The sequence below is a fragment of the Sebastes fasciatus genome, chromosome 3, assembly GCF_043250625.1.
Source record: "Sebastes fasciatus isolate fSebFas1 chromosome 3, fSebFas1.pri, whole genome shotgun sequence".
Taxonomy (NCBI): domain Eukaryota; kingdom Metazoa; phylum Chordata; class Actinopteri; order Perciformes; family Sebastidae; genus Sebastes; species Sebastes fasciatus.
In genome coordinates, this window is record NC_133797.1 from 9,767,869 (window position 1) to 9,912,047 (window position 144,179).

The 144,179-nt window shown below is 41.8% G+C and overlaps 4 protein-coding genes across 5 annotated transcripts; 3 read left to right on the top strand and 1 right to left on the bottom strand.

The window, feature by feature from the left end:
- The first annotated feature begins 60,332 nt into the window (after positions 1-60,332).
- LOC141763956 (uncharacterized) lies at positions 60,333-66,323 on the top strand. Its single transcript, XM_074628804.1, has 9 exons — positions 60,333-60,530; positions 62,603-63,675; positions 63,745-63,863; positions 63,936-64,046; positions 64,196-64,261; positions 64,356-64,444; positions 64,655-64,941; positions 65,021-65,085; positions 65,235-66,323. The coding sequence occupies exons 2-7, from the start codon at positions 63,372-63,374 to the stop codon at positions 64,770-64,772; spliced, it is 807 nt and encodes a 268-aa protein (XP_074484905.1). The 5' UTR covers positions 60,333-60,530; positions 62,603-63,371; the 3' UTR covers positions 64,773-64,941; positions 65,021-65,085; positions 65,235-66,323.
- Positions 66,324-76,078: 9,755 nt separating this feature from the next.
- rnf38 (ring finger protein 38) lies at positions 76,079-106,186 on the bottom strand. 2 transcript variants are annotated; one of them, XM_074628805.1, is made up of 13 exons: positions 106,044-106,186; positions 104,164-104,976; positions 89,594-89,655; positions 83,847-84,049; positions 82,603-82,978; positions 82,304-82,468; positions 81,832-82,002; positions 81,470-81,655; positions 81,255-81,358; positions 81,042-81,126; positions 80,689-80,810; positions 80,465-80,564; positions 76,079-79,315 (listed from the first exon to the last, which is right to left on the bottom strand). In XM_074628805.1, the coding sequence occupies exons 2-13, from the start codon at positions 104,882-104,884 to the stop codon at positions 79,253-79,255; spliced, it is 2,358 nt and encodes a 785-aa protein (XP_074484906.1). In that variant the 5' UTR covers positions 104,885-104,976; positions 106,044-106,186; the 3' UTR covers positions 76,079-79,252. The 2 variants fall into 2 exon arrangements, with proteins under 2 accessions (XP_074484906.1, XP_074484907.1); XM_074628806.1 differs by lacking the exon at positions 106,044-106,186 and adding an exon at positions 105,599-105,734.
- Positions 106,187-115,687: 9,501 nt separating this feature from the next.
- Positions 115,688-120,371, top strand: LOC141763959 (cysteine-rich protein 1). The gene is made up of 4 exons (XM_074628807.1): positions 115,688-115,872; positions 119,106-119,200; positions 119,305-119,359; positions 119,472-120,371. The coding sequence occupies exons 1-4, from the start codon at positions 115,830-115,832 to the stop codon at positions 119,480-119,482; spliced, it is 204 nt and encodes a 67-aa protein (XP_074484908.1). The 5' UTR covers positions 115,688-115,829; the 3' UTR covers positions 119,483-120,371.
- Positions 120,372-122,998: 2,627 nt separating this feature from the next.
- pi4k2b (phosphatidylinositol 4-kinase type 2 beta) lies at positions 122,999-141,314 on the top strand. Its single transcript, XM_074628842.1, has 11 exons — positions 122,999-123,592; positions 130,095-130,246; positions 130,840-130,920; positions 131,078-131,197; positions 131,674-131,805; positions 133,737-133,890; positions 134,202-134,263; positions 136,113-136,215; positions 137,675-137,808; positions 137,966-138,025; positions 139,991-141,314. The coding sequence occupies exons 1-11, from the start codon at positions 123,223-123,225 to the stop codon at positions 140,162-140,164; spliced, it is 1,542 nt and encodes a 513-aa protein (XP_074484943.1). The 5' UTR covers positions 122,999-123,222; the 3' UTR covers positions 140,165-141,314.
- The last annotated feature ends 2,865 nt before the right edge of the window (positions 141,315-144,179 follow it).

The following is a 144,179-nucleotide window of genomic DNA, read 5'->3' on the forward strand; positions in this document are numbered from 1 at the left end:
AATGAAATTATTATTTTAATTTTGTTCCTCATTCTTTGAAGATTAAGGTGAGTGTTTGAGCATGGCTCGAGGTGCTAGTAACTTCCGACCTGCTTGCCATCGAGGGAGTAACATCCGCGGCCTTTGGATAAGACACAATAATGCTACCCAGAGGTGAAGAGGACATGGGAAGACCCAAATGGATTTGTTTATTCATGAATTATATTATTGTATTCATTTTTTTCCTCATTCTTCGAAGATTAAGGATTAATCGTGAGTATGTGAGCATGGCTCGAGGTGCTAGTAACTTCCGACCTGCTTGCCATCGAGGGAGCAACGTCCGCGGCCTTTGGATAAGACACAATAATGCTAATCAGGAGGTGAAGAGGACATGGGAACACCCAAATGGATTTGTTTATTTATGAATGAAATTATTATTTTAATTTTGTTCCTCATTCTTTGAAGATTAAGGTGAGTGTTTGAGCATGGCTCGAGGTGCTAGTAACTTCCGACCTGCTTGCCATCGAGGGAGCAACGTCCGCGGCCTTTGGCTAAGCCACAATAATGCTACCCAGAGGTGAATAGGGCGTGAGAAGACCCAAATCAGTTTCTTTTTTATGAATTATATTATTGTATTTTTTTTTTTCCTCATCCTTTGAAAGATTAAGGATTAATCGTGAGTATGTGAGCATGGCTCGAGGTGCTAGTAACTTCCGACCTGCTTGCCATCGAGGGAGCAACGTCCGCGGCCTTTGGATAAGCCACAATAATGCTACCCAGAGGTGGATAGGGCGTGAGAAGACCCAAATCAGTTTCTTTTTAATGAATTATTTTATTGTATTTATTTGTTTCCTTATTCTTTGAAGATAAAGGATTAATTGTAAGTATGTGAGCATGGCTCGGGGTGCTAGTAACTTCCGACCTGCTTGCCATCGAGGGAGCAACGTCCGCGGCCTTTGGATAAGCCACAATAATGCTACCCAGAGGTGAAGAGGACGTGGGAAGACCCAAATGGATTTGTTTATTCATGAATGAAATTATTATTTTAATTTTGTTCCTCATTCTTTGAAGATTAAGGTGAGTGTTTGAGCATGGCTCGAGGTGCTAGTAACTTCCGACCTGCTTGCCATCGAGGGAGCAACGTCCGCGGCCTTTGGATAAGCCACAATAATGCTACCCAGAGGTGAAGAGGACGTGTGAAGACCCAAATGGATTTGTTTATTCATGAATTATATTATTGTATTCATTTTTTTCCTCATTCTTCGAAGATTAAGGATTAATCGTGAGTATGTGAGCATGGCTCGAGGTGCTAGTAACTTCCGACCTGCTTGCCATCGAGGGAGCAACGTCCGCGGCCTTTGGATAAGCCACAATAATGCTAATCAGGAGGTGAAGAGGACGTGGGAACACCCAAATGGATTTTTTTATTTATGAATGAAATTATTATTTTAATTTTGTTCCTCATTCTTTGAAGATTAAGGTGAGTGTTTGAGCATGGCTCGAGGTGCTAGTAACTTCCGACCTGCTTGCCATCGAGGGAGCAACGTCCGCGGCCTTTGGATAAGCCACAATAATGCTACCCAGAGGTGAAGAGGACGTGTGAAGACCCAAATGGATTTGTTTATTCATGAATTATATTATTGTATTCATTTTTTTCCTCATTCTTCGAAGATTAAGGATTAATCGTGAGTATGTGAGCATGGCTCGAGGTGCTAGTAACTTCCGACCTGCTTGCCATCGAGGGAGCAACGTCCGCGGCCTTTGGATAAGCCACAATAATGCTAATCAGGAGGTGAAGAGGACATGGGAACACCCAAATGGATTTTTTTATTTATGAATGAAATTATTATTTTAATTTTGTTCCTCATTCTTTGAAGATTAAGGTGAGTGTTTGAGCATGGCTCGAGGTGCTAGTAACTTCCGACCTGCTTGCCATCGAGGGAGCAACGTCCGCGGCCTTTGGCTAAGCCACAATAATGCTACCCAGAGGTGAATAGGGCGTGAGAAGACCCAAATCAGTTTCTTTTTTATGAATTATATTATTGTATTTTTTTTTTTCCTCATCCTTTGAAAGATTAAGGATTAATCGTGAGTATGTGAGCATGGCTCGAGGTGCTAGTAACTTCCGACCTGCTTGCCATCGAGGGAGCAACGTCCGCGGCCTTTGGATAAGCCACAATAATGCTACCCAGAGGTGGATAGGGCGTGAGAAGACCCAAATCAGTTTCTTTTTAATGAATTATTTTATTGTATTTATTTGTTTCCTTATTCTTTGAAGATAAAGGATTAATTGTAAGTATGTGAGCATGGCTCGGGGTGCTAGTAACTTCCGACCTGCTTGCCATCGAGGGAGCAACGTCCGCGGCCTTTGGATAAGCCACAATAATGCTACCCAGAGGTGAAGAGGACGTGGGAAGACCCAAATGGATTTGTTTATTCATGAATGAAATTATTATTTTAATTTTGTTCCTCATTCTTTGAAGATTAAGGTGAGTGTTTGAGCATGGCTCGAGGTGCTAGTAACTTCCGACCTGCTTGCCATCGAGGGAGCAACGTCCGCGGCCTTTGGATAAGCCACAATAATGCTACCCAGAGGTGAAGAGGACGTGTGAAGACCCAAATGGATTTGTTTATTCATGAATTATATTATTGTATTCATTTTTTTCCTCATTCTTCGAAGATTAAGGATTAATCGTGAGTATATGAGCATGGCTCGAGGTGCTAGTAACTTCCGACCTGCTTGCCATCGAGGGAGCAACGTCCGCGGCCTTTGGATAAGCCACAATAATGCTAATCAGGAGGTGAAGAGGACGTGGGAACACCCAAATGGATTTTTTTATTTATGAATGAAATTATTATTTTAATTTTGTTCCTCATTCTTTGAAGATTAAGGTGAGTGTTTGAGCATGGCTCGAGGTGCTAGTAACTTCCGACCTGCTTGCCATCGAGGGAGCAACGTCCGCGGCCTTTGGATAAGCCACAATAATGTTACCCAGAGGTGAAGAGGACGTGTGAAGACCCAAATGGATTTGTTTATTCATGAATTATATTATTGTATTCATTTTTTTCCTCATTCTTTGAAGATTAAGGATTAATCGTGAGTATGTGAGCATGGCTCGAGGTGCTAGTAACTTCCGACCTGCTTGCCAACGAGGGAGCAACGACCGCGGCCTTTGGCTAAGCCACAATAATGCTACCCAGAGGTGAATAGGGCGTGAGAAGACCCAAATCAGTTTCTTTTTTATGAATTATATTATTGTATTTTTTTTTTTCCTCATTCTTTGAAAGATTAAGGATTAATCGTGAGTATGTGAGCATGGCTCGAGGTGCTAGTAACTTCCGACCTGCTTGCCATCGAGGGAGCAACGTCCGCGGCCTTTGGATAAGCCACAATAATGCTACCCAGAGGTGAAGAGGACATGGGAACACCCAAATGGATTTATTTATTTATGAATGAAATTATTATTTTAATTTTGTTCCTCATTCTTTGAAGATTAAGGTGAGTGTTTGAGCATGGCTCGAGGTGCTAGTAACTTCCGACCTGCTTGCCATCGAGGGAGCAACATCCGCGGCCTTTGGATAAGACACAATAATGCTACCCAGAGGTGAAGAGGACGTGGGAAGACCCAAATGGATTTATTAATTTATGAATTGAATTATTGTTTTAAGTTTTTCCTCATTCTTTGAAGATTAAGGATTAATCGTGAGTATGTGAGCATGGCTCGAGGTGCTAGTAACTTCCGACCTGCTTGCCATCGAGGGAGCAACGTCCGCGGCCTTTAGATAAGCCACAATAATGCTACCCAGAGGTGAAGAGGACGTGGGAAGACCCAAATGGATTTGTTTATTTATGAATTAAATTATTGTTTTAATTTTTGTCCTCATTCTTTGAAGATTAAGGTGAGTATTTGAGCATGGCTCGAGGTGCTAGTAACTTCCGACCTGCTTGCCATCGAGGGAGCAACGTCCGCGGCCTTTGGATAAGCAACAATAATGCTACCCAGAGGTGAAGAGGACGTGTGAAGACCCAAATGGATTTGTTTTTCATGAATTATATTATTGTATTCATTTTTTTCCTCATTCTTTGATGATTAAGGATTAATCGTGAGCATGGCTCGAGGTGCTAGTAACTTCCGACCTGCTTGCCATCGAGGGAGCAACGTCCGCGGCCTTTGGATAAGCCACAATAATGCTACCCAGAGGTGGATAGGGCGTGAGAAGACCCAAATCAGTTTCTTTTTAATGAATTATTTTATTGTATTTATTTGTTTCCTTATTCTTTGAAGATAGAGGATTAATTGTAAGTATGTGAGCATGGCTCGGGGTGCTAGTAACTTCCGACCTGCTTGCCATCGAGGGAGCAACATCCGCGGCCTTTGGATAAGCCACAATAATGCTACCCAGAGGTGAAGAGGACGTGGGAAGACCCAAATGGATTTGTTTATTCATGAATTATATTATTGTATTCATTTTTTTCCTCATTCTTTGAAGATTAAGGATTAATCGTGAGTATGTGAGCATGGCTCGAGGTGCTAGTAACTTCCGACCTGCTTGCCAACGAGGGAGCAACGACCGCGGCCTTTGGCTAAGCCACAATAATGCTACCCAGAGGTGAAGAGGACATGGGAAGACCCAAATGGATTTGTTTATTCATGAATTATATTATTGTATTCATTTTTTTCCTCATTCTTCGAAGATTAAGGATTAATCGTGAGTATGTGAGCATGGCTCGAGGTGCTAGTAACTTCCGACCTGCTTGCCATCGAGGGAGCAACGTCCGCGGCCTTTGGATAAGCCACAATAATGCTACCCAGAGGTGAAGAGGACATGGGAACACCCAAATGGATTTATTTATTTATGAATGAAATTATTATTTTAATTTTGTTCCTCATTCTTTGAAGATTAAGGTGAGTGTTTGAGCATGGCTCGAGGTGCTAGTAACTTCCGACCTGCTTGCCATCGAGGGAGTAACATCCGCGGCCTTTGGATAAGACACAATAATGCTACCCAGAGGTGAAGAGGACATGGGAAGACCCAAATGGATTTGTTTATTCATGAATTATATTATTGTATTCATTTTTTTCCTCATTCTTCGAAGATTAAGGATTAATCGTGAGTATGTGAGCATGGCTCGAGGTGCTAGTAACTTCCGACCTGCTTGCCATCGAGGGAGCAACGTCCGCGGCCTTTGGATAAGACACAATAATGCTAATCAGGAGGTGAAGAGGACATGGGAACACCCAAATGGATTTGTTTATTTATGAATGAAATTATTATTTTAATTTTGTTCCTCATTCTTTGAAGATTAAGGTGAGTGTTTGAGCATGGCTCGAGGTGCTAGTAACTTCCGACCTGCTTGCCATCGAGGGAGCAACGTCCGCGGCCTTTGGCTAAGCCACAATAATGCTACCCAGAGGTGAATAGGGCGTGAGAAGACCCAAATCAGTTTCTTTTTTATGAATTATATTATTGTATTTTTTTTTTTCCTCATCCTTTGAAAGATTAAGGATTAATCGTGAGTATGTGAGCATGGCTCGAGGTGCTAGTAACTTCCGACCTGCTTGCCATCGAGGGAGCAACGTCCGCGGCCTTTGGATAAGCCACAATAATGCTACCCAGAGGTGGATAGGGCGTGAGAAGACCCAAATCAGTTTCTTTTTAATGAATTATTTTATTGTATTTATTTGTTTCCTTATTCTTTGAAGATAAAGGATTAATTGTAAGTATGTGAGCATGGCTCGGGGTGCTAGTAACTTCCGACCTGCTTGCCATCGAGGGAGCAACGTCCGCGGCCTTTGGATAAGCCACAATAATGCTACCCAGAGGTGAAGAGGACGTGGGAAGACCCAAATGGATTTGTTTATTCATGAATGAAATTATTATTTTAATTTTGTTCCTCATTCTTTGAAGATTAAGGTGAGTGTTTGAGCATGGCTCGAGGTGCTAGTAACTTCCGACCTGCTTGCCATCGAGGGAGCAACGTCCGCGGCCTTTGGATAAGCCACAATAATGCTACCCAGAGGTGAAGAGGACGTGTGAAGACCCAAATGGATTTGTTTATTCATGAATTATATTATTGTATTCATTTTTTTCCTCATTCTTCGAAGATTAAGGATTAATCGTGAGTATGTGAGCATGGCTCGAGGTGCTAGTAACTTCCGACCTGCTTGCCATCGAGGGAGCAACGTCCGCGGCCTTTGGATAAGCCACAATAATGCTAATCAGGAGGTGAAGAGGACGTGGGAACACCCAAATGGATTTTTTTATTTATGAATGAAATTATTATTTTAATTTTGTTCCTCATTCTTTGAAGATTAAGGTGAGTGTTTGAGCATGGCTCGAGGTGCTAGTAACTTCCGACCTGCTTGCCATCGAGGGAGCAACGTCCGCGGCCTTTGGATAAGCCACAATAATGCTACCCAGAGGTGAAGAGGACGTGTGAAGACCCAAATGGATTTGTTTATTCATGAATTATATTATTGTATTCATTTTTTTCCTCATTCTTCGAAGATTAAGGATTAATCGTGAGTATGTGAGCATGGCTCGAGGTGCTAGTAACTTCCGACCTGCTTGCCATCGAGGGAGCAACGTCCGCGGCCTTTGGATAAGCCACAATAATGCTAATCAGGAGGTGAAGAGGACATGGGAACACCCAAATGGATTTTTTTATTTATGAATGAAATTATTATTTTAATTTTGTTCCTCATTCTTTGAAGATTAAGGTGAGTGTTTGAGCATGGCTCGAGGTGCTAGTAACTTCCGACCTGCTTGCCATCGAGGGAGCAACGTCCGCGGCCTTTGGCTAAGCCACAATAATGCTACCCAGAGGTGAATAGGGCGTGAGAAGACCCAAATCAGTTTCTTTTTTATGAATTATATTATTGTATTTTTTTTTTTCCTCATCCTTTGAAAGATTAAGGATTAATCGTGAGTATGTGAGCATGGCTCGAGGTGCTAGTAACTTCCGACCTGCTTGCCATCGAGGGAGCAACGTCCGCGGCCTTTGGATAAGCCACAATAATGCTACCCAGAGGTGGATAGGGCGTGAGAAGACCCAAATCAGTTTCTTTTTAATGAATTATTTTATTGTATTTATTTGTTTCCTTATTCTTTGAAGATAAAGGATTAATTGTAAGTATGTGAGCATGGCTCGGGGTGCTAGTAACTTCCGACCTGCTTGCCATCGAGGGAGCAACGTCCGCGGCCTTTGGATAAGCCACAATAATGCTACCCAGAGGTGAAGAGGACGTGGGAAGACCCAAATGGATTTGTTTATTCATGAATGAAATTATTATTTTAATTTTGTTCCTCATTCTTTGAAGATTAAGGTGAGTGTTTGAGCATGGCTCGAGGTGCTAGTAACTTCCGACCTGCTTGCCATCGAGGGAGCAACGTCCGCGGCCTTTGGATAAGCCACAATAATGCTACCCAGAGGTGAAGAGGACGTGTGAAGACCCAAATGGATTTGTTTATTCATGAATTATATTATTGTATTCATTTTTTTCCTCATTCTTCGAAGATTAAGGATTAATCGTGAGTATATGAGCATGGCTCGAGGTGCTAGTAACTTCCGACCTGCTTGCCATCGAGGGAGCAACGTCCGCGGCCTTTGGATAAGCCACAATAATGCTAATCAGGAGGTGAAGAGGACGTGGGAACACCCAAATGGATTTTTTTATTTATGAATGAAATTATTATTTTAATTTTGTTCCTCATTCTTTGAAGATTAAGGTGAGTGTTTGAGCATGGCTCGAGGTGCTAGTAACTTCCGACCTGCTTGCCATCGAGGGAGCAACGTCCGCGGCCTTTGGATAAGCCACAATAATGCTACCCAGAGGTGAAGAGGACGTGTGAAGACCCAAATGGATTTGTTTATTCATGAATTATATTATTGTATTAATTTTTTTCCTCATTCTTCGAAGATTAAGGATTAATCGTGAGTATGTGAGCATGGCTCGAGGTGCTAGTAACTTCCGACCTGCTTGCCATCGAGGGAGCAACGTCCGCGGCCTTTGGATAAGCCACAATAATGCTAATCAGGAGGTGAAGAGGACATGGGAACACCCAAATGGATTTTTTTATTTATGAATGAAATTATTATTTTAATTTTGTTCCTCATTCTTTGAAGATTAAGGTGAGTGTTTGAGCATGGCTCGAGGTGCTAGTAACTTCCGACCTGCTTGCCATCGAGGGAGCAACGTCCGCGGCCTTTGGCTAAGCCACAATAATGCTACCCAGAGGTGAATAGGGCGTGAGAAGACCCAAATCAGTTTATTTTTTATGAATTACTTTATTGTATTTATTTGTTTCCTTATTCTTTGAAGATAAAGGATTAATTGTAAGTATGTGAGCATGGCTCGGGGTGCTAGTAACTTCCGACCTGCTTGCCAACGAGGGAGCAACGTCCGCGGCCTTTGGATAAGCCACAATAATGCTACCCAGAGGTGAAGAGGACGTGTGAAGACCCAAATGGATTTGTTTTTCATGAATTATATTATTGTATTCATTTTTTTCCTCATTCTTCGAAGATTAAGGATTAATCGTGAGTATGTGAGAATGGCCCGAGGTGCTAGTAACTTCCGACCTGCTTGACATCGAGGGAGCAACGTCCGCGGCCTTTGGATAAGCCACAATAATGCTACCCAGAGGTGAAGAGGACGTGGGAAGACCCAAATGGATTTGTTTATTTATGAATTAAATTATTGTTTTAATTTTTGTCCTCATTCTTTGAAGATTAAGGTGAGTGTTTGAGCATGGCTCGAGGTGCTAGTAACTTCCGACCTGCTTGCCATCGAGGGAGCAACGTCCGCGGCCTTTGGATAAGCCACAATAATGCTACCCAGAGGTGAAGAGGACGTGTGAAGACCCAAATGGATTTGTTTTTCATGAATTATATTATTGTATTCATTTTTTTCCTCATTCTTCGAAGATTAAGGATTAATCGTGAGTATGTGAGCATGGCTCGAGGTGCTAGTAACTTCCGACCTGCTTGCCATCGAGGGAGCAACGTCCGCGGCCTTTGGATAAGCCACAATAATGCTAATCAGGAGGTGAAGAGGACATGGGAACACCCAAATGGATTTTTTTATTTATGAATGAAATTATTATTTTAATTTTGTTCCTCATTCTTTGAAGATTAAGGTGAGTGTTTGAGCATGGCTCGAGGTGCTAGTAACTTCCGACCTGCTTGCCATCGAGGGAGCAACGTCCGCGGCCTTTGGATAAGCCACAATAATGCTAATCAGGAGGTGAAGAGGACATGGGAACACCCAAATGGATTTTTTTATTTATGAATGAAATTATTATTTTAATTTTGTTCCTCATTCTTTGAAGATTAAGGTGAGTGTTTGAGCATGGCTCGAGGTGCTAGTAACTTCCGACCTGCTTGCCATCGAGGGAGCAACGTCCGCGGCCTTTGGCTAAGCCACAATAATGCTACCCAGAGGTGAATAGGGCGTGAGAAGACCCAAATCAGTTTCTTTTTTATGAATTATATTATTGTATTTTTTTTTTTCCTCATCCTTTGAAAGATTAAGGATTAATCGTGAGTATGTGAGCATGGCTCGAGGTGCTAGTAACTTCCGACCTGCTTGCCATCGAGGGAGCAACGTCCGCGGCCTTTGGATAAGCCACAATAATGCTACCCAGAGGTGGATAGGGCGTGAGAAGACCCAAATCAGTTTCTTTTTAATGAATTATTTTATTGTATTTATTTGTTTCCTTATTCTTTGAAGATAAAGGATTAATTGTAAGTATGTGAGCATGGCTCGGGGTGCTAGTAACTTCCGACCTGCTTGCCATCGAGGGAGCAACGTCCGCGGCCTTTGGATAAGCCACAATAATGCTACCCAGAGGTGAAGAGGACGTGGGAAGACCCAAATGGATTTGTTTATTCATGAATGAAATTATTATTTTAATTTTGTTCCTCATTCTTTGAAGATTAAGGTGAGTGTTTGAGCATGGCTCGAGGTGCTAGTAACTTCCGACCTGCTTGCCATCGAGGGAGCAACGTCCGCGGCCTTTGGATAAGCCACAATAATGCTACCCAGAGGTGAAGAGGACGTGTGAAGACCCAAATGGATTTGTTTATTCATGAATTATATTATTGTATTCATTTTTTTCCTCATTCTTCGAAGATTAAGGATTAATCGTGAGTATGTGAGCATGGCTCGAGGTGCTAGTAACTTCCGACCTGCTTGCCATCGAGGGAGCAACGTCCGCGGCCTTTGGATAAGCCACAATAATGCTAATCAGGAGGTGAAGAGGACGTGGGAACACCCAAATGGATTTTTTTATTTATGAATGAAATTATTATTTTAATTTTGTTCCTCATTCTTTGAAGATTAAGGTGAGTGTTTGAGCATGGCTCGAGGTGCTAGTAACTTCCGACCTGCTTGCCATCGAGGGAGCAACGTCCGCGGCCTTTGGATAAGCCACAATAATGCTACCCAGAGGTGAAGAGGACGTGTGAAGACCCAAATGGATTTGTTTATTCATGAATTATATTATTGTATTCATTTTTTTCCTCATTCTTCGAAGATTAAGGATTAATCGTGAGTATGTGAGCATGGCTCGAGGTGCTAGTAACTTCCGACCTGCTTGCCATCGAGGGAGCAACGTCCGCGGCCTTTGGATAAGCCACAATAATGCTAATCAGGAGGTGAAGAGGACATGGGAACACCCAAATGGATTTTTTTATTTATGAATGAAATTATTATTTTAATTTTGTTCCTCATTCTTTGAAGATTAAGGTGAGTGTTTGAGCATGGCTCGAGGTGCTAGTAACTTCCGACCTGCTTGCCATCGAGGGAGCAACGTCCGCGGCCTTTGGCTAAGCCACAATAATGCTACCCAGAGGTGAATAGGGCGTGAGAAGACCCAAATCAGTTTATTTTTTATGAATTACTTTATTGTATTTATTTGTTTCCTTATTCTTTGAAGATAAAGGATTAATTGTAAGTATGTGAGCATGGCTCGGGGTGCTAGTAACTTCCGACCTGCTTGCCAACGAGGGAGCAACGTCCGCGGCCTTTGGATAAGCCACAATAATGCTACCCAGAGGTGAAGAGGACGTGTGAAGACCCAAATGGATTTGTTTTTCATGAATTATATTATTGTATTCATTTTTTTCCTCATTCTTCGAAGATTAAGGATTAATCGTGAGTATGTGAGAATGGCCCGAGGTGCTAGTAACTTCCGACCTGCTTGACATCGAGGGAGCAACGTCCGCGGCCTTTGGATAAGCCACAATAATGCTACCCAGAGGTGAAGAGGACGTGGGAAGACCCAAATGGATTTGTTTATTTATGAATTAAATTATTGTTTTAATTTTTGTCCTCATTCTTTGAAGATTAAGGTGAGTGTTTGAGCATGGCTCGAGGTGCTAGTAACTTCCGACCTGCTTGCCATCGAGGGAGCAACGTCCGCGGCCTTTGGATAAGCCACAATAATGCTACCCAGAGGTGAAGAGGACGTGTGAAGACCCAAATGGATTTGTTTTTCATGAATTATATTATTGTATTCATTTTTTTCCTCATTCTTCGAAGATTAAGGATTAATCGTGAGTATGTGAGCATGGCTCGAGGTGCTAGTAACTTCCGACCTGCTTGCCATCGAGGGAGCAACGTCCGCGGCCTTTGGATAAGCCACAATAATGCTAATCAGGAGGTGAAGAGGACATGGGAACACCCAAATGGATTTTTTTATTTATGAATGAAATTATTATTTTAATTTTGTTCCTCATTCTTTGAAGATTAAGGTGAGTGTTTGAGCATGGCTCGAGGTGCTAGTAACTTCCGACCTGCTTGCCATCGAGGGAGCAACGTCCGCGGCCTTTGGATAAGCCACAATAATGCTAATCAGGAGGTGAAGAGGACATGGGAACACCCAAATGGATTTTTTTATTTATGAATGAAATTATTATTTTAATTTTGTTCCTCATTCTTTGAAGATTAAGGTGAGTGTTTGAGCATGGCTCGAGGTGCTAGTAACTTCCGACCTGCTTGCCATCGAGGGAGCAACGTCCGCGGCCTTTGGCTAAGCCACAATAATGCTACCCAGAGGTGAATAGGGCGTGAGAAGACCCAAATCAGTTTCTTTTTTATGAATTATATTATTGTATTTTTTTTTTTCCTCATCCTTTGAAAGATTAAGGATTAATCGTGAGTATGTGAGCATGGCTCGAGGTGCTAGTAACTTCCGACCTGCTAGCCATCGAGGGAGCAACGTCCGCGGCCTTTGGATAAGCCACAATAATGCTACCCAGAGGTGGATAGGGCGTGAGAAGACCCAAATCAGTTTCTTTTTAATGAATTATTTTATTGTATTTATTTGTTTCCTTATTCTTTGAAGATAAAGGATTAATTGTAAGTATGTGAGCATGGCTCGGGGTGCTAGTAACTTCCGACCTGCTTGCCATCGAGGGAGCAACGTCCGCGGCCTTTGGATAAGCCACAATAATGCTACCCAGAGGTGAAGAGGACGTGGGAAGACCCAAATGGATTTGTTTATTCATGAATGAAATTATTATTTTAATTTTGTTCCTCATTCTTTGAAGATTAAGGTGAGTGTTTGAGCATGGCTCGAGGTGCTAGTAACTTCCGACCTGCTTGCCATCGAGGGAGCAACGTCCGCGGCCTTTGGATAAGCCACAATAATGCTACCCAGAGGTGAAGAGGACGTGTGAAGACCCAAATGGATTTGTTTATTCATGAATTATATTATTGTATTCATTTTTTTCCTCATTCTTCGAAGATTAAGGATTAATCGTGAGTATGTGAGCATGGCTCGAGGTGCTAGTAACTTCCGACCTGCTTGCCATCGAGGGAGCAACGTCCGCGGCCTTTGGATAAGCCACAATAATGCTAATCAGGAGGTGAAGAGGACATGGGAACACCCAAATGGATTTTTTTATTTATGAATGAAATTATTATTTTAATTTTGTTCCTCATTCTTTGAAGATTAAGGTGAGTGTTTGAGCATGGCTCGAGGTGCTAGTAACTTCCGACCTGCTTGCCATCGAGGGAGCAACGTCCGCGGCCTTTGGATAAGCCACAATAATGCTACCCAGAGGTGAAGAGGACGTGTGAAGACCCAAATGGATTTTTTTATTCATGAATTATATTATTGTATTCATTTTTTTCCTCATTCTTCGAAGATTAAGGATTAATCGTGAGTATGTGAGCATGGCTCGAGGTGCTAGTAACTTCCGACCTGCTTGCCATCGAGGGAGCAACGTCCGCGGCCTTTGGATAAGCCACAATAATGCTAATCAGGAGGTGAAGAGGACATGGGAACACCCAAATGGATTTTTTTATTTATGAATGAAATTATTATTTTAATTTTGTTCCTCATTCTTTGAAGATTAAGGTGAGTGTTTGAGCATGGCTCGAGGTGCTAGTAACTTCCGACCTGCTTGCCATCGAGGGAGCAACGTCCGCGGCCTTTGGATAAGCCACAATAATGCTACCCAGAGGTGAAGAGGACGTGTGAAGACCCAAATGGATTTGTTTATTCATGAATTATATTATTGTATTCATTTTTTTCCTCATTCTTCGAAGATTAAGGATTAATCGTGAGTATGTGAGCATGGCTCGAGGTGCTAGTAACTTCCGACCTGCTTGCCATCGAGGGAGCAACGTCCGCGGCCTTTGGATAAGCCACAATAATGCTAATCAGGAGGTGAAGAGGACATGGGAACACCCAAATGGATTTTTTTATTTATGAATGAAATTATTATTTTAATTTTGTTCCTCATTCTTTGAAGATTAAGGTGAGTGTTTGAGCATGGCTCGAGGTGCTAGTAACTTCCGACCTGCTTGCCATCGAGGGAGCAACGTCCGCGGCCTTTGGCTAAGCCACAATAATGCTACCCAGAGGTGAATAGGGCGTGAGAAGACCCAAATCAGTTTATTTTTTATGAATTACTTTATTGTATTTATTTGTTTCCTTATTCTTTGAAGATAAAGGATTAATTGTAAGTATGTGAGCATGGCTCGGGGTGCTAGTAACTTCCGACCTGCTTGCCAACGAGGGAGCAACGTCCGCGGCCTTTGGATAAGCCACAATAATGCTACCCAGAGGTGAAGAGGACATGGGAACACCCAAATGGATTTTTTTATTTATGAATGAAATTATTATTTTAATTTTGTTCCTCATTCTTTGAAGATTAAGGTGAGTGTTTGAGCATGGCTCGAGGTGCTAGTAACTTCCGACCTGCTTGCCATCGAGGGAGCAACATCCGTGGCCTTTGGATAAGACACAATAATGCTACCCAGAGGTGAAGAGGACGTGGGAAGACCCAAATGGATTTATTAATTTATGAATTGAATTATTGTTTTAAGTTTTTCCTCATTCTTTGAAGATTAAGGATTAATCGTGAGTATGTGAGCATGGCTCGAGGTGCTAGTAACTTCCGACCTGCTTGCCATCGAGGGAGCAACGTCCGCGGCCTTTAGATAAGCCACAATAATGCTACCCAGAGGTGAAGAGGACGTGGGAAGACCCAAATGGATTTGTTTATTTATGAATTAAATTATTGTTTTAATTTTTGTCCTCATTCTTTGAAGATTAAGGTGAGTGTCTGAGCATGGCTCGAGGTGCTAGTAACTTCCGACCTGCTTGCCATCGAGGGAGCAACGTCCGCGGCCTTTGGATAAGCCACAATAATGCTACCCAGAGGTGAAGAGGACGTGTGAAGACCCAAATGGATGTTTTTCATGAATTATATTATTGTATTCATTTTTTTCCTCATTCTTCGAAGATTAAGGATTAATCGTGAGTATGTGAGAATGGCCCGAGGTGCTAGTAACTTCCGACCTGCTTGACATCGAGGGAGCAACGTCCGCGGCCTTTGGATAAGCCACAATAATGCTACCCAGAGGTGAAGAGGACGTGGGAAGACCCAAATGGATTTGTTTATTTATGAATTAAATTATTGTTTTAATTTTTGTCCTCATTCTTTGAAGATTAAGGTGAGTGTTTGAGCATGGCTCGAGGTGCTAGTAACTTCCGACCTGCTTGCCATCGAGGGAGCAACGTCCGCGGCCTTTGGATAAGCCACAATAATGCTACCCAGAGGTGAAGAGGACGTGTGAAGACCCAAATGGATTTGTTTTTCATGAATTATATTATTGTATTCATTTTTTTCCTCATTCTTCGAAGATTAAGGATTAATCGTGAGTATGTGAGCATGGCTCGAGGTGCTAGTAACTTCCGACCTGCTTGCCATCGAGGGAGCAACGTCCGCGGCCTTTGGATAAGCCACAATAATGCTAATCAGGAGGTGAAGAGGACATGGGAACACCCAAATGGATTTTTTTATTTATGAATGAAATTATTATTTTAATTTTGTTCCTCATTCTTTGAAGATTAAGGTGAGTGTTTGAGCATGGCTCGAGGTGCTAGTAACTTCCGACCTGCTTGCCATCGAGGGAGCAACGTCCGCGGCCTTTGGATAAGCCACAATAATGCTAATCAGGAGGTGAAGAGGACATGGGAACACCCAAATGGATTTTTTTATTTATGAATGAAATTATTATTTTAATTTTGTTCCTCATTCTTTGAAGATTAAGGTGAGTGTTTGAGCATGGCTCGAGGTGCTAGTAACTTCCGACCTGCTTGCCATCGAGGGAGCAACGTCCGCGGCCTTTGGCTAAGCCACAATAATGCTACCCAGAGGTGAATAGGGCGTGAGAAGACCCAAATCAGTTTATTTTTTATGAATTACTTTATTGTATTTATTTGTTTCCTTATTCTTTGAAGATAAAGGATTAATTGTAAGTATGTGAGCATGGCTCGGGGTGCTAGTAACTTCCGACCTGCTTGCCAACGAGGGAGCAACGTCCGCGGCCTTTGGATAAGCCACAATAATGCTACCCAGAGGTGAAGAGGACATGGGAACACCCAAATGGATTTTTTTATTTATGAATGAAATTATTATTTTAATTTTGTTCCTCATTCTTTGAAGATTAAGGTGAGTGTTTGAGCATGGCTCGAGGTGCTAGTAACTTCCGACCTGCTTGCCATCGAGGGAGCAACATCCGTGGCCTTTGGATAAGACACAATAATGCTACCCAGAGGTGAAGAGGACGTGGGAAGACCCAAATGGATTTATTAATTTATGAATTGAATTATTGTTTTAAGTTTTTCCTCATTCTTTGAAGATTAAGGATTAATCGTGAGTATGTGAGCATGGCTCGAGGTGCTAGTAACTTCCGACCTGCTTGCCATCGAGGGAGCAACGTCCGCGGCCTTTAGATAAGCCACAATAATGCTACCCAGAGGTGAAGAGGACGTGGGAAGACCCAAATGGATTTGTTTATTTATGAATTAAATTATTGTTTTAATTTTTGTCCTCATTCTTTGAAGATTAAGGTGAGTGTCTGAGCATGGCTCGAGGTGCTAGTAACTTCCGACCTGCTTGCCATCGAGGGAGCAACGTCCGCGGCCTTTGGATAAGCCACAATAATGCTACCCAGAGGTGAAGAGGACGTGTGAAGACCCAAATGGATTTGTTTTTCATGAATTATATTATTGTATTCATTTTTTTCCTCATTCTTCGAAGATTAAGGATTAATCGTGAGTATGTGAGAATGGCCCGAGGTGCTAGTAACTTCCGACCTGCTTGACATCGAGGGAGCAACGTCCGCGGCCTTTGGATAAGCCACAATAATGCTACCCAGAGGTGAAGAGGACGTGGGAAGACCCAAATGGATTTGTTTATTTATGAATTAAATTATTGTTTTAATTTTTGTCCTCATTCTTTGAAGATTAAGGTGAGTGTTTGAGCATGGCTCGAGGTGCTAGTAACTTCCGACCTGCTTGCCATCGAGGGAGCAACGTCCGCGGCCTTTGGATAAGCCACAATAATGCTACCCAGAGGTGAAGAGGACGTGTGAAGACCCAAATGGATTTGTTTTTCATGAATTATATTATTGTATTCATTTTTTTCCTCATTCTTCGAAGATTAAGGATTAATCGTGAGTATGTGAGCATGGCTCGAGGTGCTAGTAACTTCCGACCTGCTTGCCATCGAGGGAGCAACGTCCGCGGCCTTTGGATAAGCCACAATAATGCTAATCAGGAGGTGAAGAGGACATGGGAACACCCAAATGGATTTTTTTATTTATGAATGAAATTATTATTTTAATTTTGTTCCTCATTCTTTGAAGATTAAGGTGAGTGTTTGAGCATGGCTCGAGGTGCTAGTAACTTCCGACCTGCTTGCCATCGAGGGAGCAACGTCCGCGGCCTTTGGATAAGCCACAATAATGCTACCCAGAGGTGAAGAGGACGTGTGAAGACCCAAATGGATTTGTTTATTCATGAATTATATTATTGTATTCATTTTTTTCCTCATTCTTCGAAGATTAAGGATTAATCGTGAGTATGTGAGCATGGCTCGAGGTGCTAGTAACTTCCGACCTGCTTGCCATCGAGGGAGCAACGTCCGCGGCCTTTGGATAAGCCACAATAATGCTAATCAGGAGGTGAAGAGGACATGGGAACACCCAAATGGATTTTTTTATTTATGAATGAAATTATTATTTTAATTTTGTTCCTCATTCTTTGAAGATTAAGGTGAGTGTTTGAGCATGGCTCGAGGTGCTAGTAACTTCCGACCTGCTTGCCATCGAGGGAGCAACGTCCGCGGCCTTTGGCTAAGCCACAATAATGCTACCCAGAGGTGAATAGGGCGTGAGAAGACCCAAATCAGTTTATTTTTTATGAATTACTTTATTGTATTTATTTGTTTCCTTATTCTTTGAAGATAAAGGATTAATTGTAAGTATGTGAGCATGGCTCGGGGTGCTAGTAACTTCCGACCTGCTTGCCAACGAGGGAGCAACGTCCACGGCCTTTGGATAAGCCACAATAATGCTACCCAGAGGTGAAGAGGACATGGGAACACCCAAATGGATTTTTTTATTTATGAATGAAATTATTATTTTAATTTTGTTCCTCATTCTTTGAAGATTAAGGTGAGTGTTTGAGCATGGCTCGAGGTGCTAGTAACTTCCGACCTGCTTGCCATCGAGGGAGCAACATCCGTGGCCTTTGGATAAGACACAATAATGCTACCCAGAGGTGAAGAGGACGTGGGAAGACCCAAATGGATTTATTAATTTATGAATTGAATTATTGTTTTAAGTTTTTCCTCATTCTTTGAAGATTAAGGATTAATCGTGAGTATGTGAGCATGGCTCGAGGTGCTAGTAACTTCCGACCTGCTTGCCATCGAGGGAGCAACGTCCGCGGCCTTTAGATAAGCCACAATAATGCTACCCAGAGGTGAAGAGGACGTGGGAAGACCCAAATGGATTTGTTTATTTATGAATTAAATTATTGTTTTAATTTTTGTCCTCATTCTTTGAAGATTAAGGTGAGTGTCTGAGCATGGCTCGAGGTGCTAGTAACTTCCGACCTGCTTGCCATCGAGGGAGCAACGTCCGCGGCCTTTGGATAAGCCACAATAATGCTACCCAGAGGTGAAGAGGACGTGTGAAGACCCAAATGGATGTTTTTCATGAATTATATTATTGTATTCATTTTTTTCCTCATTCTTCGAAGATTAAGGATTAATCGTGAGTATGTGAGAATGGCCCGAGGTGCTAGTAACTTCCGACCTGCTTGACATCGAGGGAGCAACGTCCGCGGCCTTTGGATAAGCCACAATAATGCTACCCAGAGGTGAAGAGGACGTGGGAAGACCCAAATGGATTTGTTTATTTATGAATTAAATTATTGTTTTAATTTTTGTCCTCATTCTTTGAAGATTAAGGTGAGTGTTTGAGCATGGCTCGAGGTGCTAGTAACTTCCGACCTGCTTGCCATCGAGGGAGCAACGTCCGCGGCCTTTGGATAAGCCACAATAATGCTACCCAGAGGTGAAGAGGACGTGTGAAGACCCAAATGGATTTGTTTTTCATGAATTATATTATTGTATTCATTTTTTTCCTCATTCTTCGAAGATTAAGGATTAATCGTGAGTATGTGAGCATGGCTCGAGGTGCTAGTAACTTCCGACCTGCTTGCCATCGAGGGAGCAACGTCCGCGGCCTTTGGATAAGCCACAATAATGCTAATCAGGAGGTGAAGAGGACATGGGAACACCCAAATGGATTTTTTTATTTATGAATGAAATTATTATTTTAATTTTGTTCCTCATTCTTTGAAGATTAAGGTGAGTGTTTGAGCATGGCTCGAGGTGCTAGTAACTTCCGACCTGCTTGCCATCGAGGGAGCAACGTCCGCGGCCTTTGGATAAGCCACAATAATGCTAATCAGGAGGTGAAGAGGACATGGGAACACCCAAATGGATTTTTTTATTTATGAATGAAATTATTATTTTAATTTTGTTCCTCATTCTTTGAAGATTAAGGTGAGTGTTTGAGCATGGCTCGAGGTGCTAGTAACTTCCGACCTGCTTGCCATCGAGGGAGCAACGTCCGCGGCCTTTGGCTAAGCCACAATAATGCTACCCAGAGGTGAATAGGGCGTGAGAAGACCCAAATCAGTTTATTTTTTATGAATTACTTTATTGTATTTATTTGTTTCCTTATTCTTTGAAGATAAAGGATTAATTGTAAGTATGTGAGCATGGCTCGGGGTGCTAGTAACTTCCGACCTGCTTGCCAACGAGGGAGCAACGTCCGCGGCCTTTGGATAAGCCACAATAATGCTACCCAGAGGTGAAGAGGACATGGGAACACCCAAATGGATTTTTTTATTTATGAATGAAATTATTATTTTAATTTTGTTCCTCATTCTTTGAAGATTAAGGTGAGTGTTTGAGCATGGCTCGAGGTGCTAGTAACTTCCGACCTGCTTGCCATCGAGGGAGCAACATCCGTGGCCTTTGGATAAGACACAATAATGCTACCCAGAGGTGAAGAGGACGTGGGAAGACCCAAATGGATTTATTAATTTATGAATTGAATTATTGTTTTAAGTTTTTCCTCATTCTTTGAAGATTAAGGATTAATCGTGAGTATGTGAGCATGGCTCGAGGTGCTAGTAACTTCCGACCTGCTTGCCATCGAGGGAGCAACGTCCGCGGCCTTTAGATAAGCCACAATAATGCTACCCAGAGGTGAAGAGGACGTGGGAAGACCCAAATGGATTTGTTTATTTATGAATTAAATTATTGTTTTAATTTTTGTCCTCATTCTTTGAAGATTAAGGTGAGTATTTGAGCATGGCTCGAGGTGCTAGTAACTTCCGACCTGCTTGCCATCGAGGGAGCAACGTCCGCGGCCTTTGGATAAGCAACAATAATGCTACCCAGAGGTGAAGAGGACGTGTGAAGACCCAAATGGATTTGTTTTTCATGAATTATATTATTGTATTCATTTTTTTCCTCATTCTTCGAAGATTAAGGATTAATCGTGAGTATGTGAGAATGGCCCGAGGTGCTAGTAACTTCCGACCTGCTTGACATCGAGGGAGCAACGTCCGCGGCCTTTGGATAAGCCACAATAATGCTACCCAGAGGTGAAGAGGACGTGGGAAGACCCAAATGGATTTGTTTATTTATGAATTAAATTATTGTTTTAATTTTTGTCCTCATTCTTTGAAGATTAAGGTGAGTGTTTGAGCATGGCTCGAGGTGCTAGTAACTTCCGACCTGCTTGCCATCGAGGGAGCAACGTCCGCGGCCTTTGGATAAGCCACAATAATGCTACCCAGAGGTGAAGAGGACGTGTGAAGACCCAAATGGATTTGTTTTTCATGAATTATATTATTGTATTCATTTTTTTCCTCATTCTTCGAAGATTAAGGATTAATCGTGAGTATGTGAGCATGGCTCGAGGTGCTAGTAACTTCCGACCTGCTTGCCATCGAGGGAGCAACGTCCGCGGCCTTTGGATAAGCCACAATAATGCTAATCAGGAGGTGAAGAGGACATGGGAACACCCAAATGGATTTTTTTATTTATGAATGAAATTATTATTTTAATTTTGTTCCTCATTCTTTGAAGATTAAGGTGAGTGTTTGAGCATGGCTCGAGGTGCTAGTAACTTCCGACCTGCTTGCCATCGAGGGAGCAACGACCGCGGCCTTTGGCTAAGCCACAATAATGCTACCCAGAGGTGAATAGGGCGTGAGAAGACCCAAATCAGTTTCTTTTTTATGAATTATATTATTGTATTTTTTTTTTTCCTCATTCTTTGAAAGATTAAGGATTAATCGTGAGTATGTGAGCATGGTTCGAGGTGCTAGTAACTTCCGACCTGCTTGCCATCGAGGGAGCAACATCCGCGGCCTTTGGATAAGACACAATAATGCTACCCAGAGGTGAAGAGGACATGGGAAGACCCAAATGGATTTGTTTATTCATGAATTATATTATTGCATTAATTTTTTTTCCTCATTCTTCGAAGATTAAGGATTAATCGTGAGTATGTGAGAATGGCCCGAGGTGCTAGTAACTTCCGACCTGCTTGCCATCGAGGGAGCAACGTCCGCGGCCTTTGGATAAGCCACAATAATGCTAATCAGGAGGTGAAGAGGACATGGGAACACCCAAATGGATTTGTTTATTTATGAATGAAATTATTATTTTAATTTTGTTCCTCATTCTTTGAAGATTAAGGTGAGTGTTTGAGCATGGCTCGAGGTGCTAGTAACTTCCGACCTGCTTGCCATCGAGGGAGCAACGTCCGCGGCCTTTGGATAAGCCACAATAATGCTACCCAGAGGTGAAGAGGACGTGTGAAGACCCAAATGGATTTGTTTTTCATGAATTATATTATTGTATTCATTTTTTTCCTCATTCTTTGATGATTAAGGATTTATCGTGAGCATGGCTCGAGGTGCTAGTAACTTCCGACCTGCTTGCCATCGAGGGAGCAACGTCCACGGCCTTTGGATAAGCCACAATAATGCTACCCAGAGGTGAAGAGGACGTGGGAAGACCCAAATGGATTTGTTTATTCATGAATGAAATTATTATTTTAATTTTGTTCCTCATTCTTTGAAGATTAAGGTGAGTGTTTGAGCATGGCTCGAGGTGCTAGTAACTTCCGACCTGCTTGCCATCGAGGGAGCAACGTCCGCGGCCTTTGGATAAGCCACAATAATGCTACCCAGAGGTGAAGAGGACGTGTGAAGACCCAAATGGATTTGTTTATTCATGAATTATATTATTGTATTCATTTTTTTCCTCATTCTTCGAAGATTAAGGATTAATCGTGAGTATGTGAGCATGGCTCGAGGTGCTAGTAACTTCCGACCTGCTTGCCATCGAGGGAGCAACGTCCGCGGCCTTTGGATAAGCCACAATAATGCTAATCAGGAGGTGAAGAGGACATGGGAACACCCAAATGGATTTTTTTATTTATGAATGAAATTATTATTTTAATTTTGTTCCTCATTCTTTGAAGATTAAGGTGAGTGTTTGAGCATGGCTCGAGGTGCTAGTAACTTCCGACCTGCTTGCCATCGAGGGAGCAACGACCGCGGCCTTTGGCTAAGCCACAATAATGCTACCCAGAGGTGAATAGGGCGTGAGAAGACCCAAATCAGTTTCTTTTTTATGAATTATATTATTGTATTTTTTTTTTTCCTCATTCTTTGAAAGATTAAGGATTAATCGTGAGTATGTGAGCATGGTTCGAGGTGCTAGTAACTTCCGACCTGCTTGCCATCGAGGGAGCAACATCCGCGGCCTTTGGATAAGACACAATAATGCTACCCAGAGGTGAAGAGGACATGGGAAGACCCAAATGGATTTGTTTATTCATGAATTATATTATTGCATTCATTTTTTTTCCTCATTCTTCGAAGATTAAGGATTAATCGTGAGTATGTGAGAATGGCCCGAGGTGCTAGTAACTTCCGACCTGCTTGCCATCGAGGGAGCAACGTCCGCGGCCTTTGGATAAGCCACAATAATGCTAATCAGGAGGTGAAGAGGACATGGGAACACCCAAATGGATTTGTTTATTTATGAATGAAATTATTATTTTAATTTTGTTCCTCATTCTTTGAAGATTAAGGTGAGTGTTTGAGCATGGCTCGAGGTGCTAGTAACTTCCGACCTGCTTGCCATCGAGGGAGCAACGTCCGCGGCCTTTGGATAAGCCACAATAATGCTACCCAGAGGTGAAGAGGACGTGTGAAGACCCAAATGGATTTGTTTTTCATGAATTATATTATTGTATTCATTTTTTTCCTCATTCTTTGATGATTAAGGATTTATCGTGAGCATGGCTCGAGGTGCTAGTAACTTCCGACCTGCTTGCCATCGAGGGAGCAACGTCCACGGCCTTTGGATAAGCCACAATAATGCTACCCAGAGGTGAAGAGGACGTGGGAAGACCCAAATGGATTTGTTTATTCATGAATGAAATTATTATTTTAATTTTGTTCCTCATTCTTTGAAGATTAAGGTGAGTGTTTGAGCATGGCTCGAGGTGCTAGTAACTTCCGACCTGCTTGCCATCGAGGGAGCAACGTCCGCGGCCTTTGGATAAGCCACAATAATGCTACCCAGAGGTGAAGAGGACGTGTGAAGACCCAAATGGATTTGTTTATTCATGAATTATATTATTGTATTCATTTTTTTCCTCATTCTTCGAAGATTAAGGATTAATCGTGAGTATGTGAGCATGGCTCGAGGTGCTAGTAACTTCCGACCTGCTTGCCATCGAGGGAGCAACGTCCGCGGCCTTTGGATAAGCCACAATAATGCTAATCAGGAGGTGAAGAGGACGTGGGAACACCCAAATGGATTTTTTTATTTATGAATGAAATTATTATTTTAATTTTGTTCCTCATTCTTTGAAGATTAAGGTGAGTGTTTGAGCATGGCTCGAGGTGCTAGTAACTTCCGACCTGCTTGCCATCGAGGGAGCAACGTCCGCGGCCTTTGGATAAGCCACAATAATGCTACCCAGAGGTGAAGAGGACGTGTGAAGACCCAAATGGATTTGTTTATTCATGAATTATATTATTGTATTCATTTTTTTCCTCATTCTTCGAAGATTAAGGATTAATCGTGAGTATGTGAGCATGGCTCGAGGTGCTAGTAACTTCCGACCTGCTTGCCATCGAGGGAGCAACGTCCGCGGCCTTTGGATAAGCCACAATAATGCTACCCAGAGGTGAAGAGGACGTGTGAAGACCCAAATGGATTTGTTTTTCATGAATTATATTATTGTATTCATTTTTTTCCTCATTCTTCGAAGATTAAGGATTAATCGTGAGTATGTGAGAATGGCCCGAGGTGCTAGTAACTTCCGACCTGCTTGACATCGAGGGAGCAACGTCCGCGGCCTTTGGATAAGCCACAATAATGCTACCCAGAGGTGAAGAGGACGTGGGAAGACCCAAATGGATTTGTTTATTTATGAATTAAATTATTGTTTTAATTTTTGTCCTCATTCTTTGAAGATTAAGGTGAGTGTTTGAGCATGGCTCGAGGTGCTAGTAACTTCCGACCTGCTTGCCATCGAGGGAGCAACGTCCGCGGCCTTTGGATAAGCCACAATAATGCTACCCAGAGGTGAAGAGGACGTGTGAAGACCCAAATGGATTTGTTTTTCATGAATTATATTATTGTATTCATTTTTTTCCTCATTCTTCGAAGATTAAGGATTAATCGTGAGTATGTGAGCATGGCTCGAGGTGCTAGTAACTTCCGACCTGCTTGCCATCGAGGGAGCAACGTCCGCGGCCTTTGGATAAGCCACAATAATGCTAATCAGGAGGTGAAGAGGACATGGGAACACCCAAATGGATTTTTTTATTTATGAATGAAATTATTATTTTAATTTTGTTCCTCATTCTTTGAAGATTAAGGTGAGTGTTTGAGCATGGCTCGAGGTGCTAGTAACTTCCGACCTGCTTGCCATCGAGGGAGCAACGACCGCGGCCTTTGGCTAAGCCACAATAATGCTACCCAGAGGTGAATAGGGCGTGAGAAGACCCAAATCAGTTTCTTTTTTATGAATTATATTATTGTATTTTTTTTTTTCCTCATTCTTTGAAAGATTAAGGATTAATCGTGAGTATGTGAGCATGGTTCGAGGTGCTAGTAACTTCCGACCTGCTTGCCATCGAGGGAGCAACATCCGCGGCCTTTGGATAAGACACAATAATGCTACCCAGAGGTGAAGAGGACATGGGAAGACCCAAATGGATTTGTTTATTCATGAATTATATTATTGCATTAATTTTTTTTCCTCATTCTTCGAAGATTAAGGATTAATCGTGAGTATGTGAGAATGGCCCGAGGTGCTAGTAACTTCCGACCTGCTTGCCATCGAGGGAGCAACGTCCGCGGCCTTTGGATAAGCCACAATAATGCTAATCAGGAGGTGAAGAGGACATGGGAACACCCAAATGGATTTGTTTATTTATGAATGAAATTATTATTTTAATTTTGTTCCTCATTCTTTGAAGATTAAGGTGAGTGTTTGAGCATGGCTCGAGGTGCTAGTAACTTCCGACCTGCTTGCCATCGAGGGAGCAACGTCCGCGGCCTTTGGATAAGCCACAATAATGCTACCCAGAGGTGAAGAGGACGTGTGAAGACCCAAATGGATTTGTTTTTCATGAATTATATTATTGTATTCATTTTTTTCCTCATTCTTTGATGATTAAGGATTTATCGTGAGCATGGCTCGAGGTGCTAGTAACTTCCGACCTGCTTGCCATCGAGGGAGCAACGTCCACGGCCTTTGGATAAGCCACAATAATGCTACCCAGAGGTGAAGAGGACGTGGGAAGACCCAAATGGATTTGTTTATTCATGAATGAAATTATTATTTTAATTTTGTTCCTCATTCTTTGAAGATTAAGGTGAGTGTTTGAGCATGGCTCGAGGTGCTAGTAACTTCCGACCTGCTTGCCATCGAGGGAGCAACGTCCGCGGCCTTTGGATAAGCCACAATAATGCTACCCAGAGGTGAAGAGGACGTGTGAAGACCCAAATGGATTTGTTTATTCATGAATTATATTATTGTATTCATTTTTTTCCTCATTCTTCGAAGATTAAGGATTAATCGTGAGTATGTGAGCATGGCTCGAGGTGCTAGTAACTTCCGACCTGCTTGCCATCGAGGGAGCAACGTCCGCGGCCTTTGGATAAGCCACAATAATGCTAATCAGGAGGTGAAGAGGACATGGGAACACCCAAATGGATTTTTTTATTTATGAATGAAATTATTATTTTAATTTTGTTCCTCATTCTTTGAAGATTAAGGTGAGTGTTTGAGCATGGCTCGAGGTGCTAGTAACTTCCGACCTGCTTGCCATCGAGGGAGCAACGACCGCGGCCTTTGGCTAAGCCACAATAATGCTACCCAGAGGTGAATAGGGCGTGAGAAGACCCAAATCAGTTTCTTTTTTATGAATTATATTATTGTATTTTTTTTTTTCCTCATTCTTTGAAAGATTAAGGATTAATCGTGAGTATGTGAGCATGGTTCGAGGTGCTAGTAACTTCCGACCTGCTTGCCATCGAGGGAGCAACATCCGCGGCCTTTGGATAAGACACAATAATGCTACCCAGAGGTGAAGAGGACATGGGAAGACCCAAATGGATTTGTTTATTCATGAATTATATTATTGCATTCATTTTTTTTCCTCATTCTTCGAAGATTAAGGATTAATCGTGAGTATGTGAGAATGGCCCGAGGTGCTAGTAACTTCCGACCTGCTTGCCATCGAGGGAGCAACGTCCGCGGCCTTTGGATAAGCCACAATAATGCTAATCAGGAGGTGAAGAGGACATGGGAACACCCAAATGGATTTGTTTATTTATGAATGAAATTATTATTTTAATTTTGTTCCTCATTCTTTGAAGATTAAGGTGAGTGTTTGAGCATGGCTCGAGGTGCTAGTAACTTCCGACCTGCTTGCCATCGAGGGAGCAACGTCCGCGGCCTTTGGATAAGCCACAATAATGCTACCCAGAGGTGAAGAGGACGTGTGAAGACCCAAATGGATTTGTTTTTCATGAATTATATTATTGTATTCATTTTTTTCCTCATTCTTTGATGATTAAGGATTTATCGTGAGCATGGCTCGAGGTGCTAGTAACTTCCGACCTGCTTGCCATCGAGGGAGCAACGTCCACGGCCTTTGGATAAGCCACAATAATGCTACCCAGAGGTGAAGAGGACGTGGGAAGACCCAAATGGATTTGTTTATTCATGAATGAAATTATTATTTTAATTTTGTTCCTCATTCTTTGAAGATTAAGGTGAGTGTTTGAGCATGGCTCGAGGTGCTAGTAACTTCCGACCTGCTTGCCATCGAGGGAGCAACGTCCGCGGCCTTTGGATAAGCCACAATAATGCTACCCAGAGGTGAAGAGGACGTGTGAAGACCCAAATGGATTTGTTTATTCATGAATTATATTATTGTATTCATTTTTTTCCTCATTCTTCGAAGATTAAGGATTAATCGTGAGTATGTGAGCATGGCTCGAGGTGCTAGTAACTTCCGACCTGCTTGCCATCGAGGGAGCAACGTCCGCGGCCTTTGGATAAGCCACAATAATGCTACCCAGAGGTGAAGAGGACGTGTGAAGACCCAAATGGATTTGTTTATTCATGAATTATATTATTGTATTCATTTTTTTCCTCATTCTTCGAAGATTAAGGATTAATCGTGAGTATGTGAGCATGGCTCGAGGTGCTAGTAACTTCCGACCTGCTTGCCATCGAGGGAGCAACGTCCGCGGCCTTTGGATAAGCCACAATAATGCTAATCAGGAGGTGAAGAGGACATGGGAACACCCAAATGGATTTTTTTATTTATGAATGAAATTATTATTTTAATTTTGTTCCTCATTCTTTGAAGATTAAGGTGAGTGTTTGAGCATGGCTCGAGGTGCTAGTAACTTCCGACCTGCTTGCCATCGAGGGAGCAACGTCCGCGGCCTTTGGCTAAGCCACAATAATGCTACCCAGAGGTGAATAGGGCGTGAGAAGACCCAAATCAGTTTATTTTTTATGAATTACTTTATTGTATTTATTTGTTTCCTTATTCTTTGAAGATAAAGGATTAATTGTAAGTATGTGAGCATGGCTCGGGGTGCTAGTAACTTCCGACCTGCTTGCCAACGAGGGAGCAACGTCCGCGGCCTTTGGATAAGCCACAATAATGCTACCCAGAGGTGAAGAGGACGTGTGAAGACCCAAATGGATTTGTTTTTCATGAATTATATTATTGTATTCATTTTTTTCCTCATTCTTCGAAGATTAAGGATTAATCGTGAGTATGTGATAATGGCCCGAGGTGCTAGTAACTTCCGACCTGCTTGACATCGAGGGAGCAACGTCCGCGGCCTTTGGATAAGCCACAATAATGCTACCCAGAGGTGAAGAGGACGTGGGAAGACCCAAATGGATTTGTTTATTTATGAATTAAATTATTGTTTTAATTTTTGTCCTCATTCTTTGAAGATTAAGGTGAGTGTTTGAGCATGGCTCGAGGTGCTAGTAACTTCCGACCTGCTTGCCATCGAGGGAGCAACGTCCGCGGCCTTTGGATAAGCCACAATAATGCTACCCAGAGGTGAAGAGGACGTGTGAAGACCCAAATGGATTTGTTTTTCATGAATTATATTATTGTATTCATTTTTTTCCTCATTCTTCGAAGATTAAGGATTAATCGTGAGTATGTGAGCATGGCTCGAGGTGCTAGTAACTTCCGACCTGCTTGCCATCGAGGGAGCAACGTCCGCGGCCTTTGGATAAGCCACAATAATGCTAATCAGGAGGTGAAGAGGACATGGGAACACCCAAATGGATTTTTTTATTTATGAATGAAATTATTATTTTAATTTTGTTCCTCATTCTTTGAAGATTAAGGTGAGTGTTTGAGCATGGCTCGAGGTGCTAGTAACTTCCGACCTGCTTGCCATCGAGGGAGCAACGTCCGCGGCCTTTGGATAAGCCACAATAATGCTAATCAGGAGGTGAAGAGGACATGGGAACACCCAAATGGATTTTTTTATTTATGAATGAAATTATTATTTTAATTTTGTTCCTCATTCTTTGAAGATTAAGGTGAGTGTTTGAGCATGGCTCGAGGTGCTAGTAACTTCCGACCTGCTTGCCATCGAGGGAGCAACGTCCGCGGCCTTTGGCTAAGCCACAATAATGCTACCCAGAGGTGAATAGGGCGTGAGAAGACCCAAATCAGTTTCTTTTTTATGAATTATATTATTGTATTTTTTTTTTTCCTCATCCTTTGAAAGATTAAGGATTAATCGTGAGTATGTGAGCATGGCTCGAGGTGCTAGTAACTTCCGACCTGCTTGCCATCGAGGGAGCAACGTCCGCGGCCTTTGGATAAGCCACAATAATGCTACCCAGAGGTGGATAGGGCGTGAGAAGACCCAAATCAGTTTCTTTTTAATGAATTATTTTATTGTATTTATTTGTTTCCTTATTCTTTGAAGATAAAGGATTAATTGTAAGTATGTGAGCATGGCTCGGGGTGCTAGTAACTTCCGACCTGCTTGCCATCGAGGGAGCAACGTCCGCGGCCTTTGGATAAGCCACAATAATGCTACCCAGAGGTGAAGAGGACGTGTGAAGACCCAAATGGATTTGTTTTTCATGAATTATATTATTGTATTCATTTTTTTCCTCATTCTTCGAAGATTAAGGATTAATCGTGAGTATGTGATAATGGCCCGAGGTGCTAGTAACTTCCGACCTGCTTGACATCGAGGGAGCAACGTCCGCGGCCTTTGGATAAGCCACAATAATGCTACCCAGAGGTGAAGAGGACGTGGGAAGACCCAAATGGATTTGTTTATTTATGAATTAAATTATTGTTTTAATTTTTGTCCTCATTCTTTGAAGATTAAGGTGAGTGTTTGAGCATGGCTCGAGGTGCTAGTAACTTCCGACCTGCTTGCCATCGAGGGAGCAACGTCCGCGGCCTTTGGATAAGCCACAATAATGCTACCCAGAGGTGAAGAGGACGTGTGAAGACCCAAATGGATTTGTTTTTCATGAATTATATTATTGTATTCATTTTTTTCCTCATTCTTCGAAGATTAAGGATTAATCGTGAGTATGTGAGCATGGCTCGAGGTGCTAGTAACTTCCGACCTGCTTGCCATCGAGGGAGCAACGTCCGCGGCCTTTGGATAAGCCACAATAATGCTAATCAGGAGGTGAAGAGGACATGGGAACACCCAAATGGATTTTTTTATTTATGAATGAAATTATTATTTTAATTTTGTTCCTCATTCTTTGAAGATTAAGGTGAGTGTTTGAGCATGGCTCGAGGTGCTAGTAACTTCCGACCTGCTTGCCATCGAGGGAGCAACGTCCGCGGCCTTTGGATAAGCCACAATAATGCTAATCAGGAGGTGAAGAGGACATGGGAACACCCAAATGGATTTTTTTATTTATGAATGAAATTATTATTTTAATTTTGTTCCTCATTCTTTGAAGATTAAGGTGAGTGTTTGAGCATGGCTCGAGGTGCTAGTAACTTCCGACCTGCTTGCCATCGAGGGAGCAACGTCCGCGGCCTTTGGCTAAGCCACAATAATGCTACCCAGAGGTGAATAGGGCGTGAGAAGACCCAAATCAGTTTCTTTTTTATGAATTATATTATTGTATTTTTTTTTTTCCTCATCCTTTGAAAGATTAAGGATTAATCGTGAGTATGTGAGCATGGCTCGAGGTGCTAGTAACTTCCGACCTGCTTGCCATCGAGGGAGCAACGTCCGCGGCCTTTGGATAAGCCACAATAATGCTACCCAGAGGTGGATAGGGCGTGAGAAGACCCAAATCAGTTTCTTTTTAATGAATTATTTTATTGTATTTATTTGTTTCCTTATTCTTTGAAGATAAAGGATTAATTGTAAGTATGTGAGCATGGCTCGGGGTGCTAGTAACTTCCGACCTGCTTGCCATCGAGGGAGCAACGTCCGCGGCCTTTGGATAAGCCACAATAATGCTACCCAGAGGTGAAGAGGACGTGGGAAGACCCAAATGGATTTGTTTATTCATGAATGAAATTATTATTTTAATTTTGTTCCTCATTCTTTGAAGATTAAGGTGAGTGTTTGAGCATGGCTCGAGGTGCTAGTAACTTCCGACCTGCTTGCCATCGAGGGAGCAACGTCCGCGGCCTTTGGATAAGCCACAATAATGCTACCCAGAGGTGAAGAGGACGTGTGAAGACCCAAATGGATTTGTTTATTCATGAATTATATTATTGTATTCATTTTTTTCCTCATTCTTCGAAGATTAAGGATTAATCGTGAGTATGTGAGCATGGCTCGAGGTGCTAGTAACTTCCGACCTGCTTGCCATCGAGGGAGCAACGTCCGCGGCCTTTGGATAAGCCACAATAATGCTAATCAGGAGGTGAAGAGGACATGGGAACACCCAAATGGATTTTTTTATTTATGAATGAAATTATTATTTTAATTTTGTTCCTCATTCTTTGAAGATTAAGGTGAGTGTTTGAGCATGGCTCGAGGTGCTAGTAACTTCCGACCTGCTTGCCATCGAGGGAGCAACGTCCGCGGCCTTTGGATAAGCCACAATAATGCTACCCAGAGGTGAAGAGGACGTGTGAAGACCCAAATGGATTTGTTTATTCATGAATTATATTATTGTATTCATTTTTTTCCTCATTCTTCGAAGATTAAGGATTAATCGTGAGTATGTGAGCATGGCTCGAGGTGCTAGTAACTTCCGACCTGCTTGCCATCGAGGGAGCAACGTCCGCGGCCTTTGGATAAGCCACAATAATGCTAATCAGGAGGTGAAGAGGACATGGGAACACCCAAATGGATTTTTTTATTTATGAATGAAATTATTATTTTAATTTTGTTCCTCATTCTTTGAAGATTACGGTGAGTGTTTGAGCATGGCTCGAGGTGCTAGTAACTTCCGACCTGCTTGCCATCGAGGGAGCAACGACCGCGGCCTTTGGCTAAGCCACAATAATGCTACCCAGAGGTGAATAGGGCGTGAGAAGACCCAAATCAGTTTCTTTTTTATGAATTATATTATTGTATTTTTTTTTTTCCTCATTCTTTGAAAGATTAAGGATTAATCGTGAGTATGTGAGCATGGTTCGAGGTGCTAGTAACTTCCGACCTGCTTGCCATCGAGGGAGCAACATCCGCGGCCTTTGGATAAGACACAATAATGCTACCCAGAGGTGAAGAGGACATGGGAAGACCCAAATGGATTTGTTTATTCATGAATTATATTATTGCATTAATTTTTTTTCCTCATTCTTCGAAGATTAAGGATTAATCGTGAGTATGTGAGAATGGCCCGAGGTGCTAGTAACTTCCGACCTGCTTGCCATCGAGGGAGCAACGTCCGCGGCCTTTGGATAAGCCACAATAATGCTAATCAGGAGGTGAAGAGGACATGGGAACACCCAAATGGATTTGTTTATTTATGAATGAAATTATTATTTTAATTTTGTTCCTCATTCTTTGAAGATTAAGGTGAGTGTTTGAGCATGGCTCGAGGTGCTAGTAACTTCCGACCTGCTTGCCATCGAGGGAGCAACGTCCGCGGCCTTTGGATAAGCCACAATAATGCTACCCAGAGGTGAAGAGGACGTGTGAAGACCCAAATGGATTTGTTTTTCATGAATTATATTATTGTATTAATTTTTTTCCTCATTCTTTGATGATTAAGGATTTATCGTGAGCATGGCTCGAGGTGCTAGTAACTTCCGACCTGCTTGCCATCGAGGGAGCAACGTCCACGGCCTTTGGATAAGCCACAATAATGCTACCCAGAGGTGAAGAGGACGTGGGAAGACCCAAATGGATTTGTTTATTCATGAATGAAATTATTATTTTAATTTTGTTCCTCATTCTTTGAAGATTAAGGTGAGTGTTTGAGCATGGCTCGAGGTGCTAGTAACTTCCGACCTGCTTGCCATCGAGGGAGCAACGTCCGCGGCCTTTGGATAAGCCACAATAATGCTACCCAGAGGTGAAGAGGACGTGTGAAGACCCAAATGGATTTGTTTATTCATGAATTATATTATTGTATTCATTTTTTTCCTCATTCTTCGAAGATTAAGGATTAATCGTGAGTATGTGAGCATGGCTCGAGGTGCTAGTAACTTCCGACCTGCTTGCCATCGAGGGAGCAACGTCCGCGGCCTTTGGATAAGCCACAATAATGCTAATCAGGAGGTGAAGAGGACATGGGAACACCCAAATGGATTTTTTTATTTATGAATGAAATTATTATTTTAATTTTGTTCCTCATTCTTTGAAGATTAAGGTGAGTGTTTGAGCATGGCTCGAGGTGCTAGTAACTTCCGACCTGCTTGCCATCGAGGGAGCAACGACCGCGGCCTTTGGCTAAGCCACAATAATGCTACCCAGAGGTGAATAGGGCGTGAGAAGACCCAAATCAGTTTCTTTTTTATGAATTATATTATTGTATTTTTTTTTTTCCTCATTCTTTGAAAGATTAAGGATTAATCGTGAGTATGTGAGCATGGTTCGAGGTGCTAGTAACTTCCGACCTGCTTGCCATCGAGGGAGCAACATCCGCGGCCTTTGGATAAGACACAATAATGCTACCCAGAGGTGAAGAGGACATGGGAAGACCCAAATGGATTTGTTTATTCATGAATTATATTATTGCATTCATTTTTTTTCCTCATTCTTCGAAGATTAAGGATTAATCGTGAGTATGTGAGAATGGCCCGAGGTGCTAGTAACTTCCGACCTGCTTGCCATCGAGGGAGCAACGTCCGCGGCCTTTGGATAAGCCACAATAATGCTAATCAGGAGGTGAAGAGGACATGGGAACACCCAAATGGATTTGTTTATTTATGAATGAAATTATTATTTTAATTTTGTTCCTCATTCTTTGAAGATTAAGGTGAGTGTTTGAGCATGGCTCGAGGTGCTAGTAACTTCCGACCTGCTTGCCATCGAGGGAGCAACGTCCGCGGCCTTTGGATAAGCCACAATAATGCTACCCAGAGGTGAAGAGGACGTGTGAAGACCCAAATGGATTTGTTTTTCATGAATTATATTATTGTATTCATTTTTTTCCTCATTCTTTGATGATTAAGGATTTATCGTGAGCATGGCTCGAGGTGCTAGTAACTTCCGACCTGCTTGCCATCGAGGGAGCAACGTCCACGGCCTTTGGATAAGCCACAATAATGCTACCCAGAGGTGAAGAGGACGTGGGAAGACCCAAATGGATTTGTTTATTCATGAATGAAATTATTATTTTAATTTTGTTCCTCATTCTTTGAAGATTAAGGTGAGTGTTTGAGCATGGCTCGAGGTGCTAGTAACTTCCGACCTGCTTGCCATCGAGGGAGCAACGTCCGCGGCCTTTGGATAAGCCACAATAATGCTACCCAGAGGTGAAGAGGACGTGTGAAGACCCAAATGGATTTGTTTATTCATGAATTATATTATTGTATTCATTTTTTTCCTCATTCTTCGAAGATTAAGGATTAATCGTGAGTATGTGAGCATGGCTCGAGGTGCTAGTAACTTCCGACCTGCTTGCCATCGAGGGAGCAACGTCCGCGGCCTTTGGATAAGCCACAATAATGCTAATCAGGAGGTGAAGAGGACGTGGGAACACCCAAATGGATTTTTTTATTTATGAATGAAATTATTATTTTAATTTTGTTCCTCATTCTTTGAAGATTAAGGTGAGTGTTTGAGCATGGCTCGAGGTGCTAGTAACTTCCGACCTGCTTGCCATCGAGGGAGCAACGTCCGCGGCCTTTGGATAAGCCACAATAATGCTACCCAGAGGTGAAGAGGACGTGTGAAGACCCAAATGGATTTGTTTATTCATGAATTATATTATTGTATTCATTTTTTTCCTCATTCTTCGAAGATTAAGGATTAATCGTGAGTATGTGAGCATGGCTCGAGGTGCTAGTAACTTCCGACCTGCTTGCCATCGAGGGAGCAACGTCCGCGGCCTTTGGATAAGCCACAATAATGCTAATCAGGAGGTGAAGAGGACATGGGAACACCCAAATGGATTTTTTTATTTATGAATGAAATTATTATTTTAATTTTGTTCCTCATTCTTTGAAGATTAAGGTGAGTGTTTGAGCATGGCTCGAGGTGCTAGTAACTTCCGACCTGCTTGCCATCGAGGGAGCAACGTCCGCGGCCTTTGGCTAAGCCACAATAATGCTACCCAGAGGTGAATAGGGCGTGAGAAGACCCAAATCAGTTTATTTTTTATGAATTACTTTATTGTATTTATTTGTTTCCTTATTCTTTGAAGATAAAGGATTAATTGTAAGTATGTGAGCATGGCTCGGGGTGCTAGTAACTTCCGACCTGCTTGCCAACGAGGGAGCAACGTCCGCGGCCTTTGGATAAGCCACAATAATGCTACCCAGAGGTGAAGAGGACGTGTGAAGACCCAAATGGATTTGTTTTTCATGAATTATATTATTGTATTCATTTTTTTCCTCATTCTTCGAAGATTAAGGATTAATCGTGAGTATGTGATAATGGCCCGAGGTGCTAGTAACTTCCGACCTGCTTGACATCGAGGGAGCAACGTCCGCGGCCTTTGGATAAGCCACAATAATGCTACCCAGAGGTGAAGAGGACGTGGGAAGACCCAAATGGATTTGTTTATTTATGAATTAAATTATTGTTTTAATTTTTGTCCTCATTCTTTGAAGATTAAGGTGAGTGTTTGAGCATGGCTCGAGGTGCTAGTAACTTCCGACCTGCTTGCCATCGAGGGAGCAACGTCCGCGGCCTTTGGATAAGCCACAATAATGCTACCCAGAGGTGAAGAGGACGTGTGAAGACCCAAATGGATTTGTTTTTCATGAATTATATTATTGTATTCATTTTTTTCCTCATTCTTCGAAGATTAAGGATTAATCGTGAGTATGTGAGCATGGCTCGAGGTGCTAGTAACTTCCGACCTGCTTGCCATCGAGGGAGCAACGTCCGCGGCCTTTGGATAAGCCACAATAATGCTAATCAGGAGGTGAAGAGGACATGGGAACACCCAAATGGATTTTTTTATTTATGAATGAAATTATTATTTTAATTTTGTTCCTCATTCTTTGAAGATTAAGGTGAGTGTTTGAGCATGGCTCGAGGTGCTAGTAACTTCCGACCTGCTTGCCATCGAGGGAGCAACGTCCGCGGCCTTTGGATAAGCCACAATAATGCTAATCAGGAGGTGAAGAGGACATGGGAACACCCAAATGGATTTTTTTATTTATGAATGAAATTATTATTTTAATTTTGTTCCTCATTCTTTGAAGATTAAGGTGAGTGTTTGAGCATGGCTCGAGGTGCTAGTAACTTCCGACCTGCTTGCCATCGAGGGAGCAACGTCCGCGGCCTTTGGCTAAGCCACAATAATGCTACCCAGAGGTGAATAGGGCGTGAGAAGACCCAAATCAGTTTCTTTTTTATGAATTATATTATTGTATTTTTTTTTTTCCTCATCCTTTGAAAGATTAAGGATTAATCGTGAGTATGTGAGCATGGCTCGAGGTGCTAGTAACTTCCGACCTGCTTGCCATCGAGGGAGCAACGTCCGCGGCCTTTGGATAAGCCACAATAATGCTACCCAGAGGTGAAGAGGACATGGGAAGACCCAAATGGATTTGTTTATTCATGAATTATATTATTGCATTCATTTTTTTTCCTCATTCTTCGAAGATTAAGGATTAATCGTGAGTATGTGAGAATGGCCCGAGGTGCTAGTAACTTCCGACCTGCTTGCCATCGAGGGAGCAACGTCCGCGGCCTTTGGATAAGCCACAATAATGCTAATCAGGAGGTGAAGAGGACATGGGAACACCCAAATGGATTTGTTTATTTATGAATGAAATTATTATTTTAATTTTGTTCCTCATTCTTTGAAGATTAAGGTGAGTGTTTGAGCATGGCTCGAGGTGCTAGTAACTTCCGACCTGCTTGCCATCGAGGGAGCAACGTCCGCGGCCTTTGGATAAGCCACAATAATGCTACCCAGAGGTGAAGAGGACGTGTGAAGACCCAAATGGATTTGTTTTTCATGAATTATATTATTGTATTCATTTTTTTCCTCATTCTTTGATGATTAAGGATTTATCGTGAGCATGGCTCGAGGTGCTAGTAACTTCCGACCTGCTTGCCATCGAGGGAGCAACGTCCACGGCCTTTGGATAAGCCACAATAATGCTACCCAGAGGTGGATAGGGCGTGAGAAGACCCAAATCAGTTTCTTTTTAATGAATTATTTTATTGTATTTATTTGTTTCCTTATTCTTTGAAGATAGAGGATTAATTGTAAGTATGTGAGCATGGCTCGGGGTGCTAGTAACTTCCGACCTGCTTGCCAACGAGGGAGCAACGTCCGCGGCCTTTGGATAAGCCACAATAATGCTACCCAGAGGTGAAGAGGACATGGGAACACCCAAATGGATTTTTTTATTTATGAATGAAATTATTATTTTAATTTTGTTCCTCATTCTTTCAAGATTAAGGTGAGTGTTTGAGCATGGCTCGAGGTGCTAGTAACTTCCGACCTGCTTGCCATCGAGGGAGTAACATCCGCGGCCTTTGGATAAGACACAATAATGCTACCCAGAGGTGAAGAGGACGTGGGAAGACCCAAATGGATTTATTAATTTATGAATTGAATTATTGTCTTAAGTTTTTCCTCATTCTTTGAAGATTAAGGATTAATCGTGAGTATGTGAGCATGGCTCGAGGTGCTAGTAACTTCCGACCTGCTTGCCATCGAGGGAGCAACGTCCGCGGCCTTTAGATAAGCCACAATAATGCTACCCAGAGGTGAAGAGGACGTGGGAAGACCCAAATGGATTTGTTTATTTATGAATTAAATTATTGTTTTAATTTTTGTCCTCATTCTTTGAAGATTAAGGTGAGTGTTTGAGCATGGCTCGAAGTGCTAGTAACTTCCGACCTGCTTGCCATCGAGGGAGCAACGTCCGCGGCCTTTGGATAAGCCACAATAATGCTACCCAGAGGTGAAGAGGACGTGTGAAGACCCAAATGGATTTGTTTTTCATGAATTATATTATTGTATTCATTTTTTTCCTCATTCTTCGAAGATTAAGGATTAATCGTGAGTATGTGAGAATGGCCCGAGGTGCTAGTAACTTCCGACCTGCTTGACATCGAGGGAGCAACGTCCGCGGCCTTTGGATAAGCCACAATAATGCTACCCAGAGGTGAAGAGGACGTGGGAAGACCCAAATGGATTTGTTTATTTATGAATTAAATTATTGTTTTAATTTTTGTCCTCATTCTTTGAAGATTAAGGTGAGTGTTTGAGCATGGCTCGAGGTGCTAGTAACTTCCGACCTGCTTGCCATCGAGGGAGCAACGTCCGCGGCCTTTGGATAAGCCACAATAATGCTACCCAGAGGTGAAGAGGACGTGTGAAGACCCAAATGGATTTGTTTTTCATGAATTATATTATTGTATTCATTTTTTTCCTCATTCTTCGAAGATTAAGGATTAATCGTGAGTATGTGAGCATGGCTCGAGGTGCTAGTAACTTCCGACCTGCTTGCCATCGAGGGAGCAACGTCCGCGGCCTTTGGATAAGCCACAATAATGCTAATCAGGAGGTGAAGAGGACATGGGAACACCCAAATGGATTTTTTTATTTATGAATGAAATTATTATTTTAATTTTGTTCCTCATTCTTTGAAGATTAAGGTGAGTGTTTGAGCATGGCTCGAGGTGCTAGTAACTTCCGACCTGCTTGCCATCGAGGGAGCAACGACCGCGGCCTTTGGCTAAGCCACAATAATGCTACCCAGAGGTGAATAGGGCGTGAGAAGACCCAAATCAGTTTCTTTTTTATGAATTATATTATTGTATTTTTTTTTTTCCTCATTCTTTGAAAGATTAAGGATTAATCGTGAGTATGTGAGCATGGTTCGAGGTGCTAGTAACTTCCGACCTGCTTGCCATCGAGGGAGCAACATCCGCGGCCTTTGGATAAGACACAATAATGCTACCCAGAGGTGAAGAGGACATGGGAAGACCCAAATGGATTTGTTTATTCATGAATTATATTATTGCATTAATTTTTTTTCCTCATTCTTCGAAGATTAAGGATTAATCGTGAGTATGTGAGAATGGCCCGAGGTGCTAGTAACTTCCGACCTGCTTGCCATCGAGGGAGCAACGTCCGCGGCCTTTGGATAAGCCACAATAATGCTAATCAGGAGGTGAAGAGGACATGGGAACACCCAAATGGATTTGTTTATTTATGAATGAAATTATTATTTTAATTTTGTTCCTCATTCTTTGAAGATTAAGGTGAGTGTTTGAGCATGGCTCGAGGTGCTAGTAACTTCCGACCTGCTTGCCATCGAGGGAGCAACATCCGCGGCCTTTGGATAAGACACAATAATGCTACCCAGAGGTGAAGAGGACGTGGGAAGACCCAAATGGATTTATTAATTTATGAATTGAATTATTGTCTTAAGTTTTTCCTCATTCTTTGAAGATTAAGGATTAATCGTGAGTATGTGAGCATGGCTCGAGGTGCTAGTAACTTCCGACCTGCTTGCCATCGAGGGAGCAACGTCCGCGGCCTTTGGATAAGCCACAATAATGCTACCCAGAGGTGAAGAGGACGTGTGAAGACCCAAATGGATTTGTTTTTCATGAATTATATTATTGTATTCATTTTTTTCCTCATTCTTCGAAGATTAAGGATTAATCGTGAGTATGTGAGCATGGCTCGAGGTGCTAGTAACTTCCGACCTGCTTGCCATCGAGGGAGCAACGTCCGCGGCCTTTGGATAAGCCACAATAATGCTAATCAGGAGGTGAAGAGGACATGGGAACACCCAAATGGATTTGTTTATTTATGAATGAAATTATTATTTTAATTTTGTTCCTCATTCTTTGAAGATTAAGGTGAGTGTTTGAGCATGGCTCGAGGTGCTAGTAACTTCCGACCTGCTTGCCATCGAGGGAGCAACGTCCGCGGCCTTTGGCTAAGCCACAATAATGCTACCCAGAGGTGAATAGGGCGTGAGAAGACCCAAATCAGTTTCTTTTTTATGAATTATATTATTGTATTTTTTTTTTTCCTCATTCTTTGAAAGATTAAGGATTAATCGTGAGTATGTGAGCATGGTTCGAGGTGCTAGTAACTTCCGACCTGCTTGCCATCGAGGGAGCAACATCCGCGGCCTTTGGATAAGACACAATAATGCTACCCAGAGGTGAAGAGGACATGGGAAGACCCAAATGGATTTGTTTATTCATGAATTATATTATTGCATTCATTTTTTTTCCTCATTCTTCGAAGATTAAGGATTAATCGTGAGTATGTGAGAATGGCCCGAGGTGCTAGTAACTTCCGACCTGCTTGCCATCGAGGGAGCAACGTCCGCGGCCTTTGGATAAGCCACAATAATGCTACCCAGAGGTGAAGAGGACGTGTGAAGACCCAAATGGATTTGTTTTTCATGAATTATATTATTGTATTCATTTTTTTCCTCATTCTTTGATGATTAAGGATTTATCGTGAGCATGGCTCGAGGTGCTAGTAACTTCCGACCTGCTTGCCATCGAGGGAGCAACGTCCACGGCCTTTGGATAAGCCACAATAATGCTACCCAGAGGTGGATAGGGCGTGAGAAGACCCAAATCAGTTTCTTTTTAATGAATTATTTTATTGTATTTATTTGTTTCCTTATTCTTTGAAGATAGAGGATTAATTGTAAGTATGTGAGCATGGCTCGGGGTGCTAGTAACTTCCGACCTGCTTGCCAACGAGGGAGCAACGTCCGCGGCCTTTGGATAAGCCACAATAATGCTACCCAGAGGTGAAGAGGACATGGGAACACCCAAATGGATTTTTTTATTTATGAATGAAATTATTATTTTAATTTTGTTCCTCATTCTTTCAAGATTAAGGTGAGTGTTTGAGCATGGCTCGAGGTGCTAGTAACTTCCGACCTGCTTGCCATCGAGGGAGCAACATCCGCGGCCTTTGGATAAGACACAATAATGCTACCCAGAGGTGAAGAGGACGTGGGAAGACCCAAATGGATTTATTAATTTATGAATTGAATTATTGTCTTAAGTTTTTCCTCATTCTTTGAAGATTAAGGATTAATCGTGAGTATGTGAGCATGGCTCGAGGTGCTAGTAACTTCCGACCTGCTTGCCATCGAGGGAGCAACGTCCGCGGCCTTTAGATAAGCCACAATAATGCTACCCAGAGGTGAAGAGGACGTGGGAAGACCCAAATGGATTTGTTTATTTATGAATTAAATTATTGTTTTAATTTTTGTCCTCATTCTTTGAAGATTAAGGTGAGTGTTTGAGCATGGCTCGAAGTGCTAGTAACTTCCGACCTGCTTGCCATCGAGGGAGCAACGTCCGCGGCCTTTGGATAAGCCACAATAATGCTACCCAGAGGTGAAGAGGACGTGTGAAGACCCAAATGGATTTGTTTTTCATGAATTATATTATTGTATTCATTTTTTTCCTCATTCTTCGAAGATTAAGGATTAATCGTGAGTATGTGAGAATGGCCCGAGGTGCTAGTAACTTCCGACCTGCTTGACATCGAGGGAGCAACGTCCGCGGCCTTTGGATAAGCCACAATAATGCTACCCAGAGGTGAAGAGGACGTGGGAAGACCCAAATGGATTTGTTTATTTATGAATTAAATTATTGTTTTAATTTTTGTCCTCATTCTTTGAAGATTAAGGTGAGTGTTTGAGCATGGCTCGAGGTGCTAGTAACTTCCGACCTGCTTGCCATCGAGGGAGCAACGTCCGCGGCCTTTGGATAAGCCACAATAATGCTACCCAGAGGTGAAGAGGACGTGTGAAGACCCAAATGGATTTGTTTTTCATGAATTATATTATTGTATTCATTTTTTTCCTCATTCTTCGAAGATTAAGGATTAATCGTGAGTATGTGAGCATGGCTCGAGGTGCTAGTAACTTCCGACCTGCTTGCCATCGAGGGAGCAACGTCCGCGGCCTTTGGATAAGCCACAATAATGCTAATCAGGAGGTGAAGAGGACATGGGAACACCCAAATGGATTTTTTTATTTATGAATGAAATTATTATTTTAATTTTGTTCCTCATTCTTTGAAGATTAAGGTGAGTGTTTGAGCATGGCTCGAGGTGCTAGTAACTTCCGACCTGCTTGCCATCGAGGGAGCAACGACCGCGGCCTTTGGCTAAGCCACAATAATGCTACCCAGAGGTGAATAGGGCGTGAGAAGACCCAAATCAGTTTCTTTTTTATGAATTATATTATTGTATTTTTTTTTTTCCTCATTCTTTGAAAGATTAAGGATTAATCGTGAGTATGTGAGCATGGTTCGAGGTGCTAGTAACTTCCGACCTGCTTGCCATCGAGGGAGCAACATCCGCGGCCTTTGGATAAGACACAATAATGCTACCCAGAGGTGAAGAGGACATGGGAAGACCCAAATGGATTTGTTTATTCATGAATTATATTATTGCATTAATTTTTTTTCCTCATTCTTCGAAGATTAAGGATTAATCGTGAGTATGTGAGAATGGCCCGAGGTGCTAGTAACTTCCGACCTGCTTGCCATCGAGGGAGCAACGTCCGCGGCCTTTGGATAAGCCACAATAATGCTAATCAGGAGGTGAAGAGGACATGGGAACACCCAAATGGATTTGTTTATTTATGAATGAAATTATTATTTTAATTTTGTTCCTCATTCTTTGAAGATTAAGGTGAGTGTTTGAGCATGGCTCGAGGTGCTAGTAACTTCCGACCTGCTTGCCATCGAGGGAGCAACATCCGCGGCCTTTGGATAAGACACAATAATGCTACCCAGAGGTGAAGAGGACGTGGGAAGACCCAAATGGATTTATTAATTTATGAATTGAATTATTGTCTTAAGTTTTTCCTCATTCTTTGAAGATTAAGGATTAATCGTGAGTATGTGAGCATGGCTCGAGGTGCTAGTAACTTCCGACCTGCTTGCCATCGAGGGAGCAACGTCCGCGGCCTTTGGATAAGCCACAATAATGCTACCCAGAGGTGAAGAGGACGTGTGAAGACCCAAATGGATTTGTTTTTCATGAATTATATTATTGTATTCATTTTTTTCCTCATTCTTCGAAGATTAAGGATTAATCGTGAGTATGTGAGCATGGCTCGAGGTGCTAGTAACTTCCGACCTGCTTGCCATCGAGGGAGCAACGTCCGCGGCCTTTGGATAAGCCACAATAATGCTAATCAGGAGGTGAAGAGGACATGGGAACACCCAAATGGATTTGTTTATTTATGAATGAAATTATTATTTTAATTTTGTTCCTCATTCTTTGAAGATTAAGGTGAGTGTTTGAGCATGGCTCGAGGTGCTAGTAACTTCCGACCTGCTTGCCATCGAGGGAGCAACGTCCGCGGCCTTTGGCTAAGCCACAATAATGCTACCCAGAGGTGAATAGGGCGTGAGAAGACCCAAATCAGTTTCTTTTTTATGAATTATATTATTGTATTTTTTTTTTTCCTCATTCTTTGAAAGATTAAGGATTAATCGTGAGTATGTGAGCATGGTTCGAGGTGCTAGTAACTTCCGACCTGCTTGCCATCGAGGGAGCAACATCCGCGGCCTTTGGATAAGACACAATAATGCTACCCAGAGGTGAAGAGGACATGGGAAGACCCAAATGGATTTGTTTATTCATGAATTATATTATTGCATTCATTTTTTTTCCTCATTCTTCGAAGATTAAGGATTAATCGTGAGTATGTGAGAATGGCCCGAGGTGCTAGTAACTTCCGACCTGCTTGCCATCGAGGGAGCAACGTCCGCGGCCTTTGGATAAGCCACAATAATGCTAATCAGGAGGTGAAGAGGACATGGGAACACCCAAATGGATTTGTTTATTTATGAATGAAATTATTATTTTAATTTTGTTCCTCATTCTTTGAAGATTAAGGTGAGTGTTTGAGCATGGCTCGAGGTGCTAGTAACTTCCGACCTGCTTGCCATCGAGGGAGCAACGTCCGCGGCCTTTGGATAAGCCACAATAATGCTACCCAGAGGTGAAGAGGACGTGTGAAGACCCAAATGGATTTGTTTTTCATGAATTATATTATTGTATTCATTTTTTTCCTCATTCTTTGATGATTAAGGATTTATCGTGAGCATGGCTCGAGGTGCTAGTAACTTCCGACCTGCTTGCCATCGAGGGAGCAACGTCCACGGCCTTTGGATAAGCCACAATAATGCTACCCAGAGGTGGATAGGGCGTGAGAAGACCCAAATCAGTTTCTTTTTAATGAATTATTTTATTGTATTTATTTGTTTCCTTATTCTTTGAAGATAGAGGATTAATTGTAAGTATGTGAGCATGGCTCGGGGTGCTAGTAACTTCCGACCTGCTTGCCAACGAGGGAGCAACGTCCGCGGCCTTTGGATAAGCCACAATAATGCTACCCAGAGGTGAAGAGGACATGGGAACACCCAAATGGATTTTTTTATTTATGAATGAAATTATTATTTTAATTTTGTTCCTCATTCTTTCAAGATTAAGGTGAGTGTTTGAGCATGGCTCGAGGTGCTAGTAACTTCCGACCTGCTTGCCATCGAGGGAGCAACATCCGCGGCCTTTGGATAAGACACAATAATGCTACCCAGAGGTGAAGAGGACGTGGGAAGACCCAAATGGATTTATTAATTTATGAATTGAATTATTGTCTTAAGTTTTTCCTCATTCTTTGAAGATTAAGGATTAATCGTGAGTATGTGAGCATGGCTCGAGGTGCTAGTAACTTCCGACCTGCTTGCCATCGAGGGAGCAACGTCCGCGGCCTTTAGATAAGCCACAATAATGCTACCCAGAGGTGAAGAGGACGTGGGAAGACCCAAATGGATTTGTTTATTTATGAATTAAATTATTGTTTTAATTTTTGTCCTCATTCTTTGAAGATTAAGGTGAGTGTTTGAGCATGGCTCGAAGTGCTAGTAACTTCCGACCTGCTTGCCATCGAGGGAGCAACGTCCGCGGCCTTTGGATAAGCCACAATAATGCTACCCAGAGGTGAAGAGGACGTGTGAAGACCCAAATGGATTTGTTTTTCATGAATTATATTATTGTATTCATTTTTTTCCTCATTCTTCGAAGATTAAGGATTAATCGTGAGTATGTGAGAATGGCCCGAGGTGCTAGTAACTTCCGACCTGCTTGACATCGAGGGAGCAACGTCCGCGGCCTTTGGATAAGCCACAATAATGCTACCCAGAGGTGAAGAGGACGTGGGAAGACCCAAATGGATTTGTTTATTTATGAATTAAATTATTGTTTTAATTTTTGTCCTCATTCTTTGAAGATTAAGGTGAGTGTTTGAGCATGGCTCGAGGTGCTAGTAACTTCCGACCTGCTTGCCATCGAGGGAGCAACGTCCGCGGCCTTTGGATAAGCCACAATAATGCTACCCAGAGGTGAAGAGGACGTGTGAAGACCCAAATGGATTTGTTTTTCATGAATTATATTATTGTATTCATTTTTTTCCTCATTCTTCGAAGATTAAGGATTAATCGTGAGTATGTGAGCATGGCTCGAGGTGCTAGTAACTTCCGACCTGCTTGCCATCGAGGGAGCAACGTCCGCGGCCTTTGGATAAGCCACAATAATGCTAATCAGGAGGTGAAGAGGACATGGGAACACCCAAATGGATTTTTTTATTTATGAATGAAATTATTATTTTAATTTTGTTCCTCATTCTTTGAAGATTAAGGTGAGTGTTTGAGCATGGCTCGAGGTGCTAGTAACTTCCGACCTGCTTGCCATCGAGGGAGCAACGACCGCGGCCTTTGGCTAAGCCACAATAATGCTACCCAGAGGTGAATAGGGCGTGAGAAGACCCAAATCAGTTTCTTTTTTATGAATTATATTATTGTATTTTTTTTTTTCCTCATTCTTTGAAAGATTAAGGATTAATCGTGAGTATGTGAGCATGGTTCGAGGTGCTAGTAACTTCCGACCTGCTTGCCATCGAGGGAGCAACATCCGCGGCCTTTGGATAAGACACAATAATGCTACCCAGAGGTGAAGAGGACATGGGAAGACCCAAATGGATTTGTTTATTCATGAATTATATTATTGCATTAATTTTTTTTCCTCATTCTTCGAAGATTAAGGATTAATCGTGAGTATGTGAGAATGGCCCGAGGTGCTAGTAACTTCCGACCTGCTTGCCATCGAGGGAGCAACGTCCGCGGCCTTTGGATAAGCCACAATAATGCTAATCAGGAGGTGAAGAGGACATGGGAACACCCAAATGGATTTGTTTATTTATGAATGAAATTATTATTTTAATTTTGTTCCTCATTCTTTGAAGATTAAGGTGAGTGTTTGAGCATGGCTCGAGGTGCTAGTAACTTCCGACCTGCTTGCCATCGAGGGAGCAACATCCGCGGCCTTTGGATAAGACACAATAATGCTACCCAGAGGTGAAGAGGACGTGGGAAGACCCAAATGGATTTATTAATTTATGAATTGAATTATTGTCTTAAGTTTTTCCTCATTCTTTGAAGATTAAGGATTAATCGTGAGTATGTGAGCATGGCTCGAGGTGCTAGTAACTTCCGACCTGCTTGCCATCGAGGGAGCAACGTCCGCGGCCTTTGGATAAGCCACAATAATGCTACCCAGAGGTGAAGAGGACGTGTGAAGACCCAAATGGATTTGTTTTTCATGAATTATATTATTGTATTCATTTTTTTCCTCATTCTTCGAAGATTAAGGATTAATCGTGAGTATGTGAGCATGGCTCGAGGTGCTAGTAACTTCCGACCTGCTTGCCATCGAGGGAGCAACGTCCGCGGCCTTTGGATAAGCCACAATAATGCTAATCAGGAGGTGAAGAGGACATGGGAACACCCAAATGGATTTGTTTATTTATGAATGAAATTATTATTTTAATTTTGTTCCTCATTCTTTGAAGATTAAGGTGAGTGTTTGAGCATGGCTCGAGGTGCTAGTAACTTCCGACCTGCTTGCCATCGAGGGAGCAACGTCCGCGGCCTTTGGCTAAGCCACAATAATGCTACCCAGAGGTGAATAGGGCGTGAGAAGACCCAAATCAGTTTCTTTTTTATGAATTATATTATTGTATTTTTTTTTTTCCTCATTCTTTGAAAGATTAAGGATTAATCGTGAGTATGTGAGCATGGTTCGAGGTGCTAGTAACTTCCGACCTGCTTGCCATCGAGGGAGCAACATCCGCGGCCTTTGGATAAGACACAATAATGCTACCCAGAGGTGAAGAGGACATGGGAAGACCCAAATGGATTTGTTTATTCATGAATTATATTATTGCATTCATTTTTTTTCCTCATTCTTCGAAGATTAAGGATTAATCGTGAGTATGTGAGAATGGCCCGAGGTGCTAGTAACTTCCGACCTGCTTGCCATCGAGGGAGCAACGTCCGCGGCCTTTGGATAAGCCACAATAATGCTAATCAGGAGGTGAAGAGGACATGGGAACACCCAAATGGATTTGTTTATTTATGAATGAAATTATTATTTTAATTTTGTTCCTCATTCTTTGAAGATTAAGGTGAGTGTTTGAGCATGGCTCGAGGTGCTAGTAACTTCCGACCTGCTTGCCATCGAGGGAGCAACGTCCGCGGCCTTTGGATAAGCCACAATAATGCTACCCAGAGGTGAAGAGGACGTGTGAAGACCCAAATGGATTTGTTTTTCATGAATTATATTATTGTATTCATTTTTTTCCTCATTCTTTGATGATTAAGGATTTATCGTGAGCATGGCTCGAGGTGCTAGTAACTTCCGACCTGCTTGCCATCGAGGGAGCAACGTCCACGGCCTTTGGATAAGCCACAATAATGCTACCCAGAGGTGGATAGGGCGTGAGAAGACCCAAATCAGTTTCTTTTTAATGAATTATTTTATTGTATTTATTTGTTTCCTTATTCTTTGAAGATAGAGGATTAATTGTAAGTATGTGAGCATGGCTCGGGGTGCTAGTAACTTCCGACCTGCTTGCCAACGAGGGAGCAACGTCCGCGGCCTTTGGATAAGCCACAATAATGCTACCCAGAGGTGAAGAGGACATGGGAACACCCAAATGGATTTTTTTATTTATGAATGAAATTATTATTTTAATTTTGTTCCTCATTCTTTCAAGATTAAGGTGAGTGTTTGAGCATGGCTCGAGGTGCTAGTAACTTCCGACCTGCTTGCCATCGAGGGAGCAACATCCGCGGCCTTTGGATAAGACACAATAATGCTACCCAGAGGTGAAGAGGACGTGGGAAGACCCAAATGGATTTATTAATTTATGAATTGAATTATTGTCTTAAGTTTTTCCTCATTCTTTGAAGATTAAGGATTAATCGTGAGTATGTGAGCATGGCTCGAGGTGCTAGTAACTTCCGACCTGCTTGCCATCGAGGGAGCAACGTCCGCGGCCTTTAGATAAGCCACAATAATGCTACCCAGAGGTGAAGAGGACGTGGGAAGACCCAAATGGATTTGTTTATTTATGAATTAAATTATTGTTTTAATTTTTGTCCTCATTCTTTGAAGATTAAGGTGAGTGTTTGAGCATGGCTCGAAGTGCTAGTAACTTCCGACCTGCTTGCCATCGAGGGAGCAACGTCCGCGGCCTTTGGATAAGCCACAATAATGCTACCCAGAGGTGAAGAGGACGTGTGAAGACCCAAATGGATTTGTTTTTCATGAATTATATTATTGTATTCATTTTTTTCCTCATTCTTCGAAGATTAAGGATTAATCGTGAGTATGTGAGAATGGCCCGAGGTGCTAGTAACTTCCGACCTGCTTGACATCGAGGGAGCAACGTCCGCGGCCTTTGGATAAGCCACAATAATGCTACCCAGAGGTGAAGAGGACGTGGGAAGACCCAAATGGATTTGTTTATTTATGAATTAAATTATTGTTTTAATTTTTGTCCTCATTCTTTGAAGATTAAGGTGAGTGTTTGAGCATGGCTCGAGGTGCTAGTAACTTCCGACCTGCTTGCCATCGAGGGAGCAACGTCCGCGGCCTTTGGATAAGCCACAATAATGCTACCCAGAGGTGAAGAGGACGTGTGAAGACCCAAATGGATTTGTTTTTCATGAATTATATTATTGTATTCATTTTTTTCCTCATTCTTCGAAGATTAAGGATTAATCGTGAGTATGTGAGCATGGCTCGAGGTGCTAGTAACTTCCGACCTGCTTGCCATCGAGGGAGCAACGTCCGCGGCCTTTGGATAAGCCACAATAATGCTAATCAGGAGGTGAAGAGGACATGGGAACACCCAAATGGATTTTTTTATTTATGAATGAAATTATTATTTTAATTTTGTTCCTCATTCTTTGAAGATTAAGGTGAGTGTTTGAGCATGGCTCGAGGTGCTAGTAACTTCCGACCTGCTTGCCATCGAGGGAGCAACGACCGCGGCCTTTGGCTAAGCCACAATAATGCTACCCAGAGGTGAATAGGGCGTGAGAAGACCCAAATCAGTTTCTTTTTTATGAATTATATTATTGTATTTTTTTTTTTCCTCATTCTTTGAAAGATTAAGGATTAATCGTGAGTATGTGAGCATGGTTCGAGGTGCTAGTAACTTCCGACCTGCTTGCCATCGAGGGAGCAACATCCGCGGCCTTTGGATAAGACACAATAATGCTACCCAGAGGTGAAGAGGACATGGGAAGACCCAAATGGATTTGTTTATTCATGAATTATATTATTGCATTAATTTTTTTTCCTCATTCTTCGAAGATTAAGGATTAATCGTGAGTATGTGAGAATGGCCCGAGGTGCTAGTAACTTCCGACCTGCTTGCCATCGAGGGAGCAACGTCCGCGGCCTTTGGATAAGCCACAATAATGCTACCCAGGAGGTGAAGAGGACATGGGAACACCCAAATGGATTTGTTTATTTATGAATGAAATTATTATTTTAATTTTGTTCCTCATTCTTTGAAGATTAAGGTGAGTGTTTGAGCATGGCTCGAGGTGCTAGTAACTTCCGACCTGCTTGCCATCGAGGGAGCAACGTCCGCGGCCTTTGGATAAGCCACAATAATGCTAATCAGGAGGTGAAGAGGACATGGGAACACCCAAATGGATTTGTTTATTTATGAATGAAATTATTATTTTAATTTTGTTCCTCATTCTTTGAAGATTAAGGTGAGTGTTTGAGCATGGCTCGAGGTGCTAGTAACTTCCGACCTGCTTGCCATCGAGGGAGCAACGTCCGCGGCCTTTGGCTAAGCCACAATAATGCTACCCAGAGGTGAATAGGGCGTGAGAAGACCCAAATCAGTTTCTTTTTTATGAATTATATTATTGTATTTTTTTTTTTCCTCATTCTTTGAAAGATTAAGGATTAATCGTGAGTATGTGAGCATGGTTCGAGGTGCTAGTAACTTCCGACCTGCTTGCCATCGAGGGAGCAACATCCGCGGCCTTTGGATAAGACACAATAATGCTACCCAGAGGTGAAGAGGACATGGGAAGACCCAAATGGATTTGTTTATTCATGAATTATATTATTGCATTCATTTTTTTTCCTCATTCTTCGAAGATTAAGGATTAATCGTGAGTATGTGAGAATGGCCCGAGGTGCTAGTAACTTCCGACCTGCTTGCCATCGAGGGAGCAACGTCCGCGGCCTTTGGATAAGCCACAATAATGCTAATCAGGAGGTGAAGAGGACATGGGAACACCCAAATGGATTTGTTTATTTATGAATGAAATTATTATTTTAATTTTGTTCCTCATTCTTTGAAGATTAAGGTGAGTGTTTGAGCATGGCTCGAGGTGCTAGTAACTTCCGACCTGCTTGCCATCGAGGGAGCAACGTCCGCGGCCTTTGGATAAGCCACAATAATGCTACCCAGAGGTGAAGAGGACGTGTGAAGACCCAAATGGATTTGTTTTTCATGAATTATATTATTGTATTCATTTTTTTCCTCATTCTTTGATGATTAAGGATTTATCGTGAGCATGGCTCGAGGTGCTAGTAACTTCCGACCTGCTTGCCATCGAGGGAGCAACGTCCACGGCCTTTGGATAAGCCACAATAATGCTACCCAGAGGTGGATAGGGCGTGAGAAGACCCAAATCAGTTTCTTTTTAATGAATTATTTTATTGTATTTATTTGTTTCCTTATTCTTTGAAGATAGAGGATTAATTGTAAGTATGTGAGCATGGCTCGGGGTGCTAGTAACTTCCGACCTGCTTGCCAACGAGGGAGCAACGTCCGCGGCCTTTGGATAAGCCACAATAATGCTACCCAGAGGTGAAGAGGACATGGGAACACCCAAATGGATTTTTTTATTTATGAATGAAATTATTATTTTAATTTTGTTCCTCATTCTTTCAAGATTAAGGTGAGTGTTTGAGCATGGCTCGAGGTGCTAGTAACTTCCGACCTGCTTGCCATCGAGGGAGCAACATCCGCGGCCTTTGGATAAGACACAATAATGCTACCCAGAGGTGAAGAGGACGTGGGAAGACCCAAATGGATTTATTAATTTATGAATTGAATTATTGTCTTAAGTTTTTCCTCATTCTTTGAAGATTAAGGATTAATCGTGAGTATGTGAGCATGGCTCGAGGTGCTAGTAACTTCCGACCTGCTTGCCATCGAGGGAGCAACGTCCGCGGCCTTTAGATAAGCCACAATAATGCTACCCAGAGGTGAAGAGGACGTGGGAAGACCCAAATGGATTTGTTTATTTATGAATTAAATTATTGTTTTAATTTTTGTCCTCATTCTTTGAAGATTAAGGTGAGTGTTTGAGCATGGCTCGAAGTGCTAGTAACTTCCGACCTGCTTGCCATCGAGGGAGCAACGTCCGCGGCCTTTGGATAAGCCACAATAATGCTACACAGAGGTGAAGAGGACGTGGGAAGACCCAAATGGATCTGTTTATTTATGAATGAAATTATTGTTTTAATTTTTTTCCTCATTCTTTGAAGATTAAGGTGAGTGTTTGAGCATGGCTCGAGGTGCTAGTAACTTCCGACCTGCTTGCCATCGAGGGAGCAACGTCCGCGGCCTTTGGATAAGCCACAATAATGCTACCCAGAGGTGAAGAGGACGTGTGAAGACCCAAATAAATTTGTTTATTCATGAATTATATTATTGTATTCATTTTTTTCCTCATTCTCTGAAGATTAAGGATAAATCGTGAGTATGTGAGCATGGCTCGAGGTGCTAGTAACTTCCGACCTGCTTGCCATCGAGGGAGCAACGTCCGCGGCCTTTAGATAAGCCACAATAATGCTACCCAGAGGGGTGAAGAGGGCGTGAGAAGACCCAAATCAGTTTATTTTTTATGAATTACTTTATTGTATTAATTTGTTTCCTTATTCTTTGAAGATAAAGGATTAATTGTAAGTATGTGAGCATGGCTCGGGGTGCTAGTAACTTCGGACCTGCTTGCCAACGAGGGAGCAACGTCCGCGGCCTTTGGATAAGCCACAATAATGCTACACAGAGGTGAAGAGGACGTGGGAAGACCCAAATGGATCTGTTAATTTATGAATGAAATTATTGTTTTAATTTTTTTCCTCATTCTTTGAAGATTAAGGTGAGTGTTTGAGCATGGCTCGATGTGCTAGTAACTTCCGACCTGCTTGCCATCGAGGGAGCAACGTCCGCGGCCTTTGGATAAGCCACAATAATGCTACCCAGAGGTGAAGAGGACATGGGAACACCCAAATGGATTTTTTTATTTATGAATGAAATTATTATTTTAATTTTGTTCCTCATTCTTTGAAGATTAAGGTGAGTGTTTGAGCATGGCTCGAGGTGCTAGTAACTTCCGACCTGCTTGCCATCGAGGGAGCAACGTCCGCGGCCTTTGGATAAGCCACAATAATGCTACCCAGAGGTGAAGAGGACGTGTGAAGACCCAAATGGATTTGTTTATTCATGAATTATATTATTGTATTCATTTTTTTCCTCATTCTTTGAAGATTAAGGATTAATCGTGAGTATGTGAGCATGGCTCGAGGTGCTAGTAACTTCCGACCTGCTTGCCATGGAGGGAGCAAAGTCCGCGGCCTTTGGATAAACCACAATAATGCTACCCAGAGGTGAAGAGGACGTGGGAAGACCCAAATGGATTTCTTTATTCATGAATTATATTATTGTATTCATTTTTTTCCTCATTCTTCGAAGATTAAGGATTAATCGTGAGTATGTGAGCATGGCTCGAGGTGCTAGTAACTTCCGATCTGCTTACCATGGAGGGAGCAAAGTCCGCGGCCTTTGGATAAACCACAATAATGCTACCGAGAGGTGAAGAGGACGTGAGAAGATCAAACTCTATTATTTTTTTTAATCGCTTATTTCATTGTGTGAATTTGTTTCCGTATCCCTTGAAGATTAAAGTGGCAGTAAGCCAGGTGCTAGCCATTTGGGTGCCCTAGGCATAATTGTTTTGCGGTACGCACCGTGGAAAAAAATAATTAAATAAATAAATATATAAAAACAACAAATATTTGTTGAAATATTTTGTATTTGTAAGAAAATTGAACTGTACAATTAGTCACACACATAAGACAGTATACATTGCACTATAGAACATGCAAAACAACAACACACACATACATGTATTTTAAACTGCAATCTTATTCTTTAAAAGAAACCAAAGAAATATATTTGAATTATCAATTTTGCTATTGTTGTTAAAATGAAATAAATATATATATAAATACATACAAATAAGAAAAACAGAACTGTTCAATTAGTCACACACACATAACTGAAGAAATGTCACAAAACTTTGCAAAGTCAGTATATACAGTATTATACTATAGAACAGCCTGTTCTATAGTGTAATGTATACTGACTGAACAAGCAAAACAACAACAACAACAACAACAACACACACACACACACACACACACACGCTTAAGTCACAATTGGGGGCGGACATTTTAATACCCCCACTAAGGGGTCACCCCTTTCTGAATGGTTTAGAGAGATTCTGGAATGTACAAAGTAATTTTTTGAGTGCCCAGATTATTAAAATCGGTTGAGATTTTAATTTAAAAGAACTTTTGTTCAATCAGTTATTTTACCTTGCGATTGGGGACAAATAATTTAAATGTCACATTTGGGGTCTTCAGCTATACACAAATACACAGACTGATAAAAGTCACCTTTGGGTGCCTTAATTTCCAATTGGGGACACATGTCACATGTCATTATCTGCATGTATTTTAAGCTATGTTTAGTAAGGAAAACATGTTATGTGAATATGAAATTCATCCTTTGATCGAGTAACACTGTTCTTGAGTAGCTCCTGAGATATCATGAAAATAAACCACATTAAACTCAATCAACGTAAGCCCAAAATACTGAAGGAAGATTTTGCTTTTTCTTTTGTCTTTGGGAAAATGTCAATGGTTAAAGTGTGAGAGAGAGAGTTATCCTCCTCCTCTTATAACTGTTCTGGCTGCCTCCAACTATAACAGCAAATTGCTGAAAAGGAAGGAAGGATTTCCACACTACTATATAAACCAAGATGAACAGCTTGTTGACACACTGAATCATCAATCCAGATTCTACTGTCAAGACATCAGAATCAGAAACACATGACAAAATTGCAGATTTGGAGACTGCAACCCATGCTACGGACTTGTCCAACACCCTCCTCTGGCTTGACTAAAACACAAATGGACTAGACGTATCCCCGCCGCCTCCCGCTACAGACCTGGCCGACACCCTCTCCCGACAATCCCCAAAGGCCTCAGCTTTTACTGTAATAATACATGTATAACTTAGCATAAAGTCAGTGTTCTCATTTTGGGTTTAAATTCTTGCAAGCTCGGAATTCAGTCTTTCAGATGCAACCTGCTGATATTGTCTCTGAACCCAACTGTAAATAATATTTATATCAGATATCATGAATAACAATCACACTACAGGTATCAGTGCATCCCTGCAAAACTGATTAAGACGGCTGGCAAAGAGAAGGATGATGGCTAAAGTTCTGGCCAATCCTTCCCATACCTACATGTCTTATGTAGTTACGCCAACCCAGGTGTGCCCAACCACAAAAGTTGTTTCAACAAATTTCTACAGTAAACGCTGGGTATTAAAGCTGATTAAGAGGCAAACTGAATATGTCAGTCATAGTTGCATCAAAATGAAAATCTGCATGTAAATAAACAAGATTTCTGTTTGCTGTTAACTTGTGTTTTAGTAACACAATACATGAACATCATGTACAAACATGCCATAGCTCAAATACATGAACATCATGTACAAACAACCCAAAGCTCAAATACATGAACATCACGTAAGTCCTCATTACAAAAATACAAATTTAAAAAAATTATACTGTTTAGTACCTGGAGAACAAAAAAATGATTTGATCGAACAATGGTTCAACCAGACTTACATTTCTGCAGAGGGCCCAAAGAAAACGTGATTCCAAAATATTTAGAACCCAATTGCACCGTTAAAGGGACTATTTGTATCTTTCATAAATGCTTTTTACCAGCGACACCTGTGGCCGTTAAGTCAACTAAAGTCAGCGTCGGGCTCGCGCTTGCTCGTTCTAAATAGACATGAAGGAGCATCGCTCAAAACAGTGAGGCCACACACGTCAGCTAAAACCACAATATCACTCTATATTTCAGCTGCTTGGCAGTAATGTTAGCTGACCAGACGAAGGTCTCTCCATGAATTAATGCTGATCCTAGTGTTGACTTTTCCTGCTTCAGCCTCCGGTGTCTCCCTCCAGAGATGGAGACACCAGAGGCTGAGCAGGAAAAGCGGATCGGTGACGGAGCTCTGCAGCGAGACACGTTATTGCCTCCCCGACCGGGTGCCGGTGTCTCCCGACTGCGCCTGCAGGGAGACACCGGCACCCGGTCGGAGGCGATAACATGTTTCTCTGCGGAGCCCCGTCACTTCACAAGACACGGGAAACCTCTGTTGGTCTGGAGGAGCTGCAGCAGTTATTTCTGCACAAACGTCCACTGAACATTCACTAGATATTCTCAGAGCTAAACTAACTCTTCTGCAGTGTGGAGTGAGCGCACGTTCACGTCTAAAGGTGGAGCGAGACAGCGAGGACGTTCACGGTATGTGTGTGAGTGAAGGCAAGCAGAGGAGATGAGGCTCCGGCCATATGCGAGCGCGCATATGCGAGCGCGCATATGCGAGCGCGCATATGCGTGCGCGCATATGCGAGCGCGCATATGCGACGGCCATGTGTCCCGACCCGGTACATTTATACGCTTAAAAAGTTACAAAAAGTCCCTTTAATCTACAGTATGTTCAAATAGCCATTATTGAAGGAGAGAAGAAAAACATCAATATAACAGGAGACCCTAAACAAGAGCAATGAGCAAAGCAAATGAGCAAAATGCATAATTTGACATTGAATTGAAAAGCACCAATAGCTAGCACAAGCACAAGCCTTTCTCTTTAAGGCAGTGATTCGATTTCTGACATAATTTTTCACTCCAGTCCAGTTTCTGTCTTTCAGCGCATAAGGTTCCGCGTTGATACACTGTATGCAGTCATTCTTTTGAGGTACCTTGCATGTGTGGATGAAGCGCATCATGTGTCTTTCAACTGCACGTACCTCACTGTCTTCCAACTTACGTTTGGAGTTACCTCGGTTGTCTGTGAAGAAAAGAGAGAGGGGGTGTCAATATTGCATTACTCAAAGCATTTTTTGTAATCTACCCAAAACAAAGTTCACAACTTCTGCTTTCTTTTTCAGTTCAATTCACTTTTATATAGCGTCAAATCATACCAGAAGTTATCTTGAGACCTTTTTCATATAGAGCACCTCTAGAACGTACTTATACGTATTATTTACAGAGACCAAACAACAGATCCCCCATGAGCATGCACTGGTGCAACAGTTGCAGGAAAAAACTCCCCTTTAACGGGTAGAATCTTGGGCATAACCAGGCTCTGGGTGGGCGGCCATCTCCACCTCGACCACCTTTTAGCACTGCTGTTCAAGGTGCAAGGACAACACCAAGGTCATCCATATGACTGTGGTGCAGATTCTGGCATAATGCCCTTCTTTAGGCTAAAACTGGATTGTACTGAACACATTACTGTCACTAGGTAAGGATACATTATTAATCCTATTCATCCTAATCTGTCATATCAGTGATCAGATATTAGTGATCAGTATGTTTTTAGTATGCCCATTTAGCATTTGGTAGCCTCTGTAAGGGCTAAGTATTATTCCGGTGTAGGACCAGGTGTATATTTACCGTCTGTAAATGATGTATCTCCCAAAAACAGTTGATCAAGCAGGAGGAACCAGGGAGCAACTAGTCGCAGATACCAACTTTCTCCCGTTAAAGAAGACCTAACCCAAACCAAAACAATATTTTCCTACCTTTATTGAGTGGAGCACTGGAAGAAGTGGTCGGAAGAGGCATGGCTGCCTTCGTCTGTTGCCTCATGGTCGTCTTCGCCTGTGGCCTCATGGTCGTCTTCGCCTGTGGCCTCATGGTTGTCTTCGCCTGTTGCCTCATGGTCGTCTTCGCCTGTAGCCTCATGGTTGTCTTCGCCTGTTGCCTCATGGTCGTCTTCGCCTGTGGCCTCATGGTTGTCTTCGCCTGTTGCCTCATGGTCGTCTTCACCTGTGGCCTCATGGTTGTCTTCGCCTGTTGCCTCATGGTCGTCTTCGCCTGTGGCCTCATTTAACATATTCATGGTGTGTTGTCTTTCTTTAGCATTTCGTTCCTCCTCTGCAATTTCGTAACGATTGAAGCATTCCTCATGGTGCTGTCTCAATTTGGTCAGGCGAGACTGTAATGAATAAAGCAAACAAAGTTGGTGAATTCAACAAACAAATAAAGATATATATATATGACACAAGAAGATGCTACAATTTGAACCGATTCAGTGTGTGGGGATGTAGGTGACTCCCTTCTTGTCACATTATGGAACAATTCCAACTACTCATACCTAACCAGGGACATCCACATAAAACCTTTGGTCACCAGTACGCCAGTGTATCACTACTTTTGGGGTCTTTCTTGACACATATACACACGCTACTCAATCCTAATCGGGGACATTGATCCATGTTATACCTTTGGTCACCAGTATGGTAATATATATGGACAAGAGAAGTCCTGACAGACCATGACTACTTGGACTGAAACACTGGATAACAATACCTACTCATAGACCCACTATATACTTCACTGAGAACAAATACCTTCCAATCTCTAAGAGCTTAAGTAGTATTTTATATACTGGCCCCTACCTGAAATACGTCACTATCTTTGGCAATCTGCTCGCTGACATCAGGTGACATTTTCTGCTGGAAACACAAAAATAGGATAAAATGAAAAACAATCATGATACTGTACAGCTCAGATGTCATGATACAAGAAGATGCTACAATTTGAACCGATTCAGTGTGTGGGGATGTAGGAGGCTCCCTTCTTGTCACTTTATGGAACAATTCCAACTACTCATACCTAACCAGGGACATCCACATAAAACCTTTGGTCACCAGTACGCCAGTGTATCACTACTTTTGGGGTCTTTCTTGACACATATACACACGCTACTCAATCCTAATCGGGGACATTGATCCATGTTATACCTTTGGTCACCAGTATGGTAATATATATGATAGGTTAATTGGCTGTGTACAACTGACACAAGCCGTACTTGCATGTGTAGATGTAAAACATACAAAAATGTAAGAACTTACCTTTGTTCGGGTTGAAAAAATACTCTGTGAGACCAGCCTTGTCAGTTTTCAATTTAATGTGTTGTTCGGCATCCTCTTGAGGACGGATCCGTCTACTCCTCACAGATCTCTCCATTATTCTTCCTTTGTCAGCCATTTCATCTGTTTGAAAAAAGAATTTCATGTTCATTGGATCCACAATAGTTTGAGCTTTACAGTCACACCCAATTTATGTATTTCCAAGACTGTTAAGGGACCCCAGTATGCGGAAATATTCAAATACACCATTTATAGAATACATTTGCACTGCATGCAAAAACCTGCATGGTTTCTGCCCCAAACTGCATGTGATTATCATAAAGTGGGCATGTCTGTAAAGGGGAGACTCGTGGGTACCCATAGAACCCATTTACATTCACATATCTTGAGGTCAGACCCCTTTTAAAATGGCCATACCAGTTTTTCTCACCAAAATTTAGCATAACTTCGTAGCATTATTTGGCTTTCTTCCTGACTAGCTAGCATGACATGGCACCAATGACTTCCTTATGTTTTCTAGTTTCATATGATACCAGTATCTCCACTATAGCTTCAAAAGTGAGCCTGCTACAACCTCTTAAAGACAGAATAGCGGCTGGAGTGTTAAGGGGTTAGCATTTATCTGCACCATTTCAACAGAAAATTGTCAGTTTCACATTTTTCAATGATTTCGCTGTCATTAACATCATACAACTGGATGAATCACTCAGCATAAATCTGATAAATCCAGCAATTTTTTTCATTTGCTCACCAAATGTGCCTAACTAGCTAGCTAGCTAGCTTTGCGGCTGAAATATCAATTTAAAGTCACCAACTAGCCAGAAAATTTTCAGTTTCACATTTGTAAATTAGTCTGCTGTCATTACACGACATCCAACTCATAAAACCCTGTTAAAATCCTCAATCAACCATTACCTACCTTAAAGGTTGCTGCCTCATGGTGTCTTCCTGCTGTCTGTGACTGCAACACTGGCTGTTTTCGAAACCGCATACTATACTAGTAGTACGTACTGATTTGGCCAAAATGTAGTATGTAGTATGCAGTATGCGAACAAAAGCAAAATCTCCAGTATGCCAGAAATACCCGGATGACGTACTGATTTGGAAAAATTCTCCAGTATGCATCGGACCAGTCTATCTCGCCTACTGTATCCCACTATGCAAAGCGCCGGAACAGCACAGGCTACGGGTATAAAACAGCAGCCAAAAGCTGCTCTTTTTTTACGTTTTCTGTAGCCATTTCAACACTAAATTCACTTCTGAAAGTTTTTGAGGCGAGAAATCAACTGTGTAGATTATTAATATCGGCAGTTTTACGAAGTTAGATGGCGAATCGAACATTTGTTCCACCGTTGTCGGAGTTTAGAAGCTCCACAGAATACCGTGACAGCCAGCGAGCGCCTGCCCGGGTCGTCACGCTCAGAGACCGCTATGAGCTGCTGGAGCTCTCTAGAGACCGGTCTGTAGACGAGAGGCTTTGATTTCCTTGTTGACGGATAGTTTGTTTAAATATCACAACACAGATGTCCATTATAAATTAACAGGAACCTGTGTTTATTTGCCTTTTTTCGAGTTAAAAAGCTCCACAATCACCCGCGGGCGTAGCTCGCTGGGGAGCCGGTGTGCAAGATTAACTGGTGGCTGAATTAACTGGTGATATTCCCGTGCAGATGTGTGGTAGGAGTGGCCTGTCAGGACCCCTGTCGATTCACCAGGAACATATTAATCGCTTCTCCCGCTTCTCCTTTCTGTCCGATTGTTTTGTCGGTGTCATTTGAAACATTACGATCAGAACAGTTTGCTAGAACAGTCATTACGCGGACGTGAGGCTGTGGTAGCGACGCCAATCTCAGCGCGAGGACATGAGAATGGTGAAGTAGGTGACTTTGTCGATGCCTGTTGAAAACACTGCTAACGTCAATAAATCATTTACAACTTTTTCTTGCTGTCAGTGTGATATGTGTATGTATCATATCGTTATTAGTATGATGTGACGTTGATTTGATACCTGTTTATACTTTCATTCGTAAATGACAAATACAGTCTGACGTTTACACCCAGGTCGAACCCATTCAACTGTGGCAAACTGTGATCAAGTCAGATTAACTTGTGATACAACATCTGTAGGCTATCTACCAGCGATCATGTTCAACACTAAAGGCTACAGACATGTATCCCTCTCATCACAACGATATGCAGCACCCATTCACCCAGAGTAGACAGACATGAATGTTAACTCTTATTTCGCAACTGGGGGGGACTAACTACAACTACTAATTATGTATGTATAAAGTATAAGCAGAGACAGATGACCGTGAGGCTTGATCAAAGAAACATAACAGGTAAAACAACATCATATAACTTTAAACAACTTGCATTGCCTGAAACCTGGAAAGGGGAGTGGGGGTTCAATTACACCTGATGGCACAGGTGGACACAAAAGTGACATCAGGAAGTCATTAGGGCCTCATGATGTCCAGGCTATATAAAGTCAGTCAACATGGCACAACTTTGTGGGTTTGTGAGGCGAAAGTAAGAGATAGAAAGAAATAGTGAGAGAGAGTCAGAGATCGAAATAATCAAAAATAGTCAGAGATAGTGAGAGTAAGGTAGGTGAGAGTAAGTAAGTGAGAGTAAGTATAAGTAAGTGATAGTAAGGTAGGTGGGAGTAAGTATAAGTAAGTGATAGTAAGGTAGGTGAGAGTAAGTATAAGTAAGTGATAGTAAGGTAGGTGAGAGTAAGTAAGTGAGAGTAAGTATAAGTAGGTGAAAGGTAGGTAGATTGGTGAGTCAGGTGGAGAAAGGGAGAGATTTTGGAAAAATGGATCCCAGCATCATTAAACAGCTGCTGGATGTCAAAATCCATAACCGTTATCCTGAGGGGTCAACAAGTAAGGAAAAATATGTAATTAAGAGGAGAGCTGAGACCTTCAGGTTAAAGGGTAAGGATGCATGCCACATGCACTTTAGAACACAATGATCATCTGCCATGGTAAAACTCCCAGTATATCTAATATGACATTTAAACACCAGATGGAGACCTGTATTACATATGCAGGCGCAAAAAAAACAAGGCCGAGCACCTGGCTAAAGTGGTCTCCAGTGCTGAGGAAGCCAGTGAAGTCTTTGAGGAGTTCCATAGTAGTGTGATTGGTGGCCACTGTGGAACTGAAAAGACCCACAGTGCAATAATCACCCGCTATCATTGGCCTGGGATGGAGGATGATATTCGCAAGTGGGTGAGTTGGTATCTTCCAAATAATGTGGTGGAATACATTTTGGTTCAAAAGTAGAGCATACATATGTTTGAAAGATGTATAAGCAAAGGGCTATCACTTTTCAATATAATATAGTATAACATAATATTCATTTGCACTACCAGTCGTCATCATTTTTTAAATAATCTTTCACTGCTTAGATTGCTCAGTGTCCACAGTGCCAGTTGAAGAGAGCGAACCTCAAAGAAAAGCAGGACTACAACCCAATAGAGGTAAAGGAAACAACAGCATATTGTCAGCTTTGAAACACATAAACAGTGATGCTCATGTCTTTTATTTTTGTTTTTCCCAGGTGACAGAGCCATTTGAACTGGTAGGGATGGACCTGGTGGGTAAACTCACAGCAACAGATGGTGGCTACCAGTACATATGTGTCATGGTGGACTATTTCACCAAATGGGCAGAGGCATACCCACTAAAGAGCAAAACAGCAGATGAGGTGACCAATTGTATTCTCGATTTCTTTTACAAATTTGGTGCACCTAAAAGACTGCTAACAGACTAGGGCTCAGAATTTTGCAATAAGGTACAGTGATGATGCTATATGAATCCCCAGTATCTAACAGTTGCTGTGCTGATTTCTTTCTTATTCCTGCTGTCTGATGTTTGTCCAAATTAACATTTCAAGGTCAACTATGGCCTTTGTAAGAGGCTGGGCATAGAAAGGAGCCTGTGCTCCCCCTATCATCCACAGACCAATGGCCTTGTGGAAAAACTGAATGGGACAATACAGAGGTATGTTTTAGTATTAAATACTTCAATAAATTCAAGGTCTTCATACAATAAACACATTTCCTGTTCCTATATGATCAGGTAAGTAGTGATAATACTTTCTGAGAATAGCTTGCTTTATCATACATGAGAACCATAATTCTGTCCTGCCTGTACTTGAATTACTCTACATTTTCAGGTCGCTGAACAAACTTGTGGCCGAACAGCCCAAACGGTGGGACAATTTCTTGCAGTCCACCATGTTTGGCCTTCGGACCAAGAAGCAGCTGACGACAAAATACACTCCATATTATTTGATGTTTGGGAGGGAGGCCAGGTATCCTTCGGAAGTGCCCAAGGAGTACAAAGTAAGATTTTCTAATGTTGTCACATTTTTTAAAAGTCTTAATTAGGGTCATCTATGTCCTCTACTTTCAAACTGTGATTTGTGGCAGGTAACTGAAGACAAAGTCCGCAGCCTGCTGGTGAGGAAGGACATCTGCGAGGGACTGAAGAGTCAGAAAGGTGTCTTCAAAGAGGTGAAGGCAAACATAAAAAAAAGCCAGGACAAAGTCCGTAAAAGGAAGCAAGAAAGGGGCCAGGAGGACAATTTCAGAGTGGGCGATTTGGTATTGAAAAAAAACATCCGACAGGAGCAGAGAAAAGGGGGGAAGCTGGAGCCAGACATGTTGGTACCCTATAAAATCATTGAACTTGAGGGAAAGATTGCCGTCCTGGCTACAAGTAAGGGAAAGGGAAAGCTTCAAACAAACACTGATCTGCTGACACACTATTTCCAGCCAGAGGAGAGGATCCCTGCTAAACTAAAAAAATTGTCAGATCCTTCTCCTCTGGCTGGTCCACAACAGACACACACACAGACACTCATACACAGCACACAAACACCCACATCTGAAGTCATACAAAAACCATTGGAAGCTCCATCCATGGACTGCAGGGCCCAAAGACCATCCAGTGATCCTGAAATTTGTAAGTAAACTCACAAAGTACAACTGAAATTATGCATTGCACAAATAACTGGCATTGCTGTGTTTGCAGTAATCCGAGACATATGGACGGGGAGGAGAAGGGAGACCCTGTGGTCCAAGATCGGGCCTTACAAAATCTATTCGGAAAACCTCATGGTCTTGGCCCCAGGAGAGCAGCTGGAGGGAGAGGTATTTTAAAAACAAATATTGGACTGATATTTCTCTTTTCGATTGGATCACAACTTACTTTTGTACTCTTAGATCGTGAATGGCTATCTAACGATGGTGGGCAGGAAAGCTGGAGCACTAGTTATTGACACATATTTGATGACCTCACTCTGGCAGGGGACACACAAAGGTGGTTTAAGAAGGGTGAGTAGGACTATATAGTTGGACTGTGTGTGTGTATATGTATATATATATGTGTATGTATATATATATATGTATATATATGTATGTATGTATGTATGTATATATATATATGTATGTATATGTGTTGATACTTTTTTTTTAAATTTTAGTTGGACCTTTTCAACCATGACGTGGCAGCTGGAGCGGTCTGTCATAACGGACACTGGACACTCATTGTAAGTAATCTCAAATGTTAACAGATCGCGACGCAACCATGAGTCCATCTGATGTCTGAAGGGTTGGCTAACATTTTTATTTGCATTTCTACAGATCATGTACCTTAAGGAGATGAGGGCCTTGTTCCTAGATCCATTTGGGGCCACAGATGAGCAAATCCAGAAATGCAAGGATGTGACCAGGTGAATTAACTTTAATGTGTGCATTGCACAAATGCATTTGGAATATTCTTTTGGCAGCAACACTAAGATCAGTAAATCATTGTCCTAGGAACTATTGTTTAACTATAACATAAGCTTGTCCTTGTGAAGTCCCTTAACATGAAATTGAAAATGATATTACTTGGCTTTATGTTAAAATTGTCAAACTGTAATCAATCTTTATCTGTGTAGAGCACTGGTCCGTCAAAAGTGCCCAGCTGTTGGGAAATGGGCATGTACCACAGTAGGGCATCCGAAACAGCAGGATGCTGTATCATGTGGTGTGTTCGTTTGCAAGGTAACAATTTAATTATCTCTGTGGCTATCTGTCATTCTAAAGTCATCAGAATTATATTTATCAGAGACTTTGTAGCTTGCAGAGCAGATTTTATTGCGGGAGGCGATCGAGTACCCTGTGGACCACGAGGGTGTGGCAATATTGCGGCTCAACATAGCAGTATCTTTGCTGAACAATTCAGGTATACAGAACTTTGCCAGGTATACTTAAATGTGTTTGTATTGGCATTAATCTACATTTGCGCCTATATATTTTTACAGATGACCTATCGCAGCTGTGTCGAGCATGTGGGGAGCTTAGCTCAGGGGCTGACATTGATGACTGGGTAAGAAGATTAATTCATATCCTGGCCAACGACTGGGATGCACCTTGGATAGGTTACCTCAACATCACCGGGTGAACACTCACTATAACACAGATATTGAAAATGTCTAATTTAATTCACCTAACTTGCATGTCTCTGCACTTTTGGAGGACACTGGAGCAGCTGAAGGGAAATAAGAACACAAACTCCACACAAAGGACCACAGCTAAGATTTAAATGCAGAATCTGACACCCATTGCCATACAGTTTATTATGATGATGCCTAATGAAGTTTAAACTGCAGAATTTATCATCCTAAAATGGATGACTGATGTGAACCTGACAATGTTTTGACAGCATTCTAAGGTCTGTTTTTTTTAATTTTTCCCTTTCAGATTGAGTGCACCACCTGCACTCTCTGGTATCACACTAGATGTGTTGGCCAGCCCTCCACAGATGTGGATTACTTCTGCACTGCCTGTACAACTTAAAAAGTAGTTCCTACACCAGCTCAGGAAGTCTGGCCTGTCTCAGCTGCTGATCCAGTTCTACAATACAGTGGTCAAGTCTGTTCTCTGCACATCCATCACTGGGTGGTTTGGATCCAAACAGGACAAGAACAGGCTACAACGGATGGTCAGGACTGCAGACCGACGTAGCTTCGATCAGGATATGTCCTTTAACTCCCACATAAAACAAACCTCAAGGACTGCCTTCTTTCATCTACGTAACATTGCGAAGATCAGGCACATCGTGTCTCAAAATGATGCAGAAAAATTAGTCCATGCGTTTGTTACTTCGTTCTTTGTTAACAAAGCCAAAGAAAATTCCTAGTGTATACCTCTTACACCTGGCAATAAATACCATTCTGATTCTTAAGTTCAATAGAACCCTGATACGATTGTCGCACAGAAATAAGTTCATTATTTTTAGGTTGAAGCAATTACTGAAAGTCCTCTTTAGACTACACTGTACAAGCACTCACATGTAGGCTACTTTCACTAACTATGTTGCATGAGTCAGAGTGTGCAGTATAGGAGTACAGATGTTGTATCACAAGTTAATCTGAGCTGATCACAGTTTGCCACAGTTGAATGGGTTCGACCTGGGTGTAAACATCAGACTGTATTTGTCATTTACAGGCTGTATGAAAGTATAAACAGGTCTCTAATCAACTTCACATCATACTAATAACGATATGATACATACACATCACACTGACAGCAAGAAAAAGTTTTAAATGATTTATCAAGGATCAAAACACGCATGTCAATAAATCTTTCAGAAAATATTCTCGTTGTCAGTCTTATATTTGTATCTTACATTATTAATGTGATGTCAAGTTGATTTGAGACCTGTTCATAGTTTCATACAGCCTGGAAGTGAAATATACCGTATGATGTTTAAACTTTACACCAGCTCCACCCCAGAAGCGTGGAGATGCTGCTGTGGCAAACTGTGACCGCTCAGATCAACCTGTGATACAGCATCTGTAGGCTATCTAACATTGATCAGGTTTTATATTCAATGCTACAGTCATTAATCTCTCTCATCACAACGCTGTTTTTCACTGTGCAGCACATTCACCCAGATTACACTGTTAACTCGAATTTTGCAACTAACGCTATCAAGACAGCATTTGAAAAACTACGCACAGGGTTTTTGTGTCTGCTGAAACATTACGATCGGATCGGTTGCTGAAACGTTCATCTCGATCAAGACAGAAATGCATGAAAACATTATCCATCTTCTTTGAGAAAATATCAATCGTCTAGCTAAAAACAAAAAAACACTGAATGCTGGAGTTGAACCACATGTAGGTAAGAGACTATCAAATATGTCCTAACGCCCTTGAATATACCGCTAAGCCACGGAAACAACACACATACCTGCCTCGATTCCCACTATTAATTACTTTAGGAAACGTTAATAAATTAATGAAAAATAATACTATCTGAATGCATCTAAAATGTGAGAAAATTAAGGTATAATATATTGAAGCCATACAATATAATTTCTTTACAATTTATTCTATCAATACTGGCTGCCTTTTCTATGTTGCATCATTAAGACCCACCGAAATCAGATAACAGCATATGCATCACTATGGTGTGCAAAGTGCTAATTGTACATATCAACAACGTGCCCAAATTCTAGTTCAAATAGGTTTCTTCAATGTAGGCTCTGTATCTTGACACAGACATACGTACATAGACTTACTCATTACTATGACAGAAGGAAAGACAACCAACAACGCTGATTTTGAATCACTAATGATGATTGTTAACTATGTTATGTGTACACATATGGGGAATTTGACTGTTCTTTTTTTGTATCGCTCTGTGTAGCCTACTTACACATAAATAGACATCACAGCTAAGAAAGACCACACAGTTGAACACATAAAGTTAAAGAATACTGTATGTGCGTAGTTTTTCAAATGCTGTCTCGATAACGTTAGTTGCAAAATTCGAGTTAACAGTGTAATCTGGGTGAATGTGCTGCACAGTGAAAAACAGCGTTGTGATGAGAGAGATTAATGACTGTAGCATTGAATATAAAACCTGATCGATGTTAGATAGCCTACAGATGCTGTATCACAGGTTGATCTGAGCGGTCACAGTTTGCCACAGCAGCATCTCCACGCTTCTGCGGTGGAGCTGTCAGTACGTCAGAAGCTGCTCTTTCCCTCTCCTCTTCTCTCTCCTCTTCCTCTCCTCTCATCTTCTCTCGCCACTCTGCTGCTCTGCAGCCGCTCTGTGAGCGTCACTGGCCGGCTCTCCAGCGAGCTACGCCCGCGGGTGATTGTGGAGCTTTTTAACTCGAAAAAAGGCAAATAAACACAGGTTCCTGTTAATTTATAATGGACATCTGTGTTGTGATATTTAAACAAACTATCCGTCAACAAGGAAATCAAAGCCTCTCGTCTACAGACCGGTCTCTAGAGAGCTCCAGCAGCTCATAGCGGTCTCTGAGCGTGACGACCCGGGCAGGCGCTCGCTGGCTGTCACGGTATTCTGTGGAGCTTCTAAACTCCGACAACGGTGGAACAAATGTTCGATTCGCCATCTAACTTCGTAAAACTGCCGATATTAATAATCTACACAGTTGATTTCTCGCCTCAAAAACGTTCAGAAGTGAATTTAGTGTTGAAATGGCTACAGAAAACGTAAAAAACTAGCAGCTTTTGGCTGCTGTTTTATACCCGTAGCCTGTGCTGTTCCGCCGCTTTGCATTGTGGGATACAGTAGGCGAGATAGACTGGTCCGATGCATACTGAAGAATTTTTCCAAATCAGTACGTCATCCGGGTATTTCTGGCATACTGGAGATTTTGTTTTTGTTCGCATACTGCATACTACATACTACATTTTGGCCAAATCAGTACGTACTACTAGTATAGTATGCGGTTTCGAAAACAGCCCCTGACTGTGGAGTGCACTACCTTGACCATGTGATCACGTGACCATGTGACGTCTGTTCCCAATCATCAGGAGTGTGGGAGGGGCCTATTGCTAAACATCACCTTGCTTGTAGGAGTTGAGAGCAGGTGAGGGTAGGAGACAAGATGTTGAATTACCATTCCCAGTCTGGGTTAGACTAAAGACCTTATTCAAAATTGCTCAAAACTAATAATAATTATTATTAATAACACAGGTAACATTTCACCCCTTAGGAGTTATCAATTAGCCTGTTTATTACACATGCTTGTGTGTGCATAGTGATGGAAAAAGTGGGGTGGGAACAGTGAGTGAAATACCCCAGCTATCTCCTCAATGACACATCTTCCTCTTGCTGACTGTTAATGGACATGTTTAGCCTTCCCCCAAAGGAGACTGGCGATCAAATCCCATTATGTTACATGCACATTTGCATTGATGATGCCTTTACCTGCACCTGGTTTTCCCATAGCACATAGCCTACTGTATGTACAGGCTACCTATTCAAATTATACTGTGTACAGTTTTCAGAATACTGATGCTCATCCACATCCTTACTGCTAAACACATACCCTATAGGAATGACAACATATTTGTAGATGTTAGGACAGTAATCAAAGCAATTGGCTTAATTTTTAACACAGAAGTCAGGTGCCCAGTAGTCTATTGCTGTTGTTCAGAAAAATTTAATGAATGCATAACGCAGAATGGATTAACTCTGCTGAGGAAAGTAAAAAATGATGGATGCATTTCATAGGGAGGTCTTCTTGGTCTGAAAAATGGTTACATCTGTCCTAGTGCATCTGGGCACATGTGAGCACCATTAGAATCAGAATCAGCTTTATTGCCAAGTAGGTAATCAGATTAAGCTACATACAAGTTTGACTTGGTGTTGTAATGGTGTGTAGCAGTCAAAAATACATAGTCAAAAATATACAGCCTAAAATATGTAAAAAATTAAGAGGTCCTAAATAATGAGTCGGTGGGTGTCCTAGGGCTTGTTGATGAGGTCAGCTGCAGTCGGGAAGACTGTTATTTCTATATCTTTCTGGTCTTTCCTGCTCGCGTCAGTTTCATTTCTTTCCAACATTTTATTTGCAAAGTAGCTCTTCTGGCATTATAGTGGTTTCTGGACTATTGCTTATAGAATACTTTTGATATGAAAGTGTAGTATTTGGCTCCTCTCACCCTGAACTGACAAAGGAGAGTATATGTGGATATAGCCTACTTTATACAGCCAAAATGCTGTATGTACTATATTTACATCATATTATCCCCAAAACATGCATCATTCTGTGACATTAGACTTTTTACACACATTGATGATGCTTCTATCATCCCCTCTCTCTGTAGCCCTCCAGATGTGTAAATCCTCTGCTCATTTCTAGCACCTGAGCTAATTGGTATGTATTGCTCCTGGGTCTGACCCAGGTTGTATCTGAATTGAACCAGGAACAACCCGTGTTTACTGGCTTTGTTTGAATTGACAAAAGAAGAATTGAACCAGGGTCAGATAACCCTGATCCGATCCTGGTCATTGGTGTGAAAGAGGTATCACAGAGCCAGCTTCACAGTTTATAGTCTACAATTTAAAATCCTCTGTTCATAAGCTACTTACATGTGTTTGGGACACTACAGAAGTTTTAAATAAATTGAGCCAAGTCGATACTGTCTGGGACTTTATGATTACAATGGAAGTAGAAGCACTATTCATAGGCTGTATTCGAAACCGCATACTATATTAGTAGTACGTACTGATTTGGCCAAAATGTAGTATGTAGTATGCAGTATGCGAACAAAAGCAAAATCTCCAGTATGCCAAAAATACCCAGATGACGTACTGATTTGGAAAAATTCTCCAGTATGCATCGGACCAGTCTATCTCGCCTACTGTATCCCACAATGTTTGTTTTTTTTGTCCTGTGCTTTAAGAGCTGGTTTAAAGGCTTAAGCCTCGTCTAGCATAGGCTACTGCTAAATACATCACTTTAACTGTCACATACTGCATACTACTGAGGAACGCAGTATGCAGTATGTACTGTATACTGCATACTGCGCTCCTCAGTAGTATGCAGTATGCGGTTTCGAATACAGCCTTAGTTTTCAGTCACGTGACTCGCGCAGAGCCTGGAGGGCAAAACCAAGACCCCAGGAAGAGCACAAGGCTGTCAAATCTTTATTTTTTACAATCAGCAAGTGTTTACCTCTCAAGCGAGGAAAAACAAAGATATATATACAAACTGCAAGTCTTAGGCACATATGACCCATATACAGTACCTGCTGCGGTATTTTAATCATTTAAGTGGAAGTAGACAACTTTTCAGCTATCTAGCACGCTAGCTTATCAACTCCTCGGTCATAACAGCATCTAATAACTTTAACCACTGCTCATTTTAGAAACGTCACCGCAAGAAAACCTCTTCTTTGTTCATGTAATGTGCGTTTAGATTGGTTTCCCATAAGCCTCGCTTTCACTGTGCAATTCTGTCTGATACTGGGAAAATTTAGGCTTGTTAGCTTGCTAGCATGCTAGCTACACCAGCTAGCGCTGACAGCAAGTAACAAACATCTATGATCCATTGTCTGGTTGATAATCTAAACAAAGAAGACGTTTTCTTGCGGTAGCCTTTCTAAAATGAGCAGTGATGAAAGTTATTATATTCTGTTCTGATCAAGGAGTTGATAACCAGACAGCGTTAGCTAGCATAGCTTGCTAGTCGAAAAGTTGTCTCAGCTACGTCCCCGGAGCTGTACTTTGGTGATGTTTAGCTACATAACGTTATATCTTGTGGAGACTCCATCCCTTATACTGTCACCAAGAGGAAAGTGTAACGTCACAGTTATCTGGACTTTCAATCTGGATGGTGAAGGATGACGAGGTTAAGGACAAGAAATTAACATTGGTTACTGCGGTCAAGCTAGCTGTCACTACTCGCATCTCTGTAGTTGAACCAGCCGCTGGAGACGGACATAGGCAGAGCAGACGTAGTAACACCGCTTGCGAAGCGATGTCTGGAAAATGATTTAAATGGTTGAATGGTTAAATGAGCTGGTTTGATGGAGATGGGAGAGACAGCTAGCTCGGTCGTAGTCGTTGGCTGCATGGGTGTTCAGTTTCAGTCAGTGTTGGTGTAGTCCACTCTCGTCAGGGACGGCGGCACGTCTAATTTAATTGCACAAATCCACAATCCTCTGATCAGGGTTTTGGTTCTGAGACGGTGCTGTATAAACACAGTCCAGTCTCGTCTTCTCTTCGGTTTGTGCATCAAATTGAACAACAACTAACAGTGTTGTAAAAGCTGGGCTGTCGCTGGTGGACAGTGGAGGGCAGCTTTGTTTTGCCCTCCAGGTAGGCGTTCCCATAGGGCTGTGACGTCACGTGAAAACTATGAATACACTAATATTGATTAATCTGATGGCCTTCGAGCAGTCAGTCATTATCTGTCAGATAGAGAGCGACTGACACCTGCACAGGCTTTATAGTGGAACCTACAGAGTGGGTATTGAGTAATAATGTGCCTGTGTTTCAAGAAAGATTGTTCAGACAATGCAAAGGGACTATGATGGGAGCCAGCTTTGCCCCTGATTACGCTTGCCTCTATTTGAGACTTTGGGAGTCTGAATACGCCTTTAACCCTGCAATGAATCGCTTTAGATAGAGATACAGTTTTATTGTCATTGTTCAGGACAACAAAATGACTGAGCCCTCTTACTGCACTGCAGCACATGACAAAATAACAAAAAAGAGGTGGAAAAACAATTTAAGAATTAATGACGTGATGTATTGTAGATTTAATTTTGATATCATAAGGATTTGATGGATTTCCATAAACTTTCCAGCCAAAAGTACACAAGTATTCCATTAGTACTGTGTATATATATATATATGTGTGTACAGTAAGACAATGCTCTCCACCACCATCTCCATAAGACCAAATGATATAGTATAACCTTTCATCTTCAGATCTACTTATTGATGTCTGTGGTTGTATATGATGCTATATGTCCTTTTGTTAAATTGTTTGTCACACCTCAATAACTGGAATCTGCTACACACTGTTAACCTGTTTTGTTGTGTATTTGCCTGCTACCCATTGGTGAGACTTGATTTTTTTAACTTGTTTATGGTCGCATAAATTTGATCTCTGGAAAAATCCATGTTTGACTGTTGCTGCTCATTGCTCCACCAAACTTTACACCTCAATCCCACCAGTTTCCATCCTGTTTGTAAGAGTTTACCACCTCAAAACCTTACACACATCAATGCTTAAATAATTAGAATCCTATATTATAATATATATTATTCTGAAATGAACCATTGTGCATAAGGAGTGCTTTTACTTGTGGTAAGTATATTTTGATGCTAATAGCCTACTTATGTACTTTTACATACAACATTTTAAATGCAGGACTTTTACTTGTAACAGAGTATTTGTACACTGTGGGATTACCATATTTACTTAAGTAAAAGATCAGAGTACTTCTTCCGCCACTGTTAACTATGGAAGGATTTACTGTACATAGCACTTATGCCTGCCAGCGGCAATGCTTGGTGGGGTTTGGTAAAGTAGGCTAGCTGACCATGGTAATGGTAGCTACATGCTACCAATAGCTTGCAATGCGTAGGTATGTACATTTACTTAGCTAATGATGATAACATTGGCTACCAGTTAGTTGCTAATATTTGCATGCCAATGTAGTGCTAGCTATAACGCTTGGTAGGGTTTGGAGATGTAGGCTAGCTGGCCATGGTAATGATAGCTACATGCTACTAATTGCTAGCAATGCATGGGAATCCACATCACCACTGCAGTTAGCATGTAGTGCTAATATATGCATGTTATTGTAGTGCTAGCTTATCAGGCAAAACGCTGGCTACCTATGGGGTCCTAGACATACACACACACAGATATGATAATTGTCACTATTGGGGACAAGTTCCACACACTTCCACCAGATGGCGATGTAGAGTTATACACAGATTGGGTGGGGGGGGTAGTGTTTGTCACACACAGATACACAGAAAAATGATAAAAATCACTTTTAGGGACCATTGAGATTTTAAGACCTAAACACATTTTGGAGCATGCTGAATACTATTTAAATGAAAAACAACTGGGGACCATGGTTTTTGTCCCCAAAGGCAGAGGTGTCCCCGTGTTACTGGTGTGTAAACGCATGAAAGTCCCCAATTTTATCCTAAGTAAACCCACACACACACACACACACACACAAGTATTTGAAAGTGCAACCTTCTTCAATAAAATAAACCAAAGAATTATATTTTCATTATCAATGTTGTTACTATTGTTAAAATTAAATAAATATAAATACAAATAAGGAAAACAGAATTATACAATTAGTCACACAAAACAGAAGAAGAGTTACAAAAATTTACAAACACTGCAAAAGACAGTATATATTGCACTACAGTACCACACGTTGGCATGTGCTAATATGCAGGCACCATAGGCGTTTTCATCAGGATGGCTAACTTGGTGCACTTGTGCCGCATTTGAGCACGGAGTAAGATCAGAAAGACAACATTCCCGCTGCCATCCCACAGTTTGTTTATGAGCCATGGATACCCATCTGTGACAGTTGCATCACGGACTGCCACTCTTGAACAGACATAACAGCAACCCTCCTTCTACGTCTGCAGATATTGGAGATGGCTCTTCCCACAAATGGGAAGAACCCGTAGATGTCGCAAAACTGTTCGGACCTGTGGCAAATTGTCTGCCATCCACTTTTCAGTCACCACCGTCACAGTAGAGCCAGAGTCCCATACAGCTGTAGTCATTTTGACACCAATGCAACAGTCAAGTCGATATACTTTTCCAACTGGTGGAGCAAACTTTTGTCCAGTGGACTGGGACTCAGGTTGCTCACTGACCCAAAAGTCACGCGATACTTGCATTCATTTCTGAAAATCATCAATTTTTTGTCCAGTGGTCTTGGACTCAGGTGGATCACTGACCAAAAAGTCATACGCTTCTTGCATTAATTTCTGAATATCAGCCATTTCTTCTGACCCTTCTCTTTGCAAGTTGGTGCTTACACAACCAACCCACTGAACCAATTCTGCTAAAATGCAAGCACATTTACCGCTTTGCACTCAGATTGCAGTTCTAAACCACACTTTTTTCAAAACACTACACCCAATCCTCTACATTTGGCACAATCTTCATGAATATCTTGAACACACTGCCATTCAAAAAGCTAAACCTAAATTCCCTACTATCCACTCTGACTCCTCACATGGACAAAAACATGTTGCACAATTGTTCCATAAGCAGTCAAAGCTTTAGCAATAAGAGGGCCACAGGTGAGCTCCTCTGTTTTGGAGCAATGCCTAGGAAGAGGAAGACCAAGGACAGAGATACTCTCATAAGATTTGGGCCACTTTATTTGATCATGGTCTAATAATGAGGGAGTCTATGCAGAGAGTACAACCAGAAGGTAAGAAATCATCGACTCTCATTACAGTATTTTCATACTGCATATCAATATAGTACTGTAGTACAGTATTGCAAATGGACCGCAGTACTGTAAAAACAAAGTATGTTTCATATGTATGAGACTGGGAACTACTACTATAGCTTACTAACTACACAGTATTTTACAGTGTTGGCCAGGGAGAACATTGCCTGTGATGATGATGATGATGATGATGATGATGATGATGATGATGAGGTGCTGTGGCCAGACTGAAACAGAAGACACTATGCACTAATTTTTTTTTTTACTGTATACAGTACATTTTTCTATTGTTTGTTCTGTATGTAGAACACTTTTTTGGGATGTATTTTGTTTTTGTATGAAAACAAACTAAAAAAATATTTGACAAGAGACATGTATTTTTATGTTGCACACTGCTGAAGAGCTGCGAAATAAAGTCATTGTTCTAAGCATGATGACAATAGTCAATCTATCCATCCATACATAGCAAGTGTAACATTGGACATGCAAAAAGCCACAAGTCTCCTGATAATGAATTCCTACTGGCGTTTTCCATTCATAGTAGTGCTTTACATTGAGCACATCAGTGTTCAACTGGTTCTTAGACATGTCTATTCATATGATGGTATGTGTTTGTGTCATTTGAAAACAAAATACCATTTTGAGAAGACATCTCATTGTTTTGAATGCAGAGTTTCATTTTGCAGATTTGTGGAGTTTTGCCTTTTTTGTGAGTGCGTGCGTGTGTGCGTGCGTTCTGATTTGTGAGTAGAGTTCTGAGAATATGAGGTACACTTTCAGAAAATGGTTGTAAACAATAGAAAAACACTAAGATTTATTGTATTGTACTGTATTTACAATATGCTGCATTGCCAAATAGAGACAAGTGTTGTCAGCACTAGATTTTAACAGGCCGAGAAGAAAAGTATCAAATGAAGGATTTTAGCCCAATGTAAATAAATGTCACTGGGGTCACAAGTCATGTGAGCTGGTGCAACTCAAAGCCTCATGAATAACAGAACACTGCCACCAAGTGGACGGTCCCAATAACACATCATCTGTCATGTGGGACTGAGTGGACAAGGAAAGAATAACTGGAGAACACAACATATTAGAAGATGTTATACATTTATTATTGAACCAGCTTTTGAAATCCAAAAGACGGGGTAAGGGATTAAAAAAATCATTGCACTACTTAATAAAGTATTACTAGTAATAACTCTCATACAAAATGTACAAATGTTTGTTAAAAATGTCATTATCATCATAACAGGCCTTCAAATGATTTTGGTTACAGATATAATACATAATGAAACTATGACACCGTTTTAATTATAGAGTTTCATAAAGTTTAAAGGAAGAAATATTCAAACAACCCAACAGCTTGCATGGAAAAGATGAGCAAAATGAATTGAGAAGCATTAATTATACTGGGTGTGCCATTTTTCTGAAAAGACATAAATAGTGGGACTGAGGTAATTGCTATTGTACCAAGCAACAACAACAAAAAGAAACTGTCCAACATAAAACAATCCCAAGACACAAAATGGATGCATACGGTCACAAATATGGCCTTTGACCCCCAAAGAAAAAAGATGACAAAAAATAAATTCCCTCCATTCCCGTGGATTTTTACATGACTTTATACACCGATAACACTGAGGGAGAGTTTTATAAAACAACGTTCTTCCTGGTTCTCCGCTGATGGTTTGCATTTTTCTGGGTCACATAACTCAGGTTTGAACAAATGTATTGGTCTGATGTGACAACTGGATAGAGACAAGTTGTACCTGCAGAAAAATTAAGTTTTATAAAAGGCTTCTCAGATGTAAGACTGACTGAACTTTGCCTATTAGGCAATCTCTATAAGGCCTATGTTAGGTTGTCATCTTGAAACAAATCACCAATTGTGATAAATAGCCATAATTCCATTAGAAAGCCTGCTCTGTGCATGAGGGGAACATCTCTGAGTTGCATTATCACATGCTGACATAGGCCTTACAGAGTCTAAGAAACGGATGCGCAGTGAGAAGACTATAAAGGACATATTGGGATACTGGAGCTACTGGAAGTTGATGTGGAGAACATTTAATGCATTCAAATATTCGTTCTCATACACACATGGACGGTGGGAAAACTGATCAGTGGTTTGTTCAGAATGAAAAGGTCTTAAATCTACGTATTAAAGTGCTTAAGTGTCACATCCACCATCTGGTGAAACAGCAGATTTAGCCGTGACCTTAAAAGTCTCTTCAAACTTGTTCCCTGTCAATGATGGAGAAATCATCGCATCTATATGTACCAACATGTACAGAGAGCTGCTTGGGTACCAGGGCAGATATAGACGCATGTTTTCAAAGGCCTCGTTCCCGTAAGAAAGCTAGTAAATGGAGCATGTATGAATCTTTTGGTGACATTTTTCAGTGAATGTTTCGCATCCACCTTGTCAGCTCAGCTAATGTGCCTTGGGGGAGAGCTCAGTGGATATGTCGAGAAAGATATAAATAATCCTTTAAGGCCCTGACACACCAAGCGGACGGTCGGCCGTCGGACAGTTTGGGGCCGTCGGTGAGCGTCTGTCGGCCTAGTTTTTGCGGTTGGTCCCGCACCGTCGGCTCTAGCCTGCCCAAGTTGGAGGTTTTTCGGTCGATTCAGCATGTTGAATCGTCGGTGAGAGAAATCACTCGGATTGGCTGTTCAGCTTAAGCGAATCAGTGCACGAGAAAAGACACGGAGGGGAGGAAAGCAAGCTAACAAGTAAAGTCAAGAGGAAAACACAGAAGACTCTTCTCATTTTTCATCTTCATCTCATCTGATCATTCCAATACACGGATATTTTCACAACTTCATGGTCATCTGGAATGAAGCTGAGTGGTGAGTGAGAGTGGTCTGAAAATGGTGGGCAAACGCCGCTTTGTTTCATGTACGTTTCATAACAACGGCCTGTATATCCGCAGTCCTCGGTCTTCCAGTTTTGCTTTTTGAATGACGAATACAGACTACTGCCGCCTGCTGGTGTGGAGAGTTATTTCATCTCACGCAGGAGCAGAATGTACGTGGTAGTTGGATGTCGGCTGTCGTCTTTGCGGTGTGTTCGAGTGCAAGTTTTTGGTCAAGACAAAGAAGACGTAAGGCGACTCAACGGGCGGCCTTCGTCGCCGCTAGGTCTTTGATGTTGGGTTGGTGTGTCTGGGCCTTTAGGTTAGGACATACTGTATCACAAAAAAAATACTTTCAAAAAGCCTCCAGCCTTTTCTCATTTGGGACAAGAACAATGCAGATGGACAGACACGGAGTGATGGAGTCAAAGTTGTAGAGCCTACCAAACAAAAGAAGAAACATGACACAGAAGCATAGTTAACTTCCCTGGAGGTTTTCCTGGTCTTACACTTTGATTTTAAACTCTGATTCTTGAACAAATCCTGGCTATAACAAGGTCTGAAGTTACCCTCAACCTCCAGTGAGTCTAAATCTATCTTAAGTGGAGTGGGAAAAAAACAGGATTAAGGAAGTCAATGCACTGTACCACATGAACTGTATAAATACAACAGGAGAGGTAACACACCCACACACAAGCGCAAGCACACACACACACGCGCACATATAGAGAAAATAAATTCTATTTTTCACTGTTCCAAAGTAGCTGCTTTGACACAGTGTACAGTATCTTTGTTACAGGCTGCTCTCACGCCAAGGAATGCAAGAATACATATACAGAAATTAAAATGAACTGATACTGTTCAACTGTAATTATAATGAGTCTAGTAGAAATGACAGTCTCTGAAAGCTGAGATGTGAATGCTTAATTATAACCAGAACAATGAAATTATCATAATCTTTGGACTGCCAGGTCTCCCTAAATGTTTGTTAGTACAACTATACAGACGTTTTTCTTTGTTTTCTGTCCAGGGCTCATAATGAGTTTTAAAAAAATACACATATACTGTATATGTCCACCTGCACATGACACTGTGTGTATGTGTTTCAAAGGCCATTCATAGTAACGGGGTAACCATGAGCAGAAGGCAGAGTAGTAGAGGTGTAACAGAAGGCCGAAGAAGTCCAGCGATAAAGTGAGCGTGAGTCAGTAGAAAGTTGCTGACCCCAGGTGAGAATTACTGTTCGGTGTCCTGGGGGGATAAAGAGTGAAGGAATAAGGAGCACTGGTCCCAGGTATGTGGCAGAATGTGTGAGAGGAAGCGTATGATAGGAGTAGAGAAGTTCACTGATTGGTTGGTGCATCCAAAAGGGAGTCAGGGGTTGTGGGTGTTGGGCGTTAAATTGAGGTCACTCAGAATCCCGTTGGACCTCAGAGGCATCGGCTCGACAGATAGGACAGGTTCTGTTAGCCTGGAAGGAACGGAAAAAATAAAGAGACGGCGGTTAAACGGATAAAAAGTATACCTCGAACCCGATATATATATAACATGTTGGAGTGAAAACTGCTCCACAAAATGGTTTGCAGTCAGTATGAGACAGGAGTTGATGGTTCAAATACATCTTTTGAATAAACTGTCCACTTATTGTCCCTGTTAGCGAGCTAGCTTACTGTCTGCTAACTGTCAGGTAGCTAACTTGTTGGCTCAGAGAGCCATTTTCTCCCTTCAATTATTGAATGAAACTTAATACCGGGGGTAATGGAGTGCTCCAGGGATGACGTATTTTTGTAGGCCAACCAGGAAGTTAGCATCGCCCTGGATTCCCATGACAAAAAAAAGCCAATGGGATTTTTTCATTGGGTTTTGGATTATTGCAGAAAATAAGCTCTGTGGCAAACAAAAGTTTATGATACTTAAATGTTTTGTTCAGCAAGATAATCTCCACAAATGAAAACCTCTTCTATGATTTTTGAAGTGTGAATGCAATCGCCAGAAGTAAAAAGCTAACGTTAGGCTATAAACAAACTACACCACGGTCGCATGAGTATACACAACGAGATCGTAAAGGCGGACACATCTAGTACAACATTTAGTTTAGCCACTTGATAGCAACTTTTGAAGACACATAAAGGCTTCAAAATCTACGATTGGGGTATTTAATGATGAATTTTATGTCGTATTAGAAAAAGTTAAAATCTCTTAAACTTGTGTTAACCACAGACCTTATTTCAGGCATCTAACTAAATAAGCCATTCAAAAAAAACATTGACTTCCAGACGAGGGAACCGGAAGTGCTAAAATGCTAACTCATTTCTGGGTTTTAAGACTCATTCCTGTAGCACTCTATCACGGCCCAGTACTGAGAGAATAGAAACAAGCTCAGGGAGCTATTGTGGCAGACTAGTGTAGCGGCAGCATGTTCCAGCTGGCTATCGGGTTAGCCGTTTGCTCATCATCTACAGCAGTTCGCCAGCTAGTCCTGTGAGCAGTCACCACATTACCAAGCTTCCAGCACCAAATATTTTGCTTAAGACACGTGGATGAATTTCGTTATGTCACGTTCTGGTGGCGCAGTGGAAAACAGTTGATACATTAGCAGTAGCTGAGTGTCTTTACTCACCTTAAGCCACTTGTCTACACACTTGGCGTGGAACTCGTGATTACAGGGCAAGACCCTCAGGAGCTGGCGAGACTCAAAGTCACACATGCATACCACACACCTGGAAGACAAAGCAAGGTTGGTGCCATTTAAAAACAGCGAGATCATACCGCCTCAAACCTACAGCCACCCACGCCAAAAGTTCAACACAACACGCCGATCGTTAAACGCAGAAAGGTACTCACAGTGTTTGCTCAGATTGATGGTTGTTGGAGTTGAACCGGTATGACGGAAGCTGTTCTATATCAGCCTTAGTCAAACCACGGGGCTTGGCCTCCCCGAGGCGTTCTGCAAGGTTCAACAGGGCCTGAATGTTTCACACAGAAATGCAAAGTTTAGATGACAAAGTTCACACTGGAAACAGTATTAGAAGCAGTTAGAAAACGGATTCTCTCTAGTCAAAGAGTAGGAGAATAAATGGCTGTATTAATGAACTGGATTTCCAGGGAGTGAGTATATATGTGTTGGGGCTGACAAAAACATGTATCATGTTTTAACATTATTATTGATTGAAAATTGTGGCAGCAGTTTGTCCTACCTCGTAGTTCTCCACCTCTCCGTCGTCCACATCCAGCTCTAGATTGATAGTAGGCGCCACATTTGGGGGCACGGGAAGCATAGACCTGTATGTGGTTGAAGACAAGGTACACAAAATTTAATAGTCAGCATTTGTCTCTGAGACATTCTCCAATCTACTGCAAAGTCACCTGTGTAGTTCCAACATAAACTTGAGGAAGTTTGAAACACTTACAGGAAGTAAGGCAGGAAGCTGGGGTGGTACGGTGATGGCGGCACAGCCTGCGGAGAACGGTAACGCCGGCTTGTGAATCGGCGAGGCATAAAGTGTGGATAGGGCTGTGAAAGATGGGGCAAATCAATTTAGTTCACAAAGTGTGAATGCTTAATTTTATCAAAACCATATATTATAAACTAAACAAAAGATATCGTGGTAATGAATGGTCTCACCACTGTAAAGAGCTCCTGCGACAGTGGGTCGTGGTGCGAGAGGAACTGGAGTGGTGTGGAGGGCGGTAGGGTGGAGGGAGGCTGGTGGTGATGGTGGTGGTGGTGATGGTGGGCGTAGCTGAAGCCTCCACCTACTGAAAGCTGCTCTCCCAGAAGCTCAACCTCATTTTCGATCCTCTGTAAGGGCTGAGGATAAACACGCCACGTTAACGATCAAATGGATAATGGATAACTGCAACTTCACACAACATTAATGGCTTCCTTCATGCATACCAAAGTCTATGTGTTGCCGTGTTTTTAGCACAGAATGATGCAAGTTCATATAGATAAATGCCAGATAAACTATAAAATCATTCACGTACCGATCGTGGCTGTTGCGCCTGGAAAGGCAGGAACTGTCCGGGTGTGGGGAGGTGGGGCGGGTGGTGAGAGAGGTGGGGTGGATGAGGAAGCAGGAACTGAGGGTCGCTGGACAGCAGCGAGGGAAAGGCATAGGGCACCGGCAAATGTTGCATCGAACAAGCCTGTAGCATCTGGAAAGAGTGGTGAATAAGAAGAGAAAGAGAAGAAAAAGAGAAAAGTTTCAAATGCATGTTTTTTAACAGTTGTGATTGTAATGTGGCAAGTGTTGCCACAAGGTGGCAGCCACGACCTGGAAGATTAACAAGTCCCTTTAAACATGGAAATGTTCTGCAGCTCTCTCATACTTTTTTCCCACTTTGCTTTTTCTTTGGTTGAGCCATAAGAGAGACTGTACAGCACAAAGTGTGCTTGCTTATTAACAAACAAACCCACACACTCCTACAAAACTGCACACTGCTGTGTTCTTCTCACCGGGTGGTAGTGTTGTCCAGTGCTGAAGACCACACTGCAGGCGGGGAGTTGTTGTTGGGAGGAACAGGTAGGGGGAAGGTGCTGGCCGCTACACAGAGGTGCTGCGAGACTATGCGGAGGGACCGGGGTTACTGTGTAGGAGACCGGTACACTGGCCTGCTGCAGCTGGGGAGAAAACACACAGTTAATATGCAGTGTGTGTCACACATACACACACACACACACACACACACACACAAACACACACACCCATGCGATGTCTCCTAGCGATCTCATATTGAAAGTATTCGCAGACTAACCTGTTCATGTAAGTCCATCACCATGGCTCCTTGCTGCTGTTGCGTAGCGTGATGCTGTTGCTGATGATGATGGTGAAGGTGATGATGGTGGGCAGCCGGGTGCAGTAGTCGTGGCGACAAGGTAGGAGGGTGGAAAGCTCGGGGCTCTTCCAAAGCTGCCCCGCCGCCTCCGGCTGCGAGAGGCTGACCGTAGGCGCTGGGTGTGTGTGTTGGGTATGTCTGGTGTGTGGGAGGGTGGGGGTTGTGGTGGTAGTTTTCATCCTGGTGATCCGATGGCGACAGGCGAGGCGCGGGGCCTTGGGTGGAGGGGTAGTGATGGGGAGGGAGGTGACGGGTGGGCCTGGAGAGACGGCCGCGCTGACGCCTTGCTGGCGGGCTGGAAGTGGGAAGAGAGGGTCAGTTTTACATTTTGGAAGCTCAGTTAACTTAAGCTGAGCATACACTGTACGGATTTAGAATTGTTGAATAACTCCTACTCCCGCTGTACAAGTAAATCATTTGCGATGTAAAGCCAAATCTCACAAATTATGCGCTCACACTGTACCCGTAAAATAATAAAAAATAATAAAACAGGGCCCGTCGGTCGCTGCGGGCCGTTCTGGCTGTTGACAGTTGTCAATAAAGATTTGTTTGAAAGCTCTGAGGCAGGTAACGTTTGTTTGCTATTAGAGGTATGTACGGGTCACAATGCTTACAAGGCAGAAACTTGCTGCCTTCGTGATCTGTGCCATCCTGCCTGCTGAAACGTCTAAAAAAAAAAAAGGGGGGGCGCCGGCGTATATGGACTTGCAGGTGGCTAGAAAGACGTGTGTGGCAGCTAGTATGGCTTGTCCATTTTGCAGAGAGAATTGTAGGGAAGCTAGCTACATTTCACTATATCTATTGTAGCCCATATTGTTATCTTGATAGCTACACTCTGATTACTGTAAAAAGAATAGAAATTGACTGATGTTGGGGGATTTGGCTCGTTGCTCTGCTTCAACTGTGCCAGAACCTGTGGCCGACCAAAATTTCTGACCTGTCAGAAATTCATCTGACTGTTCAACGGCCGGTCTGGAAGATTTAATCTGTCCACCTGTACACCGCACGGCAAACAACGCCTAACGAAACGGAAATTCAGTCCGACTCTAAAATGAGTCGTGCGGCTCAAGATTCGGGCCAGAAACGGGCTAAAATTGCACAGTGTATGCACCGCTTTACAGAGGAACTAAGTCGCAGGTTGCAGTTGCAGGAAATTGACTTACCTGCGTCTGTGCCGAGCTGGGGTGAGGCATCTCTCCTGGTGGTAGTGCGTGTGGGGGTGAGGCGGTCTCCGACTTGGGGGTCCTGACTCCCAGGGGCGGATTGGGGGAGATGGGGTGGATGGCGGAGGGGCGGATGAGGTTAGCTGTTCCAAGACGGTATGACTGGACAGCCTCTGGCGCTTTGGACTGGGGCTTTCCTCACTCTACAGGGGCAGCGGTGGAAAATGGAGGAGGGGAAAAAAGGGGAAAGAGAAGGAGAGTGTGAGAGAGGATGAGTGTTGTGGTTAGTGACCCATAGCACTCGTATCAAATCAATTTCACCATGCTAAGCAGTCCTACAATCCATACTACTGCATAGACACTAAGTTCCTTTGTGACTCATGGCATTTCCTGTATGGTCCTCAGTATGTGTGTGTGTGGGCTTATATGCATTAGTGTGCATGTGTGAAAGAGAGCATATTACACCACCAGCGCTCCAAGGCCCTGAGGGTACAAAGTCACTTCCTCTTGGCGCGAGGAAATGCAAACGCAAGACAAGCACTCACAGGCCCATGTGCGAGTCATACGTACGCACCCTCAACTCGGAGAGCTCGACAAATACTTTCTTTTGAAAAAGCCAGTGATACACACAAAAGACGTGACATAGCAGAACATGCAGTCATCCAGATTTAGACTGACTAAGGAGTTATCATATATCCTCTGTTTCAATCCTATCAACTCATCTGTGAGTCACTTCACTTACAGTCAGGCAGTGACTCTCACACTTGGCACTTGGTGAGGCAAGAACACACACGCGTATGTGTCAGATCTTAGTCACCCTCCCAAACGCAGACCTTAGCTGTGCTCTGAAGGACACACCGCTTCTTTAAGAGACACCACACACACACACACATTTCTTCATAGTTACCATCACTTTTTCCCCCCCTCTACTCACTCGATCCCTGCTTCCACCGCCCCTCTTCGTGGGAGAGACATGTTGTTAAAGTGTGATAAAAATGACTCAGCGGCTGTGACTTTCAACACACACACACATAAGAGAGACACACACATACACAGCTCAGCAACCTTGAGAGCAGTGTGATAGCTAACAGGAAACAGCTGGAGAGCAGGCTGCAGAAACACACACACACACACACACACACACACAGTTATGGAAACGCCTGCAGACATGCGCAAATTCACATTCACACATGGGCAGCTGCCACTGTTTGAGTTCTACAGCCTATAAAGAACAATACCTTCTGAAGCTCTTTAGAAGGCAGACACTGCTGTTCTAACAAACCTGAACAAAATGTATTTTGTCTGCGGGGCCAGAAAACACACTGTACACTAATGGCTCTATCGCTCACGAGCACTGGATGTGACCCGAGCTTGCACCAGCTTATGGGAAACACAAACAATAACGATGACTTCGTTTAGTCTTGACCGGAGAGGACTACATGATAGGAGAGGGCTGGAGAGAAGGACGGACAATGGAAGAAAAAGAGAAGAAGAGATAGAACGAGTGAGTAAGGCAGATGAAAGAGAGCAGAAGCCTCAGGGCACACCAGACCCTAAATGATAAAACATATTTGGGTCGTAGCGAGGGGTTACACACCACAATTTCGAGTTTGTCCGTCTGTGTCTACTTGTGTTTTAATAAGCCGTGTTAATTACCATGCCTGAGCATTTGTGTCCAAGACGACTGGTGCATCAGAGAGCCTGTCCCAACCCTTTCAAAGCTATATCATGTCTATTCTAAACGCATCCTTACCTGCCCTTTCCATAATTCATAAAGCATTTCTCAGTACATAAAGTTCTCTCATTCTTTCTGGAATTAAAAGTCCTTTGACTGCCAGCTTTTGAATTGTGCGGTGGCAATAGAGGTGCTACAGGAATGAGTTCTAAAACCCGTGAAATGAGTTGGCATTTATTGGATGGGTTTTTAGTTAGATGCCTGAAATAAGGTTTGTGGTGAACACAAGCTGAAGAGATTTTAACATTTTGTTCTACGATAATACATCAGTGCATACCCCAGTCGTGAATTTTGAAGCCTTTAAAAAAACAGTTGCTAACAAATGGCTAAATGAGACTACTAAATGTCATCAGGCCCTCTTTACAGCCTCGTTGTGTATACTTGCGTTCATGTGACCGGGGTGTAGTTTGTTTATAGCCTAACATTAGCTTTTTTACTTCTGGCAATTGCATTCACACTTCAAAAATCATGAAAGTGGAGTTCATTTGTGGGAAAATCCCATTGGCTTTTTGTCGAGGGAACCCGGGGCGATGCCAACTTCCTGGTTGGCCTACAAAAATATGTCATCCCTGCATAACTCTATTAGGTCCCCTTACGTTTCAGAAGACCTTTACACATAAAGACACATTTAAATAATTCAACATATTCCTTTTGGGTAAATGAAACAAAAATGTGGTCAACTTCATTATGAAGTAAAGCTATGATCAAAAGTGACATGGACGACACACTGTATCTATGCCCATTTCTACAGAGGCTGGAGGGTACCAGCGATCCACCCCCCCACCTCCAAACCGCTCTGCTCTGCTCGACAACAACCCCCCTCTCTTCCCACCGACACCCCACAACCTCTGTACCAGCCTAGCCCCGACACCAACACCCTAGGGACATCTACTGTGCCCATTTTCATATCTAAGCCAGCCTCCTCCACCCCGAGCCTGACATCTCCCCTCCTCGACAACCTCCTCCCTTCCCCCCCTTTCCTTCCATCAGATAAGCTGAACCCCTCTTCCTCTCGCTCCCTCCCCCTTTTTCCTCCGTCTGTCTGTCCTGTCCGAGACCCCGGCCTAAAAATCTGAGGGGACAAGACAAGAAGTTCTTAGACAGGACACACACACACACACACACACACACAGACACAGACACAGACACAGACACAGAGAAAACACACACCCTCTGTCTTAACACATGCAGACTATTGCCCATTAGTATGAAAGTTTGATGGGCCTGTCTACCCACGTTAGTGGGAGGGGAGCGGTGTCAGACAAAGGAGTGTGTGTGTGTGTGTGTGTGTGTGTGTGTGTGTGTGTGTGTGTGTGTGTGTCCTCAAGCAATATGCCTCAACGTGGCCTTATGTTCTAATAGAGTGCTTGTTGTGAACATACACACACACACACACACACACACACACACACACACACACACACACACACACGTCTGGTCCAAACATGTTTCCACTAAAGCCAGAAAAATAGAGAAAAACAAAACATGCTGACTCTCAGAGGTTCAACACACACATAGACAGACGCACACGGTGACTCGCGGCGAGGCCCAGAAACATTGTGATCACACACATTCTGCAGCGTTCACAGTGTGGAGACCACACACACACCTACACACCCTCCTCCGTTCCTTCCACTGTGTCCACATTCAGCATGTGCACACACGCACACACACACACACGCACACACACACACACACACACCAGGCTGGGCAGATATCCTGAAGCACGAGTACAGACACACCCTACCACGTTCTAGTTCACTATGTCCACATTTGGGATGAGCGTGCATCCACTCACGCACGCACGCACACACACACAGTAACTGTGGCCAGCAGCTGTTGTGGCTTCGCTGTCAATGCTGAGAACCAAAATAAAGAGAGGCCCACAGAGTGCATGCAAATACTCACCTAAGAAACACAACTGAGCCCAGGTTTCTCTTTCCCAGCATCCGTGCCCCAGAAAATGTGAATGTGCACACTGAGCAAATACGGTCATTTGCTTTTACAGATTCATTAATATTTGCAGACATGCTTCCACTAACGCTCAAACACTTCTCCCTCCCCCACTTATTTTCTTTCCATCAACAAGATTTCAAAGCCCATTTTGTTTCCTCTGCCACTGTTCCTCCCTTCCTCCCCCCTCCCTCCCTCCTTCCCCTCCTTCCCCTCCTTCCCCTTCCCTCACTCCAACCAAGTCCCACAGCTGGAGGTGAAATCATTAGCAATACCCCCTCCCTGTTTTCGGCCTCCCCTCCCTCCCTTTCCTCTCTCCCCTCCGAGCTTTCTGCAACACCTTCCTCAGCATCCTGCCTCCCCTCTTCCCCTTCTTCGCCGGTTTTTGCTTCAGCTTCTTGCTTTTTAAAACGCAGGCCTTCACTTGTGACGATGACTATCATTAACTGAAGTACACTCGGGGTTTTGAATTATGCTTATATGAACTAGTATGTTTTTATAATACTGCCATCACTGACATGGCAACATTGCTGAAATTATCATTGTTAAAAATATGCAGTATTTATTTATTTATTTTGATTTTATTTTTCCCCTTATGAATTTAAGTTTATAGGTTCTAATAAAGAATAAGCAACACCCTAAATGGAAAAGAAAAACTATATGATTAGTGTAGACATTGTAGATGGGAGGGATGAATGGATGTATCATCCAGTAATCAGCTGATAGACGGTTTCCACAACGCATGGTCAGCTCCTACAATGTCATTTCACTCAAATGAAAGAAAAAGAAAAAACGAGTGGAGCAATGTGAGCACAACTGCCCATAAGGAACAACAACAAGCATACTTTACATGGGGGGCATACTTGCCATAGGCTTATGCAGCAGCGGGCTCTCTAAACTTGTATAATGTGTATAATAATGTATACCGTATAAACAACAGACTTCAGCATTTGTGAAACGTAAAGCAGAGTTGAGATTTGCAAACTGTGCTGTTTGAGTTTCTCAAGGAGGTACTGCTGTCAAAAACATTTGCACAACAAGCATGATTTAACAGCGTGAGAGAACGACATACTGAACAACATCAACTGTTCCTTGTAGGGCCGGGCAATATGACGATACATATCGACAAAATGATATAAAAATCTCTACCGTATACATTTTTCTATATCGTTTCTATCATGATATAGGCTAGGCTTATATTTATTTCTTTTTCACTTAAAACGTATGTTCATTTTGCACACACAAGTTCTTAAAATGAGAAAATACTCCGTGCTTTTCATTTGTCAAGTATGTAATTCACAGAGTACACAAAAATAGGCTTTACCATGTGGTTATTTCTATTTATTTATTGACTTACCAGAAAACACGCTATATTGTGATACACATCATTATCAAGATATGAAATTAACTATATCTTGATAAAAGATTTTGGCCGTATCGCTCAGCCCTAGTTTCTTGGAGCTAAAGCTTCAACCAAGATAACTCAAGTTCCACTGAAAAATACATAATTGTTAAGTTTTTCATTTAGTTACTTCAGCCCATATTCCCTTTCAATTGTTGGGTTTATTTTAAAAATAGATGAATGGGAATATGTTTCGTAAAAATAATAAATTTCCCTTTTACTTTATTACTGCAAAGATGTCCAAGAAAAAGTATTTGAAATGACAACATTTTAAATAGTTGAACATAATCTGTGGATCTGATTGTAACGTCTTTATAACTCAGTAGGAAGCAGAACTGACATGCAATGTTTCATACTGATGCATCTGTAGTAAACACATGTACTTCTGAAGTACTTTTTATTTGACAAAATGTTATTAAAAAATATATTTTTTGACCATGGACATTCCACATCACAGTAGCCCCTTTCAGATTGCCTGTTCTAGGCGGGACTTTTGCGGCGTTATTCCGACTAGCTGTTCTGTATAAAAGGTACGGAGGCGGAATGGGGGGACAGAGTTGTTCCTCATTGGCGCAGCATGAACGCAATCTTAAAAACACCCATATATTTAGAATGTTGTATCATGTAACACAAGTATGTTAAAGATGTGTGGCTTACCTTATCACTCTCCTCTCCATATGCATGATCTGGGTGGCAGTGGTAGGACCCGCCAGAGGCTCCTGCACAGAGAAGGGAAAAGCAGAATTTAACACAAGGTCACACAGTGAGACAACGTAGGCCTACGATCTGTAAAGCCTGGTGTTTATTATGCACACTTCACATTCATATAAAATGTTATTCTTGCTCAGGGATCCTACATAACTGTAACACATCTAATTTTCATATATTGATTCCTGTTGAAGAATTTGTTTTGGATGTTAAATACATCAAAATATCAAATATTTTCCAGAAATTCCAAAATACATTAAGGCATTCAGTGCTTGTGAAGCCTTGTAAATTCACTAATATTCCCCAAACGATGCTGAAATTGGAAATTGCAGAAAATATGGGATTTTCATACATTCACAACCACTGATATTATTGCCAACGATTAGTCAACAATGTAATGACATTCAATTCATTCAGGTCTTTTATGCGATTTCAATCCAACCAATGTGTATCTGGCATAAAAACACAGACCTTTTTCAGCTAAATCTATAATTTTATTTCTTTCTCTTTATTATTATTATAATTATTATAATTATTATTATTTTATTTTTATTCGTATTTTTATTTTATTTTCTTTTGTGTAACCAAGACCAACATGGGGTGGGAGGGGGGGTTCTTTTTCTATGTTTTTATTTCATGTCACGGACACTCAGTTATGTTCTGCATTTGATATGATGACCTTTGCCATGTCTGGGGGGGGAAAAACAATAAAAAAGATTTGGGGAAAAAAACAAAAAACAAAACACAGACCTTGAGTTGGTGTGAGCGGCCAAATCATAAAATCACTTTTCTACACTTTCCCATATTTACAGAGGAGTATCCTTACTCTCAACAAAGTCTTGTCCTGCTCCGTGTGAGTCTGAATGACTTTGACTTGCATGAGCTCCTGTAATAATGTGTATTATTGCAAAACAAAAATACAAAACATGTTGATAATACCTTTTGTTGAAACTGATCGCATCGTTATACCCAGGCGTTGTGGGTAAACTCCTGTTTATCTCCGTACAGTACTACGTTTAATCCCTTTGTTGTTATTATTCTCGTTCATCTTGGATTTTATACACAGCAGCAAGAAAACAATGACAACATGTTTGTGAGACGGGGTGCTGACCGTGTGTACGGCACAACAGTGACTGAAGCACATATGGTGTACTCTCAGATCAGAGGCAGTAGATGTAGGTCCACACACACACACACACACACACACACACACACACACACAAAATAAACACAGTAATCCTGGATTAGAGAAGCTTTCTGATGATACCGCCGCTTGCATCACGGCTAAGACTTTTACTCTTTTGTTTTTCCACAATCCTTTCATCTTTTTATTGTCTTTTCTATTCATTCTGGCTTTTGTTTTTCCCTTTGTCATGGGCATGTCTTTAGCTGGGGACGTCCTCACCACAGATGGTGGCAGTGGTATACACACACCAAGGGTAAGCACTCCCAAGGGCACTCCAGACAAGGCTACCTTTACGATACGAGAGCTAAAGTAGAAGGGAATAGATGCAAAAAAAAGCCTTTTAAAAAGAGCATTTTTTAACCTCTCTGCTGTTTGTTTGTGGGATTTTTTCCTGCTCACAGCCTCGCTCTTTGAAGAAAAGCTGTGATTGACAACAAAGAAGAGAAGGGGGGGAGAAAAAGAGAAAGAAGAGGCAGACAGAGTGAGGTTTTCACAACTGAATTCCTCAATCCTTAAAAAAAGCATTTCCTCTCCAATCCCTAGAGCAGGCAAAATAAATGGATTGAAAAGGTTGAGTTAAGTAAAGCTTACATTAGTGTAGTGAAAACCGGCTAAAAGGCTGTTTTCACCGAGATGATTTGGGACGGAGTGCTGGTGAAGCATTCATGGGACTTGCCGGCTGCGCAGCGCTCTTCTGTACGACACTCATTCACCGGCCACAATAGGCAAAAATCCAGCTCCCTCCCTCAATATGGTCTCACTTGCACATTGTCAGAGTCCGGTAAATTGAGTCAGAGACGAGTCATTCAGTAGGAGTCACTCCACAGAGCACAACACAGAAGCTACAGAACAGGTTTAAAATGTTTCGATGACATCATGTCCACTGGTGGATGAACAGACTGCACACAGCACGGTACACGCAGTTTAGTTTCTACACTTAGGGCCTCGAGGAAAGTTGAATGGCAGGAGCGCAGTGTGAATTTCAATGTGTGTGGACACGGTGATTTCTTCTCCTGCATCTAGGAAATTTGAGAAAATGCTAATATGGGCAATTTCATGAATATTATAAACTTTAAAATATGGTAATACTTTAAACACACACACCCAAACTCTCTCTCTCTCTCGTCAAGGTAGATATTGGAGAATTCTGCACACATATAAAAAGACACACTGTAGGCCGAGTCAATGTCAATGTTGCAAATGATGGTGGGAAATAGTGAAAATAATCATAGAAAAGAGGATGGTTGGGGGAGAGAATTCAATAAAACACTCATTTTAAATTTCAATTTGGAAGATTACCAAAAGGTAAACCGGCGAGAAAAAGCACATCCAAAACGGACATGTATTACATTAAACCATCATACTCCCTACAAACATGTTCGTTATGGACAGCTTTCATTTACAGTAACTATTTGAAGATGACTAACCTTCATTGTACCATTACTTTGGACTATTTATACTTTAAGAAAAACATGTTCACATCTAGTGAAATTAATGGGATTTGCAAAGTGAAATTGTATTACTTCCCAAAGCATGGTGGAGAAGAAGACGAGCCTAGAAGAAGGTGCAAAATGTAAAGTTGGAATGAGATGGTGTCCGTCATAGAAAGAGGTGTGATTGTGAGCAGGACATTTTTATGCTGTATTAACCAGACAATGTGAAATGTTTTAGTACCGAAAACAAGAGTATACTACTTTACAAGTCTCACAAAAATAGCACACCACCGTCTCGCCTTTGAAAGTTTAATCTGGCACTGAAGTGTCAAAGTGGTATAAAGGTGGAGCATGATACAAATATTAATTAAAAGGGCATGGCTATTATTTTTACACTTTTTTAGGTTTTTATATCATTCTGTAGCTTTACAGTGGTGTTCTTTATGTATTCAAATCCCAACATTGATATTTTGGTCAAAGTATATATGTTTAGTGTCAAAGTGCTATTTTCCCAAGCCCTTCTTATAAAATGTGCCCACGTGACCTGGCATAGGTTTCTGCATGATGACGCTGCTACAAGTACAGTATATACAGCCTTATAGTCAGTATATTAACGTTACATGCAGTAACTTAGATGGCGGTTGGCACGCTCCTTGTTCGGAGAAGCAGACAGGAGTACCGGCACGGAAGCTAAGCAATGTACTGCTGTGTGGACGCCAAGTTAGTTCAGATCCAAAACTCAAACAACAACACAAACAAACTAACCGATCGATGCAGCGGTAGACCAGCAACTCCTTTGTTCTTTGAGGTAAAATTACTGTTTTTGTGAATGGAGTCTGGTCTGGTCTAGAAGGCCGCTATATAACGGCTTCAGTCCTCCATCAGAAAGGGCTGTCTGATGGCGAGGTAAAGCGGCGAAAATATTCAAATTATTTGTACACTTAAACTGATATTGACTTTTTTTTTAGGTACAAATATACGTTTTTCTGCTGCTGCTGCTTCGACTGCTTTCTTGTCGTCAAACAGCTTTCTGACAGGGAACTGAAGTCGTTATAATGCGGACTTCAAGACCAGACCAGACTTTTTCACAAAACAGTAATTTTGCCTCACTGAACGCGGGAGTATACATACAACCCCACTTCAAAAAATACTAACTAACCCTGTCAGTTATTTCCAAATTTAGCACAGCTAACTTTTACTCAGCTAGAGCTAGCGTTCACATTATTCATAACCTTATTGATTCGCTTACCTACGTCACTGCTTTTAGTTATCGGCTGAGTGGGAACGCAGATGGACCCGCCCTTTAATATCAAAATGAGGTAATCAACAATCAATAAGCTTAAGTGACAGTGTTAAAAAATGAACCATGTTTGCAGACCTCATAAAACCATTCCTATTTTCACACCCAACCACACCCTCACAGTTGCTGCAGAAAATTGCCTTAGACTTTGGATGTTTGTCTCGGAAAGTTAAAAAAACTAAATTATGGACGTACAAGTCCATGATACCCGGTGTTCCGTCTAAAGCATGGAGCAGCCTGTGTAAGAAAAGAGGATGTCTTGGAAAGAGGGTGAAAGACAAGGCCGGCACAACAGTGACGGGAGGTGAGGATGAAGAGGGGGTGTGAAGGAGAGAAACGACCGGGGGAAGAGAATGTAGGGGACAAGAAGAAGGCAAAGTGGCGGTACAGAAGAAGAGGACAAAGATGGAAACACACATGAAAGGGTGAGAGCACTGAGGAGGAAAGGGAGATGGGAAAAGATAAAGAGTGGAGGGAAAAAACAGAAGGAAGACGACTGGAAGGGGAGAGGGAGAGAGAGAGAGAGAGAGGGAGAGAGGGAGAGAGGGAGAGAGAGAGAGAGAGAGAGAGAGCAGGGTGGGGGTTGTGGCTTCCCCTCTTGACTGCTATTGATTTTCTGTAAGCCTCAGAGTGCATCAGCTATTTCTATCCATTTCCTCCACCTCTCCCTCCCTTTCTCATCCCCCCTCCCCTCCTGCACTCAGCTCAGACACCCTCCTCGCACATCCTCCTCCTCCTCACACTCTCCATCACTTCATCACCATCCCTCCCTGCCACCGATCTATTTCCCTATCTGCCGGCCTATCTCTCTCTCCCATATATTCCTGCTGCCTTATCTCACAGCATCCACGTTTCCTTGCTTTCCCTATCGCACCATCTCTGCCCATGATCTCCATCGCCCTCTCTGTTGCAGTCTTTCTCTATTAAACTTCCCATCTCATGTCAAAACACGGGGGAAAGTGGGCGAATAGAAAGGGCGGTTGAATAGATAAGATGATGGATAAGTGACGGGCTTACTTAACAAATCACCAAATGAAACAGTAACAAATGGGAAAACGGACAGAAACTGCTTTCGACTGCTGATGAACTTGTAACGATTTACATACAGAAAGACAATTTCAGCCAGGCATATGTGTAACACACACATATAATGCACCTCTCGCATCACCCCGCCTCCTGAACACATGTCACAGCACACTTCACACCCTAGCGCAAAGCAGACTCGAGTAACAAGCTGGCACACAGGCTTAAAATAGGCGGGCATGTAACGTCTGCCCAGCCATTACCTGCCTAACACTGCTTCACACAGGCCTGATGGCAAAGCGTCTGTGCATGTGTGTGCGTATAGAAAATGGGACTGATTCTACCTCTCTCCCACTTCATTGTCCTCCTTAATCTATTTATTGTTCTCTCCTTCCTCATTATCTTTCTCATTATCTTCCTCTCTGTTCTGTTACTGCTGCAGTCCTTGAGGTTGCTCCTCCATCCCGCACTTCTTCTCAAGTCTGAAAACTGCTTATGCATCCCAGAGAGCATGCGCAGGTGTTTGCACTCGACATACTCGATCGTGAAGTTATTGTGTATTAGGCAGCAGTATTGCTTTGGCCAAAATGAGAATGCACTGGAAACATAGAGACACAGACGCAAAACCTGTTTTCAACCCTGGAAAGTACAGAAAATACAATAAATGACGAAGTAAATGCAATGCTGTTGCATATCCTTCCTTGACCAACCAATCACAGCTGGCTTGATTCACACAGCAGTGCAAGTACACATGATGTGCAGTTGAAATTTTGAAGGTGAGTATTTAGTTCACTAGTCTATGTGAGCTATGGCTACCCCAAAACCTTTTCTGTGCATCCCTTGACAAGGATCAAATCATATTGTTTTTTCTGAGGCTTGTTTTGATGTTGTGATTTAACCCTTCTACACACCCCAAACATACCTGAGCTTGGAATTTCATATTATGTGGGTAATAACAGCCTATATAACCTTAGAGACCGAGCGCAACGCGTCATAATCTGAAAACTAAGCCCACCGGTATGGAGGACGGAAGCTGCCAAAATCAAACATAAATGAAAAAATAAGTAAATGACTCGATAAATGAATAAATATGTCATTATATGTAGCAAAAATAGTATTAAAAATAGATGTAGCCATTAATTAATTGATAAAATGTGACTTAAGTTGATATTTCTTTTAATTTGCTTCTTTATTTATTTATCTTTGTATCAATTACCTTATTTATTTACTTTTCTGTTTAATTTTTATCTATTTATGTATGTAATTTTATTAATTTTTAAATTAATTAATGAATTCATGTATTTATTTTGCATTTATTTTTAAATGCATGTACTGTATTTAAGCATTTATTTATTTATTCATGATTATCCCTTTTGCATTTCACCCCTTATTTATTCCTCCAAACTTATTTATTTCTCTAGCAAGCTACTGTAGTTAGCTAAAGCACTTGCAAACATAATACTGCCAAGATTTATCCACAGTCCACTGTAACACAAGTTGCCTACTGTCAAAATGCTTTAGCTTAACTTACAGAAATATAGTTAGCCTAAAACTGACATTTGGACAAAATGCTTGCTGCACACGTCGGAATTATGAGTGTCTGGATCTCACAGTTTTCCCATTCTTCCTGCTGATGCTTCACTTTTGCCTTCTTAAAGGCTCAGTTTTCCTGTTCGGCGGCTTATAAAAATGTTGTTCTGGGTTCTTTACCCTGTTGGTAGAGCATCCCACCACGCAGCAGCTTTTAGGCACCGGTCTGTTGTTTACTAGCAGACGAAAGTGACAAGGAGGCAACTTCACACAATACAAAGTCAACAGAAGGTGATGAATTGTTTTCCCCTCCGGTGTGTGCGGGAATTAAAGGGGAACACCACCTAAATGAGTGAATTCCAATATGCTATTTCCAAGGCCTAGGAAAGTTCAGTTAATATTTGTGAACATGAGCTGCTCTCTCTCAAAGCCAGAAACCAGGGAAGTAAGTCTCAGACTTGTGATGTCATCAAGTATAAAGTCTGGAGCTGCTCCATAGACAATGAATGTGAGACTGATTTTATGGACCCACAGAATGCTTGTTTTCTTTTTTATACCCAAATTACCTTTATTATATTGTAGTGTTCTCAGTTGAGAAACAGAAAATGTTCCCATAAATTCAGAACATTCCCCTGGGTGCTCTCAGTGTCATCTATAACATCTCTCCCAATTCATTGTCTATGGGGCAGCTCCACACTTTATACCCTATGACATCACAAATTTGAGTTTTAGCCCTCTAGTTTTTGGATTTGGGAGAGAGTTGTTCATGTTTACTAATAATTTTTGGATTGTCTTAGACCATAGGAATAACATGTATGAATTTGGAAAATAGCCGAAATTCCCCTTTAATTGCGCTCTGTCTCTATGACCATGTCTTTCAAAATAAGAGTCACTACTATCAGAGTCCCCTTCCATTCAAAACATATATTTGGCTTATTGTTACTTCACTTGGATGATTGACCTTTACTGTACAAAATGGTGCAAGCATGTCTACACTATAGACGATCATTTTCACATTCATTTGCTGGAGGGTAAAGCTTCTCTGTGCTCACCTTAGATCTGAGGTTGAGACGTGTATGTACAAGGATGATTTTTTGACATCACAACCAGTATTAGATCAAGTGTGCAGCATACTCAAGTGTGATGTGGGAAACAGACTTTTACTGCTCTGAGAATGGACTTTCAGGGGATCTTTAATATATTCCTCTTATTTTGCGACTCCTAAAATGAACCTATTACATCTTTTCATCTTGTTGTTACATGTTTTGGTCACAAAACTGAGAGTTGCTAATCCTAACACTGGCTTACAATGTAGGCGCACAAAACAGTGATGCATCAAAAAATTAATCCTTTGCAAATGTTTTAGTTTAGAAAATAACTTTTTAAAGTAGCTTCTAGCAGGTTATCCAGACCCTCGGTGCTCGATACAAACTAGCTGCTCAAGGACAATACCTTTCTGACTGCATTGTGATTCCCACACAGTTTCGCTGCCAATAACAGCTCCATAGTGTATCGTCTACTTCGATTAGAGTATTACTACAGGTTGATATTTCAGTGAAATTAATTCTCTACTTTACACATTGCAATCTACCTTTGCACTTCACTTCTTCTTAATGCAGGAAACGAAAAACATTTGTACGGTGACGTCATTCTGTTTGTATGAAGGATACGTTTCTGACACTCCTGTTCCTGTTCCCAGCCCACCCAGGCAGCAGCTAAACAAGGCGTGTGCACATACGCACACACGCTCTCAGTAAAGGTACATGAACATACAGTTTCACAATCCTTCTGTCCTCCCTCCCCTCCATATTCCCCAATGAAAGACAGAAGCCAGCTGAGAGGGAGCGTTAGAGGAGAGAAAGTAATGGACAGGAGGGCAGAGACGGATGACAGTCTTAATTCTCTTCTTCTCTCGTAAATCTCAACACTATCACCACAAACTGAGCTATCAACTCGTTTAAACTGCATTCTGAGGAGCTGAATGGCGATAACTTGTAAGAAATGTACCGGTTCTGTGTCTTTGGGGCAACCAATGCACGATTTATAGCCCCAGTATCAATGAGCATACACCTATGAAAACCGGAAATGTTTGAGTTGAAATTCAAATATCATTTAGTCTGCATTTGAGATCATTCTCACCTTAATAATACCATAACAAAGATGCTCAAACACAGTGGCTTTTGTACAACAGGTACATATGTGGACTGTGTGAAAAGGTTTGTCCAAATCAATGAATCTAAAAACAACAAAAGACTGATATTGTCAGTATGTCAGTAACAGTCCTTGATTTGCCAAAATACAACAAAAAAAGCATGTTGTTTTTTACAGTTATAAGTCTACGAAGCGAGCAAAACAAACGTATTTACTATCTCAATCAACATCTACACAGACTTGCAGTGGGGTATTGAGTCCATGCACATGAGCAGTGCCAACTCACTTTGCATAACCGTTACAACAGAGACAGAAAGAGGACAACAAGAGGTGGAAATAGGGAAGGACACAGACGGGGGGTTATGTTGAAATGATGAGAAAAATCTGCAGAAGCGAACAAACTGTTGAGACACAGAATTGTTACAATAGTAACTGGAGGTTAAAGTGCAAGAAATGGTAGAATAGTTGTTAGAGTCTGTGGCTGGTGAGAACTGAATCGTCTTTAAGTTGGATTTAAACTTGTTGAAAGGAATTCACGTTGCGGCAGTCCCGCCATAGATAACTACAGCATAGGTTTTGACATAATAATATGAAATTTACAGTCCAGTTAGTGAGAGACTGTGAGAGAGAGAGCTACAAAACAACACATATCTAGCTGCCAAAAGACATCGGAACTACATCCAGTGGACATTTAAACCATGGATTTGCACCCACAACCAAGCCACATCCTCTGGACAATCCCACTTATATCAACAGGGACAGGAGGCTAAGGCTAAATCAACACTAACACGCCGATCTCCATCCCGACAAGCATTTTAGGGCCGTTTCAGAATTAATTAACTAAAACGGGGTCAGCAGCGTTTTTAAACGTCTCCGTTTTAGGGGCTCAAAAATGCCGGAATATTGTGGACACTAGGCATAAACGTAGCAAAACTTATGCGTTTTAAAATGAAAACATACTAGTGTGGATGTAGCCTAACAAGCAAACAGCAGGAGTAAACAACCTCCCCCCTCCCTCCCTTCTCCTTAACCATCTCAACATTCAATTATGTATGCTTTTCTCACACATGCTTTTACCTACACTCACAAACTTACAGCCTCTATAGTTTTGGATCCAACCCCACCCTCTACCGTGCCCCCATGTGCTCCAGGCCAATCATTTTCATCTTTCCAGTCACAGTATCCATGCCTCCTCCCAAGTTGCACTTAACTGCGGTCCGTGAAGCATGCTTCCTCTCTGCGCTTGGCTTACAATAATACTTGTGACGTCCTGGGTCTTCTCAACAGTCAGCCCTTTTCCATGAAACTCGTTCACATCCTCCTTTTTCTGTGACTCCTGTGCTTCAGTCTTATCATCCCTCCCTTTCCTTCCCTCATCCTCTCTCTGCACCTGACCTTCCCAAATGTCATGCACTGCACTTCCTCCCAACATCAGCTCCAATAACTGCCTAACCCAACCTGCAACTTCTTTTAATTCTCCTCTTCCCCCTCTCTTTTCCAGTTCAGTTTTTGCACTGACTAGCCTCTCCCTATATTGACCGTCTCTCTCCCACTCCCTCTTAGAAGTACATCTTTTTCTTTCAAACCAGATCAGACCCTATCCATTGGGTGTAAAGCCAATTTGAGGTCACTGTCCTCTACCCCCAGGATCTTCTCTTGCTGACCAAAGTGACTGCTCTCTTGTTTATTTGGAGTGACGGAGTAGCAGGGAACCCCTGCTACTTGGTCGATCCAAGTGAAAGAGTTTCTCTTCAAACCGGAGGGGGTTGCCTGGGCGACAAGACAAAGGAAAGTTAAAAAAAAAAAAGCGAGAGAGTGCATGTTTCCACTCCTGTTCCAGACAGAAGGATGGAGAGGAGTGGAGTGGAGTGGAGGGGTAAAGGTAGAGTGGCAGGAGTGTCTGCCCCTCTGCTGCTTTGGGCAATCCATTAAAACGATCCCTCCATTAGACAAATGGGAGGGAGGAGGCCAGAGAAAATGGACCGGAGGGGTACAGAAAGGGTTGACTGATCCAAAAGGGAGGGGAGAAAGGAAAGTGGCTAAGAGAGGACAGGCTGTGACAGGGGTGGGTAAGAATCAGGATAAGATATCAGCTGCTACAGAGGATGTTTTTATCCACTTGGACCAATTTGGCAGCACCTTTAAGCATTTGGTGGGAACTTAAGCTTAAGTACTACATTTTCTGTGCTTCTCTTTTGCACCTTGAGTCTAAATTTTGCAGATGTGAGCTCGCGGGAGTCTTTTTTTACCTCGTTAGACATGTTAACTTCCTAAAATGTTAAGTTGTGTGAAAGGTACATGAGGAAGAATGTCAAAAAAAGACGATAAAAAAATGTGAGCACTACAAACTGTATAAAACAAGCATGAAAGAACAAGGCACAAAGGGTGCAGAAGATTTAGAATGGACTACCAGAGAGAGTGGGAGGGATTGAAGAGTACAGGATATCATTAGCTTTCATGCCCGACGCAGGTGACTAGCACAGGAAGAATGGACTAAGTATCTCTCCTCCTCTCTCACTCTCTCCTCTCCCACCAAGCAGGACCCATTCTGGAGATGGAAAGAGGGTCTAATAAAAGGTGTGTAGTGTCGGTCCGGCTAGCCAGCTGCTTCACTTGTGTAAGCGAATATTCAACTATAAATTAGCCCCGAGGCTTAGCACTCAAAATAAAACAAATCCTGTCTGTTTTTTTATTTCAAAATAAAGCAACTGCTTTACTTTTGAAGTGCTTCACAGCCACTAAATGAAGCATAACCCTTTTACCACTTTCGCTACCATGAGACTTTATTATTTGTGCTACTTACACAGAGCACCAATTAGGGATGCACCGGCCGATTCTGATTCAAATAGCTGGATCGGATATCTGTGACAATGGGGCTGATCCATTCAATTCAATTCTATGTTTATATACTACATACATTATATACTGTAATTTTAATTCCTGTTTAAGTTTTGACTAATTTGTTGCTGCATTAAAAAGGTTTACACATAAAAAATGTTTTTTACCAAGCTGCTAGTGTATGATTTATTAATTTAATAACAAAGAACAATTAAATACATTTATATCTATATATTTATTTGTTATATTTTGTTTTACAAAGTTAGGAAAGCGATGTTTAAGTCAGGCACAATGTTGCCTTACACATAAAAGAATGATCCCAGTCACTTCCACACAGTGAGGCATACAGCTTATGAATAAACACGGGTATCGGATCGGTACCCAAAGCCCAGGTATCGCCATCATGACTGAAAAAGTCGGATCGGTGCATCCCTAAATGTATACACACACACACACACACACACACACACTTATATTCTTTCCATGTTACTGTTCTTTTGTGTGCTGTGCGTTTCAGGTCTAATTGAAATTAATCCAGATAATGAGTGAGTGCCTATAGAATATCCTCCCCCTCTAGATCGAAGTCCATTTGGATAGAAATACAATACAGTCATTCTATCCATTGATTTGTGCTATCCTACATGTCATAGCCAAGCTACTATGACAAAGTGCGGGTCGTAGGTCACAGCAGACCGATAAACTCTGCCGATGACTAGTTCACCGTCTGTGGTCTGTCTTTTTAGTCATTTTTTCTAATCCTAAATCTCAGTTCTTCCTGGTCTCTCCACAAACATACAAAACAATAAACTTGATTTCCTTCAAGCCTATACAAAGCTAGAAATATAACTCACAAATTGCTAGACACCCTATAGGCTGGCAGTCCAGGAGGGGCCTTTGTTTGTTTATGTATGTTCAGCTGTTTTTTCTTACTCTCACTCTCCCAGACAGGTAATTCCAGTCCCAACACACAGTTGCTCAGTCTCTCGTGTACACACACGCAGGCACGTTTTGTGTCAGTAAAGATACAGACATAAGAAGCAGTAACAGTGGAATTCAGACTGGTAGAATATGTTCATTACATTACATTCATTTCACTGTGTAGTTGAATTGTGTGCCCAAAAGAAAAACAAACACCCGTAGTGACTAAGCTACATCGTGAGTTGCTCAATGAGAGGAATGACTGGGTTCTTAGTCTGCGCATGTTAAGTTATCCCAACATGCAAAATCAGTATGAGTAGTCCGTCTGCTCAGGACAGAGCAAAACATTCACTGGGAGGATAAGCAACTATAAGAAAGTCCTCTTAAACCCCTCTTTTAAATTTAGCCCTTACATTTTGATAGTCAATAATTCAAATTTATGCTACAAAAACTGTCTCATGATTTGCAGATAGGGAGATGCTTTTCAATTTGTTTCATTAAGAAGTTAAAAAAATATTCCCCGAAGCCCCGCAGGAGACAACTATACCGACCACGCATTTTCCTAACCTGAGAGGCCTGTTAGCTGTGCTGAAATAAAAGCTTTCCCATAGCCCTGCTGAATGTGAAACTCTAGCTGTGCTGTTTCTATGTTGTGTGGTTCACTGCACTGCACTCGCTGTGAGTGCCCTCACATGTATTCTACACCCAGCGCCAGTCCATGCACACTCTCGCTAAGTTTTGCTTGGCAGTGAAGCACAGATATCAAAGTATGACTTACCCAGATAGTTACTAGTGGAGAACCCCCTATCTGAAACAGAATATTCCCATCCAGCTCTATGGCAACGGTGTGTCTGTTCAGCCCAGTCGCACAGCAGTTTGTGAGATGGTTACAAAATTGAATGTATTGATTTGTGTACATAGACAAATTTAATTTTTTTTTCGTGATGGTCAGTATGAAATCAATTCAACAAAAAGAGACCTCTGTGTGTGTGTCCCCTGTGAAACCAGAAGTCAAAGTTGATTTATTTGTCACTTAACTTCCGAAATTAAGTTACAGCACTTCCGGAGTTATTTGAACCCAAACCACGATCTTTTCCTAAACCTAACTAAGTAGTTTTGCTGCCTAAGCCGAACCAAGTTAATCTATTCCTAAACCTAACTAAGTGGTTTTATTTTGAAAAGACTGGAGTGGTAACTGACACGTGCGTCACGTGTTGCTGGACATTCATAGGAAAAAGCACAAAAATATGTTGTTGAAAGTTGTGGTGAGCATTGCGGGCGAAAAAAAGGGAAATTCGTGTCTACGTAAACGAATCAAATAGATACATTTCGTGACTACGTCACAAACTGCCATGAGACTGGGTTGGTCTGTTAAAATAGAGACCATGGCCATCCTCTTTCATATAACATGACACATCCTACTTTATCATGTAGCTGATTCTCTTGTCCAAAGTACTACATCAGGTGAAGATTTACAGTACTGTAAATCTGATTTTTAGTATGTGAATGTGAAAACAAACCTGCATCTTTTAAGAGCTATACAAAAATCATACATAAAATGAACACAAGTGTCACTACAGTATATATGAGGAGTGCCCGTTTTCATGATTATCCAGCCATAATTTTGTACCTATGCCTAGTTTAGACAAAGATTGGCCTATTCACACTGTACGCCCTGTTACCTAGCTACATCAATATTTGTGTAGTTGACTAAAAAGGTAGACATGTCACAGTGTCTTAAGAAACACAGTCTGGGTAACTAACTACGCACAGCAGTTCAATCCGCTTGAGGCTCCCCCAGCCCACACCACAGGCTGCTGTTGTTCATTTACCTACTGTATGTGCACCACATCCACACTGCAGCTCTGTGGCAAAGCACATAAAACACCCCGTCTAATTAGAATACAACAAATGTGTTCACACATGCACAGACACTTTTGTCATGCCAAACCCAGGACAGCCCCCCTCCTCCTTCTCTCAATTTGCCTTAAAAACCTCGACTTCTGTCGCGTCAACTTGGTGCTTATGTATAAAGATAAAAGTGGAATAAAACGTTGCGATTCATCTATAGCTCTGTTGTGTCGAGGGTACATTATACCCACATACACAGTGACAATGACAAAGTGGGGACATTATTTACCTGCCGCCGGGATGCGGTGCGCTCCGGGAACCGAAGGCAGCCTCTGAATGCCGGGAGAGGCGTTACTTCCTGGGGCTCGCTGCTGCTGGCTCTCCGGGTGGCTGCTGTGAGCTCCAAGTGGTGCGCAACCGGCACCGAGCTGCTGTGGATGTAGTTGCTGCTGCTGCTGCTGCTGCTGCTGCTGCTGCTGGTGGTGCTGGTGGTGCTGATGGTGCTGATGCTGGTGGTGGAGCTGGTGGTGGTGGTGATGGTTAGATCCCATGACTCCTCCGCTGCTGGTAATCCCATTGCCGTTCCCACCACCGTACTGTTGGTAATATCCAGACCGAGAACGCGATCGAGTCCTTGGGGGCTCCATGGCCATTTGGTGGTGGAGGAGGTGGTGGTGGTGGTGTGGGTGGTGGAGTGGATGGAAGAGAAAAGAGGAGGACGCGGCTGGAGACTGCGGCGGAGAGCCGGTAGTGGATCCGGGCTGTAGAAAGCCCCTAGCGCCGCTCTGGCTCTGGTAACTATAGCCCCCGAGTCCTCCTGGTCCTCCTAGTCCTCTGGCCCCCTCCGCGGCCCCGTACTCTGTTCGCTCCGCCGACTCCGCCGCCGCCCCCGCTGCTGCTGCCTCGTCGAATAAATCAGCCCCTTTAGGGACCGGCTCCGGGGTGGAGGGCAGCCGGGGGCAGACTCTGGGCTCCTGGGTTGTTGGCTGTCCAGTGGCTGCGATTGGCATTTCCTTTCGGGGGATTTCCTCCTCTGTTTCTCTGTTTCTTTTCTGCGTTTTTTCCCTTCTCGTTTCCTCTCACAGAAGAAGCGTTTTAGTCACTGTTTAGAAACACAAAGCTGGAGAGTTAAACAGTTAAACGGTTGATACTGTTCACACAAACACTTCATATTAACCGCCACTGCTTTATGTATTTAGACAACCATGTGTGTGTCTAACTACTTCCCTCAAGTTTCCCCCAAACTGGTTCAACAACGTCGTCTCATCGACATATATCACGGTCATTCCGGTGTCTTTAACTAAACACAACTAGTGGCCCAAGTGTCGGTAATTTAACCCCACAAATATGCAGCTAACTGAGCTTCCCTCAAGTTACTAACGCTACTAAACTGGTTCGACAACTAACGTCTAACTACGTCGTCTCGTCGACATATATCACGGTCATTCTCGTGTCTTTAACTAAACACAACTGTGGTAATTTAACTACAAAAATATAAAGCTACTTCCACAATATAGTATCGTCAAATATCACAATTCACCAGCGACGTTTTAGTTCACAACAAACCGCCGAGCAGCAGCCGCGGTAGTCCGGCACGGCCATGGCTCCGCTAGCTCACAGGAGGCTAACACTGTGAGCTAACGTTAGTGCGCATAGCAGACATACTGTGGTAAAAACACATTATTACACTTATTAAGAACCGCACAACAACCGGGTTATCATACCTGCTAGCTTTATCACAGCCGTGTTAATGATATAACTGAGTTTAAGGCGACTTTGTCCACTTTAAACAAGCATTTAAAGTTATTTCAGCCAGTCTGCGTAACGTCGTTGACTAGCAACCCCTCCTCCACCACCAGCAGCGACCAACACAGAGAATAAAAGCCCGTAGCTAGCACACCCACGTCCTCCAATCCCTTTAAATAAGCTTGGTTAATAGTCCACAAAACAATAAGGCTTTCAAATACAACTTATTCGAGGTGATTTCATTGAGTTAGAGTGATGTTTTCCTCAAGTGGAAACAGCAAAGCGCACAGAGAGAGATCAAAAAGTGCTCAATCTTAAGATTACAAAGAAAAGGACCAGGGCTCAGATTAACACGATCTAAAGCCTGTGAGTCCACCGCTGAAACCCGGTCTAATCACCCTGCTTTTGAGTAGTTTAACTTACCTTCAGTGTGCTCTCCTCGACTGCTCTCCTGCCTCGGATCTGTGGGTAATATGGAGAGCCCAGCGTGTGTGTGAGTGAGTGTGTGCGCTCAGTGTTCGCCTGGTGTCAGCGTGAAATGTGACAGACCGTCAAGTCGGATTTCACCAGACGCGCCCAGTCGATACCAGAAAACAAGAACGCGTTTGTAGTTGCTTTGAGATTTATACGCCCTCTCCCACATGTTCACCGGGAACAAAAGAGCTTATATAGGAACTATATCTAAAAAGTGTTAAATAAGGGTTTGTTTTCACTCACTTTTACTTTAGAACCATGAGTTTAACCGGTGATATGATATTGGTTGAGGATCGGTAATCGATTATGTCTCCTGGTAAATCAGAAGCTGCGGATAGCAGAGAGAGGCAGGCTAAAAGGGGCTTTAAATTATTTATTTACAAATACCAAAGCCATACACATTGCAGCTGTTTTCTTCTGGAGCCCTGAAAGTTCGCTTTAAAAATAAGTATTCTGCTGTGTTTGCAAAAGTTGAGTACAATTTTACAGTTGGCAAAAAAAAAAAAAGATAGATAAACAAGAAAGAAAATAAAGACTGACAAAAAAGAGTTTTATGTGGCCCACGTCTGAAATAAATTTAATTTTCACCATAATAGCTAAATCAGTCTGCTTGTGTGACCTTCTGCTTGCGTGCTTGTGAGCCAAATTTCTCATGGTTAGAACAAGTTTGTGCATGTGTCCTCATCCCCACACTCATCAGTTGAGCTCCTTATGTTCTTACAATAGTAGAACAGATATGTTGGAAAATATGGCAATTTCTCATGTTTTCTAGGAATGAGTGAGGCTAAAGAGAGCACCTTTTTATGTGGAGGGCTGTTGGGTCAAAGGTCAGGATATGGCCTGTATAAATAATATGTAGTGCTGATATTCTATGCATCATCTGTGTGTGTGTGCATGAGGGGTGTGATTGATGACATGTGAAGGGAAGCATGCATGTGATCTCTGTCTGTCCTCTCTCTCTCTCTCACACACACACACACACACACACACACACACCTACACCCACCCCAGTTCTTATCACCTCCCATAGCATATTCCCTTGGTCTCTCATTTCACACACACATCAACCCCAACCCATCAACACCACTCCTAATACACACACAGGCTACACTCAACACACACACACCCAACACACACACACACACACACATTCTCTCCTCATTACACTCCCTTTCCCTACTTTGATGATATGCAAATATCCCTCCCACCCCACCCTCCTCTCTCCTCCCTCCACCCGCCTCCCTCTCTCCCGCAAGCAGCAAGCCTTCACACACACACACACGCACACATCACACACACTCACACACAGGCTAATGCGCTGTGGCAGCGTCCACAGACAGGCGGGGAGGATCAATTTTTCACCCAGTGTGCTACCGATATTCATAAGATAAGGCCACAGAAAAGAGAGGGAGGAGATATAGAGAGAGGTGGGGGAAGGAAGGGGAGAGCCACAGAGATGGGGATAAGGAAAAATGGCGAGTGGGTGTGATGTGAAGGAGAGGAGTCTGAAGAAAGGGTGTGCAGGAAAAAGGGGTGAGTGGGAAGCAGAGTGTGAGAGGAAAAGGGGAGGATGAACACGGGTGAGAAAGTAGAGAGGGTGGGGAACGTCTCGTGGGTGTGTGAGAGGGTGGAGGCAGGATGAGTAAGTGGGTTAGGGGTGGTAGGAAAGGGGGATGGGGTGTAGAGAGGGCTCTGGGGGATGGGGCTGGGAATGGATGGGGTGGTAAGGGAAAACTAGGGATGGTGTGTGTGTGTGGAGGGGGTGGGGGGGTATTTTGCTGACGTGCTCTCTTATTGGCTTGTTCAAACGCTGGGGGAGGGGCAGCCACAAACCATACTCTCACCAGCTGTAGGGAAGAGCAGAGAAACAAAGAGAGAGAGAGAGAGGAGGAGGAGGGTGGGGGGGAAGATATGCGTTTTAATGTTGATATTCTGGTCTAATTAGATTCCTGTCTAAGTGGCGGAATGAATGGTGCTGATCAGATAGAACTGGGCGTAGTAGAAGAGGGAGCGGGCTTTGTTTGAGTTGGAGAATTCTGTTTTTAGTGCACATGAGGGGTTCTTGATCTATAATTCAATTTCACTTGAGAGACAGAGAGGAGCAAATTGCCAACGCTGTCTCTCATGGATACATGCAAACTCACATGTATTCGTATTGTGTGGAAAAAAGACTGAGTGCCTTTCTGAGGAGCAGCTGAATTTCAGATGACACGTCATTGCTATAATACCTTCGGCGTTACCTAATCGTTATGCAATATGTTTTTTGAAGGGTATATGCGACACTAAATAAAGACATTTCAAATGATCCATATGGTTGAAATATGTTAACCCAGGTACAAAGTTCACTACAAAAAAAGAAAAGCATATGGCCATTAATACAGTACGATGTCTACTTACGTGTAAAATATATATTTAAATGTCTTTAAACATGTCCATAACATAAGATTAAATAGAAAGCATGAACAGTTTAGCAAGAGAAATACCATTCCAGCACACACAGGGAGGCAGATTGAGAGCCATGTGTTTGTGGAGCCCAGCTGAACCCCGCCTGCTAAACCAGTCCGCTGGCTGTGACAGACTGACAGGCAGGGAAATAGAGAGGGTGGTGTGCGTGCGTGCGTGTGTGTGTGTGTGTGTGTGTGTGTGTGTGTGTGTGTGTGTGTGTTAGAAGAGAACACGAGAAGATAAATTGAGACAAAGGCAGATTGACCAATGCAGCCAGACACAAAAAAAATAAAACAGAAAGGAAAGAGACAAACAGGAGAGACATAGCGACATGGAGAAGCATCCAAAGAGAAAGCGGAGAGGGACGGAGAATACATGGAGAATGAGAGAGAGAGAGAGAGAGCAGAGAGTAGAGGAAGCCAAGCTTTCTGTGGCTTAGCCAGACTGGAGCAGTGGGACTTGGCTGGCTGTGGACCCTTGGCTTCACTATTAAAGCAAGGAAGAAAAAAAAATCACAGTCAAAAAATGAAAAGGGCAAAGAGCTATGCCAAGAATGCACAGGCAAGAAGCAACACATTAGGTTCTTTCCTTCTGCCTGCCTCTCTGTTTCCCCCAAGCAGATCTAAACAATAGGTTGGACCAGCCACGAGGACCGAGCGCTCTATACACTGAGAAACCCTACCGAGGTCGACTCTGGAAGTTTGAAACTGTGTATGATGAGCATATCATATCCTTAATATACGTTTTTTTCCTTTTTTGTTTCCTCTTAAGTAACTTTACGGTTGTTAAAATCATCTTATTCGACACAATCTGACTGTGTCATATTCTGTATCAGCTTGTTCCAACTTGTCATTGAAGCTATGTGATGTTTACACTGAGTGAAATATTTAAACACAAGAAAGATGTGTTTTATGGCTGCGTCATTCAATCAAATGGAAACATTTTAGATGTCTTGTGTGCATCATTTTATACACATTTTCACCAAATTCAGCATGACATATTCAGGGTCTTCGTTTTTATTTTTCAGTCTGGACCAAAATGGTGCACCGGCCAATTGACCGACCAACTTGTCTCTAGCTGGGCTAAAAATGTCTTTAAAATCTCAACTTGGCCTTTACTGTTTTGTTAAGCAGCTCTCAAAGTTAATGCCATCGCAACAACAAAAGCATGCTAGAAGTTTAGTTCTTGGTATTTATGGCATGGCATGTGTTAGTATCTGTTGCGGGTGTGTGTGTGTGTGTGTGTGTGTGTGTGTATGGTATTTCAAGTGCCATGTTAACCATTTGGAGGATTGGCATTGCATATCAGCCCTAAAGAGAATTGAAAGCTGGAGTGGCATCAACACCTGTGTAATTTCAGCTACTGGCACACACACACACACACAAACAAAGACCATCCCTCCATTGGTTTCTTCACAGACCATACAAAACAACAAAATATCCCATAATGCAATCTGACTGACCCAGCTACTCACAGCTACTAATCATGTAGTAATAGTCACCATGCCATAATCATATCACTACATAGAGGAATGAGGGGATTTATAGGCTTTGCCAGATTAATAGTGAAAAACAAGGACTTATTTTTCTGACTTTTCCATCCGCTGATACCCTAAGTAGAGGATTATAGCCTTTAGATCGTCTGACTCCAGAAAGGCCGTCACAGAGGGGGATATTTGTGGAAAAAAACACCCTGAAATGGCTCGCCACACCATGGTGCACCAAAATATCCAGCCGGCTGTGCCAGATGAGCACCAGAGCGGCTTTGAAACAGCAAAGGGTGAGATATTTTTTGGCTTGGTTAGAAAAGCTTAAGCTATTTCCCTTTTCTGCTTCTGACAGTCTGATGATTCAAAAAGAAGCAAGGAAAAGTCATGCTGAAAACTGATATTTTCACATCGACAAATGCCAATATCAGAGAAGTTCCACGCAGGTACCACAAAGTGAGTCGCCATGTGGTCCTTTGGTTATCGTCATCTGTCAAATGTTTGAAATGCTGCTTGATTTTGTTTACCATATGTCTTGTGTTTTGCGATGCTGATTGTGTGTATGCAGCTGAGATGCAACCCCAAAGCCATGTCATATTCTGGGCTTGGGGGAGAACGAAGGATGCCAAGAACTGAAACGTGATGATGAGTGGGTGTGTGAGAGTGAGTGGGGGGAAAAGGAAGCCTTCCAAAGGCTCTTTTTTTGCTGTGTGTGTGTATTTTCATGTGTACGCACATGTGATCAAGAGTGCATTTATGTGTGGGAAGAAGGAATCCTTCCAGCCGTTTTCTTTCCTGAGCCTCTTCCTGTGTCCCCCCCGCACAACAATTCTCAAAGCCGGCGTCGGAGGGTTTGGCCTCGGCGAGATCCAACCCACCAGAGGAGACGGAGGAGAGGAGCCAGTGTTTCTCTCTCTCCTCCGAGCTCTGTCTGTTTCCACCACTCACTGAATGTTACTATAAATCCTGTTCACACACAGACATTCCCACATCTCTCCATCCAGTGTGTGTTGTTGGTGTATCTCATATGACTTGGCAGAAGTGAACCGTGCATATGTGCGTGCCAGTGCGGGAATGTGTGTGTTAAGAGTTTTGGCAGTTTTCTCAACGCAGCCTTACCAAAAGATCCATTGGGAAATGTGGTTTTAACGCCCCCTCTCTTCTCTCCTCTTGTTTCCTTTCTCTCTCCATTTCACAATTACATCGCCTCTGTTTCTCCATGCTCCGCTCCCTCTTTCTTTTTAATTCCTCCCTTTTCTCTCAGTTCCTTTACATTTTCCTCTAATTCAACCTGTGGATTTCCTCTCTGCTTCTCCTTCTAGTTATTTCTTCTCGCTCCAATGACTCCAATCTCCTTGCTTTCTTTTTGGTGCATATTAACTAGCTGTTCTCTATTAAAATAATGACATCATCATTTCCGTAAAAAAAACGTTGTAAGATGCGCATGCATATAGGCCTCTGATTCAGGATGTAACCCTCCTAGCGCTGTCCACACACAATGAATGCTGATGGAGAGACATGATAGGTTATCCTGTAGGGAAGGCTGGTCAAATGAAATAGCTACTTGGTATTCCATCCCTCTGCAAAGCATGACACACAGGAGAGGGATGCTGGCAAATATGCAAATGATGAAATACTTTATATATTTCATGGCCTCTGAAGTTCATCAGGAACAGCAATGATACGCAGATGTGTTTGTGATGTGCAAGGGATGGGAAAATATAGTTTAAAACATCGCAAATGTTGTAAATACATGGGTGTATGTGTGTATATATAGGCCTACATGTGTTTGGAAAGTAACTTGGTAGATTTACCAAGTACTTTTACTTTACTTCCATTATACTTCTACTCCACTTAATTTCAGAGGGAAATATTGTACCTTTTTACTCCGCTACATTTATCTGACGTTGCAATTTGAAGATGTAAGGCTCTACAAAATATGATGCATTGTTATAGATTAAACTACCCAGCAGTGTATGAAGTCATAAAACCTTTTTACAAAACATTATCTATTTGCACCTATTGGCTGTGCTCCGGTCATGTGACCGGTAGTTTGGTGTTCCTTCAAGAGAATTCACAATGGCTACCACGACACAAACGTTCTCATTTTACAGCTAAACAGTACACTACAAGATGATTCTGAAAACATTTGAGGTGAGAAATAGGCATTGATTCATATTTGATCAGCGCTGCCTAGTTTGACCGTTTGGTCAGAGTTCGCGAGTGATTGACAGCTGAAACTCATAGACAGCAGATGGACAGCAGACCTCAGATCAGCTCTGATTGGTTGTTTTCCTCCGGTCTTTGAAATCTTGCAGATGGCGTTAGGTATTGATTCATATTTGATCAGCGCTGCCTAGTTTGACCGTTTGGTCGGAGTTTGCGAGTGATTGACAGCCGGCTCTCATAGACAGCAGATGGACAGCAGACCACAGATCAGCTCTGATTGGTTGTTTTCCTCTGGTCTGTGAAATCTTGCAGATGCCGTTAGAAACACTGGAGGACACAGAGACACATGATTTCTTTCAGGTTACCAGTTTCATGTACTACTGTCAGGATAGAGCGACCGTTTTATAAAAATAACTTTTTTAAATCATATTTGCTCCATTCTCGCCTACTTCAGCTTTCGGTACGGAAGTTATGTGACAAATAAATCAACGTTGAACACTGGTCTCCTAGGTGAAGTGACCATTTCACAAACTGCTGTGCAACTGGGCTGATTTGTGCTGCTTTACCTTTTGTTAAGTATAAATTTGTATTTGTTTTATATGTGTTTGCCCATACTATCACACAGTAAACTAGAAGGGCACTCGGGGAACGCTGACCTCCGCCAAGGCCATGCCCTATCTCGCAATGTGAACGAATGTGAAAAATAATTTGTGTATCCGCCCCGTGATTCGAATCCGCTCCTAAACTCTCCAACTCTTTAGAAGTTTAAATTATTTTTTCCATAGTATTCACACGTTGTTTCAAATTCCTACCACAGCAATATATAATTGTATAATCTGCAATAAAAATAAAGTTTAAAAGAGTAGGCTACTCCAGCGATTTAGCATTTCATTCCTATAACATTGTCAGACTCACGATGGCCAGATTCAGGTGTGCTAACTTCAAATCCCCAGGTGTTTATCATCACCTGAGGACATTTATCAGACTTCACACAGCTCCCTCTATAGACACAAAAGGCTTCATACAACCTTTTTCACATATGCACCCCCAGACAGCTGTGAACAGACTTTGATGTGTAAAAATGGTGGAGTTTCCCATTAACTTTTTAGAAACAATTAACCAGCTACAACATAAAATGCTGCATATGCCTACAGTAATGCATTTGCAATAATGATGCAAAAATATAATAATATTATACTATAATAACACTGACAAAGGTCATTTTTCATAAGCATTCATGAGCACTTTTACTTGTAATACTCTGAGGACATTTTGCTGCCAATATTGAAGGATTTTTGCTTAAAAAATGTATGCCATAGTTTTACTTATAATGGAGTAATTTTACCTTGAAGTGTTGCTACTTTTACTTAAAGGGACAGTGTGTAGGATTTGTTGCTTGTAGTATGTGTGGTTGCAGACTGCAACCAACTGAGTTCCCCTCCGCTCCCTTTCTAAAACTGCAGTAACGTGAACCGCCGAGTAAAAAAAACTATGGTAACCTGGCTCAGAGGCCATCCTTACCATAATAACACTACTTTAGGAGCAACGGAAGTCAGACGGCAGCTGGCATATGGTTTGTTCTCTGCAGCTCACGTTACCACAGTTTCACAAGCGTGTCGGAGAACTACGGTGGCCTTCAGGTAACGCAACATGGCGTCACCCATTGGTTTGTAGACTACGGTTTTGAAGCCTCGAGTTCAGCATTTTGGCCGTCGCCATCTTGGTTTTTGGCCATCACCATCTTGTTTTTTTGCAACCAGAAGTGACACGAGAGGGTGGAACAACAACCAAAGAACAACCAAAAAAGTTATAATTAACTTTCATGAACTGAAAACACACTGTGAAAGGGTTAAAGTTCTGAGATGAAATTACTGACAAAGCTGTTGTAGCAACCTGTCAATCCACTCCCTAAAGCATACCCTGCTTTACGGTCTATTTGTCTCTAAATGGGACCATAATTTACTAAATGAACATCATGCTGTATTGAAGAAGACTTGAAACTAGCGATTGAGACCATAAACTCATATTTTCAATGTTTACTGAGGTAATAAATCAAATGAGAAGTAGGGTCATTTTCTCATAGTCTTCTTTTTGCAACCAGAGGAGTCACCCCCTGCTGGCTATTAAAAAGAATGCAAGTTTAAGGCACTTCCGCGTTGGCTTCACTTTTCAGAACCCAGGTTGCTGCCTGGGTACAATGCATACTCCGTGAAGAGGACCTGCTTCCTATGTAGATATGCAGGGCTCATTCTAAGCTAACAAAAACACACATATTTTTAGTTTCAGGTGATTATACACTAAGGAAAACATAGTTATGAGTATTATATTCCATTTCTGCCAATAGATCCCCCGAAATGCTACTCTCTGTTCCTTTAGGTAAAAGATCTGAATACTTCTTCCACCAATGTAATTTTCTGCCTGCTATCATGCAGTCATACGTCTCTTTGGGTCATTCATAAGCAAGAAACAAGTCCCACTGACAGTGATAGGGATCAAACTACACAGACGTTTGCCTGTCTTCAGTCACAGTAACTCGTTCTGCTCTGCAAAGTTCATCAGAGTCCATCTTCTTTGTCCCCGCTGAGCTGGGGCCGGCTACTGTCTCCATCCTTGTCTCGCTCATCTCTCCTCGCCCCTGTCCCTCCCCGGGTCTACTTCCATCACCTATCCCGAGGGGATAACTGCCTCCACACACATGCACACACATGCACACACACACACACACACACACACACATACACACACACACACACACACACACACACACACACACACACACCTCCCCCTCTGTCTGTCCCTCAACCAACCCGACCTCACCCTGCCTCTCCCTCTGCTCTTTGGCTGCAGCCTCTTTATGTGATGTCATTGAGGAGAAGTACAGCCTTTTTGGTGTGTGTGTGTGTGTGTGTGTGTGTGTGTGTGTGTGTGTGTGGGAGTATAAAGGGGTGTATGGTGTGAGTCAGTGAGCGGGGGCGTGCATGTGCAAGTATATGACAGGGAAAGAGAGAGAAAGAGAGAGAAAGAGAGAGAGAGAGAGAGAGAGAGAGAGAGAGAGAGAGAGGATCAACAGAAAGAAGGAAAGAAAGGCCCAAGAGTCGGGTTTCTCTTTTCAATTCATAGGCTCAACTCCTTGTTTTTAATCTAGAAAAGAGGGTGAAAACAGCAGGAAAGGAGAGAAGATAGCTGGGAACTTGAGCTGCTGACAGCTGTTTTTGTCCCTTCTCTCCTCACCCCTCTTTCTTTCTTTCTTTCTTTCATTCTTTCTTTCTTTCTTTGCATGACTGTGTACCCAAAGCATTTGTATAAACATATATACAACTACCCATAAAATGATGCCTATATTTGCTGGCTTTATATTTCAAAGAGAAGACGTGATTAGAGATGCGGCCTGTCTCGTTTTTTCCACTGATGATAGCTTTTCAAATCACATCTTTCTCTGTTCCTGTGACGTCTCACTCACCACATCCTGGTTTTGACTTCACGAGACGCAGACATATCTGCCGTCTAACGGTTTTCCTGTCAATTTCCAGTTCACACATATGCTCACATATGCTCTCGTAGGATATATTTTCTCACAACGCCAGGCAGCTAAAGTGCACGTGCCCACACTGTACGTTAAATAATTATATACCATCATGGTAGGCTACTGTCCAATCTGTGGGAAGCCTGTCTACTTTGGTGAGTGTGACCTCTTTAATTTTTTTTACTCTATATGTCTGCCTTCCTCTGTCTGTCTGGTATTTTCTCTTGGATTTTTTAGTAAAGGTCTATCATTTACTTGTTTCACCTGAATGGGAAAAAGTATTAACCCCCTGAGACCCGCAGGATTGCAAGCGATCCCAACCGACTTTACTGTCTTTCAGAGGCTGTAGCAGATTCGGTTTTTGAGGTAGAGGGACCATACAGATGTCATATGAAACTAGAAAACCTAAGGTACCAATCCACTGGTACCAACCATGTCTTGTTAGCCTGTCGGGAAGGATAAATAACGCTCCAAAAGTTAGGCTAAATTTTGGCGAGGAAAAACTGGCATGGCCATTTTCAGAGGGATCCCTTGACCTCTGGCTCTGACCTCAAGATATGTGAATGAAAGTGGGTTCTATGGGTAGCACGAGTTTCCCCTTTACAGACATGCCCACTTTATGATAATCACATGCAGTTTGGGACAAAAAAACAATCAGTTTTTTGAATGCAATATATTTTTAGTTATTTAGTTATAGTTATTTTCGCCTATTCTAAAAATAGTGTGTTTGAATATTTCTGCAGACTGGGGTTCATAAACAGTCTTGGAACTGCATACTCTTGTGGATCCAATGAGCCCAATTTTATTCATGTGTGATGATGTTAGTCCCCATAGTTGACATTTCATATAGTGAGACCATTTTTTTTTAATTCGATCTCACTGTATGAAATGACCTGTGGTGACCTCTAGTATAATCACAGCCTCATGAAACTTTACAACCACAAACTACAGACCTAGTGCATTCAGAAGATGGATGGCTGTCCTAGGTAGATTGATAATAAGGGGGTTTCTGAGCAGTTTCCAGAATAGAAGTGCTCGCCATCCAATTGTTGAAAAATGCAATTCTTGCAGAAATCTCCGAATGTCAAAAGTTTTTGATACCAAATAACAGCATGGCTTTTTCTATGGTGTTCCTCAAGGTCTTGGTGTCTTAATGTTGTATTTTGAAGGTATTATTATCATTTTTATTAATTCTAGAGTGGTAAAAAAAAAAGGTTAAATTTAGCACCAAATCTGTGTAACAAATGGTATCAACCCAAAAATTGCTGCAACAATTTATGAGACATGATAGAGCATGGGGATGGCCATCATATACTTCTATCATAATGTTCTACAGTTTATTTTAATTCATTTAATTTAATTTTTAATTAATTAATTCAAACACAGTACTGAGCTGCATCTCAGATTAATCTTCCGGTTCCCAGCTTTCAGATGATGTACACTATGTGACATTTACTGTTGACCTGCTGCCTCCCCCTGAAGACCCCCTGTACCCCCCAATAAAAGATCAAATCGGGTTTATGTGGGTTTCAGAGGGTTAATAAGAAGGTTGTATTCATAATAAAAGTGTAACAAAAGTCACAAAACAGTAAGTCTGTGGGATAGATTAAAGATAGAATGTGTTCATAATATTAACAATATGCCTTTCTTACAGTGGATATTATTAATCTGCCAAACACAGGTGCAACTAATAATGTTAACAATAGCAGCATTCCATTTCGATGTACCAGTATTAAGCGCATACTGACTCAGACACATCAAATGGAACTGAGACATTATTAACATTGTTTGTTATACCTGTGCTTTTCCTTCAATGGGAAGTCAATAAATGTGATATTCATTCTGCTATGTGCTACAAAGGTTTTGTTTCTCTATTCTCTGTTTAGAGGACAAAAAGAAGGCATTTCTCTCTGTCTTTCTCCTTCTCTTTTATGCACACGCACACACAAATGTACGTACACGTATCCATGATAACAACAGGATGTGGGTCTAGCCAAACGAGCTTGCATGCTGCTCTCTGGGTTTCCTCCTTACCTTCTGTCTCTGTTAGTTGAGTCCCCTCCCTCACTCAGATCTAAAAACCAAGTCTGTTTTGTTGTATTTATTTTACAGCTAGTTTTACTTTTCTATTTGTGAGACAGCTAAGTTAAAATTCTCTGGCCTACTTAACTCTTTTCCTTTCAACACCACACTCTCTGGTCTATCTGTACTGATGAGAGTAGCCATCTATATTTAGAACCAGACACTTGAATCTCCCTATTTCTTGTAAATTAATTTAAAAATATTGTGTATTTAAGGGGATCTATTGGCAGAAATGGAATATGATATTAATAAGTATGTTTTCTTTAGTGTATAATCACTTGAAAAAAAGGGAATCATTGTGTTTTCGTTACCTTAGAATGAGCCGTTTATATCTACATAGGGAGTGGATCCTTTTCACGGAGCTGGCTGCCATGTTTTTACCATAGCCCAGAACCAACACATTCTCACTCCCAACTCGTCAAATACCACCGCTTGGTCAGTGCCTCTCGGCATCGGAGACCAACGCATGGGGTACCCCTTTTGCGTTACTTTTGGACGGACCAGGGACGGCGTGTCAATATAAGCTTCTTACATGCATAGTTTTCTTTCAAAATAAACTTCCGTTTTCACAGGTAGTTAGGTTTAGGCAACACAACCACTTAGGTAGGGTTAGGAAACGATCGTGGTTGATGTTTACTTCACTGACTAACGACTCGAGTGACTCACAGGGCTGACGATACCAACAAGTCATTTGACTAAAGACTGACGTGACAAAATAAGTCAAGGTTACTTTTAGTTTCACGCGGGACACGAACAGCGGTCTCCTGGTTGAAAGTCTTGAGTTTGTTTGACCCATCCACCAGTCCTCCCGGCCGCCCTCAACGGACTGTCACGCTATTAATACAACGTCACTTGCTCCGACCATCAAATAACGTCGCGGGTGGGTTTACATTGGAGTTAGTTGAAAGCCCGGTTCACCACATACTGTTGCTAAAGGGTGCCTCCATTTGTTCGTTTCCGATGCCAAGGGGCACTTATCAAACGGCGGTTTTTGACGAGTTGAGAGTGATAAGGGGTTCCCAGAACGGACAAACCAAACACTGGTTCTAATAGATAGGACCATTTGCGTATTATGTTTTCGCATCGGCCACTGTAGTTCTCACGCTTGGCACACGGGAGAAGTTTCAGTTGGTTGCAATCTGCAACCTCACCGCTAGATGCTGCCAAATTGTCCCACATTTCAGAGAATCAAAGAGTGTATGTGTGCAAATGCAAAATTCCTCTGACATTTTGGTTAAATATCTACTGTATATATAAAAAGAATATCCCACCCAGCCTCTCATTGACACAGTCTTCATCTTTCTAGGTGAGAAGAAGAGGTCCTTAGGGAGGGACTACCACCCTCTGTGTCTCAAGTGTCATAAGTGCAATCGACAGCTCACAGCTGGACAACATGCAGAGGTATGTGTGGACAATGATTGAGGAAATATATGAGTTGTTTTTTAAAGTGATTAAATGAACGAGAAGGATGATGCACTAAATATGCTCTGCTGATTGTGTTTCAGCATGATGAGAAGCCATATTGTTCACACTGCTACCTGAAGAAGTTTGGTCCAAGAGGTACGGCCTTCACACTATGAAATCACGCACCCACACACACACACACACACACACACAAACACACATGCAATTTCTGAATGTTTTTGTTCTCTGTGTGATTCTTTCTTGACAGGTATGAGGTGACTGGTGTCAGCGGCCATGGCACAGTACACGACTTCATAGACTGAGCCAACATGGACAAACACCGATATACAAAAGACACACAGGGCCTGGTTATTGGCCAAAAAAAGAGTAAATAAATAAATATGAATAATCATAGGCAGATATCTGTCATATAGTCCATCCACTGAACCCGATTCGACTGTTATCAGGCCATTAAATAATATGTAATCATAATCAATTGCCATAATCACCATAGATGTGGGTCAGTAGGGGCCTTCTACGCCTACTACATTGTAAAGGTTAAAGGGAAGCTTAAAAGTAACATCACATTTTGAACACAAACAGAAAGGCTTCTTTAGGTTTAGACAAAAAAAACCCCACTTAGAACTTGGTTAAAATAACGATGAACACAAAGACATTGTTGGTTTCACACAGGATGCAAACTCCAGTTTCCTGGGTGAAATCCCTGTGTTTTTTGTCCCATCCTTGGTCCCCGACCTCCAGCCCTTATGGAGTTTGACTGTCTATACTACAGCGCCTGACTACCGTTTCTGCTTTTGTCATAATTACTATGGTCGCTAGAGGTCTCTGTTGTGTTTTTTTATTCCTTCTTTCGGCGATCTACCAAGTGAATAGATGATAAAACCTACTAGTTGTTGTAGTAGGCCCCTATTGACTCATATCTATGGGACTTATAGCGCCTGATAATGCTTATTTAATAGCCTGAAAACAGTATAATGCGCTGATCCACTCTAGTTGACTATCACTTACACCTCCACAAAATTAAGTATTTATAAATGTGTGATGACCACTTGATGCCATGTTAATGTGATTGTTCACTTTTTATAATGTAAATTAATTTTGCATGTAAGTCAGTATTAATAAATGCATCTTGAAACATGCCAACGTCAAACCCTGGTGGATGTCTCAGTCTCTGTGGTGGACTTTGTAATCAGGAGCCAACATGCTCGTATCTGGGCACGCGGGGCGGATGTATTCGCTCACAAACTAACAAATACTCTAATCACAGACAACACACATGCACATAAAATAAAACGAGTTGAGCTATAAGGTTCTCCCTCTCTCCCCCATCGAGCAGCCAGGGGAAAGGAGAAGGAAGGAAGGAAGGAAGGAGGAATGGATGAGGGTGGTTGCTGTTGGCAGGGTAAACCAGATCTTATGCCAGCAGAATCTGCTGGAATGGGTGCCACAGTGAGGCAAAGACGGATCTCACACACACACACACACACACACACTTGCACACACACATGCATTCATGCACACCGCTGCCCCTGAAGCAGTGTGCCTTGACTGCTGCAGGGGCTTGTCACCCAGTGGTGGGTGAAGTGCATTGACACACACGCATAGAGAAAGAAGTGTGCCGATGTGCTTCCCTGTAAAGTGTCATGTGTCACACGAGTGACATTTCAGGTATTTGCCCTTGAAGGATAGAGGGATACAGAAGTAAAGGGTAGAGGAGGCAGAGACAGTATGGAGAGAGATGATGGACAAAGGGAGAGAGGGCTGATGGGATTATTTTAACATCTAGCTAGCAGAGGGATGCTGTGTGTGTCTCTCCAGCATGTCTTTGAACCTGTCCGTCTCCCTCTCATCCCCCCAGATCCCTCCTTCATCCTCCCTCCTCACTCTTCCTCCTCCCTCCTCCCTCCATGTCTCCTTCACCCCCTAACCCCCTACCTTGATAGATCACATGACTGCTGTGATACCAGCTGGCTGACTGCTCATTTGCATGTGTTTCAGCTACATTCTCTTATTAGGGAGAGGGGTGGTGGTGGAGGTGGAGGGGCCGAGTTATATAGCTTGAGAGGGGCTGAGGGTTAAGGGGGAGCGGGGTGCTGTGGAGAGCGCTGGGTGATTGAGGGGCACCGTGAGGACTGAATGAAAAGAGAAAGAAACCATAGATTTATAGGGCAGACGGGAAGAGAGAATGGAAAGTAAAATAGAGGAACAAAAATCCCTGTATTAAACCTGGCAACCCATTACACCTGCATTAATCCACCATGGGTCCAAACTGAGTGGAGCTTAATAGAATTTATCAATATTGTCGTTCGTGTGATGGCTGCACAAGAAAAAGGCCAATATGTGGTCCCAACCTTAAGTTCAGTGAGTAGGTCAGGAATTATAAGGCAACTGCTGGCCAAACATTAGGAATGATGACACATGAGGAATAGACAAATTAAGGATTTTACATCAAAGAATAAAAAATGAATGAATGAAGTGTGTTTCTGAGGAAAGGTCAGTTTGCCTGGGACTCAACTCTTTGCACTTGTCTTCATTTATGCATCACTGTCGACATCTAGTGGCCATAAAAGGTACTGCTACATTTCAAAGGAAGGCAGGCAGTGACCTGAATTAATAGAAAAGCATCAGCGTACTTGAAGTTTCTTGAACATTTTGATTTAAGTATGACGACGATCACAATACAATTATTGTTTGTGTAACATAGCGTTGCTTTTGATTATTCAAGTTTAAACCACATTGTAAAAAAAGTCTGCCCACTACCTTAAAGCTGGAGTAGGCAGATTGGAGCAAATATGATAAAAAAAAGAAAATTATAAAACAGTCACTATATCCTGACAGTAGTGCATGAGACAGGTGATCTGAAAAAAATCCTGTGCCTCTGTGTCCTCCGGTGCTCCTAATGGCATCTGCAAGATTTCACAGACCGGAGGAAAACAACCAATCAAAGCCAAGCTGGAGCCTTGCCATCTCTGAGCAGCTGTCAATCACTTGCAAACTCTGATCAAATGGTGAAACTGGGCAGCGCTGATCAAATATGAATCAATATTCTGTTACTGTAATGCCTATTTCTCTCCTCAAATGTTTTCAAAAACGTGTTGTAGTGTACTGTTTAGCAGTAAATGAGAAGGTTTGTGACCTGAGATAAAAAAAAGTAAAGAAAAAATAGATGAACAAAAATTTTGAATTCAATATCATTCAATTTTATATGTCCTGTTTAATTATCAACTTTTATTTATTTATTCTTGTGTTTATTCATATATTTCAGCATTTATTTATTTTTCCATGTATTTATTTCTGTCTGTATTAATTTATTCGTGTATTTGTTAATACTTTTATTTATGCAATTTTCTTTTCTTTTTTCTTTATTTATTTACATGTATTATTTTATTCATTTATTCATGTATTTATGTATACTTTTATTTATGCAATTTTCTTTTCTTTTTTCTTTATTTATTTACATGTATTATTTTATTCATTTATTCATGTATTTATGTATACTTTTATTTATGCAATTTTCTTTTTCTTTTTTCTTTCTTTCTTTATTTATTTCAACATCAGCAACAAAATACACATGTATTAATGCCTATTTTTACTGTACAGTCAGTTATTAATCAATTAAAATGCTCTATTACTATTAACGTGACTATTTATTACTGGTAGCCAAAGAGCAAATTTGACCAATAAATTGCTAACGTCTTCAAGTTGTGGGAATTCGGACTTTCACAAGGAGCACTTGAACGCAACTCTAGACAACGGTGTTCTCCTGTGGTGCGCATGCGCAGTGATCCAACCAGGAAGCATCGCAGAGCCGACTCTCTATTGACGGATTATGATGAGGACGTATCGGTGAAGGAAGCTGCTCTGCAATCATATTTATTCGGCGTTTATATTCTCGTGGAAAGAAAGAAGGGAGTCTCTTGAAAAATGGAAGGCTGACAGCTTAAATGAGAGTCATTTTATGTACATTTAACTGTATATATTCTAAAAGCTGAGCAACAATGATGTCAGAATGCGACCCGACAGAGACAGAGACGGAGACGGAGAGCAGCGAGCCCGGGCTGCTCGCCGGAGCAACAGCGGTGCCTGCTGCTCCAGAGAGTAACTTCCACTCCTCGGACCCTCCCAAGGTGTTATTTGACAGGAACGGGGTCGGTTTGGGACTTGTGGCGACCCCCGGAGCCGCTGTCCGTATCTCGGACTCCTGTGAGAGCGTTTTGACCGAGCTGGAGACGGACGGCTCCGGAGAAGAGGCGCTGCTGTTACCGTGCCTAGCCGGAAGCTCGTCGTCTCCGCGGGGTGGCAGAGAGAAGCGCAGCAGGCGGAACAGACACAGCTCGTCGTCCGATAAAGACAACCTGAACTCACCAGGTAGGTGTTTTGGATCAATGCTTTTTGATATCTGATGGGGAAAAAAGTACAGAAGTGTGCAGTTAAGTTAGCTCAATGATATGTCCTGTGGAACATATGGTTGAGTCAGTACAAAATGACTGATTACAGGTAGGTGTACTGATAACAGGCAGTGCAACGTGGACAAAACGTTGTGATGTCATGCAAGAGTTAACTATTTCACTGTGGCTCTCCACTGGGAGCCCTTCATGGGCCCCTGGAGGGCCTGATTTGGGGAACCAAAGCGTTGCATATTGATAGGATATATAAAGCAATAACTTGTTAAAGTAAAGTACCCAGTTTCTAAGCAAACAAACAACTCTTTGATTGTTACGAAAGCTACCCATATACTGCATGTCATGTCATTGAAGGCATTAAAGCAGGGGTAGGCAGAATATTTTTGGTATCATTGGGCAAAAATTCCATAATAACCTTGTAATTCAAGTGTTATGAGAGAAAACTAGACTCCTGCACCTCCTCATGGCTCTGCTTTCAGGCTTTAAAAAAGCCTTTGACAAGAGACTTTGGCCAATCACAGGTCATTTCAGGGAGAGAGAGAGAGCGTTCCTATTGGCTGTTCATTCAACGGAGGCAGCTGTCAATCACATTCGCAGACTCCGATCAAACGGTTAAACTAGGCAGCGCTGATCAAATATGAATTCAAGTTCTGTTACTGTAATTCCTGTTTCTTGTGTAAAATGTTTTCAGAAACATCTTGTAGTGTTTAGCTGTAAAATGTGAAAGACGAACATGTTTTTTTTTTTTTTCAGGTTACCTGTCTCATGCACTACTGTCAGGATATAATGACTGTTTTATAAAAATAACTTTTTTTTAATCATATTTGCTCTGATCTTGCCTACTCCTGCTTTAAACTTGTATTTGCATGGAGATGGAGGCTGTGCCCTGTCTGTCTACCCTGTGTGTGTTTTACAGTCAGCTGATGCAATGCAAAAGTGCATGTTATCATCCCTGTGGATGATAGGAGCTGGCACTTTCACCTGGTGACATGAACACTACATGGAAGTCCAGCCACGAGTAGAGTTCATAGTAACTGTAAAATGTCCTCATTGTAATTAGAGATGTTCCGATACAATTTTTTCCTTCCCGATACTGATTCCAATACCTGACTTTGCACTATTGGCCGATACAGAGTAACGATCCAATATCAGCGTGATAAATATAATATCTCCATCAGTTTTGGGCTATCTTTGTGGAATTTATCTCGTCGTTGGAATTCGGTTTCCAGCATTTGCTGCTGCAGTTCGTCCTTTTTTGTCCCCTTTGCCTCGGTGAAGTCGTCGTGCTCTTTTGCATGATGCGTCTTCAAATGTTTTATAAGATTGCTGGTGTTGAAACTCCTCAAAACAGAAGCCTTACATACTGTACACATCGCTGTTTTTCTTGTTGGATTTTCCACTGTGATATATTGCTAAATGGCTGACATTTTCCTCGCTCTGACTACCGTTACACTCTCCACTATCACCACACAAACTACCTGCAGTAAGTTCTTCTTCGCTGCTCTAAAACAGTAGTTGCCAGTGGCAGCCATGATACATCCGGGGCGACAGCACAGTGAAGGCTACTGTTTTGGAGCAATGAAGAAGAATTGATTTCTGGTTAAACAAGTTGATTTTTAAATTATGATATTGGATTGATGCCCAGACTGGAGTACTCGCCGATTCCCCGATCCCGATTTTTGGGCAGTATCAGACACATTTCCGATACTGGTATCGGTAGAGTTTTTGTAAATGTCCCAGCGTTAACGCCAATTCAGATCAAGCCGGTGTTTATGCAGATGTTTTCCTCAATATTTGTGTAGATTCAAAAAGGAGGCAAACCAAATCTATTGTTTTTTGCCTGTGTACTTACATATTCGCAGGCATCACTTTGTTTTGACTATAAAAAGAAGAAAAATGGTATAGTGGAAAACAAAGAAAAGGTGATCTAGTCACCATGGAAGCAGCATACATTCTGACTTGACTACTAATTGGATTTAACACCACTCCCCCTCATACCACCCACCTCATCATTTTCTTTCCTTTCATATTCACTTCTATCGGTCTCTCTCTCTCTCTCTGCTGAGATCTATTGTTTGACCATGTTCTATCGGGGACAGAAATCTAGGCCACAGGTAGACACGCTGAGCCTGAAATCGCAGGTGTTAGTGTCCCATTTCCTCTAGCCTTTTAGAAAAACGGTGTTCAGGTCTAGAATTACAACACCATTTTTATCCAGTGCATTACAAATTTAGGAGTTAAATTCTACCTCCTGTATTCAAAACCATGCGAGTCCTTCCTGCTAAAATTTACATTGATCTAATCTGCATTGAGCTTTTGGTTCACCTCCTGTTCCTGCTACCTTCTTTCAACAGAGTCTATGAGTACTGCACTGCAGTGTGCAGGAAGCAATGTGAAATGATCTTATTTTAAAGTTCCGCAAAATATTGAAACATTTAATCATGTAATTGTTTAAGCATAGGACAAAGCTATCAATAAGTAAAACACTAATGAATCAAGAATATGAGCTTGCAATGACTTCGATTTAACACCCAGAGACCGCGATCCCGACTGACTTTACGGTCTTTCAGAGGCTGTAGCAGGTTCAGTTTAGAGCTAGAGTGAAGGTCCAGATATCATATGAAACTAGAAAGAAAGGGAAGGAGGCTAAATTTTGGTGAGGAAAAACTGGCTTGGCCATTTTCAAAGGGATCCCTTGACCTCTGACCTCAAGATATGTGAATGAAAATGGGTTCTAGAGGTACCCACAAGTCTCCCCTTTACAGACATGCCCACTTTATGATAATCACATGCAGTTTGGGGCTAAAAAACATGCAGTTTACATTTAATAGTTTCACCTATTCTAAAATGGTGTAATTAATATTTCTGCATACTGGGTATGATAGGGTATGATTGGAAAGCGGAGACTCTTGTGGATCCAATGATCCAATGATTTTGGTCTTGGTGTCTTAATGTGGTATTTTGGAGGGATTATTGATCATTTTTTATCAATTCTCGAGTGGTAAAAAATGGTTCAATTTAGCACCAAATCTGTATCGACCCCAAAATTGCGGCAACAACTTATGAGACATAATAAAGCATGGAAATGGACATCATATATTTCCACCATAATGTTTTAAGCCCTTGTGCATTTTCTAAATTTATTTTTAATTCAATCATTCTTTCATTCATGTTTATTTCTGATTTGTGACTGAAAGCTGCATCATTAATCTTCAGGTTCCAGCTTTCAGATGATGTACACCACTTCTATATTACATATACTGTTGACCTGCTATCTCCCCTAAAAGACCCCCTGTACCCTCTAAAAAAAGACAAAAATGGGTCTATTGTTGGTCTCAGAGTGTTAAAGTTGTGTTCAAAGTTCAGTGTGGCCTCACATCTTTAGCAGTAACCCTTTTCAGGGTGCCGTGTTGTGACATCTCACACACTGTGTGCTCTGCAGGTCAGCTGGTCTCTAGTGCTCTGAGCGAGCTGCACTCATGCTGTGAAAAAGCTCTGCTGCTGGGCCCGTTGACTGACCGAGGGCTCGAGAGGCCGACATTAAATATGCACAAGGCATTTGTGCAAGCAAACACGGAGAGACATGCAAACACTCTGCAGTCCAGTACAGTGCAGGATGATGATGATGATGAAGAGGGAATTTGGGAGAGCGGAATTATGCATGTGTATTTATTTTCACTTTAGCTTTCAGTGGGGTGAAAATAATGGGAAGAGAGAGAGAGATTCCAGCCTGCTGCAGTCAATGCACAATGACATTATCATAGACTTTCATCAACAGTAAAGCAAGCATACATCCATCATCAGGCGAGACAGCTGAATAAACACACCGAATCTATTGTTGGATATTAAACGATGAAGATAAAATATTGTGTCAGCTCTGTCTTACATGGAGAAATAGTGTTGTAAATCAGAGGCGCCCCGCAGTATTTTATCACAATCTATCTTTAGGTCTGTGGTGACGCCATATTATTTCTATATTAAAATTAAGACAGAGCTGTTAAAGTAACAATCAGCTTCCCTGCAGACCACCAGAAATATACCTTCATGATGGTCACACATCTTCTGGCAGGGGGGCATAAATAATAAATAATAACTTGCTAATTGTACATCAATCAGAAGACCTTCCAGCTTCAGGGGGGTTGCTGTGGACTGCATAGTGGCCTAACTCGGCGACAATACCCGTCTCATACTAGGTAATCGGGCAATCTCGGAACCCATTGGCTTCTGTAGCCCCTAGCACCCCCTGTTAAAGCTGTAGTGGGTAGAAATGGAGCAAATATGATTTAAAAAAAAGTTATTTTTATAAAACGGTCACTATATCCTGACAGTTGTGCATGAGACAGGTAATCTGAATAAAATCATGTGCCTCTGTGACCTCCGGTGCTCCTAATGGCATCTGCAAGATTTCACAGACCGGAGGAAAACAACCAATCAGAGCCGAGCTGGAGCCTTGCCGTCTCTAAGCAGCTGTCAATCACTCGCGAACTCCAATCAAACGGTCAAACTAGGCAGCTCTGATCAAATATGAATCAATATTCTGTTACTTTAATGCCTATTTGTCGCATAAAATGTTTTCAGAACCATCTTGTAGTGTACTGTTTAGCTGTAAAATGAGAAAGTTTGTGACTCGGCCGCCATGTTGAGATCAGTTGAGGAAATACCAAGCACCGCCCACCAACCGGAGCACTGTGGCCTGTGATTGGCCAAAGTCTCCCATCACGGACTAGATTTTTCTAAAGCCTGAAAACAGAGCCATGAGGAGGAGCAGAAGTCTTGTTATCTCTCAGAACACTTGAATTACAATATGCTGAAAGGTTATTATGGAATTTTTGCCCAATGATGCCAAAAAGCTTCTGCCTACTGTTTGAATTTGACTAAACAGACTATGATAAGACATTTTAATGTATTTGGTCAGGTATAGATCGGTCCACAAAATCATCCTGACATGTTTGTACTTTTTAAGGTACCTGATGTCATTTTGGCATAGCTCTCCATCCTTCTAGTCTCCACTTCCTTCTTTTTAATTAGCTTCTCTCTCAGCCCCCCCTTCAAGTGAATTAGCCTCAAAGCTATCTTTGGTTTCTTCTTATCTCTCTGTGACAAATGGCATGTTAACTGTCCTCCCGTCCCTTTGTCCATTCTTCCCTTCCTGCCTGTGTCTGTCCCCTGCATCCCACTGTGACTTTAGTGTGACTGATACCGAGCATATGGAGCCTCTCTGTCAGCTGACTGTTCTGCCCCGTGTGAGGAGGAGATGGTAGAACGTGTCATGTCATATGATCGGGCCTTCATCAAAGGAATAATTAGCACCCATCAGAGAGCAGTCTCATCCAGAGAATTATTTTAGATCTGCAAGGCGACAGAAAGTGCCGTTTACTGACGAGTGGCAGAGTCACACATTCAGCTCTGTTGCCTTACAGCAAGAAGGTGCTGGGTTTGAATCCACTGACCCACTGACTAGACCCCTTGTGTGTGCAGCTCTCTGTGCCTGTGTGCGTTTCATCCCACAGTGCAAAGACATGCAGATTCGATGAAATAGTGATTCTAAATAGCCCATATGTGTGAATGCGTGTGTGATAGACTAGCTACCTGGTCCAGGTTGTACGTCACACCTCTCACCCAGTGAGAGCCGGGAACAGTTCCAGCCTCCCATGACCCTGAACAGGATAAGCGGTTTAGAGATGGATGGATGGATGGCTCTAGTTGCCTCTCACATACAAACAGTGTGCATGATAGGACACAGTGGAACGAATAGGTGGGTAATTCAAGGAGAACCAGTAGATGGAAAAGATTGACCTGTAGATAGGCTTCCAAGCGTATAGACATTATTTGGATTAAATGATCATTTTCAGTAAATTTTGTGCGTACATAAAAACTGATCTTACTACAATCTTCTTTTTTTAAAATTACTTAAAAACTAGAGCAGTACCATCTTTTTTACTTTTAAATAGGTTTTTGCAAAGATGACAGATATACATGTTTTTCAGTATCATTCATCATACACAGATTAAAAAGATATTTTATGTCCTTCATGGCAATTGGGTCCTTTTATATGCTATGACGCAGGTTGCCATGGATATTTCCCAAAGAGTGTAGAACCAAAGAGACAAAACTGTGTTTTTCTTTACAGCTACTGCCACCATTTTGGACTGAAAACGCTTAATATATTTATAATATTTGATTGTTCAACACAGGCCATTTCAGTAGAATATGACATTAGAATAGAAATCATTTTGTTTTACTTTTGTACGGCACTTTTTAGGCAGACGTTTAACCGGCGTGCAGTAGTCGCTTTCAGTCCAAAATGGCGGAAGTGTAGCTTTGCTGCTGGGTGCTTATGTTGCAATGGAACGAACAATTGACTTTCACTTCTTAGCCATTGCTATTTTACTGTAGCAATGTCCGATTGCCCACAATGTAAACATGATTATTAATCTGAACTCTTTTTTTTTCTTTTTCTATTCTAGGTACCGGCAGTGGAGACTTCAACCATTTCCCTGACGATCCTGAGTTTGCAGATATTATCCAAAGGGCGGAACAAGCTATCGAGAACGGCGTCTTTCCAGAGAGGATTTCCCAGGGTTCCAGTGGGAGCTACTTTGTCACAGACCCAAAAGGGGTGAGGAGGGGATAGGGGACCATGGGCTCTTTACTGCCTTGTACATTAGGCTTTTTTGATATTAGTTTTAAGAAAGCTTTATATATTCACTTTCCTCATTAATTTTTATGCAGCTGGTGTAGAAAGTAAAGCTGGTGATAAAATGTGCTAGCTTTTTGACATTTAGCTTACTGTAAGCTCCCTACAAAGTGCTTCTACATTACTCTCGACCAGAGTCGAGCTGCTGAGAGGGGTGAGGTGAGTTGGACAGATCACAGGAGGAGGAATCCACAGCGAAGACTCGCTGAATAATGCAGCCAGCGAAGCTCGCATCGATAACAGATAGCCAGCTTGCATGGTTAGCATCACATTAACAAGTTTAATATACACTGCAGGGAAAAGATATTGATCTCTAACTTGTTAGCGGTGTCCGTCACTTTGCATTTGTTGCTTAGAACTTTACATGTGGTTCTTTAATCTTGTTAAAGGTCCCATGAAATTATAAAATGGCTAGTTTGTATTGTATTCTGTATTCTCCCATTGTCTGCCATGTGTGCCAAATTTATGTCAAAATGCATTTTTGATATCTTTATCATTTTATTTTCCTTCTACAGAAAGTCATTGGTGTTTTCAAACCAAAGTCAGAGGAACCTTACGGTCACCTGAACCCCAAATGGACCAAATATTTTCACAAGGTACGCTGTGGCCCCGTTCAGAACACTCTGTACATAACACTGTAACACTCTGTACATAGCACCTGTCATAACACTCTAAACCAGGAGTTTTGTTTTTTTAAACAGCTTTCTCAAAGTTTCACGGTTGTCCTCTCTCTCTCTTTCCCTCTCTCACTAGCTGTGCTGTCCGTGTTGTTTCGGCCGAGGCTGCTTGCTACCTAACCAGGGTTACCTCTCAGAGGCTGCTGCTTCACTGGTTGATACCAAACTCGGCCTGGGAGTGGTGCCGAAAACCAAGGTGGGGCCTCTGAGTGCATGCACGTTATTGCATTTTTTGAATTTGCAACATGCCATCACATTTTGACTGAAACCAGACCAAATTCTAAACTCCTGTAAATGTATTGAAACAGAATATTCGGTTAACACCCGAGTGGACCGGGATGGAGATGTGAGATTTGTGTGCCTCAACGCCAGTGACAATTGTGGCCGGAGGCATTATGTTTTCAGGTTGTCTGTACGTCTGTACTTCCGTACGTTTGTATTTCTGTACGTCTGTATCTCAGGAACGCCTGGAGGGAAATGCTTCAACTTTGGCACAAATGTCCACTTGGACTCAAAGATGATGATTAGATTTTGGTGGTCAAAGGTCACTGTGACCTCATGTTTTGGACACAACTTAAGATATGCTTTCGGATATGTCCGAAACTATCCAGCAGTGGTCACAAGGTACAACTATTACCCAGTGGTGACTGAGCGTCCTCCTTCTTTTATCAGGTGGTGTATCTGGCCAGTGATACATTCCACTACAGCGCCATCGACAGAGCCAAATCCAGGGGGAAGAAGTACGCCTTAGAGAAAGTCCCCAAGGTGGGACGACGCTTCCACAGAGTGGGCCTGCCACCTAAGGTAACACAGGGTGTTAACCCTTCATGGTCTAATGTCACCAACTTTTAGCTGTTTTTTATGAGCAATCAATGAGAAACATAGGCTGGAAACTCTTGTTCATTCCTGTGTGGTTATACCCCTTCGGCCTTTCTTTTCATTTTCTTTATATTGTGTAAAACTCTTTATAGCTGCCTTTTGAGAAGGCCTATTCAAATGGTGTAATTAGAACAACATTAGGTTGTCAAACACAACTTAATTTTTAGGTTGTAGCGGGCAGTGGGCCAGTTTTAAAGCTAGAGTGAAGATACTAGCATCATATGAAATTTTAAAACCTAAGGAATCCATTGGTACCACGTCATACTAGCTTATTGTAAAGGAGGCTAAATAATGCCCCAAACTTGCGCTAAATTTTAGCAAGGAAAAACTGGCATGGCCATTTTCAAAGGGGTTCCTTGACCTCTGACCTCAAGATATCTGAATGAAAATTGGTTCTATTGGTACCCACGAGTCTCCCCTTTACAGACATGCCCACTTTATGATAATCACATGCAGTTTGGGGCAAGTCATAGTCAAGTCAGCACACTGACACACTGACAGCTGTTGTTGTCTGTTGGGCTGCAATTTGCCATGTTATGATTTGAGCATATTGTTTTATGCTAAATGCAGTACCTGTGAGGGTTTCTGGACAATATTTGTCATTGTTTTGTGTTGTTAATTGATTTCCAATCATAAATATATACTAGGGGTGTCACGATTTAGATTCTAAATCAGAAATCGATCAAAATTGGCTTCCGTTAGAAATCAAAAGCAGGATCAAGATTATATTTTTTTCTCCGACTCCGCCCCCTCTTGTATGTATGAAGGAAAATACAGCTGCACTCAAGAAATGTAACAGCCAAGTCACTCATGGTTTGAACTATAAACCAGCACAAAAATCACAATAACTAACATAAGCCACAATGTTCTGAACAGACACATTACATTACAAACACTAACAAAAGTAACATTTGCATTTTGGAACATAACACAGCAAACTTAAACTACTCAACCTAGCACTCGGGACTAGGCAGTTCATTTCTCTTTTCAAAGAAGAATTTGAAAGTGTTAATGACAGTTGTCAGGGCATAAAACCAATGATCTGTTGATCTTTACGAATCAAGACTGAACAGTCTTAACAATGGTATGTTTAAACCGAAAATCAAATTGTGGATTTAGAGAATCGTTACACCCCTAATATATATATATATATACATTTGCATAAAGCAAGCATATTTGTCCACTCCCATGTTGATAAGAGTATTAAATACTTGACAAATCTCCCTTAGGTACATTTCGAACAGATAAAAGATGTGCGATTAATTTGCGATTAATCCCAACTAACTAAGAACAATCATGCAATTAATCTTCATTTTATATACTATATAGGATATATATATATATATATATATATATGTATATATATACATATATATATATATATATATATATATATATATACATACATACATACAGTAAATATGCCCTGGCAGGGGACAATAAAAGGAATCATGTCGCACACTCTGTTAGCATAAATGTCATCTCGGCTTCAAATTGTGTACTTTTTTTTCAGGGTCTTTGAAACAGTCATTGTATATTCTTATCTCTTTTGTAGATTGCTACCAATTTTAGCATTTCATCAAAAACATGTGGAACAACGTATTGTGCAGCTCCTTGTTTCTCATCCGAGACAGCCTTCTTGATGATCTATATAGCTTTGTAGATGTTGTGAAAAGGTGGCTGAAAGAATGCGTTCAGGAAGTAGTATGAGGAAGTGTGCTTCATGTTTCAACCGTCCTGCGCTGCTGACATTTCGGCCTGTTGACGTCACGATTGCACGTTACATCACCCCACCTCATCATTACCATAGAAACAAGCTGCCTACTGTATGTGATGTGGTGTGTGTTTGTTTCCAGGTGGGCTCATTTCAGCTGTTTGTGGAGGGTTACCGTGAAGCGGACTACTGGCTGCGGCGCTTTGAGGCAGAACCTCTGCCAGAGAACATCAGGAAGCAGCTGCAGTACCAGTTTGAGCGGCTGGTAGTGTTGGATTATGTTATCAGGAACACAGGTGAGGCTGTATCTGTGTTGACATTTAAACACAGTGTTTACTCAACTTAAACACACTGACTGATTTTGTCATTCTTCATATTTTACTAAGTGAGTTCATCTTGGCACACTTGCCATTTACAGCCATTGTCACCGTTGTTCCTTTGCACTACACAGTTGCTTGTTGACCTTATCGGCCTACTCACAAATTCACTCGTGTGTGACATTTAATTCATCATCGTGGCCCTCATCATTCTGATAGCTGTCTCGATTGTGCTCTTTCCCCACCTACATATCTTTGTAATGAAAACCTCTCTCTGTCTTCCTCCTCAGATCGAGGAAATGACAACTGGTTGATCAAGTATGAGAAACCAGGACAGGGGGAGGGACAAAAGGTGAGCTTAAATCAACACTTCCTTAGGGTGTGTTCACACTGATCATACAACAAATTCTCACCCTGCAAACTGCTGGAACACTTGATACATTATCACCGTGGGACACGGCTCATGTTAAACACACACACAAAAGCCTAAACAAACACACGCACTTGTGTACATGATGCTACGGCTGCACGATTTTGAAAAAAACATCTAATTGTGATTATTTTGAGTGATATTGCCGTTGCGATATGATTTGCAATATGAGAGGGAATTATAATTTTTACATCATTATTCTCCTTTTCATTAAAAACATATTAAATTGATTATTGTGTGATTTTTGCGGGGATCTGTACCAAACAAAGATGTTTTCTTAAGTCTGTAGAATATGATTTGTAGGTCAGGACATCTCTGCTGCGCCACAATATTTAATTTAACCCTCTGTGACCCACAAGAGCCCCGTTTTTTTCTTTTTTAGAGGGGTACAGGGGGTCTTTAGGGGGAGATAGCAGGTCAACAGTAGATGTCACATAGAACTGAAAACTGGGAAGATTAATTCGAGATGAAGATCAGCACAGTGTGTGAAGTTGTTCTAGGCATACAGCAGAAATACGCATGAATTAATAAATAAATAAATAAATAATTAATTAAAATGAATTGTGAAAGTATTTAAGGGCTTAGAGAACATTATTATTGAACTATATGATGGCCATTCCCATACTCTATTATGTCTCATAATTTGTTTGTCAAGACTTGGTGCTAAATGTAACCATTTTTTTACCACTCGAGAATTGATAAAAAATTATCAATAATTCCTCCAAAATACCATATTAAGACACCAAGACCTTGAGGAACACCATAGAAAAAGCCATGCTGTGATTTTGTATCATAAATGTATGACATTTGGAGATTTCTGCAAGAATTATGTTTTTCTGCGATTGGATGGCGAGCACTTCTATTCTTGAAACTGCTCATAAACCTCCTTATTGTCAATCTACATCGGAAAGCCATCCAACCTCTGAATGCCCTAGGTCTTTAGTTTAAGGCTGTAAAGTTTCATGAGGCTGTGATTATCCTAGAGGTCACCACAGGTCATTTTATACAGTGAGGTCAAGTTTTAAAAAATGGTCTCACTAAAATGAAATGGCTAATATGTGGACAAATAGCATCATATATGAATATAATTTGTCTCATTGGATCCACAAGAGTCTCAGCTTTACAGTGATACCCAATTTATGTGATTCCAAGACTGTTTAGGGACCCCAGTATGCAGACATATTCAAATACACCATTTTTAGAAAAGGTGAAAATTACACATTTATACTGCATTAAAAAAACTGCATGTGTTTATCATAAAGTGGGCATGTCTGTGAAGGGGAGAGTCGTGGGTACCCGAAGAACGCATTTTCATTAACATATCTTGAGGTCAGAGGTCAAGCAACCCAACTTCAGCCTAGCATATTGTTATCTTCCTTCCCGACAAGCTACCTGGTTGTTAACATTGGATTCCCTATAGCCCGTGATCCTGCGGGACTCAGGGGGTTAAACACACCCACTTGATGCTCTGTCACTCATTCACATGCAGGACACACAGGGGCCCACATTGACAGACAATAGCTTGGGTATTGCAGGTCTGGAACAAACCAGTGCCCCAGTGACTTTGCTGGTTACAGCAACCAGGACACTGTCCGACTCCATCATCAATCATTGTTTGCCATGCACTGATAAATGAGCAAAAGGTTGTCATCTATCTGTCCAATTAATCAGGCCTTTGGACAGTGATCAATGACTAGTGTGGTCATCGATCATTAATCACTCTGTCAGTTGATGGTGATGACTCCTCTGATCCTCTCTCCCCTGCCTGCAGGATGCAGAGTGGCCAGGGAACAGCTCCGACTCCCGCATCAAGATCGCAGCAATCGACAACGGCCTGGCCTTCCCCTTTAAACACCCGGACGAATGGAGAGCCTGTATGTCGGTTTCTTTCCTCCCTCACCTCTCTCTCTCCATTCATGTTCTGTCTTTGTCAATGCTGTCTCCTCACTAATAACGGTGGTAACAGCAGCTATTGACTTTCATACTGAATTAATTACTGTTTTGTCATTTAGTCTATAAAACGGAACAAAATGACACATCCATCACAAGCTACTAGAGCACAGCGTGATTAAAATAATTATCTAAATTGCAATGATGGCATTACCATTAATAGCAATAGCGTTAGTATTAATAATAATTTTGTGATTATGTGAAACACAAGATTAGGCTTTGACTGTAGCGGCAGCAGGTAAAGGTTATGTAATGTCATACAGCGTGTTGTGAGCGCTCATAACAAAGTGTACTGTTTCCATGGCCGTCGCCAGCTATGAGGTCACAGAGGTCACCTCTGTAAATGTTCCCTAAAAAGCCCACTGTCTCTCTGCATCCGAATGACGTGAAACCGCTTAAAACTGACAGCTATCAATCAGACAGCTATCTGTGGTGGTGAGGATGTGCCCGGTGTGAGGTGACTGGAAAGGCAGAGTCTCCAGTGCGCCCTGCGCTCCTTACAGCACAGTCGTGTTCACCGCAGCGATTTCGCACACAAAAACAACATGAAAACTAAAATCGTACTTGTACAGTATTTGACGATATTTTTGAAAAATAGACGCTCTGTTCTGCAATTCTTTAATGCTATTTGATGTTTGATTTCTACAACCGATGATGATAATTTCATCAGCTGCGGAGCGCCCCGAACAGCGCACAGCCACTTCCCTAAACTTGTTCTCATATGGGGTTGTGTGTCTGTCAGACGGCACAGCAGACTATGGGGCAGGTCGATTTTTTCGTGAAATATTTTGACTTTGTTCTCATTAAATTGCGACTTTACTCTGGTAATATTACAACTTTTCCCGCAAATTATCACGACTTTATTCTCGACTTCTCAGAGAACACGGATATGTGGGATATGCTTTGAATGTGCAGAAAGTTTTGAACATGAGCAAAAATCTTGTTTGAACACATATGAGCTATTAAAGCCCAGGGGTTTATAAATGAATTAAAATGCATTAATGTGTCATTGAGGTGAATCGGTGTCACATGCACATTTAAAGAGGTTACTTCCCCAAAACAAAAGACAGGAGAGTAAATCATGCCTACATGTGTGTTGACTCAGCAGAGATAACATTAAATGAGAAAAGTTGATCATCTGCAGGAGAATAAATATTTGAAAGCGATACAGAATGCCTGAGAGACTTACTGCATTATATTCCTTTATGTTTGGAACTGTCACCTGCTGCCTGAATTTAGTGTTTTCCTTTAACTAAATAAAAACATTTACACCATAAACTGCTGCATAAAAATCACCAGAATGCCAGAAATGAAGCATTTGACATTCAAGATTTCCCCAGACCCCCCGCTTAATATGATCTGACTGTTGCCTCTTTCCATCAGACCCGTTCCACTGGGCCTGGCTCCCCCAGGCTAAGGTCGCCTTCTCCCAGGAGACCAGAGAACTGGTGCTGTCCCGCCTCTCTGACATGAACTTCGTCCAGGACCTCTGTGAGGACCTCTATGAGATGTTCAAGGTACAGGCCATCTCATAACTTCCCTCTTCTCATCCATTTAAGATTCTTTAAGAGTTGTGTAAACAAACAGCTGTCTGTCAGGTAGCTGTGTGTCAAGTAACACTGAGTGTACTGACACAGGACACATGCTAACAGGAGCTCTCGTCTTTCTCTTCAGACGGATAAGGGCTTTGACAAAACCATGTTCGAGAGACAGATGTCTGTTATGAGGGGACAGGTGAGTTTTCTTTTTTTAAGAAGTATTTTTGACTGAATCAGCCTCTCTTCATTTGTGTCCTCTGTTTTGTTCTGTCCTTATATATCCTACATGCTCTCCATTCTCCCTCCCGTGGCCTACTTTCAGTCCCTTTCGTTGTTTGCTTTATAACGTCATCACTAACCTCCACCCCTGTCTACTGCCCTGCCTCGCCTTTACTGTGTCCAATCTGCTCCTCACCTCTAGCTCTGCTTAATATAATAAAAATAATGAATGACCTCTGAGCATGTTGATTACATTGGTCAAAGGAAGACTAACAGCAGACAGTTACTTCCATAAAACAAGTCTGTTTTTCTTCTCATAATTTACTGACCGGGTGTCGTTGTGTTCTGTTTAGGCTACATGATGCGGTCCTCTATTGTCATCAGAGCCGTAACAATTAATCAGTTTGACAGAGAATGAACTATTTTGATTAATTCATTGTTGAAGTCATTTTTCAACAGATTAGATTGGACTAGAATAATCCATGTTGGTTCAGACTTCATAGGTGTTTAAAGGAATACTTCACCCACAAAATGATCATTTGCATATGATTTACTCACCCCGTGTTACCCTGAATTCTTAAAGAACATTTTGTTTTTCTCGCATGCCTCCACGTTGAACAGAGAATCAAAATATGTACTATATCAAGACTTTTCTCCGATTTGATTCTCCATTTACCGTGGAGGCAGGCGAGAAAAACAAAGTGTTCTTTAAGAATTCAAAACAACACTGGGTGAGTAAATCACATGCAAATGGTCATTTTGTGGGTGAAGTATTCCTTTAACCCTCTGAGACCCACAATAGACCCGTTTTTGTCTTTTTTAGGGGGGTAAAGGGGGTCTTTAGGGGGAGATAGCAATTCAACAGTTTATGTCACATAGTAGTGGTGTACATCATCTGAAAGCTGGGAACCTGAAGATTAATTTGAGATGCTCAGCACTGTGTGTCAAGTTCTTCTAGTCATAAATCAGAAATAAACATGAATTAATTCATTAATTAATTAATTAAAATAAATTGTGAAAGTGTATAAGGGCTTAGAACATTACAATGGTAGTATATGATGGTCATCCCCATGCTTTATTATGTCTCATAAGTTGCTGCAGCAATTTTTGGGTTGATACCATTTGTTACACAGATTTGGTGCTAAATTTAACCATTTTTTACAAATCCAGAATTGATAAAAATGATCAATAATCCTTCCAAAATACAGCATTGAGACACCAAGACTTTGAAGAACACCATAGAAAAAGCCACGCTGTGATTTGGTATAAAAAACTTTTGACATTTGGAGATTTCTGTAAGAATTCAGCAATTTGATGGCGAGCACCTCTGTTGTGTAAACTGCTCAGAGACCCCCTTATTGTCAACATACCTAGGAAGGCCATCCATCTTCTGAATGCTTTATGTCTCTAGTTTGTGGTTGTAATGTTTCATGAGGCTGTGATTATCCTAGAGGTCACCACAGGTCATTTTATACAGTGAGGTCAAGTTTCAAGTCTCACTACAATGAAATGGCCACTATGGGGACAAACATCATCACACATGAATACAATTGGGCTCATTGGATCCACAAGAGTCTCAGCTTTACAGTCATACCCAATTTATGTAATTCCAAGACTGTTTAAATCTTAGAGTATACAGAAATAATAAAATACACCAATTTTTGAATAGGTGAACATTGAGGTCAGAGGTCAAGGGACCACTTTGAAAACAACCATGAAAGTTTATCCTCGCCAAAATTTAGCCTAACTTTGGAGCGTTATTTAGTCTCCTTTCTGACAAGCTAGTATGACATGGTGACATCCAGCTCTTAAACTGACCTGCTACAGCCTCTGAAAGACAGTAAAGTCGGTCAGGATCGTGGGTGACACTCGCAAGTGCAACCAGTACACCAGTACTGATGGTTTCTGTATATCATACATCATGAACCCTGCTTATCACCAGGTGTTGAACCTGACCCAGGCGCTTAAGGACGGAAGGAGCCCCATCCAGCTAGTGCAGATGCCCCGGGTGGTAGTGGAGCGCAGCCGCTCAGGCGGCCAGGGACGCGTGGTCACACTCGGCAACGCCTTCACACAAACCTTCCACTGCAAGCGCCCCTTTTTCTCCTCTTGGTAGTCGGAGATGGGTGAGTAGGACAGCCGAGGGGACTTTACTGCAACTGCGCTTTTTTTTTTTTTCCTCCTGAAGTCAGGAAGCGATGGAGAAGACGTGAATATCGCACTGGAGAGAGCTCATATATTTCTTAAGCAAGAAATGAAGAGGAAGACACGGATGGTAAGATGAAGAGACTTGGCTTCGGCCCATTCCTCATTTTGTGAAGAGAGCGCAGAGAAGCATGGGGAGCTGGAGAGATTGGCATACCGGTGTCTACTAGAGACCTTGGGGCTGTTTGTGGTTACCATGGTGACTTGATTGGATAATCGGCTTTGCCACAGAGGTGGGCTTTGTTTATTGTTAGGAGGCAGAAAGGATATATTTTTTTTTTTAAACCCACCCAAAGTACCTACTGAAGTCTATTGCAAGGTCTCTTAGTGGTGCTAATGGCCAAAGAAGGAGTACTTAAGAATCTGTGGTCCAGTATGTTTGGGAATCTAAAGGACTGGTTTCACAGATCTCTCCAGAAAGTGATTTTATTTTATTTTTTTCAAATCTGGGACAGCTTTGTTCCTGGTCTGGGATAAAGTCCCACACTATTTGCTTTGCCTTGTAGGATTACTTATTAAAATATAGATGTGCACTTGCACCGCTGGAAGTGTTTGACTTCCACAGAACTGGGTCAAACCGCTTTTGTTAGTTTTACAAAACACAAACCCAGTGTCTTCAACTCTCACTACTGCCAAAATCTGTTTGTTTGTGGAAGGAATATTTAAAAGCCTCAAGAAAAATGAATATTGTTGAAACTTGAATATGAAATTTGGGGAAGGAGGACTAGTAATTAACACGTTGCTTGAATGTAATCTGTTTACAGTTTCTACACAGATTCTTGCTCCTAAAACATTTCAATACGAGTGAATGCTGTAACAATGAATGTATTTGTTGTTTGACACTTATTTAATTGCTGGCAAGCAGCTTTCTCTTGAACCTCGTGCCCTTTCTGATACATTATATGAAGAGGAAAAAACAAAACGGAGGACAATATTTCACACCTGCTCGATGCCGTTTCGTTTTCTTATGTATGCATCTTGAGATTTCTATTCCAACTCAATGATTGTACGAGAAAAGTTGTATATTTAACAGATGAAAAATAAAATTTGGGAAATTTCAATCTTGTTTTGTTGTCTTCAAACGTTGTTGACGAAGGTGTGTTGAGCAGAGCTGGGATGTCTTGGGTGACACAGTTTCCACACACCTTCTTAATAATTAACTGATGACGGGGACGGTAATACGTCGAGACAAAGTGAGCTCTAAATAACCGTTGCATTGAAATGTAGAAGAACCAGCTCGTACCTGCTTTTCTACTATGCTGTATTCTGTACTAAGCCAACTGATATGACATTTAAATATACAGCATATAAGCATTAAACTGAAAAGAGAGAAAACACACACTTCACGACATGATTATAATGAACTATAAACATTGCAAAGGTAAAACAACAGATTAAATAAATACAGAGAATATGATGAATATTGTAAACAACATTATGGCTCATTTGTGATTGTTGTACCGTGGGGATCAGTGTTATTTCAGCCTGGTATGTTTACTGTACGTCTAAGGCTACAACTAACAGTTGTGTCAGGATTAGTTTCTCTTACGATCTTCTTCTTCTTCGTCTTCTTCTATAATGTCATTATACATACAAACTTTGAAAATACTGGATCAGAAGCCAATGAAATGGCATCATTGTAAAATTTAAAAAAAAATGTTTAACTTACTAAGCTTTGAAAATGTTCTAAATCTGTCACTGATCAAATTGATAAATAAAAACATTAACTGATTTTAAAGCTTTCAACACTAATGCAAAACTATGGCTTGAAAAAAAGAGCAAATCTGTGAACTAGGGATGCACCGATCCGACTTTTTCAGTCCCGATACCGATAGCGATACCTGGGCTTTGGGTATCAGCCGATACCGGTGTTTAATTAATGAGCTGTATGCTTCACTGTGTGGAAGTGACTGGGATCATTCTTTTATGTGTAAGGCAACATCAGGCCTGACTTAAACATTGCTTTTCTAACTTTATAAAACAAAAATTTTAAAAAATAAATACATTGATATACATTTAGTGAATTGATTTAATTTATTATTAAAATGACAAATCGTGCACCAGCGACTTGGTAAAAAATATCAAAATTAACAGGAATTACAGTTCAAGTGTAAACCTTTTTAATGCAGCAACAAATTGGTCAAAACTTAAACAGGACTTCAAATTCCAGCATAAAATATATATAGTATAGAAACATTGAATTGAATTGAATAGATCAGCCCCATTGTCTCTGATATCTGATCCAGCTATTTGAGTCAGTATCTTGCCGATCCGGTATCGGTGCATCCCTACTGTGAACACTGAGACACATGGGTTTACAGAGCAGACATACTTTCTTTCTCCTTTGTTGTCCTTACTCGTCATTTTCAGTCATTGTTCTTATTTTGGGGTTTAGTCGTTGTTTCAATTATTTGGTTGTTTGTCTATATATGATCTGTTATTTGTCTTTATGTTTGTATTGTATTTAGAGTGTATATGTGTTTTGGCCTAACCAGGAACAAGGACAGCAAATTAGCTACAGCTAGAAGTTTTTTATACAGTGCATCAGTTTCATTTTATCTAACTGTAACAATGCTTACATATATCGTCCCTGGCAAATAAAATAATAAAATAGAATAAATAAACCATTTATCATGGTTCATCACCATGGTTATGGAAACACCTTGGCAATCAGTGACCTTGTAGAAAGTAGTGATACTAAAACCTTGAACGGACAGCATCACAGCATAGCTGTGTCTTACATGCATTGGAAAGATCCACAACCTCGCAGTACATATGCTGCAGGTTAGACTGATAATCATTTTAATGGAGGAATTGATGAGCAGATGTTGTCATGTGGACACATGCATAATTGAACTGCCCTCATTAAAACATCTCCACATGCATGTGCAAATTAAACACGTGCACCGACACACACCCACATTACTCCCTCTCCAGTGTGCCCCCTCTACCATGATGACACCGGTAGAAGGGAAGAAGTTGAAAAGTGTCATCACCACACACTCATCCGTTTGCGCTGCAGCACACATCTGGAGAGGAAATAAAATATGGAAACATCTGTTGCAATATGAACAGCGTCTGTGTCAGCAGTAGCAAGAAGTAGGGGGACACATAGTAGCTTAACACTGCCACCATGTGGAAAATAGTCCCCATGCTGAATAACTCTTGAAATTCGAAAGGCAGTCTCAAGTTGACTGACAGGTCTTCTAAAACAATGACTAATATTAATCAACAGCCTAACAGTTAAAAGTTATTTTTTTCTGGTCATATTTTGAATAAAACTGGCCTATATTTTGAGTTATGATTACAGCACAGTCAGCTCTGTATAATTTGGTCCTTTAAAGCCACAAGCAGGAGGTAAGTGTCAACACAATAGGCCTTTTTCACAGTAATTTTGACTTGTCATAGTAGGAAAAGCACAGGCTAATAACATTAACAATGGCTCCGTTCTATTCAAGTGCCCCAGCATGCAAAGTACCACAACCCTGAAACTGAAGCAGCTAAAAAAGGATTCAGCCATCACTAATTGGATTATTTACACCTGTGCTTTTCCTACTTACTTTACACTGTAACACAAACTAAAAAACACCAGATATCGGAAATGCAGCTATAACACCTAATGCCTGCAGGGGGTGTAGGGCAACTATTACTTATTTTGCCCAGTGGGTAACTCCGGGGTCTGAGAAGCGAAGCCAATGTGGAAGTGTCCTAAACTTGCATTCAGCGACTCCTCTGGTTGCAAAAACAAGTCTGATTGTATAGAAGTCTATGAGAGAATGACCCTACTTCTCTCTTGATTTATGACCTCAGTAAACATTATAAACATGAGTTTATGGTCTCAATCGCTAGTTTCAAGTCTTCTTCAATACAGCATGATGCTCATTTAGTCAAATAGACCGTAAAGCAGGGGATGCTTTAGGGCGTGG

Bases quoted from the DNA above. Each gene is read 5' to 3' on its own strand.
- LOC141763956 (XM_074628804.1), top strand. From the start codon at position 63,372: ATGTTGGTACCCTATAAAATCATTGAACTTGAGGGAAAGATTGCCGTC. The intron at 63,864-63,935 runs GTATTTTAAAAA...TTGTACTCTTAG, and splicing joins GAGAGCAGCTGGAGGGAGAG to ATCGTGAATGGCTATCTAAC. The intron at 64,047-64,195 runs GTGAGTAGGACT...TTTAAATTTTAG, and splicing joins ACAAAGGTGGTTTAAGAAGG to TTGGACCTTTTCAACCATGA.
- rnf38 (XM_074628805.1), bottom strand. From the start codon at position 104,884: ATGCCAATCGCAGCCACTGGACAGCCAACAACCCAGGAGCCCAGAGTC. The intron at 82,003-82,303 runs GTGAGAAGAACA...CACTCTTTCCAG, and splicing joins CTGGACAACACTACCACCCG to ATGCTACAGGCTTGTTCGAT. The intron at 81,656-81,831 runs GTACGTGAATGA...GTTTATCCTCAG, and splicing joins AGGCGCAACAGCCACGATCG to CCCTTACAGAGGATCGAAAA.
- LOC141763959 (XM_074628807.1), top strand. From the start codon at position 115,830: ATGGTAGGCTACTGTCCAATCTGTGGGAAGCCTGTCTACTTTG. The intron at 115,873-119,105 runs GTGAGTGTGACC...TCATCTTTCTAG, and splicing joins TGGGAAGCCTGTCTACTTTG to GTGAGAAGAAGAGGTCCTTA. The intron at 119,201-119,304 runs GTATGTGTGGAC...ATTGTGTTTCAG, and splicing joins CAGCTGGACAACATGCAGAG to CATGATGAGAAGCCATATTG.
- pi4k2b (XM_074628842.1), top strand. From the start codon at position 123,223: ATGATGTCAGAATGCGACCCGACAGAGACAGAGACGGAGACGGAGAGC. The intron at 130,921-131,077 runs GTACGCTGTGGC...CTCTCTCACTAG, and splicing joins GGACCAAATATTTTCACAAG to CTGTGCTGTCCGTGTTGTTT. The intron at 131,806-133,736 runs GTAACACAGGGT...GTTTGTTTCCAG, and splicing joins GAGTGGGCCTGCCACCTAAG to GTGGGCTCATTTCAGCTGTT.